The sequence below is a fragment of the Scyliorhinus canicula genome, chromosome 2 (assembly GCF_902713615.1).
Source record: "Scyliorhinus canicula chromosome 2, sScyCan1.1, whole genome shotgun sequence".
Classification (NCBI taxonomy): Eukaryota; Metazoa; Chordata; class Chondrichthyes; order Carcharhiniformes; family Scyliorhinidae; genus Scyliorhinus; species Scyliorhinus canicula.
Genome location: NC_052147.1, coordinates 93,575,783 through 93,719,961, shown reverse-complemented (window position 1 = coordinate 93,719,961; position 144,179 = coordinate 93,575,783). Strand labels below are relative to the sequence as shown.

The following is a 144,179-nucleotide window of genomic DNA, read 5'->3' as shown; positions in this document are numbered from 1 at the left end:
AAGTTGGTTGGGATGGTGTGTGTGGGGAGTGAAGTGTGTATATCCGGCTGCAGCTTGTCAGCCTCCTGAGTGTCAATCATGAAACCAGCGAATCCGGCACCAATTCTCATTAGAATTGATTGTAAGCCACATGGCACTGGTGCTGACCCGTTAACAGTAGTGTAATCGGTGCAGGTGTGGTGCCAGTTTTGCTGTCATGGAACTCCACGGATTCTGCATGGGCGTCAACACTTAGTTTGAGAAACGGAGAATTTTCCCTGTATTTTTATTCACCTTATTTGTTACTCCCTCAAAGATCTCTAATAAATTAATGGAAAATGATCTCCCTACCACAAAACCATGTTGATTCTGCCTGATCATATTAAGATTTAAGTTGTCCTGTTTGTAAGGGGCTCTTCCTGTTGATTCCCTTATTTGCTTTTTAAAATTTTTATCATTATTGTTTTTGGTCCATGGATCTTTACTGGAGACATATCTTTAAGTCGAGCAGGGGAAGTGAGTTGCAAAATGGTACAGTGTTAATGTTTGGATTTTGAATAGAATAATTCAAACTTTATGGCACTCGAGAGATTGGAGGGATTCGGTTAGATTATTTGGCTGGTCGGCAATGGATTGGCCAGGGGCAGTATTCTGTCTGGCAACAGACAGTGATTGGGTCCTGCCATGTCGTGTTGCCTCCAAATAACTGAAGTAGTCTGTGAATGTATCAAACTCACAGTAACAGCGGTCAGAATCAGCCACAACACTTACTGGAAATTGAAATGTTGTTGTCAATGGAGTCTTGCAGAGCCCTGAAACAAGATTTTCGACAAATTAAGAGGCACATGACCAATATATGATTCATCAATGGAATAGTAAAAAGAGAGGGATTTAACAAATTGTACAGGGAAGGAGGTTGTGGAAATACTGTACTGCAATCAAATGTAATTATTTATTTAAGGACACAGAGTCTTGTACTTTTCTCTACTAGAATAAATCTAAATTCAGTACACAATACCCTTTGAAGAACTGTTATAATCGTTACAATTGGCACTGCGTGAAAACGTGCCTCTCTGACCCCTCTCTGTTGCCAAGGGTAGACAAGTTTCTCTCCTCCCCAAACCCGACACCTCCCCCTCCCAACCTCAGCTCCACCTGGCCTATTATGTATCTTGCTGACCACGACTTGTTGATTCAGAGCCTGGGATTAGTGTTAATCGAGAAAATAAATAACCATCTTGGAATTTCAGATCACGACAAGTCTTAATTGTTTAGCGAGTCCAATACGCATTATAAACAGTAGGACAGGTTAATGCCACCAGGTTGTTATTTATCTATAAACCATAATAATTAATAAATATCTGATTAAACTTTCATCCGAAAAGTCCCATTTCTTATATTTGTGTTTTGTTTCCAACTTCATTTTGGGAAAATAAGTTATTCGCTGACTAACCAAACTAACTAACCTGCTAACATTTTAAAAGGGCACAAAGGTGGAATCTCCTGTCACAAATTAAATCGCATCTGAGTTTACAAGATCTTCCACGATGTACATAATAGTAAAAATAAATACGTTTAACATGTTCATAGATTTACAGTGAAAATGGCATAACTGGAAGAATCTGGTTCGGCTTGAGTACCACAGGCCAAGCAGTGAGTGGATTGATAGGATATGTGGGGAGAGAATGGAGTCGGGATAGCGCCACCAGACTCGAAACGTTAGCTCCCTTCTCTCTCCACATATGCTGTCAGTCCTGCTGAGATTGTCCAGTATTCCTGTTTTGGTTCGAGATTCCAATATACGCAATAATTTGCTATTATTATGACGATGAGTGAATTGTTTGACCTTCCAATGGATCTAACCTGGCGGCGGGTGGGGGGGGGGGGGGGGGGGGGGGGGTAATTATATTATAAATCAAAGATAAATAATTTGACGTAATGGGACAGTTTAGGATTCAACAAGCGACGTTCTCATTGATTCTCCTCAACCTGTCGTGCTTTCTGAACTCCATGCGTACGTCATGAAAAGCTTTATCCTCATTAACACTCACCAACAACTTAAATCAAGTTGGTCAACACGACCTTCTCTTAACAAATCCATGTCGACCGTCCCAGGTTGAGCTGTGCCGACCGTGCCAGTAATTTGTCTACCAATAAGGCTAATCCATTTTTAACCAATCGGAAACTGTTAGATGTCCTTCACTGCTCTCAACATTTCTTGATTTTTGTTGCTGCTTTTTATTTCTGCAAATAACTCCCACCTATGTTCAATTCAATGCCTATCGTTGGTTGTCTCAACCCTCTGTTTATACCTAAGCTGATAGCTTTGAGGTCTTTTTTTAACAAACATGTGATCTAATTGAAGTTATAGGGAAGTTACATTCGGTTTACCTGTAAGAGTAATAACTTGCATGTCCTGGAGGCAAAAACAAATACCTGCTTCCAACTTTGCATGGAATTCCCACGTATACAAAATTCCCAACGCCTGAACCTCTGTTTGAAATGCACCCTGTTTTACCGCCATTCTGCTGCTCTCTCGACTTTTCCGAGCCACACCCACATTGCAACGGCTGGCTTAACATCCTGTGCACAATCATTTGCATCTATTCAGGCAATCGCTCAGCGCTGATTTACATTTAACTGCCACCAGCAGACAGTGTTTGTTCAATGTTAACGGACCTGTAGCCCGTGAACTGATTTAAGAAAGGTGTGTGGCGTGGAGGGGAACGCGGTGTTCTCACAGCAGATTCATGGAGCCGAGGTGGAGATGGTCAGCAGTTTCAAATTCCTAGAGGTACACCACCAAAACCCACGTCAACGCTACCACCAAGAAAGCACAACAGTGGGTATACTTCCTCAAGAAACTAAGAAATTCGGCATGTCCCCATTGACCCTTACCAACTTTTACAGATGCACCATAGAAAGCATCCTATCTGGCTGCATCACAGCCTGGTATGGCAACTGCTTGGCCCAGGACCGCAAGAAACTTCAGGGAGTTGTGAACAGACCTCAGTCCATTACACAAACCTCCCTCCCATCCATTGACACCATCTACAACTCCCGCTGTGTGGGGAAAGCGGGCAGCATAATCAAAGACCTCTCCCACAAGGCTCAGTGACTCTTCCAACTTCTTCCATTGGGCAGGAGATACAGAAGTCTGAGAACACGCAGAGACTCAAAAACAGCTTCTTCCCCGCTGTTACCAGACTCCTAAAGGACCCTCTTATGGACTGACCTGATTAACTCTACACCCCTGTATGTCTCACCCAATGCCGGTGTTATGTACTTACATTGTATACCTTTTGTTACCCTATTATGTATTTTCTTTTATTTCCTTTTCTTTTCATGGACTTAATGATCTGTTGAGCTACTCACAGAAATATATTTTTCACTGTACCTCGGAACACGTAACAATAAACAAATCCAATCCAATCCAATAGGTACTACCCAGATGCTGTGACAACGGATGAATGGACGTTGCGCGACAATCACCAGGCAGGAATGTTCCCTTCCTGTTGGGGAACACTTCAGCAGTCAAGGTCATTCAGCCTCCGATCTCCAGGTAAGCGTTCTCCAAGGCGGCCTTCAGGACGCGCAACAACGCAATATCACCGAGCAAAAACTTATAGCCAAGCTCCGCACCCACGAGTACGGCCTCAACCGGGACTTTGGATTCATGTCGCATTACATTCATCCCCCACCATCTGGGCTGTGCTTGCAAAATCCTACCAACTGTCCTGGCTTGAGACAGTTCACATCTCTTTAACCTGGGGTTACCCCGTATCTCTGGACCTCTAAAGACTTAATTACCTGCAAATGCTCACATTCAAAGCATTGTCTGGCATCTTTGACTTTATCTATATATATATGTTTCTGGAACATACCTCTTCATTCACCTGAGGAAGGAGCAATGCTCCGAAAGCTAGTGATTTGAAACAAACCTGTTGGACTTTAACCTGGTGTTGTAAGACTTCTTACTGTGCTCACCCCAGTCCAAGACCGGCATCTCCACATCAATCCAATAGGTGGCAGAGATCACAGGTTTAGAAGGTACTGTCAAAGAAACTTTGACGGGTTGCTGCAGTGTAGCTTCTAGATGTAGGATTTAAAGGTTTATTATGCTTACCTTAGTGATTTGATGTGTAAGAGATATATTGAACTTGCCCCAACTATCACTCTACTCTTCAATAATGATTGGTTTGTGACTATCCATTGTGTGGTGGCGATAAGCAGTTCACAATAGGGCTCACCACCACAGTGGGGCTCAATGGGTAGATCTCTTGGTAGTCTGGAGTCAGAAGTTTCTGGGTTCGAGTCTCACGAAATCTTTCACAGCTTTAAAGCTCTAGTGTTCAGTTCAAAATGTTGAAATAAGAAGTTCAATTACATTTATGTTAGACACTGCACATCCATTATTATATACAGACTTGCAGCAATTTTCAAACTTTAGCAGTGTGCTTATGATGGATTCTATTCTGCAAACACCGTGTGCCAACCAACTCGATATGAGGTGGTTTGTGAGATCTGAGAGAGGTAACATTCCGATACACTGGAAAAGGGCAGGTGGATGGGATTGTATCTGCAGTACAACAGCCAATGATATACCCAGGTGTTTCAATGCATATCACAAACTGATCTACTGATGGATAATCTTCCTATATCTGATTTGATTTGAATTTCTTTCAGCCCTATGGAAACAACGGGCACTGAAAGGATGCAAGTTCATTGCAAAACGTTGGAAATAGTGCGATAGATACTGCAATAAGTAGATCAAGTTGCAATGATAGCTTGGATTCGTGATGGCATTCCAGATTTTGCCTTAGAAAAACATAGATCTAATTAAATAATGCGGGTAATCACGTAATTGCTGGGCAGAGTCAGCGCTGAGATTTGCAATATATCTTTTTTCTTATTCGGTATTCAACTATGACCGAATTGTTCATGTCACTATTGGAAGAAGGGCAGAAGTGCTTTCCCCGTTGCTCTGGACAACATTCATCCCTCAACTAACATTGCTTAAACATGCTGTTATCTATCTTGTTGCCGCTTAGAGAACATTGCTGCTCGTAACATTATTACTCGAGTGTGTCTACGGAACGAGAGTGGCTCCATTTAATTGGCTGCAAGGAAGTTGGGCCGCCCCGAGATCTCACAGAAGTTCACATAAATACAAGTTTGACCGTTTCCAGGAATCTCCCCTCTGTTTCAACCCTGGAGCGGAAGACACCGTAACTCACAGGCGATCCAACCAGTTAATTTCAGAGGAAGGTTAAGAAAGGATGACGACAATCAGACGGGAAGAGGAATCCACTGGCGATGACCAAAATGAAGAGAGTCCTAAACCAGATGCGTTCATTTTGGAGAACGCATACGAGTTCTGCGGCTATCATTTAAGGATCGCACGATTCGTCAATGCTGACCTTGGCTATTCTTCACATATCTGGGACTCTGTAAGTGAAATGGATCATTTAGATGTAAGCAAACCGGCCTTTTGCATTTAAAATACTCCCCTGAAAAAATGCAACGGAGGCAGGCTCATCGGACATGTTTAAAGCTTAGATTCTTGATTAACAAGGGAAGAAAATATACAAAGGCTTGACCAGCAAAGTAGAAGTGAGGGCACAATCAGGTCAGACATGACCTTATCAAATGGAGCTGGCTCGAGGGGCCGAGTGGACTACCCTTACTACTAATTCGTATGTTTCTACGTATATGTGTTTGTATGTACGTAGATATAGATGTATAACAAGTTAAATTACACGTCCATTTGAAATAGAATGCTAGTCCGAGATCACGTTTGTCATAAAGGCTCAGGTAGTTGATTAAATACACTTCCCCTCCTGATGCTCTTGGGGTTTTTTATATCAACTTTCAATTCCCATAGAAACCATAGAATCGTTACAGTGCAGAAGGACACCATTCAGCCCGTCGAGTCTGCACCAACCCTCTGAAAGAGCACCCTACCTCGGCCCACTCCCCGTAACCTTGCCGAACCTGCCCTGCACATTTATGGATACTAAAGGGCAATTTAGCATGGCCAATCCACCTAATGGTACATCTTTGCACTGTGGGAGGAAACAGAAGCACTCGGAGGAAACACCGGGAGAACGTGCAAACACGGCACAGTCACCCAAAGTCGGAATTGAATCCAAGCCCCTGGCAGCAGTGTTAACCACTGTGCCACCGTGCCGCTCTTTCCTCCTCCTTAGGTGTACAGTGACATGTTTCTGTACCTTTTTCTAGCTCTGAATGGTCAAAAGCTAGACCTTTTTCTAGCTCTGAATGGTCATTACACGTGCTTTGGACCAGCCGCATTAGAACAGTGCAATTAAATGAACCAGACGGGGATCTTCCCCTGCGCTTTAGACAGCAACCAGTGCGACATCTTCACTTTGAGTCATTGATGCAACTTTGATTTGCTCTCCGATATGGCATGAGGCACGTGAGGCTCTGAGTCGAAGAGCTGGGCCAGCAAGTTAGATCATATCTGGGACTCCATGCAACGTGGGGAGAGAGCAGAAAGTCCCTCCGAAGATCGGACCCGCCCCAGTGCTGATCTGAACCCATTCGCTGACGGTGACATGATCCGACTGATAACAGATGATGAAGGTTTCCATTATCCCTGTAGCAGTTATTTATTCTCGCGGCCTACACTTCACGAACAGCTGCAATCGGTACTCAAATGACTTAGGTAACTTTCTGAAAGAGTTAATCATACCGCATATTTTCCATCTTTCCAGGCGATCTTTCTGTGCAACTATTTTGAGAAAGAGAACATCAACTTTACTGGAAAGAAGGTGATTGAATTGGGATCAGGCACTGGAATGGTGGGGATTTTAGCAGCTCTACTCGGTAAGTCAACATTTGAGAAGTGGAATGCACTACATCCCCATGCTGACATTAGAAAGAGAAATGAAAAACCATTAGAAGTCGTGTCTATACCGTGAAATGGATGTTTGCAGAACGACACAGCTGGAAGATGTTGTTGATTTCCCTTGCCGCTGGTAGAAGTGTATTTGTAGGATTCAGTCATCTTGCTGCAGACTTTTGGTCCTCAATTTCGAAGAGAATAAAAACGGAGTAGAAATATTTCCAATGCCCACTTGTAAATCAGCGCATGCTCACTGGGTTGTATTGGTTCTCGGATAAGCAGCCTCTGAATTCAAAATGATCTCCCTTGTTTTCAAATCCTTCAGCAGCCTCGCCTCTCAGTGGCTCTAGAGTTAGCTGCAATCCTTCACTCCTCCAAATCTGACCTGTTGAATCTGCTTGAAATAACCACTGTTATCAGCGGCCACGCGCCAAGGTAGAACATTTACACATCCGTGTCTCTTTTCCCACTCTTAATTTAAGATGCTATTTGAAACCCCAACGACCTTCTCATGCTTTCTTTTATTGATCAATGAGATGTGGACATCTCTGGCTAATCCAGCATTCGTTATCCATCCCTAATTGCCCTTGGAAAGTTGGTGGGGAGTGGCTTTCATGGACCGCTGCAGCACACATATTTTCAAGATTTTGCCCCACCGACAGTGATGGAACGGCGATATATTTGCCAAGTCAGGGTGGTGAGTGGCTTGGAGGGGAACCTCCATGTGGTGGCCTTCCTTGCGTCTGCCCCCTTGTCTTTCTTGAGGGTAGTGGTTGTGGGTTTGAACGGGGCTGCTTAAGGAGACTTGGTGAGTTGAGTGCATCTTGGAGATGGTACACATTGTTGCTCCTTTGTGTCAGTGATGGAGGGATTGTATGTTTGTCGAAGGGGTCGCAATCAGGCAGGGTTGCTTTGTCCTGGATGGTACCAAGGTACTTGAGTGTTCGTGGAGCCGCACTCATCCAGGTAAGTGGAGACTACTTCACCACACTCCCGACTTGTGCATTTTAGATCATGGGCAGGCTTTGCTGAGTCAGGAATCTGAAGCTGAGTCACTCTCCAAAGGATTTCTAGACTCTTGCCTGTTCTTATACCCACTGTACATATATGGCTAGTCCAGTTATTTTTCTGGTTAATGGTAGCCCGCAGAATGTTGCTGCATCTTTGTGTCAAGTAATGTACAATGATGATCCTGTGAAGCATATATATATGCACAAAAAATTGTTGGCGTTGCTCTTGTTGCTTTTCCTCTAACCAAACCTGAATGGAAAAGGTCGGGGATGCCAGGCTGAGAAGAACAGAACAGTTACTCGTGGAACTCAGCCCCAGGAAATCACTGCAGGAGTTGGTCAGGGCATTGTCCTTCACCGTAGCTGATGGTAGCCTGGTGGTAATGCCACTGGGTCAGTAATGCAGAGACCCAGGCAGGTGTTCTGGGGAAACAGTTTCAGGTTCCACCACGGCAGCTGGTGGAGTTCAAATTCCGTTAATAAATCCAGAATTGAAAGCCTACCTCAGTAATGATGACGATACAAATCACAATCGATTGCCGTAAAGTTCTTCACTAATGCCCTTGAAATTGTTAATTGCTGCTCTTGCTATGGTTACCTGATCTGCCCTCATGCGACTCCAAACCCACGGCTATGGGAACATAACCACCATCACGCTCTTTCTCTCTCCCCCCCCTCCCCCTCGCCTCTTACCCCCCCCCCCCCCCCAACCACCACCCTGCTCCTTCCTCAGGTGAAATCGAACTGAATATGGAATGTTTTTCCCCTCTCCTTAGGTGGTGATGTTACTTTGACCGACAAACCGAAAATCCGAACGCAATTAGAAAACAACGTCGGAATCAACATGCCTTCTGTCTGCAATCACCGTATAAGGTTCCGCCCCCTGGTTTGGGGTGAAGATCTCGCTAAGTTCAGTCCGATCTATGACTTCGTCCTGGGGACAGATATTGTATATAGCTCGGCCGCCTACCCGGCTCTAGTGAAAACATTGCGCTATTTCGGCCAGCTGGGGACCACCATTATCATGTGTTCAGAACTGCGAAGCGTGCATGGTGCCTTTCACGACGACGTTATAACTCAGTACTTTCATTCCCAGATTGTTGCTCGTTTAGAAAACAAAGATATCAATGTGTACAAAATTACCAAACTTGAAAGTCTCGGGGATACTAACTGAAAACAATGATCCATTGATTACCGCGCCTATCACTGGGGTTGAACGTACTTCCTGTTGTCTATGGGAAGAACTATTCAACATTTTATTGTACATTTACGTCCCACTCCGATTTGTCCCTTTCGGTCAGGCGGCAGGAATTTCCGGGAAACTAATTTCCCTGCTTGGGAATAAAGAGCGCCTTCTGCGCTCGCAAAGTGGCAATCAGAATAACAACTCACCGGTCTTCCTTCCTCAGTCAATTTCATAAAACCAGGAAATTTGCCGACTGACACCAGTAAAACTACCATGAAAGTTGATAGTCCCAGCCAAATGTCTCATTATTACTGGTGCCGACTCCAAGCCAGGCTACCGAATGGAGTTTTGGCTGCTTTAGCTCACTTGGTTAGACAGCTGGTTCGCTATACAGCCCAAAGGCCAGCAGAGCAGGTTCCATTCCCATACCGGCTGAGGTTATTCATGAAAGGCCTGTCTTCTCAAACTTGCCTGAGGTGTGCTGATTCTCCGGTTAAATGTCCCCCTGAAAGAGGAAAGCAGCGTTTGGCGATCTGGGACCATACCCAACAGAGTTTTAAAATCCTCTGATCTCCAATCATGTCATGAGTCTGCGACCATTGGCATGGCCGTTGTCAATAATGTGCGCATTTCAATAAGCAGCACGGTAGCACAGTGGTTAGCACTGTTGCTTCACAACGCCAGGGTCCCAGGTTGATTCACGGCTTGGGTCACTGTCTGTGCGGAGTCTGCACGTTCTCCCCAAGTCGGCCTGGATTTCCTCGGGTGCTCAGGTTTCCTCCCACAAGTCCCGAAAGACATGCTGTTAGGTAATTTGAACATTCTGAATTCTCCCTCTGTGTACCCGAACAGGCACCGGAATGTGGCGACTAGGGATTTCCACAGTAACTTCATTGCAGTCTTAATGTAAGCCGACTTGTGAGATAAAAGATTATTATTTTTTAGCCATCCATAACAACAACATAACAAACAATGGATAACATTCCAGCATGGATCATTGAAGTTAAATCAATAGTTATGGACCAGCTGGGGCCCATGAATCCTAAGCTGAACTCATGCACAGGCCATAAGATCATAAGACAGAGGAGCAGAATTAAGCCAGTTGGTCCATCAAGTCTGCTCCGCCATTCAATCATGGCTGATATTTTTCTCATCCCCATTCTCCTGCCTTCTCCCTATAACCCTTGATCCCCTTATTAGTCAAGAACCCATCTATCTGTCTTAAAGGCACTTCACAGCCTTCAGCGGCAAAGAGTTCCACAGATTCACCACCCTCTGTCTGAAGAAATTCCTCCTCATCTCTGTTTTAAAGGATCATTCTTTTAATAAAGTGGACAGAATCCTTAATTTTATTGGTCTACTTAGCATATGATTACCTCGACAGCGTACTGATGACCTATGCTACGAAATGAGCAATATCTTTTGTATTCATCGTCAGTGTGTCATGTTTTTGTCAATTATTTTGAAGGGTACCATCATTTTAGAAGGTAGGGGCAGATGATATTTAAACAGTTCTGATTACGGTTATGTTTAACAGTCATCTCTATTTATATACCCGTGTTCTAACGGCAGGATCAAAAAGCACAAAAGGAGTTTGCCAAAACGAGGAGTCCAAACTTTCACTATAAGCTCTAGAAGAAAATGATATTGAAATGGAAGGCCATTTCTATGTTTCAAATCCACTCCATCCGGCACACAGTGTACAAAAGGCATGTTGTCATTTCCGCTCACTATCAAAGAATGTATGAACTCTTTGTTCCATTGATTACTACAGTTTTATTCATAGACATATATAACTTGCTTCCATTATGTACACGAGGTTCATTTTTGACATGAAATTAGCCATGTCGCAAACATTTCAGGATCTGTGTTTGTTGCATTAGTTACAATCACCACCTTGGTGAGATTGCAGATTGACTCGCATTTTGAGAAACTGGTTTTGGTCATTTAAGATACTTATTTGTGGTTTTGAAGTTGTCCCTGTAGACCAGTTACATGTTTTCTTGTATATAAGCCATAAAAGCTCTCTTTAAAGTGGGGAAACGCAAAGGACAACCACAATGGATTCAAGACGCGATCAGGAAAATTTAGACCTTCAGTTGACCCGGTGAAAAAGACAGCGCTGTGAAGAACACCTTGCAATCTCTTGACCATGATGTCCACGCGTTGCTACTTAGAGACCACTACCTACGTCCCATCAGCCAGTTGGCATTGTCCACAGCCAATTGTCCGCACCCCTTTTTCCTAACTGCACACATCCCAATGTATGCACGCCACTCGACATACCGCACTGCCCTCACTGTCAGCAATCCATTACTTACACCAGACTATCCAGGCCCAAAGACAACTTCATTGACTACACCTTCATGTCCTGCTCATCAGTCCATACCACAGTGATCAACCCCGTTCGTCACACACCGCAGTCGAGAACGAACAGTCCACAGCCCACATTCGATTAATCGAATTGCAAATCTCTACCGCCCATATTTCAATCTCCAGACATTTCCCACACTTTACAGTCGACAGCACGATTGTCACACCTGACTGCACGCCACTCTCGACACCGCTACATTCATGCCCTAGTGTCCACAGTGGACTGTGAATTCACGCTCCACAACCCACTGACTACATGGTAACATTCATAGCACACTGTCCACGCTATGCGATTCAAACACTGCACTGCCCACTATCCATCCATCACTACAGCACTGTTCACACACCATCGACCACAGCTGCCTGGAGGAACACCACCTAACCTTCCGGTTAGGCACGTTGCAGCCTTCCGGACTTAGCGCTGAGTTCAACAACTTCACACGGCGAGCTCTCTCCTCCACATTCACCCAGTTTTAATTTTTATCAATTTACTTATGTTGATTTCTTCGATCCGTTTTTCTCTCATTGTCGTCTCCCCTCCCCCACCCTATCCTACAAGGGCCATCTGTTCCCTGCTCCAACTTGCTCTTTGACACACTGCTTACCTATATTCTGCCATAAAAACATTCTGATGGCCACTTAGCATAGTGAAGTGCCACTTTCAGCACTCTGCTTAGTCATTATCACCAGTATTTACATTTCTGTTGTTTTTTTGTCTGAGACATCTTTGTCAATCTCCACCTATCACTGGCCATCTATCCAGCCCCATTGCTCCACCCGCACCCCGGCAACAGTATAGATCTCATCCCATTTCCAGTTCTCTCCAATTTTGAGAAAGTCATTCAGACTCGAAACGTTAGCTCTTCTCTCCACAGATGCGGTCATTCCTGCTGAGATTGACCAGCACTTTCTGTTTTTGTTTCGACCACAGCTCACTCACATCTTATTGCTCAAATTTCACTGATCAAACCCATTTGTCACTGACCAATTTCCTCAACCCAGCGACCACAAACCACTTACCGCACTCAACACACCAACACGACCCAATAAAAAGCCGTGTCTCCTTCACCGAGCCTTGTCCATACAATAGTGATGCAACAAAGGATCACAATTTCCAATACCCCTGCCTTTGAAGGAACGCCGAAAACCTGCACTCCCTTCAGGAGCATGTGAATGATCTCATAATTATTGGACAATAACAATCTATTAGCAAATAACCTCGTGGCGTGCTTACTTAATATATGCCTTTCACTCGAAGCTATTGAATCAAATATTATTTCCAAATGGATACACCTGAGTCCCTTCATCATTTAACTTATTTTGAAACGTACCGTTTCTCAAATGCAAAACCCTTGCTAAGCAGAAGTGATTGATTTTTGTACAGCAGTTTTTCTCTTGCTAATTAACCAACTCCCACTGACCTCTAATGTTAAACGCTCAATTCTTCGACTGTTACAGTAGAGACTCTGTCTAGTATGTGCTGATGAAACCAGTGATATTTTGTTGTGAAGTGTTGATTATTTTGAACATACTCCAAATGATGGAGTGATGTGATATTGAAATGATTGACAACAGAGATGAAAGCTTTTGAATAAAAAAGTGGTTTCTCTTTGCAATGCTGCGTTTTGCTAGTGGGTCCAACTCAATTATTCTTGCATCCTTCGATTCCAGGCAGTGTGTGTGCTTACTCCAGGATCCAATGAGGCACGATAATGCAGGAGAAGAGACAAACCACGACTCCCTTGAGATAACCACCCCACAAGTATATTCAAAATAGCAACAGGAAATAAGAAAATAAAGCTTTGCATTTCTCTCTCTCTGATATTACAGCATAATGGGCCACCATGTGTGCCGCTTATAACTATTGCTGCCAATTTTATCACGTGAACAATTTTAAACCAGATACACTGAGAGAAAATCATCCCGGTGGTTGGTGTTGAACAAGGGAAAACAAAACTCTAATCTTGTCATAAGAATACAAACGGATTTTTTGTCAGTCACCGCTATAGTGACCAGGCCATGGATGTGGAGCCCAGGGCATGGATATAGTGACAAGGGAATGGATGTCGTGACCTGGCCATGGATATAGTACCAATGGCAAGGAGGTAGTGACCCGAGCATGGATGTAGTGCCCAGGGCAAGGGGGAAGTGCCCAGGGTATGGACGTAGTGACCCAGGCATGGATGTAGTGACCCGGGCATGGGTGTACTCCCCAGGGCATGGAAGTGGTGACCCATGCATGGATGAAGTAGCCAGGGCACAGATGTAGTAACCTTGGCATGGATGTGGTGACGAGGGCATGGATGTAATCACAGGGCATGGATGTAGCACGCAGGGCATGGATGTGATGTCCAAGGCATGGATGTAGTGACCAGGGCATGGATGTAGTGACCAGGGCATGGATGTGGTGACCAGGGCATGGATGTAGTGACCAGGGCATGGCTGTAGTGCGCAGGGCATGGATGTGATGTCCAAGGCATGGATGTGGTGACCAGGGCATGGATGTAGTGATCCAGGCATGGATGTGGTGCCCAGGGCATGAATGTAGTGCCCAATGCATCGATGTAGTGATCCGGGTATGGATGTAGTGACCCAGACATGAATGTAGATGGATGTAGTGACCCGTGGCTGAATGTGGTGCCCAGGGCATTGATATAGTGACCCGGGCATCAATGTAGTGACCCAGAAATGGATGTCGTGCCCAGGGCATTGATGTACTGACCAGTGCATGGATGTAGAGCCCAGGGCATGGATGTGGTGTCCAAGGCATGGATGTAGTGCCCAAGGTATGGATATAGTGACCAGGACATGAAGGTAGTGCCCAGGGCATGGATGTAGTGCCCAGGGCCTTGATGTAGTGCTCAGGGATTGGATGCAGTGACCCGGGCATGGATGTAGCGACCCGGGAGTGGATGTAGTCACCAGGGCATGGAAGTAGTGACCAGTGCATGGATGAAGTGCCAGGGCATGGATGTAGTGACTAGGGCATGGATGTAGTGTCCAGCGCTTGGACATAGTGCCCAGGGCATGGGTGCCGTGCCCAGGGCATGGATGTAGTGCCCGGGGAATGGGTGAAGTAACCCGGGCATGGATGTAGTATCCAGGGTATGGGTGTAGTGACAAAGGCATTGGTGTAGTGTCCAGGGCATGGACGTAGTGCCCACGGCGTGGATGTAGTTACCAGGGCATTGATGTGGTGCCCAGGACATGGCTGTAGTGCCCAGGCATGGCGTAGTGGCCAGGGCATGGAGGACGTGCCCACGACATAGATGTAGTGCCCAGGGCATGGATGTAGAGACACGGGATGTAGTGTCCAGGGCACAGATGTAGTGTCCAGCACATGAATATAGTATCCAAGGCATAAGGTACTTATCCGTGCATCGATGTAGAGACCCGAGGATGGATGTAGTGACCCAGGCAATGATTTAGTGCCCAGAGCATGAATGTAGTGTCCAAGACGTAGATGTTGTGATTCGGGCATGGATGTAGAGACCAGGGCATGCTTGTAGTGTCCAGGGCATGGATGCAGTGACCCAGGCATGGGTTTACTGACCCTGGGTTAGGTGTGGTGCCCAGGACGTGGATGTAGTGCCCAGGGCATGGATGTAGTGACCTGGGTAAGGATGTGGTGCCCAGGGAATGGATGTAGTGACCTGGGCATGGATGTAGTGTCCTGGGCATGGATGTAGTGCGCAGGGCATGGATGTGTAATGAGCCGGGCATGGATGTGTTTCCCAAGGGAGTGATGTAGTGATCCGCGACATGGATGTAGAGACCCAGGGATGGATCTGTTGACCAGGGCATGGATGTGCTGACCTGGGCATAGATGTGGTGCCCAGGACATGAATTTGGTAACCTGGGCGTGGATATAGTGACCTGGCCATGGATGTAGTGACCAGGGCATAGCTTTAGTGACTTGGAAATGAATGTGGTGCCCAGGGCATGGATGTACTTGCCAGGTTATGGATGTAGTGACTAGGGCATGGATGCTGTGACCAGGGCATGGATGCTGTGACCAGGGCATGGATGTAATGACCAGGACATGGATGTAGTGCCCAGGTTATGGATGTTGTGACCAGGGCATGGATATAGTGAACAGGGTATGGATGCTGTGACCAGGGCATGGATGTAATGACCAGGGAATGGATGTAGTGCCCACGTTATGGATGCTGTGACCAGGGCATGGATGTAGTGCCCAGGTAATGGATGTTGTGAACCGGGCATGGATGTAATGACCAGGGAATGGATGTAGTGACCAGGTTATGGATGTAGTGAACAGGGCATGGATGTAGTGACCAGGGCATGGATGTAGTGCCCAGGTTAAGGATGTTGTGAACCGGGCATGGATGTAATGACCAGGGAATGGATGTAGTCATTGGAGTGTGAAAGTCAGCTGGAATGAAGTCGCTATTCAAAACCAGAAGTGGTGATAGCCCAGGTGAAGCTATCGCGGGGCCAAGTGATGCAATGGTATGGAAGTAGGTGGTCTTCATGCTGATGCAGAAGTCTGGGGGCAACTCCAGGGTCGTACCAAGTTTGTGGAGAGTAGATGTTTTGTGGCAAATTATAGTTATTGTCAACGAAAGGTAGAAAGCAGACAATGCTGGGAAATCTCAGCAGATCTGGCCGTATCTGTGGGGAGACAGCAGAGCTAATGTTCTGATATTAGTTGGAAGTAAATAGAAATAAGATGAGTTTTGTGCTGTTGAATGATGGGGGAGGGAAGATGGAGCATAATAGAAGATCCAGGGCAACACGGTTGCGCAGTGGGTAGCAGTGCTGATGCACGATGCTGAGGTCCCAGGTTTGATCCCGGCTCTGGATCACTGTCCGTGTGGCGTTTGCACATTCTCCCCGTGTTTGCATGGGTTTCACCCCCACAACCCAAAGATGGGCAGTGCAGGTAGATTGGCCATGCTGAATTGCCCCTTAATTGGACAAAATGAATTGGGTATTCTAAATTTATAATAGAAGATCCGTGATAGATTGGAGAGCAGAAGAACGTAAATCACAAAGGTATCATGGAACACAAAACAAAAAGCAATGGCAACCGCATTATTAAAGACTAAACTATCGATCCAAAATAAGTGCTAATAGCAGAATAAAGGGCAGCACTGTCTGAAAGCAAAGTAGCAGAATGCATTGATAGCAGAAAAAGGGTCAGCGCTCTCTAAAAGCAAAGAACAAGACTCAGACTTGCGTGGGGAGGATGAAAAAAAAGGACATAATTAATCGTCCGAAGTTGTTGACCTAAATGTTAAGTATAGAAGGTTATAAAGTGACTAATCGGAAGATGAGATGCTGTTCCTTCAGTTTGTGTTCCTTCAGTTTGTGTTCGGCACAAACTGGAGCGTGGCAGTAGGCCAAGGACAGAAATGTCTGTTTAATAGAAAGTTGGTGAATTGGAATGAGTGACAGAAAGGCCGCGGTCCTGCCTGTAGGCTGAGTGAAGGTGTTCCACAAAGTGGTCAGCCAGTCTTTAAATGTGAAGTCTGCATTGTCCCAGATGACCATTGGTTGCTCTCCCCTTTGAGGCGGGGAGCTGAATTGTGGTGATTTAACCTGAGTATCACCACACTCAGGTGAGGGACAAGGTTGAGAAGGGCTGAGAAAATAATTGCAGCCTATCCGGCAATTGAGCCTGCATTTTTGGCTTTGTCCACTATACATCACAAACCAGCTGTCCAGCCAACTGAGCTAAACCTGCCCCCTCTTCCATTTAGTGTCACCCATGTAGAAGAGGCCACATTGTGAGCAGTGAATATGGTAAACCAAATTGACAGCAGTACAAGCAAATCGCTGCTTCATCTGAAAGGAGTGCTTGGTGCCTTGAATGGTGAGGAAGGAGATGGTAAAGGGACACTTCAATTGCATGGGAGGGTGCCCAGAATGAGATGTCCAGTTCACACCCCACTGCTCACACTCCACTATCCCAATCATACTGTTCATATCCAACTCTTCACAACTCCTGTCCACACTCCACAATCCACACCACACTGTTCACACCCATTATCCATACGCCACCATCCACACCACACTGTTCACCCATTATCCATACCCCACCGTCCACACCACACTGTTCACACCCATTATCCATACCCCACCGTCCACACCACACTGTTAAAATCGCATTGTTCAGTTCACACTGCACTGTCCACACACTTAAAATCCCATTGCCCAGTTCACACCCCACTGCTCACACTTCACTGTCCACACCACATTGTTCACACCCCACTATTCACACTCCACTGTCCAGACCCCACTATCCACACCACACTGTCCACACTCCACTGTCCATGCACCACTGTTCACAACTCACTGTCGACACCCCACTGTTCACAGCCCACTCTCTACACCCGACTGTTCACAACCCACTGTCCACACCCCACTGTCCGCCCCCACTATCCACACCCCACTATCCACACCCCACTGTCCACACCCCACTGTCTACACCCCACTATCCACACCCCACTATCCACACCCCACTATCCACACCCCACTGTCCACACCCCACTGTCCACACCCCACTGTCCACACCCCACTGTCCACACCCCACTGTCCACATCCCACTGTCCACACCCCACTATCCACACCCCACTATCCACACCCCACTACCCACACCCCACTATCCACACCCCACTATCCACACCCCACTGTCCACACCCCACTGTCTACACCCCACTATCCACACCCCACTATCCACACCCCACTGTCCACACCCCACTATCCACACCCCACTGTCTACACCCCACTATCCACACCCCACTATCCACACCCCACTATCCACACCCCACTATCCACACCCCACTGTCCACACCCCACTATCCACACCCCACTGTCCACACCCCACTGTCTACACCCCACTACCCACACCCCACTATCCACACCCCACTGTCCACACCCCACTGTCTACACCCCACTGTCCACACCCCACTATCCACACCCCACTATCCACACCCCACTATCCACACCCCACTATCCACACCCCACTGTCCACACCCCACTATCCACATCCCACTATCCACACCACACTGTCCACACCCCACTACCCACACCCCACTATCCACACCCCACTGTCCACATCCCACTGTCCACACCCCACTATCCACACCCCACTGCCCACACCCCACTGTCCACACCCCACTGTCCACACCCCACTGTCCACACCCCACTGTCCACACCCCACTGTCCACACCCCACTGTCCACACCCCACTATCCACACCCCACTATCCACACCCCACTGTCCACACCCCACTATCCACACCCCACTGTCCACACCCCAATATCCACACCCCACTATCCACACCCCACTGTCCACATCCCACTACCCACACCCCACTACCCACACCCCACTGTCCACACCCCACTATCCACACCCCACTATCCACACCCCACTGTCCACACCCCACTGTCCACACCCCACTGTCCACACCCCACTGTCCACACCCCACTGTCCACACCCCACTGTCTACACCCCACTATCCACACCCCACTATCCACACCCCACTGTCCACACCCCACTGTCTACACCCCACTATCCACACCCCACTATCCACACCCCACTATCCACACCCCACTGTCCACACCCCACTGTCCACACCCCACTGTCCACACCCCACTGTCCACACCCCACTGTCCACATCCCACTGTCCACACCCCACTATCCACACCCCACTATCCACACCCCACTACCCACACCCCACTATCCACACCCCACTATCCACACCCCACTGTCCACACCCCACTGTCTACACCCCACTATCCACACCCCACTATCCACACCCCACTGTCCACACCCCACTATCCACACCCCACTGTCCACACCCCACTATCCACACCCCACTGTCCACACCCCACTATCCACACCCCACTATCCACACCCCACAGTCCACACCCCACTGTCCACACCCCACTATCCACACCCCACTGTCCACACCCCACTATCCACACCCCACTATCCACACCCCACTGTCCACACCCCACTATCCACACCCCACTGTCCACACCCCAATATCCACACCCCACTATCCACACCCCACTGTCCACATCCCACTACCCACACCCCACTACCCACACCCCACTGTCCACACCCCACTATCCACACCCCACTATCCACACCCCACTGTCCACACCCCACTGTCCACACCCCACTGTCCACACCCCACTGTCCACACCCCACTGTCCACACCCCACTGTCTACACCCCACTACCCACACCCCACTATCCACACCCCACTGTCCACACCCCACTGTCCACACCCCACTATCCACACCCCACTATCCACACCCCACTATCCACACCCCACTGTCCACACCCCACTGTCCACACCCCACTGTCCACACCCCACTATCCACACCCCACTATCCACACCCCACTGTCCACACCCCACTATCCACACCCCACTGTCCACACCCCACTGTCTACACCCCACTATCCACACCCCACTATCCACACCCCACTGTCCACACCCCACTATCCACACCCCACTATCCACACCCCAATATCCACACCCCACTATCCCCACCCCACTGTCCGCACCCCACTATCCCCACCCCACTGTCCACACCCCACTGTCCACACCCCACTATCCACACCCCACTGTCCACACCCCACTATCCACACCCCACTATCCACACCCCACTATCCACACCCCACTGTCCACACCCCACTACCCACACCCCACTATCCACACCCCACTATCCACACCCCACTGTCCACACCCCACTACCCACACCCCACTGTCCGCCCCCCACTGTCCACACCCCACTGTCCACACCCCACTGTCCACACCCCACTGTCCACACCCCACTATCCACACCCCACTGTCCACACCCCACTATCCACACCCCACTATCCACTCCCCAGTCTCCACACCCCACTGTCCACACCCCACTGTCCACACCCCACTGTCCGCACCCCACTCTCCACACCCCACTCTCCACACCCCACTACCCACACCCCACTATCCACACCCCACTATCCACACCCCACTATCCACACCCCACTACCCACACCCCACTATCCACACCCCACTGTCCACACCCCACTATCCACACCCCACTATCCACACCGCACTACCCACACCCCACTATCCACACCCCACTGTCCACACCCCACTATCCACACCCCACTGTCCACACCCCACTATCCACACCCCACTATCCACACCCCACTATCCACACCCCACTGTCCACACCCCACTATCCACACCCCACTACCCACACCCCACTGTCCGCCCCCCACTGTCCACACCCCACTGTCCAAACCCCACTGTCCACACCCCACTGTCCACACCCCACTGTCCGTCCCCCACTATCCACACCCCACTGTCCACACCCCACTACCCACACCCCACTATCCACACCACACTGTCCGCCCCCCACTGTCCACACCCCACTACCCACACCCCACTATCCACACCCCACTATCCACACCCCACTATCCACACCCCACTATCCACACCCCACTATCCACACCCCACTGTCCACACCCCACTGTCTACACCCCACTACCCACACCCCACTATCCACACCCCACTATCCACATCCCACTGTCCACACCCCACTATCCACACCCCACTGTCCACACCCCACTATCCACATCCCACTGTCCACACCCCACTGTCTACACCACACTGTTTACACCCCACTATCCACACCCCACTGTCTACACCCCACTGTCCACACCCCACTATCCACACCCCACTGTCCACACCCCACTATCCACACCCCACTATCCACACCCCACTATCCACACCCCACTGTCCACACCCCACTATCGACACCCCACTGTCCACACCCCACTATCCACACCCCACTGTCCCCACCACATTGTCCACACCCCACTGTCCACACCCCACAACCCACACCCCACTATCCACACCCCACTGTCCACACCACATTGTCCCCACCCCACTGTCCACACCCCACTGTCCACACCCCACTGTCCACACCCCACTATCGACACCCCACTGTCCACACCCCACTATCCACACCCCACTGTCCCCACCACATTGTCCACACCCCACTCTCCACACCCCACTATCCACACCCCACTATCCACACCCCACTGTCCACACCCCACTATCGACACCCCACTGTCCACACCCCACTATCCACACCCCACTATCCACACCCCACTATCCACACCCCACTATCCACACCCCACTATCCACACCCCACTGTCCACACCCCACTATCCACACCCCACTATCCACACCCCACTATCCACACCCCACTATCCACACCCCACTATCCACACCCCACTACCCACACCCCACTATCCACACCCCACTGTCCACACCCCACTGTCCACACCCCACTGTCTAATCCCCACTGTCTACACCCCACTGTCCACACCCCACTCTCCACATCCCACTGTCCAAACCCCACTGTCCACACCCCACTGTTCACACCCCACTATCCACACCCCACTACCCACACCCCACTGTCCGCCCCCCACTGTCCACACCCCACTGTCCAAACCCCACTGTCCACACCCCACTGTCCACACCCCACTGTCCGTCCCCCACTATCCACACCCCACTGTCCACACCCCACTACCCACACCCCACTATCCACACCCCACTGTCTACACCCCACTGTCCACACCCCACTATCCACACACCACTGTCCACACCCCACTGTCCACACCCCACTATCCACACCCCACTATCCACACCCCACTATCCACACCCCACTGTCCACACCCCACTATCGACACCCCACTGTCCACACCCCACTATCCACACCCCACTGTCCCCACCACATTGTCCACACCCCACTGTCCACACCCCACAACCCACACCCCACTATCCACACCCCACTGTCCGCCCCCCACTGTCCACACCCCACTACCCACACCCCACTATCCACACCCCACTATCCACACCCCACTATCCACACCCCACTATCCACACCCCACTATCCACACCCCACTGTCTACACCCCACTGTCCACACCCCACTATCCACACACCACTGTCCACACCCCACTGTCCACACCCCACTATCCACACCCCACTATCCACACCCCACTATCCACACCCCACTGTCCACACCCCACTATCCACACCCCACTGTCCACACCCCACTATCCACACCCCACTGTCCCCACCACATTGTCCACACCCCACTGTCCACACCCCACAACCCACACCCCACTATCCACACCCCACTGTCCACACCCCACTGTCCCCACCACATTGTCCCCACCCCACTGTCCACACCCCACTGTCCACACCCCACTGTCCACACCCCACTATCGACACCCCACTGTCCACACCCCACTATCCACACCCCACTGTCCCCACCACATTGTCCACACCCCACTCTCCACACCCCACTATCCACACCCCACTATCCACACCCCACTACCCACACCCCACTGTCCACACCCCACTGTCCACACCCCACTGTCCACACCCCACTGTCCACACCCCACTATCGACACCCCACTATCCACACCCCACTACCCACACCCCACTGTCCACACCCCACTGTCCACACCCCACTGTCTACACCACACTGTCTACACCCCACTATCCACACCCCACTACCCACACCCCACTGTCCACACCCCACTATCCACACCCCACTATCCACACCCCACTACCCACACCCCACTGTCCACACCCCACTGTCCACACCCCACTGTCCACACCCCACTATCCACACCCCACTGTCCACACCCCACTATCCACACCCCACTGTCCACACCCCACTGTCCACAGCCCACTGTCCACTCCACACTGTTCAAACTCACTGTCCCCATTCCACTATCCACACTACACTGTCCACACCCCATTGTTCAATCTCCACTATCCCACCACACTGTTCACACTTCACCATCCCCCACTCTGTTTATATCCCACTGTTCACACTCCATTATCCACAACACCCTGTTCACACCCCACTGTTCACACTTCACTGTCCACACTGCACTGTCCATACTCCACTGTTCACACTCCACTACGCACACCACACTGTCCACATTACACAATTCACACCCCACTGCCCACGTTCGACTGTCCACACCATATTGTTCTCACCACACTGCCTAAACCCCACTATCCATACCGTATTGTAGTGGCCAACCTCCCCGACATCAACTATCCTCACGACACTCATCCCATTGTTCAATCTCCACACTTAATACCATACTGTTCACAGCCCACTGCTCAGACTCCACTATCCACACCACACTGTCCACCCCACCCCCATTGCCTCCACTGCATATTCCACACCATATTGTTAAAACCCTTTGCTCATATTTTACTATTCACACCACATAGTTTATACCTTCATGCTCATACTCCACTATCCACACCACATTATTGATACAATAAAGCCTGACTTCACTATCCACACTCCACTATCCAGATTACACTGTTGTCTATTCCATTCCAGAGACAGCACCTTCCAAACCCACGGCTACTACCATCTAATAGGACAAGAGCAGTAGGACAAGACACTCCACACTGTCCACCTGGAAATTCCCCTCCAGGCTACACACAATCCTGACTTGGAAATATCTCACCATTCCTTCACTGCCACTGTATTAATATGGTGGAATTGCATCTTTAACAGCATTTTGTGTGAACCTACACCACATGGACTTGACGGTTCAAAAGGCAGTTCACTACGCCCTTCTAAAAGGATTGTCAATTAGTGCTGACGTAGCCAGTAAAGCCCACATGCTGGGAAAGAGTAACAGCAAACAATCCACACCATATTGCTCATAACCCACTTCACACATTCCAGTATCAAGACCATAGTGTTTGCACCCCAGCACCAACACTCTACCAAATTAACCACATTGTTCATAGCCCGCTATCCACACTGCGCATTCTGCACCACACTGTTGACACTGCACAATCCTCACTACACTGTCCACACTGTATATTCTGCTCCACACTGTCCACACTGCACTATCCACAACACAGTGTCCACACTGTACTATAAACTCCACACTGTCCACACGGCAATATCCACTCCACACTGTCCACACTGTACTATAAACTCCACACTGTCCACACTGCACTATCCACACCACACTGTCCACACTGTACATTCTGCTCCACACTGTCCACACGGCAATATCCACACCATACTGTTCACACTGTACTATAAACTCCACACTGTCCACACTGCACTATCCACACCACACTGTCCACACTGTACATTCTGCTCCACACTGTCCACACGGCAATATCCACACCATACTGTTCACACTGTACTATAAACTCCACACTGTCCACACTGCACTATCCGCACCACACTGTCCGCACTGTACTGACCACACCACAATGTCCACACTGCACTATCCACTCCACACAGTCCACACTGTACTATCCACACCACACAGTCCACACTGTACTATCCACACCACACAGTCCACACTGTACTGACCACACCACACTGTCCACACTGCACTATCCACACCACACAGTCCACACTGTACTGACCACACCACACACTGTCCACACTGTACTATCCATCCACCTGTCCGCACTGCACTATCCACTCCACACTGGCCACACTGAGATGTCCACACCACACTGTCCACACTGTACTATACACACCACAGCTACTGTCCACACCTGCACTATTACACTCCACACTGTCCACACGGTATTGTCCACACCACACTGGTCCACCAAACTCTGCACTATACACTCCAGCACTGTTCGCACGCTGCACTATCCACTCCACACTGTCCACACTACACTGTCCACTCCACACTGTCCACACTGCACTATCCGCTCCACACTGTCCACACTGCACTATCCGCTCCACACTGTCCACGCTGCACTACCTCACATCCACACTGTCCACACTGTACTATCCACTCCACACTGTCCACACTGCACGATCCACTCACCACTGTCCACACTGTACTATCACTCCACACTGTCCACACTGTACTATCCACTCCACACGGTCACACTTACGATCCGCTCCACACTGTCCACACTGGCACTATCCAACACTTAATTCCCATCCACACTGATCCACACTGCACTATCCACTCCACACTGTCCACGCTGCACTATCCACTCCACACTGTCCACACTGCACTATCCACTCCACACTGTCCACACTGCACTATCCACTCCACACTGTCCACACTGCACTATCCACTCCACACTGTCCACACTGCACTATCCACTCCACACTGTCCACACTGTACTATCCACTCCACACTGTCCACACTGCACTATCCACTCCACACTGTCCACACTGTACTATCCACTCCACACTGTCCACACTGTACTATCCACTCCACACTGTCCACACTGCACTATCCACTCCACACTGTCCACACTGCACTATCCACTCCACACTGTCCACACTGTACTATCCACTCCACACTGTCCACACTGCACTATCCACTCCACACTGTCCACACTGCACTATCCACTCCACACTGTCCACACTGCACTATCCACTCCACACTGTCCACACTGCACTATCCACTCCACACTGTCCACACTGCACTATCCACTCCACACTGTCCACACTGTACTATCCACTCCACACTGTCCACACTGCACTATCCACTCCACACTGTCCACACTGTACTATCCACTCCACACTGTCCACACTGTACTATCCACTCCACACTGTCCACACTGTACTATCCTCTCCACACTGTCCTCACTGTAGTATACACTCCACACTGCCCACACTGTACTATCCACTCTACACTGTCCACACTCTACTATCCACTCCACACTGTCCACACTGTACTATCCACTCCACACTGTCCACGCTGCACTATCCACTCCACACTGTCCACACTGCACTATCCACTCCACACTGTCCACACTGCACTATCCACTCCACACTGTCCACACTGCACTATCCACTCCACACTGTCCACACTGTACTAACCACTCCACACTGTCCACACTGCACTATCCACTCCACACTGTCCACACTGTACTATCCGCTCCACACTGTCCACACTGTACTAACCACTCCACACTGTCCACACTGCTCTATCCACTCCACACTGTCCACACTGTACTATCCGATCCACACTGTCCACTCTGCACTATCCACTCCACACTATCCACATTGCACTATCCGCTCCACACTGTCCATACTGTACTAACCACTCCACACTGTCCACACTGCTCTATCCACTCCACACTGTCCACACTGTACTATCCGATCCACACTGTCCACTCTGCTCTGTCCACTCCACACTGTCCACACTGTACTATCCGCTCCACACTGTCCATACTGTACTATCCGCACCACACTGTCCACACTGTACTATCCGCTCCACACTGTCCACACTGTGCTATCCACTCCACACTGTCCACTCTGCACTATCCACTCCACACTGTCCACTCTGCACTATCCACTCCACACTATCCACATTGCACTATCCGCTCCACACTGTCCACACTGTACTATCCATCCACACTGTCCACACTGTACTAACCACTCCACACTGTCCGCACTGCACTATCCACTCCACACTGTCCACACTGTACTAACCACTCCACACCGTCCACACTGCACTATCCATACCACACTGTCCACGCTGCACTCTCCACACCACACTGTCCACACTGTACTATCCGCTCCACACTGCACTATCCACTCCACACTGTCCATGCTGCACTACCCACGCCACACTGTCCACACTGTACTATCCACTCCACACTGTACTATCCACTCCACACTGTCCACACTGTACTATCCGCTCCACACTGTCCACACTGTACTATCCACTCCACACTGTCCACACTGTACTATCCGCTCCACACTGTCCACACTGTACTATCCACTCCACACTGTCCACACTGTACTATCCACTCCACACTGTCCACACTGTACTATCCACTCCACTCTGTCCACACTGTACTATTCACTCCACACTGTCCACACTGTACTAACCACTCCACACTGTCCACACTGTACTAACCACTCCACACTGTCCGCACTGCACTATCCGCCCCACACTGCCCACACTGCACTATCCACTCCACACTGTCCACACTGTACTATCCACTCCATACTGTCCACACTGTACTATACACACCACACTGTCCACACTGTACTATCCGCTCCACACTGTCCACACTGCACTATCCACTCCACACTGTCCACACTACACTATACACTCCACACTGTCCATACTCTACTATGCGCACCACACTGTCCACACTGCACTATCCACTCCACACTGTCCACACTGTACTATCCACTCCATACTGTCCACACTGTACTATACACACCACACTGTCCACACTGTACTATCCGCTCCACACTGTCCACACTGCACTATCCACTCCACACTGTCCACACTACACTATACACTCCACACTGTCCATACTCTACTATGCGCACCACACTGTCCACACTGCACTGTCCACACCGCACTGTCCACACTGTACTATCCAAACTTCACTGTCCACACTGCACTATCCATCCACACTGTCCGCACTGCACTGTCCACACCACACTGTCCACATTGCACTATCCGCTCCACACTGTCCATACTGTACTATCCGCACCACACTGTCCACACTGCACTATCCGCTCCACACTGCACTATCCGCTCCACACTGTACTAACCACTCCACACTGTCCACACTGTACTATCCACTCCACACTATCCACACTGTACTATCCACTCCACACTGTCCACACTGCTCTATCCACTCCACACTGTCCACACTGCACTATCCGCTCCACACTGCACTATCCGCTCCACACTGTACTAACCACTCCACACTGTCCACACTGTACTATCCACTCCACACTGTCCACACTGTACTATCCACTCCACACTATCCACACTGTACTATCCACTCCACACTGTCCACACTGCTCTATCCACTCCACACTGTTCACACTGTACTATCCGCTCCACACTGCAATATCCACACCACACTGTCCACACGGTACTATCGAGTCCACACTATCCACACTGCACTATCCACTCCACACTGTCCGCACTGCACTATCCACTCCGCACAGTCCACACTGCACTATCCACTCCACACTGTCCACGCTGCACTATCCACTCCACACTGTCCACACTGTACTATCCACTCCACACTGTCCACATTGCACTATCCACTCCGCACAGTCCACACTGCACTATCCACTTCACACAGTCCACACTGCACTATCCACTCCACACTGTCCACACTGCACTATCCACTCTGCACTGTCCACACTGTACTATCCTCTCCACACTGTCCACACTGTACTATCCACTCCACACTGTCCACACTGTACTATCCACTCCACACTGTCCACACTGTACTATACACTCCACACTGTCCACACTGTACTATCCACTCCACACTGTCCACACTGCACGATCCACACCACACAGTCCACACTGCACTATCCGCTCCACACTGCACTATCCACTCCACACTGTCCACACTGTACTATACACACCACACTGTCCACACTGTACTAACCACTCCACACTGCCCACATTGCACTATCCACTCCACACTGTCCGCACTGCACTATCCGCTCCACACTGCACTATCCACTCCACACTGTCCACACTGTACTATCCGCTCCACACTGTCCAGACTGTACTATCCATTACACACTGTCCACACTGTACTATACACTCCACACTGTCCACACTGCACTATCCACTCCACACTGTCCACACTACACTATACACTCCACACTGTCCATACTCTACTATGCGCACCACACTGTCCACACTGCACTATCCACTCCACACTGTCCACACTGCACTATCCACTCCACACTGTCCACACTGTATTGTCCACACCACACTGTCCACACTGCACTATAAACTCCACACTGTCCACACTGTACTATCCGCACCACACTGTCCACACTGTACTATCCATCCACACTGTCCGCACTGCACTATCCACTCCACACTGTCCACACTGTATTGTCCACACCACACTGTCCACACTGTACTATACACACCACACTGTCCACACTGCACTATCCACTCCACACTGTCCACACTGTATTGTCCACACCACACTGTCCACACTGCACTATACACTCCACACTGTCCACACTGTACTATCCACTCCACACTGTCCACACTGTACTATCCACTCCACACTGTCCACACTGCACTATCCACTCCACACTGTCCACACTGTATTGTCCACACCACACTGTCCACACTGCACTATACACTCCACACTGTCCACACTGTACTATCCGCTCCACACTGTCCACACTACACTGTCCACACTATACTATCCGCTCCACACTGTCCACACTGTACTATCCGCTCCACACTGTTCACACTGCACTATCCACTCCAAACTGTCCACACTGCTCTATCCACTCCGCACTGTCCACACTGTGCTGACCACACCACACTGTCCACACCACACTGTTCACGCTGCACTATCCACTCCACACTGTCCACACCACACTGCCCACGCTGCACTATCCACTCCACACTGCCCACGCTGCACTATCCACTCCACACTGTCCACATTGCACTATCCACTCCACACTGTCCACACTGCACTATCCACTCTGCACTGTCCACACTGTACTATCCACTCCACGCTGTCCACATTGCACTATCCACTCCACACTGTCCACACTGCACTATCCACTCTGCACTGTCCACACTGTACTATCCACTCCACGCTGTCCACATTGCACTATCCACTCCACACTGTCCACACTGCACTATCCACTCTGCACTGTCCACACTGTACTATCCACTCCACGCTGTCCACATTGCACTATCCACTCCACACTGTCCACACTGTACTATCCACTCTGCACTGTCCACACTGTACTAACCACTCCACACTGTCCGCACTGCACTATCCGCTCCACACTGTCCACACTGTACTATCCACACCACACTGCACTATCCACACTGTACTATCCGCTCCACACTGTCCACACTGCACTATCCACTCCACACTGTCCACACTGCACTATCCACTCCACACTGTCCACACTGCACTATCCACTCCACACTGTCCACACTGTACTATCCACTCCACACTGTCCACACTGTACTATCCACTCCACATTGTCCACACTGTACTATCCTCTCCACACTGTCCTCACTGTAGTATACACTCCACACTGCCCACACTGTACTATCCACTCTACACTGTCCACACTCTACTACCCACTCCACACTGTCCACGCTGCACTATCCACTCCACACTGTCTACACTGCACTATCCACTCCACACTGTCCACACTGTACTAACCACTCCACACTGTCCAGACTGTACTATCCATTACACACTGTCCACACTGTACTATACACTCCACACTGTCCACACTGCACTATACACTCCACACTGTCCATACTGTACTATCCGCACCACAATGTCCACACTGCACTATCCACTCCACACTGTCCACACTGTACTATCCACTCCACACTGTCCACACTGCACGATCCACTCCACACTGTCCACACTGTACTATCCACACCACACAGTCCACACCACACTATCCACTCCACACTGTCCACACCACACTATCCACTCCACACTGTCCACACCGTACTATCCACTTGACACTGTCCACACTGTACTAACCACTCCACACTGTCCGCACTGCACTATCCACTCCACACTGTTCACACTGCACTATCCACTCCACACTGTCCACACTGTACTATCCACTCCACACTGTCCACACTGTACTATCCACTCCACACTGTCCACACTGTACTGACCACACCACACTGTCCACACTGTACTATCCACTCCACACTGTCCACATTGCACTATCCACTCCACACTGTCCACACTGCACTATCCGCTCCACACTGCACTGTCCACACTGTACTATCGACTCCACACTGTCCACACTGTACTATCCACACCACAGTGTCCACACTGTACTATTCACTCCACACTGTCCACATTGCACTATCCACTCCACACTGTCCACACTGTACTATCCACTCCACACTGTCCACACTGCAGTATCCACAACGCACTGTCCACACTGTACTGACCACACCACACTGTCCACACTGCACTATCCACTCCACACTGTCCACACTGTACTAACCACTCCACACTGTCCACACTGTACTATCTACACCACACTGCACTATCCACTCCACACTGTCCACACTGCACTATCCGCTCCACACTGTGCACACTGTACTAACCACTCCACACTGTCCACACTGCACTATCCACTCCACACTGTCCACACTGCACTATCCGCTCCACACTGCACTATCCACTCCACACTGTCCACACTGTACTATCCACACCACACTGTCCACACTGTACTATCCGCTCCACACTGTCCACACTGCACTGTCCACTCCACACTGCCCACTCTGTACTATCCACACCACACAGTCCACACTGCACTGCTCACACCACACTCTCAACATTGGATCAATCATATATCTAAATCAGATGACTCAAAAATTCAAAATCCACCATCTGCTGTGGTGGGATTCGAACCCAGTTGCCCTGAGTGATTGTCCTGTAATAACACCACTACTTCATTGCCTCTACATTCCTTCTGTAATCCAGGGTGATCATTGAACATGCATGAAGCTCTAAATGTAACATTGATCACTTCATTTTTCCATGTACTGCTGTTTCTATGATTGGTCAAATTGATAGAGGGAGCGCTGAGATTAAATTAAACATTCTTTATTTATTTTTAAAATTTAGAGTAACCAATTCTTTTTTTCCAATTTAGGGCAATTTAGCGCGTCCAATTCACCTGGTTTGTGGGTGTGGAATGTATCTCCACACAGACAGTGATCCGAGACCCCGGGATCGAAGGCTGGTCCTCGACGCCGTGAGGAAGCAGTGCCTCAGTGTTGCCCCAGCATTAAGCATTGTTTAATTTCAGATTCATTGAGCCATCAGTATTGTATGTCAGTGTCTATATTTCGTTACTTAACAAGTTACCTGCAGTCTAATAAACGGGTTGGTTGGCCTGAGATATGGCTGAGGCTGACTTTGATAAATTAGATCAACTTCTTTTGTTGGTGAGATTCTGTGATAATGAGCCCCATCAAGTAACTTCTAATAAGAAATTTGAAATGGTGAGATGGTAGCGTCCATTCCTCATCGCTCCGCTAGTATAGAGGCTGGAATAGGTAACATTTGCAAGAAATAGGTTTAACTAATACTATCTAATATGACTAAGCACCGGAAGGAGCAGCGCCCGGAAGCTTGTGATTCCTGTTCGACTCTAACGCGGTGTTGTGAGACTTCTTACTGTTTTTTTCTTTAAGTCTCTAATTTTCCTTCCCGCGGATTGCAATGCTTTCAGGTTTTATGGCATGTGCAAGGTTTGCAATTGCACTCTGAGCACCCAAGTCTAGGTCATTAATATAATATTTGTATAATATATATATACGCATATATACCTTGCTCCAGCCCGCAAAGCTATTGCTCACCATTACTCTCCGTTGCTTGTCGCTTGGAGCTCAGAGTGCCCAAATATTGCATTGGAATGTAGTCTTTCATTTAAAGACATGATGTTCTGTACTTTCCTTTGCCAACATCAATGCAAATACAGTAAAAAAAGGTTTTAATTACATGTTAGTCATGTTTCCTGTCCCAATATTTGCGGGTTTCAAGTGTTCTAATCGAGCCTTATATATTTTCGGAGGAACCATGAACATTGCAGAATAAAAATGTTCTGTTCTTATCAACGTCGTGATGGATTTAGCGTTCGGGGCACGAAGTGCAAACTGTTGCGGTTATTGGCCTTCACACTTAAATCGCTACAATCCAGGCTAAGCGACAAAGTGTCTCTCTGTCCTTTCCGACTCAACGACACATGTCAAGGGCCCTCTCCCCGTCCTCGCCACCTCTTCACCTGAATAACCATGTCTCCTGCTTACCACGGCTTCATAACTAGGGCCTGCGTCATTATAGCTTTCAGGCAAGAAAAGACTCAGATCTGAAGATCCGATCTGAATTTAAAAGCTACAATAAACATTTAGCAACATCGCGAGCGAGCAGTGAACATTAGTCCTAACGCCATGTCATTTCGCCTGCAATTCCTAATGCTGCCTACATTCGGCTCCCGCAGATCGCCTCACTGACTATTTTGCTTCGCTTTCAATTCATTTATAGGACGTTCTGACTATTTTTCTGCACAATGAAATGTTGCCTTGTTTTTTCCATGGGATGTGGGCTAGGCCAGCATTTGTTTCCCATGGCTAACTACCTATGACAAGATGACAGTGAGCAGCCGTCTTCAACCGTTGCAATATATGTGGTACATCTACAGTGCTATTCGGGAGGGAGTTCCAGGATTTTGCCTGAGCGACAGCGGCGGAACTGCGATATATTTTCAAGCCAGGATGGTGAGGGACTTGGATGGAAACATCCAGTTGGTGGTGTTCCCATGAATCTGCTGCTCTTGTCCCTCTAGGTAGTTTGAGCCTGAGTTTGGAAGGGAGCCTAAAGTGCACCTTGTAGATGGCACATAATGCTGCATTGGTGGTGGAGGGAGTGAATGTAAGTGGATGGGTACCAATCAAGCACGCTGTTTTGCCTTGTTGGTCTCAAGTTTCTTGACAAACTCCCTCTTATGGGAGTTACACTCATCCAGGCAACTGGGTAGTATTCCATCACACTCCTGGATTGTGCCTCGTGGACAGCCTTTGAGGAGTCAGGAAGTGGGTTACTTGCCACAGGATTCCAAGTCTCTGACCTAAGCTTGTAGCTACAGTATTTTATAGGGTTAGTCCAGTTCAGTTTCTGATCAATCCTAATCCTCAGAATATTGATAGTGGGGGGATTCAGCAATGGTATTGCCATTGAGTGTCTTGCTGGAGATGTCCATTGTCTGACATACGAGGCTTTGAATGTTACTTGCCATTAGTCAACCCAAGGTTGAATATTTTCCAGGTCTTGATGCATTTGGACATGCACTACTCGGTATCTGAGGAGTCCGGATTGTGCTTAACATTGTGCAATCATCAGTGAACATCCCCACTTCTCAGCTAATTATTGAAGAAAGGACATCGATGAAGCAGCTGAAGATGGTTGAACCTGAGGTACTCCTGAGCTGATGTGCTGGTGTTGAAATGATTGATTTCCAACAACCACAACCTTCTTGCTTTGTGTTGACTCCAGTTTTGCTCTGGCTCCTTGAGCCATATTTGGTCAATTGCTGCCTTAATATCAAGAGCAGCCACTCTCAGCTCACCTCTGCAGCTCATTTATTTTCTCCATGTTTGAACCAAGGCTGTAATGAGGTCTGGAGCTCAGAGGCCTTGAACGAAACTTAGCATCAGTGTACAGGTTATTATTAAGGAAGTGCTGCTTGATATCACTGTTAATGACCCCTTTCATCGCTTTACTGATAATGAAGAACAGACTTCTGGATCAGGTATTATTCGTCCTGCTTTTCTGCACAGGACACACCTGGGTAATTTTCCGCATTGCTGGTTAAATGCCAGTGTTATCGCTGTACGAGAACAGCTTGGCTAAGGGTGTGACATGTTCTGGAGCAGAAGTCTGTTCTACTATTGTCAGAATGCTGTCAGGATCAATAGTCTTTGCAATATTCAGTCCATTCAGCCGTTTCTTGATATCAGATGACATACCTGCAGGACCAAACAAATAATTCTGAATTTGGACAGAATGCTGCAGTTTGAAACTGTTGAGTTTCTTATAGTTCCACTATATTTCGCTGAATGCAGAATAATTAATGCTACTATTTGGAGGAGAGATAGCTCGGGGTCCGAACCAACATTCCTTTTTCAATCGACACCAGTTAAACACCCTAAATTAGCAGGTTTCCCATTCTCATTTCAGGATGCTGTTTTGGTTTCCCATTCTCACTTGCTGTTTGCAACATTGATAGTTGAGTGGGCCTACACAACAGGAGTGCCTGTATTTTATTGGCTGCGAGGACATTCGGGGAGTTTCAAGGTCTGGAGCGGCGCTACATAAATGCAAAACCTACTGTTTCCGGAAATGTTCACCCCGCTGCAGCCTGCTGCTGGAGTGAATGCGCTGAAGCTCTCGCAGGATTCGCCAGAATAACACCAGAGGAATATTAAACAGGATGGCTTCAGTCAGGGTGCTGGAGCGTTCCGAAGAGGACCCCCCAAAGAAAGGGATTTGCGTGCCGGATATCATCATACATGAGAATAAATACGAATTCTGCAGATACAGTTTAAAAATCGCTCGATTCATCAATGCTAACCTGGGGTTTTCTGCTTATGTGTGGGAAGCTGTAAGTCAACTGGATTAACGGAATAGAGGCAAACCCGATCTGTCACAGTTTAAGTAATTGCCAGAAAATCTCAGCCTCTTTTACAATGTTTCTGTTCTAGTTGCAGTGAGTTTTAAATGTTCTTTCTTTCTGAAACAATAACCTGGGTTTCGGGATTATATCAGCGATCTGGCAGTCCTTGTCCACAGTTCGTCATGTATCGAGTTGGGCCGTGCACTTCTCTCACACACTTGCCACGGAATACTGCATTTCTGTGGCCTCAAAGCTTGTTTTTAGCAAGAGATGAGGGCTGCGTGAAGTTCGCTAATTCATCTGTCCTCACCGATCTCGATAGGGTGCTTTGCACTCCCTCTTTGAGATGCTAACTTGGGCTGATCCATAACCCCCTTCGCCTGCCTAACCGGAATGGACTGAAGAGTCCACAGAGGCAAGACTTGACCTCACATTGCGCCTAGTTTAAGGATAGATCTTCGGCTGCTATTCATGAGGGTGCTGAACGCAGTATAGGCCAGGAGTGCAAATGGGGCTCTCTAAGTTCTTTCACATCCTGCAACGTAAGTACTGCTGCACCTTCAGATGGAGTTATTGATGAGCCATTGGTTGCATCATGAAATTGGTACGACAGCTAGTCTTTGCGGGCAGGGAGCGGCGGTGATGATGTCGGTCAGATCGTTTCTTTGTGCACTGTAGTGTTCCTGGGAGGCCTTTCACCGGCAGAGAGCGGAGTTCGTGTGAACCCACGGGGAAGCGAGTCAGTGTTTCCCACCAGCCGCCGGTCACAATCGCCATCTCTGCGGAGAACCGTTTACACCGAGATTAGCGGCAAGAGTCTCAGTATGAATCAGTTTTTTTTCTCTCTCTCCATATTTTAGGGGGTTGCCCTCTGCCGGTACTTTGAGAAGGAGAAGATCAATTTTACTGGGAAGAAAGTGATTGAGCTGGGGTCAGGAACGGGAATCGTAGGGATTTTAGCAACCTTATTAGGTAAGTGAGGGGAAATTCTTAACCGCATTATTTTGTTGATATCAGAAAGAAGTATGAACAATAATGGCACCACGTGTCTATATCGGCACAGCAGTGTTACCAGTGAAGGAATAATGGATGATCTGATTAGCCAACCTTGCCGTTAGTAAACATGCATGAGGGTAGTTTATTTTTAATGGGCTGGCGGTGTCGCTGGCAAGCGTAGACATTTATTTCCCATCATGGACAGCGCGATAGCACAGTGGTTACCACAGTTGCTTCACAGTTCCGTGTCTCAGGTTCCATTCCTGGCTTGGATTACTGTCTGTGTGGAGTCTGCACGTCCTTGCCGTGTCTGCGTGGGTTTCCCCCGGTTTCCTCCCGCAGTCCAAAGATGGGGATTGGCCGTGATACATTGCCCTTCGTGTCCAAAAAAGGTTAGGTGGGGTTACTGGGTTGCGAGGATAGGGTGGAGGCGTGGGTTTAAGTGGGCTGCTCTTTGCAGGGGCAGGTGCAAACTCGATGGGCCGAATGGCCTCCTTCTGCAATGTAAATTCTATGATTCTATGATTACTGATTGCCCTTGACCTGAGTGGCTTTCTCGGCCATTTCAGAGGGTAATTAAGAGTCGCTCACATTGTAATGGTTGACAAATTTGCTTCCCATTAGAGTATCAGATGGGTTTTTACAACACTGGTTCCATTGCCATCATTATGCTCTTCATTCCAGATTTTTTTAAAATTGAATTCAACTTGTACCATCTGCCGATTCCAACCCAGGTCCCTGGAAGAATACCCAACGTCCCTGGAAGACTGGTCCAGTACCAATACCATTTTTTCACTTCCTTCCTTGCTGCCTATTTGTATTTTTCATCACAAAACGTACACAAAACGTATGACCATGTTTTGGGTCCAATTGCTGAAGCTGCATGTTGCATTAATGGCATCTAGAACAAAATGGTACTCAGCTCACTGATGTTTTTACCTCATTTCCAAAGTGTATGGACACATGCCACATAACTTCTCAGAACTTAGTTTCAGCTTCTGGTTGATCACAGGAGATCAATGTAATATTTGCCTTTATTTACTGTCAGGCTCAATTGGTGTTCAATCGATTGGTGGATTGCTGATTGGCTGAATTTAGAATATGCCTGGGCTCCTCCGGATTCTCCGGTTCCTCCCACAGTCCAAAGATGTGCAGGTTAGGTGGAATGGCCACGCTAAATTGTCCCATTGTGTCCAAAGACGCAGGGCAGTTGGGGTTACGGGATTAAGGGGTAGGGTGGGGAGTGGGCCAAGTTTGTGTGCTCTTTCAGAGAGTTGATGGCCTCCTTCTGCATTTCCAGGATACTATGATTCTATAAATCAAAATACTGCAGATGCTGAAAATCTGAAATGAAAATAGTTAATGCTAGAAATACTCAGCAGATCATGGCAGCATCAGCAAATATTTCGCTTTTCATGTCTATGACCTTCAGACGAATGGTCTCTGACCTGAAATGTTCTCTCCGCAGATGTTGCCTGACCTTCTGAACATCTCCGGCAGTTTATATTCAATTTATACAACCAATCAACAGTTTACAGAGGTAAACAAGGCAACATGGGTACGATTGGGTAATAGACTTATTAAGAGTAGATCGAAAGAGAGTTTTTAGATCACAGAGGAAAAATTTTAATTTTTAAAAATACTTTTATTGGACATGAGCATCGCTGGCTATGCCAGCATTCACTACCTGCTAATTGCCATCACAAAATGAACTGTTGTACCATGGTAAGTATGTTACACCGATGATATGAATGTCACACCAGATATCAATGTTTAAACTGTGCTTTGTATTTATCTGCAAATTAATCTGATGTTTCTGAAACGTGCACACAGAATTCTGCATTGCCCCTGTGATAATAATAATCTTTATTAGTGTCACAAGTGGGCTTTCATTAACACTGCAATGAAGTGACTGTGAAAAGCCCATAGTCGCCACACTCCAGCGCCTGTTCGGGTACACTGAGGGAGAATTCAGAATGCCCAATTCACCTAACAAGCACTTCTTTCGGGACTTGTGGGTGGAAACTGGAGCACCCGGAGGAAACCCATATAGACACCGGTAGAACATGCAGACTCCACTCAGAAGTGACCCAAGCCGGGAATCGAACCTTGGTCCCCGGCACTGCGAAGCAACAGTGCTGACCACTGTGTACTGTGGTACAACTAACTTGAGCCCAAAGACATGAGCTGAGCAAAATCATCTGTCCCAATTGGTGTGTCGCTAGTGTCATTGATAAGAAGGATTGGATGTAACAATTCTAGGAGAGTGCAAGCACATAGAACTCTGATGGGACCACAGTATGTTGCCTTGGTGGGAATTGCAGTGAGTGGCTTAGAGGGTGGTAAAATGAAAGTTTCCAAGATCCAGGGGGTGGGATAGGGATTTCTTTTAGAGGGTTGCTACAGGCTTGATTGGCCAAATGGTCTTTCTGCACTGTAGGGGCTCTATGGTTCTAAATGTTAAGGACTGTTTTCCGCTAGGTACAGGGTGTCTAGCTAGGGGTCTATATTCCATCGACGAATATTTACAACAGTATGTGGTAGACAGATGTTTGGGTCCATAAAGGAATAAAAGAATAAGGACGGGAGGGTGAAATTGAGAGACGGTTGCAGCCATGACCTTATTGAATGGGAGGAAGTTGTTGCGGGGGGTGGGGAAAGGGCATGTGGCCTACTTCTGTACTCATTCAGGTGCAAGGCCTCGACACGTGGTGACCCTCCTCCCTTACCCAAGTGAGACAGTCTTCGAAATCGTGACAGTACTGTGCTTCAGCCAAATGGGGATATTTTTGAAATTGAATAACCCAACCGACCTGAATGTTTTCATGATGCCAGCCATCCCATAATGCTGCCGGGAAATGTAGCTTGAAATTAAAATAGGTTTTAGCTGTCTGTGAACAAGTCTGTGGAACTGCTGCAATTGGGACTCTATCTGTAAGTTAGAAGCGGTTCAATTGACACATTGTCCTGTTGGATTGAATTGGATTGGTTTATTGTCATGTGTACCAAGGTACAGTGAAAATTATTTTTATGCATTCAGCTCAACAGATCATTAAGTACATGAAAAGAAAATACATAATAGGGCAACACAAGGTCAACAATGTAAATGCGCAGCCACCGGCATCCCGTGAAGCATACAGGGGTGTGGTGTTAATCAGGTCAGTCCAGAAGAGGGTGATTTAGGAGTCTGGGAACAGCGGGAAAAAGCTGGAATCTGTTCGTGCCTGTTCTCAGACTTTTGTATCTCCTGCCCGATGGAAGAAGTTGGAAGAGTGAGTAAGCCAGGTGGGAGGGGTCTTTGATTATGCTGCCCGCTTTCCCCAGGCAGTGGGAGGTGTAGATGGAGTCAATGGATGGGAGGCATGTTCCTGCCATGGACTGGTCTGTGTTCACGACTCTCTGAAGTTTGTTGCGGTCTTGGGCCCAGCTGTTGCTGATTCCATCAAGCGAGCAACAAAGCATGGCACAATACTGCCTGGCACTCTGTGGGCATTACTCCGTGACAGCTGTTACTGTTGCTGGAGTCACAAGATCACAAGGGAGGGGCGGCGGTTGAACAAACCAAATTGTAAGCGGGTTTCCTTTTCTCTCTCTAGGTGGATATGTAACCATAACAGATAAGCCGAACATCTTGAAGCAAATCGAAAACAATGTCTCCATCAACATCCCCACTGCCTGCCGACATCGTATCAAAGTCCAGCCCCTGATATGGGGGGAAAACCACACTCATTTCCCGACTGCCTACGATTTCATATTAGGTTCGGATATTGTGTATAGCTCCGTTAGCTACCCGGCACTGGTGGAGACATTGCGCTATCTCGCCAGACAAGGGGCTACCATTTACCTATCTTCGGAATTACGAAAGTCAAATGGTTCGTCCGTTTTCCACGACGATCTCTTACCCCAGTACTTTAGCTGTCAGGTAGTTGACCGGATGGAGGGCAAAGATGTCATCGTGTACAAAATGAGCAAGATTGGTTTCACGTCAGGGGACACTCTCGCAAGTAAAGAATGAAATCCGATCGCCGATAGACAGGGCGCCAGGACTGAAATAACCTCCCCATCACCAGCTTTTGAAAAGTTTGAAGAAATGTCCAATCCTCGGTTTAAATTTACACCCTGATCAAATTGGTCCTTTTGTACTCTGTGGTTATGATTTATCGGTTCCCGAATACTGCCCCATATATCGGCTGATGCGTATTTGCCCTGTAAAGAAAATGTAATCCCATAAATACTGGATTAGCAGCAGACGGGTCTTAATTCGTATTCCTGCACGGCAAATTATCAGCTTCATTTCAATTTGATTATTGGTAGGTTGTCACCAAGCCAGTAAAATGCAGAGGAAAGCTGGTCACCAGCTGCACAACATGGGTCTTGCATATTGGGGATAGTATTTATTTTATCAGAAAGACTGATGGTGTAATCTCACAAGTGTTATTCATAGAATCATAGAATTTACAGTACAGAAGGAGGCCATTCGGCCATCGAGTCTGCAGAGCACCCCACTTAAGACCACACTTCGAACCTATCCTCCTTCGCCACTAACCCCACCTAACCTTTTTTGGAAACAAAGGGCAATTTATCTTGGCCAATCCACGCAACCGGAGCACCCGGAAACGTGCAGACTCCGGACAGACAGTGATCCAAGCCGGGAATCGAACCTGGGATCCCGGAGCTGTGAAGCAACTGTGCTAATCACTGTACTACCGTGCTTCCCGGTGAATTCCTGTGGTATTCGGTGTTGGTGTTTTTAATTCATTCTACAAAAAAAAAAATCACCTTCCTGGTAAACTAGACGGTGCATTGATCAGTTCGGCTATAAAATGAGTCGGCCCTTTATTTGCAAAATTACTGTGACCCTTTTGATCAATTACTTTGAAGTGTTCCTGGCCTTTGCAAGTCAGGAAGAACCATAAATGAAGGGGCTTTTCACAGTAAATTCAGTGTTAATGTAAGCCTATTAGTGACAATAAAGATTATTATTATTCTGCCATGGTATATTTCTTCACCCGCCTCTTCTTCGGAGAGTCACCGATCAAGTAGCTTGCCGAAAATAAAAACACCCCGCCGGACATAGTCAGCTGTGCTGGAGGTACCAGTGAAGACAGAAACACAGGTCAGGTCTCCAGTCGTAAGCTTTCATCAGAACCGCTGCCCTGTTCCGCAGTTTCATTTCATCCTTCGTCTCATCCAAACCAAACGTGTTAACAAAAACAACCTCTTCCTTTCAGGTGTTAGGGACAGCAAGTTCGAACATCGCAAGCGGTAGCAACGCCCTTCCAGAGCGTTCTCCACCTTCACTTCTCTCCAATCCCATCGATCCTTCTAAACGTATTTCTTGCTGTGAATTCACCAATCCCTCCCAACTCATTGTCAACAGCTGGTGTGATATCTGCCGTCACGGGTCCTCTATTACCCTCACTCACTCTAAAATGTCTCCCGCTGAACATGCTGCACTTAAGTTAAACACTAAGGCTGTTGCCAACACTGTTGCAAACAAGGATTGTGATGTTGTTCTCTGGCAACCGACCTCTAGCAGATTCTGAGCGCCAACTCTCTGACACCTTCCTGCCGCCTGCCTCCCATTTGCCCCTAGACAATGAACCCACCCCTGAACATGAAACTATTGCTTCCAGGACTGTCGCTGATCTCATTTCATCTGAAGATCTTCCCTCCGTGAATTCCCACCCCATTGTTCCTCATCCCGATGGTTTGCTACAACCTTCTTCCTCAAGATGCACAGATAGGACTTCGCTGGTAAACGCATTGTTTCAGTTTGCTCTTGCTCTACCAAACTGTTTTGTTCGCTTCTTGAATTTATTTTATCGCCCTTCTTACAGTTCCTCCCCATTACATATTTTCACCATCTGATGTTCTCGGGCACTTCAACTGTTTTCAGTTTCCTGGCCACAATCAATTCTTCTTCGCCATGAATGTCCCAAACCTCCATCTCGCACAAGGATGGCTTCTTCCTTGAATGGAGGTTCAAGCAGTTTCCTTCCTCAGTCTATCTGCAAGTGTTCTCTCATTCAACAGCTGTATTTTATCTCAGCTCACTTCCTCCGAATTAAAACATGTTACTCCAGGTACGCACATATCCTCGAGCTACCCCTATATTTCTGCGAAGTATGTAGAACCCTTCTTATTCTAATCCTAATTAAACACAATTTCTCAACTCTGTTTAGGTATCGTGATAACTGTATCCTGTTTTTTTGATCTTGCCCTGAATTGGAAAACTGCACCAATTTGCATCCAAATTCTACCCTTCTCTCGGGTTCACGAAACCTCCTTTCCCTACCTGACTTCGCCGTCTCCATTTCTGCGTATATGCTATCAATAAATATTTATTAGACGCCCAAAGACTCCCCCACCTACCTCGGTTGACTTAATCACATCCCGCACTCTGTGTCGCCATGCTCTCATGATGTTGCCTTCCATACCAGGGTTGTGACGACAGGTCATGACCTGAACTTCAATGCGTTCCCATCAATTTGTATTAACTTTTTTGGGTGATTTTCCTCCTACCGTTAACATTTCTTCTGCAACCTCTAGCATATAATATTCACAGTGAAGGCAAGTTCGAACTTTAAATGTACTTAACCCAAAAATGAGTGTAATGGTGCATAGCACACAAATGATCGTTTTATCACTTCCTCTCGCGATCCAAGAATGGTGGGACTCTTGAATATTTTAGACTGTTTAACAACCGTTAAACATAACTGCCTCCGATTAAACACAGAAATAGGATGCATTGGAGAAATGAAATCACTGGAATAATTCAAATATCCGATAAAATAGCAGAATGCGATTGTTCTTTGGTAAATGTCAGGGTTTAATATCCTTGGTCACCGATGTGTGGTATTGCGTATGCCTTTTGAATAAATATACACATGTGAAGTGGACTTTCCTTCTTGTGCTGGTGTACGCTAACTAATGCATATGGCGGAAACGTTGTAACGATAGGAGAGACGTTGAGAGCAAAAGTAGGGAGATTGTACTGAACATTTATAATAAATTCTCGTGTCTGCGTGGGTTTCCTCCGGATGCTCCGGTTTCCTCCCACAAGTCCCGAAAGACGTGCTGTTCGGTAATTTGGATATTCTGAATCCTCCCTCTGTACCCGAACAGGCGCGAAGTGTGGCAACTGGGGGATTTTCACAGCAACTTTATTGCAGTGTTAATGTAAGCCTACATGTGACACTAATAAATATTATTATTATAAAGTTCATGTTTGTCAGCAACTACATATTGCGTTCAGCTCTGGTCACATTACATTAGGAATAGTGCAAAGATCCTCAATAATGTTAAAATGAGACGGTTTAAAATAGTTAATTGGGGGGGGGGGGTTCAGCTACAAACTCTGGTTAGAGAAAATGGGATTGTTCTTGGAGCAAAGGATACTGAAGGATATCTAGTAGAGGTGAACTAGATTATAGATGGTTTAGATGCATAAAGAACGGTTGTTTACATTAGTTTGTGGTATAATTACTTGGGAGGTTTTGATTGGTACAACCGCCAGCACGGAGGGAACGGGAGGCTTAGATTGATGTTGAGATTACTGTCACTGAAAATTGAACAAGCAGACGCGGGTCAGTACGGGGCCGAGAAAGAGTTGTGTCAGATGGTTCCCACTTTCGGATTCACCTGTCAAAACGCCGGGCATTCATGGAAAGTTGCTTGTATCATTTTAAAGTTCTAAAATCGATGTAGATTCAGTTTGGTTTCTTTGCCTGTCGGTTACACTGGCCTTGGCAGCAATCTGCCTTTCAGATAATCATTGATGCATTATGGTACAGAAGTGGGCAATTTGGCCCATCAAACCTATGCCTACTTTCTGCAGAGAAATACTATCAGTCTCATTCCACCATTAGATGCCCGTACCGCTGCAAGTTTATTTCTTTCAAATGCTGACTTAATTTCATTTTGAAATCATGGATCGTTTCCCCTTCTACCCATTTTGCATGCAAATAGTTTCTATTCATCATCACTTCCTGAGTACCAAAATAATATTCCTCACCACCAACCCTGGAACTCTTGCCAAAAAATAGTTTGGTGTTCCCTGAGGCATTGTACCGTCAACTAATGACATGTTGCGATTCATATACAAGTACGCTCTGTACCAAAGCACTCAGTAGCCATTCTCAATTTAAATAATACCATGTGTTCTATTCTTTCTGCCATAAAGGACAGTCTCGCATTCTCCCACATTGTACTTCATGTGCCAAATTTCCCTCCACTCACTTAAACTATTTATATCCCTTTGCAAACTCTTTATGCCCCCCACCCCCACAAGTTGTTTTCCTTCCTCACAATTTTTTTCCCGTTCTATCATCAACAAATCTGCTCACAATGCAGTCGATCCATCAATTAAGTCATTAACATGAATCGGAGGTAGTTCAGCAACAGCACTGATCCCAGCAGTACTACATTAGGTACGTCATAGCCCTCCGCCTTTACCTGCAACACAGCGATTCAAGAAGGCGGCTCATGGCCATGTTCTCAAGAAGTATTAGAGATATGCAATAAATGCTGTCCTAGTCATTGAAGTCAGCATCCCGTAGAAGAATGATAATTACAACTTGACAACCTGAAAATAGTCCAGTTATACCGACTCTTTCCTGTTTATTAACCAGTCCTTTGTCCATGCTAATACATCATCCCCCAACACCATAAGTTCTTATCTGTGCAGCAACCTTTCATATGATGCTTCATTGAATGTCTTTTGGGAATGCAAATGCAAGATATCTACCGGTTCCCCTTTATCCATCCTGCTAGATGCATCGTCATACAATTCAAATTAGGTTATAGCTAGTCAGCTGCGATGCAATGGCGGACATTTAAGGAAAATCATGAGTAACAGTCATCAAAGATACATTTCAGTGAGAAAGAAAGACTCACGGAAGTGGACCTACCACCCAAAACTAACTAAGAAAATGAAAAATAGTACAAAATTGAGAGAAAATGTTTATGGCAGGTCAGAAGATTGGACAGGTATAAAAAGCAGCAAAGATTGGCCAAAAGTGATAAGATGAGAGAAATTAAAGTATGAGAGAAATCTACCTAGAAATATAACGAACAGATATTAAGAGTTTCCACTGGTATGTAAAACTAAAATATTAAATAAAGTGAACATCGATCCTTTACCAAGTGTGTGAGCAAATGAATTGATCTTGTATCTATCTTCACTGCAGATAATAAAAATAATATCCATGAATTGGCGATTCAAGAGGTAAAAGCGCTGGAGGAATTTAATTACAATTTGCAGGGAAAAGGCACTGAGAAAAACATTAGAAATGCTGGGTAGCACGGTGGCTCAGTGGTTAACACTTCTGACTCACGGTGCCGATCTCAGCCCTGGGTCACTATCCATGTGGAGTTTGTGCATTCTCCCCATGTTTGCGTGGATCTTACCTCCATAACCCAAGGATATGCCGGGTAGGTGATTGGCAATGCTAAATTACCCCTTAATTGGAAAGAAATAAAAAGAATAAATAAAAGCTGATGAGTTCCCAGATTTGATGGACTTCATCTAAGGGCCTGAATAAATGTCGGTACTGAGAGGGTAGATGTCTTATTTTTAATTTTCCAAATTTCCATGGCTACAGGAAAGGCTCCATCAGATTAGAAAATAGCGAATGTAACTGCTCTATTCAAGATAGGAGAGAAATAGAAAGCGAAATCTTCAGGCCAGTTACCTTAATATATGTTACAAAGAAACTGTAATCTGTTATTAAGGACGTTATGGTTGGGCAGTGAAAAAAACCTCCATGTAGGCAGACAGTGTCAACATGGTTTTGTGACAGGAAAATCATATCTGACTAATTTATTAAAGTTATTTGAGGAACTAATTAGAAAGTGAATAGAAGGGAACGTGTGGATCTGATGCACTTACTTTCCAGAAGTCATTTGACCAGGCCCCATATCAAAGATTATTATACAAAATAATAGCTCCTGGTGTGAGCATATTAGTATGGGTAGAGGATTTGTTAGTGAATGGAAACATAACAAGGTCATTTTCATGTTGGCAAGAATTAACGAATGGAGTGCCAACTCATTAGGAGTGATCAGCGCCGAGGCCTGAACTATTTACAACCTATATTAATGGCTCAGAGGATGGGGTTAAATGTATGGTTGCTAAATTTTCTGATGGCACAAGGATAGTCAGGAAAACAAGATGTGAAAAGGAGTCACAGAGGGATTCAGGTCAGTTGAATGAGTGGTCAAAATTTTGCAGATAGAATATAATTCCTTCCACAAGTCCCGAAAGAAGTGCTGTTAGGTGAATTGGACATTCTGAATTCTCCCTCTGTGTATCCGAACAGGCACCAGAGTGTGGTGGCTAGGGGATTTTCACAGTAACTCCAATGTGGTGTTACTGTAAACCTACTTGTGACAATAGTAAAGATTATAATGGGGGAGTGCAATATCGACCACTTTGGCATGAAGAATAAAAAGACAGCATATTATTTAAATAGGGAAAGATTGCAGATCTCTTGACGTACACAAGAATCTGGGTTGTCTGCGTCAAGAATCGCAAATGTCAGTATGCATGTACAAGTGATTAGGGAGGCAACTGAACTGTTCTAATTTATTGTGAGGGAAATTAAATATGAAAGTAAGCATGTTTTGCTATCATATTGGTGAGACCACATCTAGAAAACTGTGTGCAGTTTTGCTTTCATGAATTAAGAAAGGACATAATTGCACTAGAAGCAGTTCAGAGAAGGTTCACTCAAGTGATTCCTGGAATGAAGAGATTAATCTAAGGGGGTAATCTAAGGGGTTGGATAGTCTGGGCCTGCATCCATTGGAGTGTAGAAGAATGAGAGGTGATCTCATTGAAACATAACACCCTGAAGGGGCTTTATAGGGTGGATATTGAAAGGACGCTTCCCCATTGTGTAAGAGACTAGAAATTGAGACAAGGTTTCATAACAACGGGATGGTGATGTGGAGATTGCTTTCTATCAGAGGGCTTTGGGCCTGTGGAAATCTCTTCATGGAATCATATGATCTCAACAGAGCAGAAGGACGCCATTCGGCCAATCTAGTTTGCACCGACCGACCAAAACAGCACTCCACCCAGATCCAATGCCCCACCCCATCCCTGCAACACTAATTCGGTAGATTATTGATTGACAAGAAGATCAATGGGTATATGGGACAGCAACGAAAGTTGCATGAAGACCAACATCAAAAGAGTCATGATCGTATTGAATGGCCTACTGCTGCTCTAGATTCATAAATACATTTGTGAAATATAATTTCCCTTCACAAAACCATGTTGATTCTGCCTGATTTTCTAATAGCTTGGCATCTTTTTGACTGCTCTATTTCCTCTGGCCCGGGCAATAGATTCACTCTTCTGCAATAACTCTCCTCACCATCTACGCATCTGAAGCAGCCCTCAGCTCACTGGCGGCTTGCCTCCCAGTCACAGCCAGCGAACTTCCTGCAGGCCGTCTTCACTCATTCTCACATATTTACCTCTGGAGTCAAATAGACCTATTTTTTGACATCGCACACCCCCCCCCCCCCCCCCCCCACTCCTCATCCCGCCCCGTCAACCCACCATTTGCTGTCTACTTGTTGCCCTAAGCAATATCATTTTGACAGGACATCAAGATTCACCTGTTTGCTAATATCACCCAGCACTAAGGGCACGATTCTCCCGAGTTACGAAAAATCGGGAAGCTGGCATCAAAAACGGGCGCGTTTGACGCCAGCCTCCGCCCCCCCCGACCTGGAACCGTTTCATCTCCCCGGTCGGGGCTAGCATGGCGCGGCCGTGAACTCCGGCATCGTGGGCTTAACGAATTTCATTAAGCCCGCTAGCCAAAGTTAGCGACGGCTGACACGTCGGATGACGTCAGCCGCGCATGCGCGGATTGGATGACTCCAACCCGCGTATGTGCGGATGACGTCATCACGCATATGCGTGAAACCCGCGCATGCGCGGGCCGGTATGCCCCTCAGCCGCCCCGCGAATGGATCCAGCGGGGCGGCGGAGGGAGAAAGAGTGCAAGGGGTAAGTACCCGCTGCCCGCGATCGGTGGGCACTGATCGCGGGCCCATGGCACCCTTGGCACGGCCGTACCACGGCCGTGCCAATCGGTGCCATGGTTCCCGAGAACGGGACTTTACGGCCGTTTTTACGAACGGTCAGAGCAGGTGTGTTTTATGCTTGTAAAAACGGCCGTAAAGGCCTTGGAAATCGGCCCATCGGCCAGGAGTGAATCGCTGCTCGCCGTAAAAAAACAGCAATTCGTGTCGGGAGGCGGGCGTGGGGGGGGGGGGGGGGGGAGAATAGCGGGAGGGTGTTGGACCAGCGTGTCCGTAAAAATTTACGCCGCCCGCTATTCTCCAATTTTTCGTAAGTCGGGAGAATCGCGCCCTAAGTTTGAATTCACGGCCACCTTCCTCGTTGTCTCCAATACCTCCGCATTGTCAATAGTTGTCTTCTACATCTGTCAGAAATGAAATGCAATTTCTTCCATCTTCAGCTTGGGAAATGGGATGCTATTTTCCTCAGCCCCTTCATAACGGGATTCTCCGCCGGCGGGATTTTCCGTTTTGCCTGCGCCCGGGGGTTTCCCGACGGCGTGGGGTTTCCCCACAGTGGGAAACCCCATTGACCGACCGGCGTAACGAAGAATCCCGCCGCTTGGTCGGGGCAGAAATGTGGCGGGGCGGGGGTTAAGAGGATTTAATCGAGTTGGGCGGAAGAAAGACGTGAACAATTAATACAGAAAAGTCAATAAAAGGAAAAAAGACTGGGGGGAAAACTCAGGCACTATGGAGAGACACTCAGGGTTAATGTTTTGAGTCCAATATGATTTTTTTTGAAACTTGAAGAGGTAGAAATTTGATGGGTATTACGCTGTTGAAAAGTGGGCAAGGATCCGGTTGATCAAAAAGGAAATTCAAGGAGAGGTTGGAGGTTGAGAGAGATTAAGTGACCAAAATCTAATGCAACAGAAATGTGAGAATGAGAGCAAGGTGGTCAATTAAAATGGCAAGCAACAAGAAGGTGAAAGCCATAATTGGGCAATGAACGGAAGTGTTCTCCAAAGCAGTCACCTTGGCATATTTTGGTCTTCCCAGTGCAGAAGATATTGTATTGTGAGGTGAAATATAGAATATTGAATTGAAAGAGGTACAAGAAAAGCCCTTGTTTACCTGGAACGAATGATTTGTACCTTGGGGAAGAAGTAGATTTTACATCTTCTGCAGTTGAATGGGAAGGTGCAAGCTATTGACACTGATGGATCAGAACACCAGGGTATCACAGAGTGACGGGACCTTTCGGAATGCTGACATGGGAGGTGAGGGGAAGATTTTTAATTCTGTGATCACATTGAAGATGGCAGAATTGGTGGGGAATTATCTTTAAATGTGGAGGCTGGTGGGCTGGAGCGTGTGGACAAACCTATCCTGGTTCTGGGAGGGAGGAAAGGGGTGAGGGCCTAAGTGTAGGAAATGTTTTCTATCTTTGCTCAATTGACAAACATATGGGCCCTCACCATTCAGTTGCATGCCATTTAGTTCACTAATGTACTCGCCTGCTCATATTTCTGTCCTCCACCCACAGAAATGTTCCACTGAAGCCCAATGCAAGCTTGAAGAACGGCACCTTATCTTCTGATTGGGCACTTTGCAATCTTCTGTACTGAACCTTGAGTTCAACAACCTCAGACTATGAACTTTGTCCTCCATTTTGATTACCAGTATGTATTTTGTTTTAATGTCTTTGCTTTCAGACCAATATATCTTGTATTCTGCTATGAGCAGTTGCTCTGGACCAATGTGATGTTTCTTTACTCCAACCGTTATCACTCCCTTTGCTTTTTGTTCCATTCTCTTTGTTGTTTACTACCTCCCACCCTCTCACCTATACTTGGCCTTCCTTTGGTTCTAAATGCCACACCTCATTTCCCCACAGATTAAGATCCATCACATTTCTACCACTCTCTTGTTCTGCAAAAATCTTCTGATGAGCTCAAAATGTCCGCTGATTCTCTTTCCACAGATGCTGCCCTGCTTGTTGAGTTTTTCAAGCACATTCTTTATTATTTTTGATTTCCAGCATCAAACGTATTTTGCTTTTATACAGAAAGTTACATTATAATATAATGTAATCTAAATAAAGCATGCATTTTATTTGGAAAGCAGGGTAAACATCATTGTGAAAAAAATGGTGAAAAAATAGGAATTAAAATGTAGAAATTGGGAACAATTACTTTCTGAACATCTCACGGAATTTGGATTGCTTGATGAAAGATTCATGGCAGTAGTCACATTAAGCAATTAATTGCGATGAATAGGAAGAGTTGGGGGTCAAGATTGTAGCAGTAGTTTGTACTATTGATGTTCTTACTGGACAGGTCAGATGCCAAGAGAGAGTCTGGTTTGATAGATATACTTTCGTTTTGTTCAGAGACATGGATAAACAGACACCTCAGTGCCCATTTTTAAACAAAATAATAAAGCATTAATTAAAGAAGAATAGATTAACTATAATACACGACTACCACACAAGGCTTTCGTTCATATGCCTTTGTCAAGGATTCACCTTCATGATTTTAACCTCTCCTTCCTCTAATACTTCTGCCCTGAATCATTACTTGCATTCACACCTCTACACAATCTCGCAGGTACTCAGCCTCACTACCAGAACGCTACTGCTTCACAGACTGAATTGAGATGTCACCAACCATTTGATCACACCGGATATCTGACTTCTCATTAGACAGCTTTACGTCTACTTTGTGAAGCCCTCTCTTTAATTCAGAAGCCTTTATCTGCTCATTAGTTTTCCTGAAAAAGACTTTGATTAGATCCCTATTGCTTGTCATTTTGATTCGACTATTTTCCTGGTACTTTTCTGTCTCATTACCTAGTTTCTGGGACTTACTGTTCTTTACTTTAGTATTGGCTTTCTCCTCCTGTTCAATATCCTGCCAGCCCTAGCAGTTTCGCTACAATGCTTCTTGGCTCTCAGTAACCTGGGGCGGCATTCTCCCCTACCCGGCGTGACGGAGGGTCCCGGAGTAGGGGAGTGGCGCCAACCACTCAGGGGTTGCGCCTCCCCAAAGGTGCACCGTGCCTACCTTTGGGGGCCAGCCCCGCGCCGGAACGGTTAGCACCAGATGACTGGCGCACAAAACCGGCGCCCCCAGCAGCGGGGCTGGTCGAAAAGCTTTCGCCGGTCGGCGAATGCGTCGGCAGTGACGTCAGCGGCAGCTGGCCGCTGACGTCAGTGGTGGGGTTCTCTTCCGCTTCCGCCATGGCGGAGGCCGTGGCGGCGTGGAAGGAGAAAGAGTGCAGCCAGGGCACTGGCCCGGAGTCTGAGCGGGGGGCCCCGATCGTGGGCCTGGCCACCGCGGGGGCACCCCCCAGGGTTCGATCGCCCCCCCCCCCCAGGACCCCGGGGACCTGCTCGCGCCACTGAGCCCACCGTTCCAGAGGTGGTTTAAACCTCGTCGGCGGGAGAGGCCTCCCAGCGGCGGGACTTCGGCCCATCCGGGCCGGAGAATCACCCCAGGGGCCTCTCCGATCGGCGTGGCAAGATTCCTGCCCCCGCCACTTTCCGGGTGGCGGTGAATCTCTGCCACGGCGGGGGCGGGATTTTAGGCGCCCCCAGGCGATTCTCCGACCCTGCTGGGGGTCGGAGAATTTCACCCCTGGTTTCCAACTGAAACTCAAGTGTTTTGCTTGTCTGTGTGGGCCCCTGGTCGGGAAGTAACAGATTAGTTTTTCTTTTAAATCATGTAATTGCTCTAACATTGTAAAAAAATATATATATTACAACGTAGGTAGGAAAAGTTTAAAGTGAAACGATACCTGTAGACTTGCAGGTACTTTTGTTCAACATGTAGTTAAACTGAATTTATATCCCCTTCTTTGCACACTGTGATGAATGTCGGAATTTCAGATCAAATGCAGTATACATATTTGATGAGGTAAGGCTTAAAAGCCGGGGATAGAATGTGGCTGCTGCAGTAATTTTTTTTACAATTCCTGAATTGAAAGACAGCTAGGCGTTTTGGCGCAGATATGCAATTAAAACATCGTAAACGTTTGGGAGAACGTACTTTTGTTTATATTGAGGGTTCCCTGGGGAGTAGTTAATGAGAGATATGTGTTCAGCTTACTAAGATCGTGTAGTTCAGAGAGGCAAGACTCTGCAGCTGGTTCCTGAAGGATGTATCTTTCTCAAAGTGTGGGTTTTTTCGAGACATTTGTTTACAACAAGTATTCCTGTATCTGCTAACTGTATTTAAAAGTGGATTGTGAATTGAGATGATATTATTTGAGTGGAGATAAAGATAGCAGTTTGGAGTTTGTGTTTCATGCTATTATTGGGTATTGTATAATGTGTAATGTTAAAGCTATTAATGCTGTATTAGTAATAAAGTTTGTTTTGATATACCATATCCTATTTGTGTGTGACATTACTCCTGGAGCGAAGTATCCTTTCCTCACAGTCTTACAAATTAAATAATATATTGGGGTTTCTGTCCAGTGTCCTAACATCTTCTGGAGTCTGGTCCAGGATCGCAATAACACAAACACAAAAACACAAATGAAACTTATATCTTATTCCTAATCCAGGCAATACAAATAGTAATTACCAGAAATATGTCTATTTTCTCACAGCAAGAAGTGAAATTGTTAGTGACAGGTAAATGATTAGGAGATTTAATGGGTGGTTGGTGCAGATAAACATAGAAAATAGTGACATGAATAGGCCATTTGGTCCACCTAGACTTCCGCCATTCAGCGTGATCATAGCTAATCCTCCATCTCAACTCTATAGTCCCACACTCTCCCTATACCCCTTGATGCCTTTAGTGTGTAGAAATCACTGTATTTTTTTGCTAACTACATTCAGTGACTTACCTCCACAGCTTAAGAGGTAGAGAGCTCCACAGATTTGCCACCCTTCAAATGAAGAGATTTCTCCTCATCCCAGTCGTAGATGACCTACCCTGTACCCTGATACTGTGGCTCCTTGTTTTAGACCCCCCATTTAGGGGAAACATCATCCTTGCATCCAGTGTGTCCAGTCCTGTCAGAATTCCACTTATTCCAACGAGATGCCAGCTCATTATTTGAAACTCCAGTTAACACAGGCCTTGTGCCTCTAATTCTCTTCATATAAATATCTTCCCATCCCAGGAACCAGCCTGAGGAACATTTCCTGCACTCCCTCTATGGCAAGTATATATTTTCTTTGGTAAAGGGACCAAAACTGTTTTGATTGGTGAAAGTAGATGTTTGAAGTCATATTTACATGATAACCAAGACCAAAATTAATCTTTTAGGTAGTTCCTCTTCCAGAACACTATGCTAAGCGGACACAAACTGCTGGTAAAAGAAAGAAAGGTGCAGGCAGATACTGATAATAATCAGAGCGTTAATCGTTTATTGTCACAAGTAGGTTTACATTAACACTGTAATGAACTTACTGTGAAAACCCCGTAGTCGCCACACTCCGGCGCCTGTTCTGCTACATTGAGGGAGAATTCAGAATGTCCAATTCACCTAACAAGCACATATTTCGGGACTTGTGGGAGGAAACCGGAGTACACGGGGAGAATGTGCAGACTCGGCACAAAGAGTGACACAAGACGCTGTGAAGCAATAGTGCTAACCACTGTGCTACCGTGCCGCCCCATCGAAGGAAATTGGGGCAAATGGGTTTAAGGACATGTAAAGCAGAGGCAGAAGCCTATAAGAGACACAGAACAGGAAAAAGGAAGCTGCAGATAGAAATATTTCCTTAAATTGTGTAAGTGTTCCTTAATTTAGAAGAAAACGATCTTGAAATCTGAATTTACAGGTGAAATTATTGTTGAAAACAGCTCTTGCTCAGTTAGGGAAAATATGAGACGTCAACAGTACTGGTCGAAACCTGCCTTAAATTTATGAATCTCCCAAGTGAGCGAGACCTAACGAAACATCATGAGAGCTGCAATTTACAAGAAACTGTTGCAATACTCCATGAATGCTCGGATAGAACGTATAACCTCTTCCCCGTACCTTCACGATGGGTGTACCCATGCCTAATATTAACTTTGATACATGAAAGGCAATGGTGAAAAAAGAGTATCCCATCTTTTGCCATTAGAAAGAGACTAGAAAGAGACTAGAGACTAGATTAGAAAGAGATTAGAAAGAGTGTAAAACCCGAGAATACACAAGATCAAATAGAGCTGCTGCACTATCCCAAACCTGTGTTCTCGGAAAAGGGCGACAATATATTTAACTGAACACAAGTGAAAGAAGGAGCTATGTGTCAGAGATTAGAAAGGATACCTGGACAATGAGGTGTGTGAAAGGCTGTGATGTGCCTATTGTGACTGATGTGCCTTTTTAGCTGTTGTCTTGCCGCATCAACAATAACGAACTGGAGAAAATGACGATTCTAACAGTTTTGTGCATTATCCTACAAGGATGATTTCAATACATTGGTGTATGGCGATATGTCGTTTCATATCTTAATAGGTGTGACGCTCTCGCTTTGTTTTTACAGTGCGTATTTGAATCATCACAGTAAATACTATATGCAAAAAATGCCACAGTGTTCAATTTCAGGATGAAAGTTTGCAAACTTGTTTTATTTTTGCTCCCATTATTCAAGCCTTGTTACACAGAGATTATATTGGAAGGTGTGTGGCATAGACAAAGAAATCCAAAGTAAATCAGTATTCATATATTCTGCATCACCAATTTCATTCAAACATTGAAACGAGCGAACTCTTTGCCACCTATATATTGATTACAGTAAAAATGAATGCATATTTTAATACATCATGATTATATATAATACCAAATGTTCGGATCTTCCCAATTTTCGAGGTAAACCTGAGTTATATCGTGTCAGAGGCAAAGGGCGTGGCACCTTTTGAGACTTGCGTGACGATTTTGTTCCTTACAATTTAAATAAATACAACCAATAGTTAGCAAATGTATCCAGTGCAGTTAGCGATACTTGCCAGATCAACATAATGGAGAACAACCACAAAGAAAGGTATGTTTGACCGCCCCCTACAATGGCCTACTTAAACATTGGGATGCTTCGCCTTTAAGTGGCGAAGCAACTGCACTGCACATTTAGAAATGAAATAAGTCCGGATATTTAACTTATACATTAGTGATTTAGCCGGACAAAATTGCAGACGCAAGTGTGACATTTCAGTGGCGTCAATTCAAACTGCCACAATTTCAAGTGAGTATAAACAGCACGTTTTAATTTGTGGATTACGACATAGTGGACTCAATCGAAAGCGAGCCCTATTTTATCCCGAGACAAGAGGTTGCAGCAAAGAGTTGCTGAGGATATCTGGGGTGTTAGCAGCTGCAAGATCAGCATTTGGGAATCACTTTTCGCTGCGAAGGAAATCGGAGAGTTGGATTTCAGATGAGAGCAAAGAGCGCAGATAAGATCGCCGGTAGACAGAGCGGGAGTGGATACTTCTGATGGGTTCAGCTGAAGGACGCGAACAAATTTGTTTACTGTATGACATTCCACCATGCACAGTTTACCGAGAGGATTAACCCAGTTATTTTAAACGATTTAAATCATCTATTAAATACTACAAGTTGCGATTTGACAGCGTTAACGTGTATTAGCTTTCACCAAAAGAGAGCTGTGTGTTCGATATTATGCCAGTATTGATCACACATATTTGGGAGGGCAAGGGGGGGGGGGGGGGGGGGGGATATTGAACAAGGATGGAAAATAAGATCAGTTTGTTCAAAGTGACATTCGGAAAGTTTATTAAACATTCTAAACCTCCAGAATCATGAAAGAACGGTCGATTTCATTCCATCCCTGTATCGAGGACTAGAGTTGCTGAGAATGATGTTTTGTGGAAGCTTTTGGTCATGCACTGATCAGGACAATTCGCAAGAAAATGCCAATGTATCCTGTATGAGACGAGAGTATTGAGTGTTTGCCAAGTGGACACTGGTTGGCAGAGAAGTTCCATGAATAAGGCGCCAGTTGATGGCAGCGCCGCTGATATTTGCCCTGACACGGCATTCGTGCGAATTGCCGTGATGAGTGCAAGACCAGAATCTTCGCGAAGCATGTCTCTTCTTCAGCAGTACTCAAGTTCAGTGCTGCCAAGCGTCAGGAACTGGTACTTAACGGGTGGATTTCTTGCTCATTTTGTAAATGGATATCACCCCATTTGTATAAACGAGCTCGCTGTTGAAGCTCTTTGGTATAACCTTCTCGTGGAAATCATGGGCCCCCATTCTGGCGGGCATATTTGTAGAGAACAAAACGGTAGTGTTTTCGTTGCAGCAATGCAAAAGTGTTTCGAGAAGACATGGAAACTGCGATGGGCTGTAAACAATATCCGATCCCAGAATGAAATCAAAGTCGGATGGATAGTCATGGTGATCGATCCCCCAATAAAGGGCGCGCACACTTGAACGGTGCTTGGAGGTGGCTGGAATGTTGGCATCGACGTTGTATTCTATCTGCTTCAACGTTTCTGGTACGTCCGTAAGGGTGACATATCCACCTGGCAATAAGAATGAAGTGACTGCAGTTACCTCCTGATTCTACCAAGCACGAGTTGCAACATGCATTGTGGTCATCGGAGTACCTGTAGAACAAGAATAATTGTAACTCCCTTGGCCATTCCAAACAGAATGGACTTGGCGGGGACAACTGGGGGATACCCGCCCAAAAAGCACAGCGCGCATCCACTTGGAGGCTTCCGAAAAATCCACATGCGTCTGCTCCACATACAGTGGCCGCAATGTAGATCGCGTACAAGTAAACTCAAAATCCTATTCAATTTAAAAGTGATCCCGAGGAAGCCGCGGGGTTTCTGCTTACTTTTATGGAGGGCTGTTAGGGAAGTAAATGTTCTTGTTATTTTAAGGAAGAAGTCTCACAACACCAGGTTACAGTAAGAAGTCTTACAACACCAGGTTAAAGTCCAACAGGTTTGTTTCAAACACGAGCTTTCGGAGCACGGCTCCTTCTTCACCTGAAGAAGGAGCCGTGCTCCGAAAGCTCGTGTTTGAAACAAACCTGTTGGACTTTAACCTGGTGTTGTAAGACTTCTTACTGTGCTCACCCCAGTCCAACGCCGGCATCTCCACATCATGAACACCAGGTTAAACATCATTGTTATTTTAACACCACTATTCAGAGTGCCTGATTATAGAGATTAATTCAGATCTATAGGCACTTCAAAAACAGTGTTATAATCTGAGAGTTACAAAAGTCTGTCTATAAGGACCAACTAAATCGGATTTACCATTAAGTTGTCCTTCGATGTCAGAAATTGGGGACTGCTGTACCTACCTTGCTAAATCGCAATCACATCTTCTGTAATAAGGAAAATTGCTCATCGTTTAAGCACGTTTGATACCATGACTTTAAATAATAAAAATGTTATTGTGAAGCCAACAGAATGCAATTACAGTAAAAGAGTCAAAATCTATACTCGCATTCGCATTGTTTCCTGAATGTAGCGTCTTTTAAAAAACACTATATTGGCCCAGATTTCATGGGCAGTGGCGAGGAAACTGATCTCGCATGTGAGTTAGAAGCAAACTGCCCACTTAGGATGTTCTAGTTACTCTGATGTGAATTTCCCCTTTCTGGATATCAGCTTGCCCTGACACCAAATCAGAAGGCTCCAGTGGTTCGAAGTATTAACAAACACATTGAAGTATTCTTATAAAAAGTGGACCAGAGGACAGCAGCTGCTCCAAATTACCATCAGGAATTTTTGGTGACCCACCTTCTTGAAGCACTGTTGTGCACGTGGTGTCGGTACACCCCACAGTGCCGTTCGGAAGGGAGTTGCAACTTTTTGCCACAGCAACGCGGAAGGAACAGCAAATTAGTTCAAAGTCAGGATCGTGTGTGGCTTGAGGGGGTTTCGAGAGGAGGGGGTGCCCTGCAGGTGTCCCCATGCAGTGAATGTTTTTGTCGCTATAAGTGGTAGAGGCTGCGAATTTGGAAAGTGTTTTCGAAGGAGGCTTGGCAAATTATTGCACTGCATCTTATCGATAGCACACACGACTGCCACTGTGCATTGGTGGTGGGATGGGTGAATGGTTAACGTGACAATTAGGCGCTAATCAAGCGGCCTACCCTGTCCTAGACTGTCTTAAGATTTTTTGACTGATATTAGAGATGAACTCGTCTAGGTCAATTGAGAGCATTGAATCACATTCCTGATTTGGGGTGGTAGGAAGGTAGGGTAGAATTTGGTTGAGCTGGTACGTGGGTAGAGAGGCAGGTGTGTACGTGCAAAGTGTGTTTGGCAGTAGCTTGATGGGGTGGCAGGTTATTGAGATGGCAGATGGGTGTGGTGACAGGAGGGTAGCATGGCCAGTGGGTGGGATGACAGGGGGATAGTCTGGCGGGTGGGTGAAATGCTATTGGGTGAGTAGCAGGCAGGTGAGATGGTAAGTGGGTAGTGTGGCAGGTGTGTGAGGTGGTATGTGAGTATTGTGGAAGGTGGTAGGGTGGCACACGGGTGATATAATAGGTGCACTGGTGCCAGTTGGGTGAAGTGGCAGAATAAGTAACATGACAATTTAGTAGAATGGCATACGAGTGAGGCTATACATGGGCAATGTGGCATTTGTATATGGTGGTAAGTTGGTAGGGTTTTAGATGGGCAGGGTTGTATGTGGATGAGAGAATGGAAAGGTAGGTCGGATGTAGATATGCTGGACATTGCATGATGTGTGGTGGGTGGTTAGGGTGGCAGTTGGTTTGAGCAACAGGTGGATGACGTTGCCGTTGGGCAGAGTGGTTGCTGAGTGGGATCATAGTTTGGTAGGGTGGAAAGAGGAAGAGATGGCAGGTAAATACGTCGGTCGGTGGTTAGGTTGGCAAGTAGTCGAGGTGGTAGGTGGGCACGTTTCCATGTCGGTGAAATAGGCGATGTGTAAGGTGGCAACAGGATGAGTTGGTGGTTGACTAGGATAGCACTTGGATCAGGTGGCAGGTTGATGAGTTGGGAGGTTTGTAGGATAGTATGTGGGTGAGGTGGGAGGTGGGTTGCGGGTAGTTGGGTCGAGTTGTGAATTGTAGTCAGGTTTGGACCTGGGGGTAGTTGTATGGTTAGGGCACAGCTTGGTCAGGAGGGGTAGTCAGTTCAATTTGCGAATTTAGTCTGTGGACTGAGGTTCGGTCAAAGGGCTGGTTATTCAGGCGGTCAGCGATGGTTGGGTTTGGTCAGGGATAAGCAGTGGGATCAGGAGACAGAAGGGAGGTCATGGGAGTAATTGGGGTTGCAGTCTGTGTGCGTGATTGCGATGCCTATTCTATAATTAAGCAGGAGACAGACTGGGGTTTTTCTCTCTGATATTTCTTGGGTTAATGTCCACGGAACATTTTGAAGCCTCCACCTTGAGCTCAGAGCCAAGTTTATACATTATGCTTTTACATTGAGTGCCTTGGGAGCTGTGGAATTACCCTGGGCAATTTCCGTGGAGGTCAGGACATCCACAGTATCACCATGGAAACACAGACATAGAAAATAGAGCAGGAGGAGGCCATTCGGCCATTCGAGCCTGCACAACCGTTCAATATGATCATGGTTGATCATGCAAATTCAGTATCCCACTTCCGCAGTGCCAATTTTAAACATATCTCCCAGGCTGAAATCAGCCAACCTTTCCTGGTTAATATGCAGATAAATATTTTCGATGCCTCAACTAAAAGTGTGGAGTAGCGAGGATAACCACAATTGTACATAACAAATAATTGCGAGATCAACATTATTAAAAGAAGACTATAAGCTTATTCATTAACAATATAAACTGAAAGGACAAACATTTAACGAATAGTAATTGGGGCGGTCACAGTATGAATAACATCTAAAGAAGTAATAGCATAGTGATTGCATGTGACATGTAGGAGGAGCCCACCGCAGGAATTATAACCAGGAACAAAAGAAAAGTAATTTCAACATCATCAACGGTTACAAGCTGTCATTATCAGTGCAAAGTGAAATAATGGCATTCGGAATCACTATGGGGCAGCAGGGTAGCATGGTGGTTAGCATAAATGCTTCACAGCTCCAGGGTCCCAGGTTCGATTCCCGGCTGGGTCACTGTCTGTGTGGAGTCTGCACATCCTCCCCCTGTGTGCGTGGGTTTCCTCCGGGTGCTCCGGTTTCCTCCCACCGTCCAAAGATGTGCGGGTTAGGTGGATTGGCCGTGCTAAATTGCCCGTAGTGTCCTAATAAAAGTAAGGTTAAGGGGGGGGGGGGTTGTTGGGTTATGGGTATAGGGTGGATACGTGGGTTTGAGTAGGGTGATCATGGCTCGGCACAACATTGAGGGCCGAAGGGCCTGTTCTGTGCTGTACTGTTCTATGTTCTATGTTCTAGGCGCAAATCTTCCGGTCTCCAAATTGTCATAGTTCTGATCTGTTTCTCAATATGTTAAAGGTGTTTGTCAGGGGCTAGTGGAAATCATGACATGCCAATTTACATAGGAATTCTTGGGAAGTTTATAGTTCCTGCGGGTAATGCTCCTGCTGCCGAGGACACGACTCTGAGGGTCGGAAACTTCAGGCAGATCCAGGGAACCTAGTTTGATAGTAACTGCATTGACGCACCCTCTCATCACCCCCACCCACCCCTCACTCCCATCTACCCACCGAACAATCATCGAGCCCCTTACCAGAGGCGATTACCGAACTACTAGCCAACCAGATTACAGCCCTGAACAGACCCGGGGACCAACCCCTCGACCACCCGATCACATAGCTACACCTCTGATTTAGCTGGGCCCCGCTCCAACCCTATTTGACTCATCACCTCCCCATCTACCAGCTACTCACACACACACCAACCCACATAGCCACCCATTTGTCCACCTGCCCAATGGATCCACTTATCCATTCACTCATCTGTTCAGTGACGCACTCTCATTCATTAAAAAACCGCACCTTTAAATAGTTCTCAGATTATGGCAGTTACTGCTATAAAAAGGAAGCGCGTATGTTGCGCTGTACCTCTTCGTAAATCGTTGAATCGAATTCTGCAGTGAGGGATTACTTGTTCATACTGAATTGCATGTTTTGGCTTTTTTAAAACATAACTTCATAAGTGCGCAGTTTTTTGTTTGATCGAGTCCGAAGATTTCGACACGTAGAGCGCAACTTTCGGGGTAAATGATATAAATAGCAATATAGTGATCAGCATTATAAATCAGAATTATTGAGTATGCAATATGGATAATAACCACAGACATAACCAGATAACTAAGAATGTTAGTTATAGGCGTAACAATAAGTAATGGTAAAAGAAAAGCTTACCTATAACCAATGACAAGTTTGACAAACTGTAACAGTACAATGAATAATAACTGGAGTATTGTTAGTTGCTACAGGAGTGCCTAAAATGAATATTAATTCTAACCGACCGCATGTTGAATATTCACAATTGCGGTGGAGATCATTCTGGAGACAGAGCTGTTAAATTTGTCACGTAGTCAGGAAGCAGAGGTCGGTTTAAGTGATCTATATTTGTATTTATGGATGTTAGAAATCAGGTAATAATAATCTTTATCAGTTTCGCAAGTAGGCTTGCAATAAAGTTACTGCGAAAATCCCCCAGTCGCCACACTGGGGCGCCTGTTGGGGTCACAGAGGGAGAATTCAGAATGTTCAATTCACCGAACAGCAGGTCTTTCGGGACTTGTGGGAGGAAACCAGAGCACCCGGAGAAAACCCACGCAGACACGGGGAGAACGTGCAGATTCTGCGTAGACAGTGACCCAAGCCGGGAAGGGATTTCACTGTGAAGCAACAATGCCAACCACTATGCTGAGGTTTAGATTTATTTAGGATTTCTGTATAGGAAAGGGTACAACTCTGATTAGGCTCACGTTAGACAATTGTGTTTGCATGGTGGAATTGTTTCAGTGAACATGAACATAGAACATAGAACAGTACAGCACAGAACAGGCCCTTCGGCCCTCGATGTTGTGCCGAGCAATGATCACCCTACTCAAACCCACGTATCCACCCTATACCCGTAACTCAACAACCGCCCCCTTAACCTTACTTTTTAGAACACTACGGGCAATTTATCATGGCCAATCCACCTAACCCGCACATCTTTGGACTGTGGGAGGAAACCGGAGCACCCGGAGGAAACCCACGCACACACGGGGAGGACGTGCAGACTCTACACAGACAGTGACCCAGCCGAGAATCGAACCTGGGACCCTGGAGCTGTGAAGCATTTATGCTAACCACCATGCTACCATGCTGCCCCAGGAAGCTGTGTTTCTAATGTGCAAGCTGTGTTTCTAATGTGTTGAGAGTTTAGAACAGGAAATATAAATACCAGCTCGGAGAAATAGTGAAATGTTACTTAGCAACCAGGGGACACTTGAGGAGAAACATAGGTTGTGTTTGTATTTTTGCTGAAATCATAGCAGAAGGAACTAGGAAGCTAGAGAGAGAACAGTTCTCTCAGTTCTGCCAGAATCAAGACAAGGACGCTGCAAAAAGGCAGGCTTCCCAAACAACACAGAAACTAAGGAATAATTAGTTATGGAAATGAAAAGAGACATTCCAGGAAGCTTGAAGTGAAACACTGAAAAGTAAACTGGAATTGAAACATGGTACTGTTCATTGAAGTCACAGACAGAGATCAGAAAAATTTGGCTCGTAAGAAATCAATGATATCTCAAGTGAGCTGGAGGATTGTGATATTTTACCATAGCCTGAGCGAGGTTTGTGAAGCAATTTGTGGCTTGATCTCTCAGAGATTTTGTGAAAGCTTGAAAACATGCAAGACAAAGGAATATTGAAAGGAGAGTTGGAAAACCTGGAGCTGTATCCTTGCTGAAATAGCTCAGATAAAGACTGGTTTGAAAGGATAGTTAGAAAACCTGGAGGTGGAAGCAAGGTGTTAAAACGTGTTGTTCCAAGAGTGGAGTTTGGAAACACACACAACAATCATCTGTGGGAAATGTGAGGAGAAAGCCACAGAAGATCGATTGAGTGGCATCTCCCACTTGGTTTCAGAGTGTGGTGTTGTCTCATGACAGCCTGCTGGGTTCAGGGACTGTCTGTTTATTGAAAACCCTATAGCATGAGATAAAGTTTGTGACCTGTGCTATCGTTAGAATGAGTGTAGACATAGAATTTACAGTGCTGAAGGATGCCATTCAGCCCATCGAGTCTACATCGACCCTTGGAAAGAACACCTCACACCTACACCCTATCCCCATAACCCAGTAACCCCATCTAACCTCTTTGGACACTAAGGGCAATTTTGCATGGCCAATCCACCTAACCTGCACATCTTTGATTGTGGGAGGAAACGGGAGCTCTTGGAGGAAATCCATGCAGACACGGGGAGAACATGCAGACTCGGCACAGACAGTGACCCAAGCTAGGAATTGAACCTAGGACCCAGGAGCTGTGAGCAACTGTGCTAACCACTGTACTGCCCTTAACTAGCTATAGTTCTAGGTAGAACTCAACAGTGCTTCTCACAGTGAAAGGCGGTTGGCCTTGTGGCAAACGTCGCAGAGTTTGGAAATTTGGGATTAATGAAGTGGGAAGCAATCTGGAAGATTTGTCTATCATGGAAGTAGAGGAAGAAATCTAGAGTAACTGTCGCAGTGAGAAACAGCAATTAGATTTCAACATGCAGTGAAGCCTACATTTCAGATGAGAAAACACGATAATTTGAACAAAATTTGGAGGATTGCTGAGCCAAAATCTAATGGATGTATCCCATGTATTTCCATACATTAGAGGAAGCTGGAATACTGGGAACAATTAGTGTGTATTGAAGAGGAATGCGGCATACCTCTGGATTAGTCCCAGGAAAAGTGAACACACCTTCAGATTCTTGGAATGTGTAAAGGAGCACTTACGGGGAAGTAAAAAGTAAGCTTGAGTACATAAGGCCACTAGCCAAAAGGCATAGGAACAGAATTAGGCCATTTGGCCCATCGAGTCTGTTCCAACATTCAATCATGGCTGATATGTTTCTCATACCCATTCTCCTTCCTTCTCCCATATCCCCTGATTCCCTTATTAATCAAGAACCTATCTACCTCTGTCTCAAAGACACTCAGTCACTTGGGGCGCAATTCTCCGCACTCACGAAGGTGCGGAGAATAGCGGGGGTCGTAAATTTTTACGGCCACGCTAGTCTGACGCCCTCCCGCTATTCTCCCCCCCCCCCCCCCCCCCCCCCACGCCCGACTCCCGACACGAATCGCTGCCGCCGCATTTTTCCGGCGAGCAGCGATTCTCAGCTGGCCGATGGGCCGAAGTCCAAGCCCTTTACGGCCGTTTTTACGAACGGCAAACACACCTGGTCTGGCCGTTCGTAAAAACGGCCGTAAAGTTCGGATCTTGGAAACCATGGCACCGATTGGCACGGCAGTACCACGGCCTTGCCAAGGGTGCCATGGGCCCGCGATCGGTGGGCACCGATCGCGGGCAGCGGGTCCGATTCCCGCGCACTCTTTGTCCTTCCGCCGCCCCGCTGTATCAATTCGCGGGGTGGTTGAGGGGCATCCCAGCCCACGCATGCGCGGGTTTTCACGCAAATGCGCGATGACGTTATCCGCGCATGCGCGGGTTGGAGTCTTCCAATCCGCGCATGCGCGGCTGACGTCATGTGACGCGTCAGCCGTCGCAAACTCTGGCAAGCGGGCTTAACGAAATTCATTAAGCCCGCGATGCCGGAGTTCACGGCCGCGGCATGCTAGCCCCGACCAGGGACCAGAATCGGTTCCCGGTCTGGAGGGGAGTGGCTGGCGTCAAACCAGCCCGTTTTTGACGCCAGCCTTACGATTTCTCCCTGTTTGGGAGAATCGCCCCCTTGGTCTCCACCGCCTTCTGCAGCAATTAGTCCCACAGATTCATCACTCTCTGGCTGGAGAAATTCCTCATCATCTCTGTTTTAAAGGATCATCCCTTCAGTCTGAGGCTGTGCCCTCGGGTTCTTGTTTCTCCTGCTCGTGGTCTCCACAAACACTCTATCTAGGCATCTCACTCTACGTTTCAATGAGATCCTTGTCATCCTTCTAAACCCCATCAAGTACAGACGCAGAGTCCTCAACCGCTCTTCAAATGACAAGTCCTTCATTCTGGGGATAATTCTTGTAAACCTCCTCTGGACCCGCTCCATGGCCCACACATTCTTCCTTAGATATGTGGCCCAAAACTTCTCATAATATTCCAAAGAGGGCCTGAGCAGAGCCTTAGACAGCCTCAATAATATATCCCTGCTCTTGTATTCTAGCCTTTTCGACATGAATGTTAATATTGCATTTGCCTTCCTAATTGCCAAATGAGCCTGCACGTTAACCTTATGCAAATCCTTAACTGGAACTCCTAAGCCCCTTTGTGATTTCTGAAACCTTTTCCCATTTAGAAAATAGTCTCTGCCTCCACTCTTTCGACTAAAGTGCACAACCTCACACTTTTCTACATTGTATTCCATCAGTCCTCCAGAAGAAATTAATGTGTAAAATTGAAGCGCATGGGATTAGGAGTAGTGTATTGAGATGGAAAGAACATTGGTTGGCAGACAAGAAATGAAGAATAGGAATTAACGGGTCTTTTTCCAATTTGCAGGCAGTGACTAGTGGGGTACTGCAGGGATCAGTGCTGCAACTCCAGCTATTCACAATATATATTAATGATTTAGATGAGAGAACAAAATGTAATATCTCCACATTTGCAGATAATACCAAGTGGTGTGGTACGATTCTCGATCCTGGTCACAGAGAGCAGTATCCATGCCCCTAACTATACTATCCACAATTACCACTACATTTAGTTTCTCTCCCTCCACTTGGATGGCTCCCTGTACCATGGTGCTGTCATCAGTTTGCGCATCCTCCCTGCAGTCCCCGTTCCTGCCCAGTAAGAAGCAAGGAATTTAAAACTCTTGGACAAGGTCAAGGGTTGAAGCTCCTGCAACCTACCTCCTGGATGCCTCTATCTGCCTCTCTCACAGCCACACCCTCCTGTCCCTGACCATTAGCCAAATTCAAGGTAGTTTGTTTAAGGGATGCGACTGCCTCCTGAAACAGTGTCCAGGTTAACCGCCCCCACCATGTATCGTAGCATCTGAAGCACAGAATCCAGCTCATCAACTCTGAGCTGGAGTTCCTCAAGCAGCCAATGCTTACTACAGGTGTAGTTGCTGGAAAGCACAATGGGGTCCACCAGCTCCCACATCATGCAGGAACAACACATCACCCGGCACTGCATATTTATTTTTATTTAATTATATTTAATTTGTGTTTTAAAAAATCCAGCTAGTTTTAATCTTTCTAATCTGGAAAATATTTCTGTTTTTACCATTAATCTGAAAGCAATTTCGAATAGGTCATGTAAATTCACAAATTGAGTAAGTATAGAATAATAATAATAGAATAGAATAATAAAATAGAATAAAAAATAATAGTGTTCATTTATTAGTGCTTCTTTTTGAAAAGATATGTACACAATTATATTTGTTTTTATTTAAAAGCATGAAATCGGTGTCAATTGATTCCCTTTTAAACATTAATGGTCTATGAAAGGATCATATTAGTTAGTTGCTACACTAAAAGGTTTGAAACGTGAAATCCTGTGTCATTATTTCAACCAATAACTAAAAGTTGGGATCCTTATTTAAAAGTTATCAGTCTCTATGGAGATTGTAATAATACTAACAGCTCTCTGTAGGATTGCAAACTCACTGGGTAAGTACATTGGATTTGGCCAGAGATTACCCCCAAAAAAATCACATTAAATTTTTCTGTATTCATTGAAATTATAAAAATGACTATGTCCATTGCTGAAGCATTCTTCGAAAGGGAGGGTGTGCCTTTAAGTACATTAGTAACATTTAATTGAAAACCAGTGGAAGAAAGTTTTAAATCAAGTTAAACGTAGGGTGTTAAGATGTCAGAAATTGTTAAAGTATGGGCACATGGTTTGAACTTTGAGGAATGAGAAAGGGAACTAGATAAAATGCAGGATGACATGCCTAAGACACAGCTGCAAATGAATCAACTGGAATTGGATTAAAAAAGGAATATTATTTGATATTGAACGTGATAGAGAAAGAGATGTGAGTTCTAGAAAAGAAAGAGAAATGCAAACATTTGAATGCAATGAAATGAGTAATAGAAAGGTAAAGCCTTTATTGGAAAGAGGAGGGAAATACAGAAAATTCTGACTGTGTGGAGAAAGTATTCAACTAAATGAACAGGAAGTAACAGGTAGATTTGAAAATAGTTCAGATTTACCTCCTGGTGTTAATTTGGCAATAATCACCTATTTCCTTGATCTAGAAATCGTGCAGCCCGCCCGCATTATTTAAATTAAGTTTAATTGCTTACTTTGTTTATTTGCAGGATGTGGGTGTTGCTGCTTCGTGACAGACCCCATCCCAGGTCTGAAGAAGTCATACAGGATCAAAGCATTAACTGCGTTTCACTCCCAACAGATGCTGCCAGACCTGCTGAGCTTATCTAGCAATTTTTCCTGTTATTTGTGTTGTTAAACTGCTACAGTCCCTATAGTGTAGATAAGCCCACCACAATGTTAGGGAGGGAGTTCCAGGATTTTGAGTCAGCGACAGTGAAGAAACAGCGATTGAGTTTCAAGTTAGGATGGTGACTGACTTGGAGAGAAACTTCCAGATTGTGGTGTTCCCATGTGTCCGCTGCCCTTCTCCTGGATGGTGGTGGTCGTGGGTTTGGAAGGTGCTGCCTGAGAAGCGTTAATGAGTTCTTGCCATGCATTTTGTATATGGACTGCCTCCATTCTTCGTCATTGGTGGAGGCAATGAATATTTGTGGAAGGGGTGCCAACCAAACAGGTTGCCTTGTCCTGGATGGTGTCAAGCTTCTTGAGTGTTATTGGAGCTACACCCATCCAGGTATATGAATCAGACTCCTGAATTGTGCCTTGTAGATGGTGGACAGGACTTGGGCAATCAGGAGGTGAGTTAATCGCCGCATGAGTTCTCGCTTCCGATTGGCTTTTGTAGCCACAGGATATATATAGCTAGTTCAATTCAGTTTTTGGTCAATGGTAAACCCCAGGATGTTGCTAGTTTCAGTCATGGTAATGCCACTGAATGTCAAGAAGTGATGGTTAGATTACCTCTTATTGGAGATACACATTGCCTTGCACTTATATGTTGCTTGCCTTGTCTCAAACCAAGCCTCAATACGGTCCAGATTATGCTGTATTTGGACATAGACTGTTTCACACAGTAAGCTTGTTAATATGGCAATTGCCTGGTATAATGCATGCTGGGAACTTAGAAAGTGTGAATCACGCCTGGTGACAATCTCGTTTTTCCTTTCACTGAAAGACTGTAAGTGCAGGTTAAAAGTCATCAACTTGACCTCAGCAGTTCAGACTGCTGTGAGTACTGCTAGCATTTACTGCTGGAAGCTATATTCTTGGGATACCTTTGGTGTTTTAAGGCATAATTTAACCTGCAGAATGGTGCATTTAAACAGTACCTCACTCTGTTCGGTTGTATAATAAAAAGCATAGTACACTCTTTGGGGACGCGTCCTCCAATGAGGAGCAGAAGGGGGAGGAAAAAGGCCAGATGGTCAGCGGCAGGATGCACTGGCCGTGCTTGAGATTGGCAGGCCAGCAGTGGAGCAAATAGCTGATGGAGGCACAATGCTGCAACAATGGAGCGACAGAGCTGGGTCTTATGCTGCCAATCGAATATCTAGGCAGAGAATGAGTTACATCCAAATGTCTAACACACATCACCAGAGGTGACTCGAGCTCTCCAAAGCCACAATAATCTCTCTCTCAAGTGATGTTGGCAGGGGAGATCACTTACAACTGCATAGGTGGTCACTAAATGTCAACAGCAATACAGGTGACTGCTATGCTGAAATTCTTTGCCACTGCATACTTTCAGGCTGCCTGTGCAGATCTCCACCTTATTACTGAGCTTACTGCACATCACTCTGGTAAGATCCCAACAGATGCAATATTCTGAAGGGCAGGTCAGCATGTTCAATGGATGGCCTCAGTCAATTGGAATTGGTCAGAGGCTCTGTGGCGTTGGCAGGTTTCCGAAGGTTCAGTGACAAATAGACACCACTCATGTCATCATGAAGGCTCCAGCTGACGAACCTGGTGTATACATTAACAGGAAGGACTTTCACTCATTGAATGTACAATTGCTCTGTGACCAAAGAATCAAAGAATCATGTACAGCCACGATTTCATCATTGTCCAGCAATCCCGGGTGCCCGACATACTCAATGGATCTGACACCCTGGATGGTAGGTTTCTGGGTGACAAAGGGTTACCCTTTGAAATGATGGCTCGTGGCCTCCAGAACAGATATGGATGGGAGCAATAATAACAGCCATAGAATCACCAGGAGCATTGTCAAACTGAGAACTGGTCTCCTAAAGAGAAGTTTCCAATGTGTGGTTAGTTCAGCGGGAGCATTGCAGTATGTATCATCCAGATTTATTAACATATTGTCAATTGCCAATCTGATGATGGCATATAAATATAGAATTTACAATGCAGAAGGAGGCCATTTGGCCCATCGAGCCTGCACCGGCCCTTGGAAAGAGCACCCCATTTAAGCCCAGAACTCAGCCCCATACCCGTAACCCAGCAACACCACCCAACCCCTTTGGACACTAAGGGCAATTTATCATGGCCAATCCACCTAACCTGCACATCTTTGGACTGTGGGAGGAAACCGGAGCACCCGGAGGAAACCCACACACACACGGGGAGAACGTGCAGACTCCGCACAGACAGTGACCCAAGCCGGGAATCGAACCTGGGACCCTGGAGCTGTGAAGCGACAATGCTAACCACTGTGCTACCGTGCAGCTATGTGACCAGATTGGTTACTGGTGTGGCATATTTTTAATTATTTTCCTTATTCTCTGGCACAGTGCTCTCCATCGCACCGCAACCTCTCCCCCTCCCACACTGATTGCTTACTTGCTGGAGAGAGGCTGCTGATCAGATTGTCCTGGTGCCCTGTATGACTTTGGGAGGTGTCCTCAGAAAGCTGAGGCCTTGACGGCCACACCACGTTTGAATCCACCTACTGAGTCACAGAAGGTGTTGCTGTCATTGTTGCAATGATGGGGGACTGTACAAATGTTAGAAGGGCGGAGGAGAGGCTGCACTCATGATATGTGCCTTGACAAGTGCTCCCAGATGGTTGCAGCTTTTGCTCTCCCTCTACTGTGAGGGTCGAATGTTCCTCCCCGTCTCCCAGTGAGGTCTCAGGAGCTGAATCATTGCCCAGTCTTCCGATCTCTCTCAGAGATTTTGGGTCCCTGAGAGCAGAGGCAGTCCGATGGTCGGAGCATAATCCCATGAATATGCCTGTATTATTGTGGGTTTTTCCCTCCAAGGCAAAAACCAGTTTGTCCATGAATAAAGTTTGGTGCACTGCAGAGTGGGTGGTCACAGTGCACATGGCCTGGATGGACACCACAACAGTCTGGGCCAGAGCACAAAACCCCTCTCGCACAGTCACTAAATCTCCTTGAACCTCACACTGAACATTCAGTATCTTCCAGCCCACGGATGACTCCAACGGTTCATCATCCAATTCAGTCTCAGTCTCTGGATCACCTTGGACGCTCCTCCAACTGCCAGAGGTCTACCTCTCTACCTCTGGCAGCTGCACCTGCAAACATGAAGTACCCTCACTAAATTGTGCTTGTCCTTATCTCCCCATGCTAATCCCTGTCCAGTTGCCCGTATATGTGCTGGTGCAGGGTGAGGATGAGATGCTGCATTGTCTGAGGTTTTCTCTTCCTCCTCGAAGACTACTGTTGTTTCCTCGGGCTTGGCGGGGTCAGCAGAGAAAGGTTCACCTGCGCAGGGCACATAGAACAAGAGGTATTAATTGACCTTTCACATCCTTTATGGGGTATGAAGTCACATTATTCAACTCCATTAGGAACATGCGGCTAATGAGTTATGACACCAAGCAAGCAAGCATTAAACCGCACTTGCAGCAAAATCACAATGTTTCCACTAGGCATCTTTCCGGCCTTTGAACGTATACACTAGACCTGATTAAAGACTCTGTTTGTAGTTTTAGTGTGACTATCACGTTGTAGTTGATTTACTATGTTCTTAAGCATTTTATGCTAAAATTGACAGAACCAATTTTAATAAAATTGAAACCAGCATTATTTGACACCAGCCAGATTGGTTAAGTAAACAGCCTTAATTGTGAGACAATTAAAGCATAGTAATTGATTAGTAAGTGTTAGAAAAGCTGGAAAGGTTATTTGGAGCATACAATTTATAACTTTTCTAATTATAAAGATATTATTATCACTTGATTATTAATACAGACTTTTATGATGCTGTGGCAGTGCCCTTCTCAGGGGAAAGAAAGATAACCTGACTCGTTCACCTTGACTGGGGAAATGAATGGGCCCCTCTTCAGGATGTCTCAGCTTTAAATCACCGACTACTCAGCTTTAAATCACGGACTACTATGTCCACCAATTCTTGGTCGACACTCAATCGACCTCAAGATAAGAGATATACGGTACAATTCAGCGGCATCATCACTCCTGACTTGGAGTCAGGACAAAGCAGTAGAATCTCGCGAGAGGCCTCTTGTGAGATCCGCAATGCTCGAAATATCACGCGAGATTTAATGGAGTCTCGAGAGATGTCCCAATCTGGATTTCGCCCATATTGGGCCTGCTTCAGATCTGCATGTTTAATTGTAGCATTAGCTGTATTTAGATATGCATTCACGGGATTCCCCTGATGCCCTTATGGGCCCATGCCTGGGAGACTTGGCTAGAGCGCTGTTTCATAATAGTGCACAAAGCCAGGGTAACTGGGTGCCATTACGATGGGGGGGGGGGGGGGGGGGGTCTGACCAGGTGGAACAGGGGTGAGGGGGTGTTTCCCAAGGTTGCGAGGAGGGGTAGTCGAAATGGACAGGGGGATGAGCTCTGACAGCCTTCCAACATGGCTTCCCAATCTGCGAGGAGCATTTCCTGCTGGGGCGCAAGTGCAGTCTGGGCAGGCAGAAATACTCCGTTATTCAACAGCACTTTGTCATTTCTATCGGTCTCTTGGAGTTTCTATCTGCCAAGTTCGCAATCGAGTGATTTCCTACTGGTGAGCCCAATCCCGGGAAGGCCAGCCTGGCACCCAGGTATCCTGGCACCCTGCCAGTGCCAGGATGACACTGCCAGGGTGCACGAGTGGCACTGACAGGGTGTCAGTGCCAAGGTGGGAATTCCAGGGTGCCCCTCTGCCCTGTCCCCGACCACCCAGGTGTCTCTGAAGGCCTGGAAGACCTCCAGGTGCCAATTCAATTGGGCCATGCATTGGTCTCCCTGGTGTGGCCTTTAGGTCCCAGGCACCAGGAAAATCCCATGAGCGCATATTTAAATTAGCCTAATGTATCATTTAAATATGCAATTCTGTTCATGCACAGTGAGGGCGAGATCTGATTGAAACATCTCGTGAGACTCCATTAAAATCTAACATTTTGAGCATTGCAAATCTTGCGAAAGGTCCTCTAATGAGATTCAACGGCCTCTTTCCGACACTAAATCGGGTGCAACAACTGAATCTCGCATAAGGTGCTTAAATAGCCAATAACCTCATTTTTATTTAATTATTGACAAGTTATAGACCAATTCGCTAGTTTCCAACAATTGACTAAGTTGCCAGACATTTTCAAAAGAAGGGGTGTCCACAAGCCATTTTGTGAGAGGAGGATGTTGAGAGAGTGGCAGAGAGATGGAGAGAGATCTTGAGAGAGGTGCATAGAGTGATACTGAGGGAAAGATGTAGGTAGAGAGAGGTGGAGAGAGAGTGATGTTTTCAACCAGGCGCTGAGAGATGTTGGTGTTACATCTTATCGGTGCTTTCAAAATCGTCCATTCATATCCTGGTCTGCGAAGGGTGGTGAGAAGTCTGTTGAATTGTTAAAAGTTAAACTTCCTCCTCTTACTGTTAAATACTGCTAATTACTGTTCTTTGATCCTTTGCGTTTTATCTTTCTCACTTGTTACCTATTTAATAGTCAATAAACTTTCCGAATTCACCATTTAAACTGTTATTTTTTGCCATATTGCTTCTCAGTTTTCTGATGTTAATATTATGTGGATGATTAGGTCTCCAGAATCTGGCATGATTTACGATTGGTGAGTTATTGCAAACACGTGAAACCCATAAATCAAGTAAATCAAACTTCTTACAAGACTTCTCACCAATTCCAAATCTCCCTCCAATTTCAGCTCTGCCAATGGAATGGGTCTATTCCATTGAGTTCGGCAGGAGAATCCCCTCCTCCAGCAGATGTGCACACATCTTCAGCCCTCTTTCTTTCACGCCTGTCGTGGGCCCACTTCTGCTGAAATGAGGCGTCAGATTGCAGTGATTATTCTCAGCCAATTTATCTTTAGCACACATTGAATCTCAGAAGGAAATGCACACTCTACAATAATGGTCGACAGCCATTACACTGTGTACCTTCCTCAGATCGAATGTACCATCCTTCCAACCCGCATCCCTGAACGTAATGATACCTTCGGCGAGGCACTGAGGCCAGGGGCTGTTACAGTAGCACATGATGGTGCTTTGGACCTCTCTTAAGACTGCATTTTCGAGCCTCCTCTTTACCTTCACTGCACATAAATACGCAGAGTTAGGACTTACCCACCCTTGCCGATCTCAAAAGGTCGTTTAACCACTCACTGCATTGCCTCCTGTTTCGAGGCATAGCCCCATGCTGCTGACCTCTGCAGCCACCTCCATCCATACAGGGGAGGTTAGTGAAAGTGGCCTCAGCTAGCACCAAGATTTCACGCCTGCTAGATGCAACCTGGAGAGGGGAACAGAGGGAGTAATCGCTGAAGGGTGGAGAATTTTTGGGCCTTCTTTCCTGCCTCACCACTCACTGCCTTGATTTGGCCATCATGGAGGAAAACATGGTGTGGCAAAGCAGCTGCTCAATTTTCTGGTGTTAATATTATGTGGATGATTAGGTTTCATTCCATCTGTGTCCACTGACATAAACACTTAACTCAAAGCCGCTGCAGAATTCTTTTTTGGAATAATTATACTTACGTAAAGCAATTGCTTAGAATCTTTCAGAAAACAAACATCTCCTGCTGGTTTTGCCACTCAGTAAATCACCGTGTCCCCTGACAGGAGGTACCAGATCATGGTAAATGATTACAGTCACCAGACAATCAGACCTACATACTGAATCCAAGAAAATGCAGAATCCGCCTTGCTGCCATGAATTGTGTTGTTGTCATTTCATGTGGCATGTTGTCACAGCGGGTGCAAGAGTCAGCAATCCACCCACTTCAGGGTACGAGTCCTACCGACACTATTATTGAGACCAGAATTTAGACCGAAAGCAAGGAATCAATATATTTTTTAGAAACTGGTTGCCAGGAATTTTGAAATACTAAAATACAACTGGAATAGAAGAGGCTGGAGTTAGACTTCCTGGAGCGGGAAAGAGAGAGAGAAGAAAACAGAAAGATAGAAGCAGGAGAAAAGAGAAGATAGGGAGGCAGGAATGGAGAGAATAAAGAGAATTTTAATTCAAACATCTTGAACTCGGAGGGTAGACCTAGGAAAGGCACTTATAGGGTAGAACATGCCCCTTTACTCGGGGCCAAGTTCTGATTTGTTTAAACTTGCCGAAGCAAGTGCATTTTAAAAATATTTTTATCATTGATAATTTTTTGTTATTACAAAATAAACCGACACAAACCAAAAGGTATGAAAATTAGCAACCCTACTAACCCCATTCCACCCACCAATCACTAAGAATAGATAAATAATCCCCTCTAACAGCTGATGGTGACTATCTCTCTGAAAAAGGGAATGAATGGCTGCTATCTTGATTAGAACCCTTCTACCTGCCCTCCAATGGTGTACCTGACCTTCGCTAGGTATAGCTACTCTATAAGATCTCCCAAACAGGGTCCTGGAGTAGGGGAGTGGCGCCAACCACTCAGGGGTCGGGCCTCCCCAAAGTTGGGGAATTCTCCCCACCTTTGGGGGCCAGCCCCGCGCCGGAGTGGTTGGCACCAGACGACTGGCGCAAAAAACCGGCGCCCCCGGCAGCGGGGCTGGCCGAAAGGCTTTCGCTGGTCTGCGCATGACAGCTGGCCGCTGACGTCACTGCCGGCGCATGCGCCATGTGGGGTTCTCTTCCTCTTCCGCCGTGGTGGCTGCGGAAGGAGAAATAGTGCACCCAGGGCACTGGCCCGGAGTCTGAGCGGGGGGCCCCGATCGCGGGCCAGGCCACCGTGGGGGCACCCCCCGGTGTTCGGTCGCCCCCCCGCCCCCGCCCCCCAGGACCCCGGGGCCCGCTCGCGCCGCTGATCCCGCCGTTCCAGAGGTGGTTCAAACCTCGGCGGCGAGAGAGGCCTCCCAGCGGCGGGCCGGAGAATCACCGCAGGGGCCTCTCCGATCAGAGTGGCGAGATTCCGCCGCCGCCACTTCCCGGGTGGCGGAGAATCTCTGCCACGGCGGGGACGGGATTTTAGGCGGCCCCAGGCGATTCTCCGACCCTGCTGGGGGTCGGAGAATTTCGCCCATTGTCTGACAATTGCCAACCCTTGACAAAAACCCGTTTATTCTCCCAAAATCACCTCTGGAAGGCAGGGCTCCAACCACATTGGCAGGACTTTAGCCAACAACTTAGCATCAGCGCTCAACACGAGATAGGCCGATACCACCCACATTTTGTAGGGTCGTTATTCCTCTTCAAAATCAAGGAAATAGAGACACGCGCCAATGAAACTGGCAAAACCCATGGGACAGGGAATCATTAAATATATCTAATATCAGTGGAATCAACTGCCCTGCAAATTTCTTATCCAATCTGGTGTGAAACCTATCCAGAGCTTTCCCAACTGCATTGAACCAAAACATTTCATAACATCCTCGGGGCTCAAGCGTGATTCCAACTCCTCCCTTCTCTCCCTCTCCACCACCGGGAAGGACAACTCTTCCAAAAACTGCATCATGGGTGGCCTCTCCTCTGGGGGCTCCAAACTGTACAGACTTTGATTTTTAAACAAAAGCTTCAAACCCTGCATTAAATTTTGATGCAGTAATAAGTCTCACAACACCAGGTTAAAGTCCAACAGTTGATTTGAAATCACAAGCTTTTGGAGCGCTGCTCCTTCATCCGGTGACTGCATTCCAGTCCAGTGCCGGCATCTCCACATCATGACTACCATTAAGTTTTGATGGGTCGGAAACCAGCCCGCTATTAAAGTTGCTTACCTGAACAATCTTCTGGGAGGCAGCGTGTCACCTCAGCTGGTGCACAAAAAGGCGACTGTCCTTCTCTCTGTGTTCATAAAATGTACCCCTCGAGTGTCGCAGCTGTCACTGTCTTACCCATTGAGAGTAGCTCGAATTGCATCTGTAACTTTTTTCTACTCATCAAAAACTCTGGTGTCGGAACGAGCGAGAACTGATGGTCCACTTCCAGGATGGAATCCACCGGTCTCTGTGACAATACCCTCCCAGTCTTGTCATTGTAGGAAATTCTCTCTCCCCGAATGACCAGGTTACAGGCCTCCCACAACGTGGAAGGTGAGATGACCTCACTTTTGTTAAGAGCAACGTACCCCACAATGGTGGAGCATATCCATTCACCAAAACGTTAATACATCAACAATTTCCACAGCAGGCATTGAGAAGGACCCAGATCCAACACCACATCCACAAAATATGGGGCATGATCTGAGATAACAATTGCCGAGGACCCACCCTCTTCACCCCAGGAAGGAGAGACCAACTGACGGCAATAAGATCAATCCAAGAGTGCACCTGATGTACATAGAAGAAAAAGAAAAATCCTTATTACTCAATGCAAAACCCAGCATGGGTCAGCCCCCATCGCCAGCCCCACCCCCACCCCAACACCCCATAAAAGGAAATAATGTTTTTGCCACCCCTGATGGAATTACAGATTCAGGCCTAGATTGGTCCAAACGGGGGTCTAAAACACAATTTAAGACCCCGCTAAATTAGCTGGTGTGAGTCCAAGTCAGGAATAGAAACCACTAGCTTGTTAATAAAAGCAATATCATCCCAATTTGGAGCATATACATTAACTAGGACCACCGAGGCGCCTACCAAAGATGCACTAACAATCACGCATCCCCCAATCAGGTCCACCATTATCTTGGCAACTGAAAAAGAAACCTTTTTATTGATCAAAACTACAGCCCCCAGGCCCTACCATCAAAACCCAAGTGGAACACCTGTCCCACCTAATCTTTCCCTGATCATCAAATGGGTCTCCTGCAGAAACACCACACCAGCATTCAAGCTCTTCAAATGAACAAATATCCTCCACCATTTTGCTGGCCATTCAACTCTGACTTTCCCAGAGACCAGCCGTGTTGGGGGTGTTCTTCTACCATCCCATCCCATTCCACTCCCGCTACCGCCGCTATATCCGAGCCAGCCATTTCCACCAAAGGAAATATTCCAACAACCACTTAAAAAGTACAGGCATTGAGTCCACCAAGATGGCCACCAAACCTCCATCAAGAAAGAATAAAGAACAAGCTGAGTCACCGTCAGAAAACCTTCACCAGCCCCACCCTCTTTCCCCACCACCCAACAACACCACACCGAAATGCACAAACAGACAAAAGGTGAGGAATACCCCAAACCCCAAATAAAACACAAACTGCCCTAAAATTATGAGCTGCAGTTAACCCCACCACTTCGCTCTCGTTAGCTAAGTTCTTCAGCAAGCAGGACTACGCCTGCCAGCAATAAAGACAAATAGAGAGCTTTAACAATCTGCGCCCACCCCCCAGCCCCCGCCATGCCCAGGTTCAACTTCCACTACCAAGATGCCTGTAAGCATCTCGTTTGTCAAGGAAGTGACCTGAGTCACTGCAGCAGCCTCTGCCATTTTCTCCACAGACCAGCCTCGAGAGCTTCCGAATCAGGATTCTTTCACCTGGACTGTATGTGCATTGCTCTTGTATGGGACCCTCAACCATCAAATGATTTAAGTTTCAACCCAAATAACCCCCTTAACTACCAAGAGCTGTACACCTCAGAGCCCCCAACGGGGAAGGCTGGGATGAACCGGTTTCTTGACGGACTGAACATACCAGTTGTGGGAGAGGGCAGAAAACGGGATCTGGAAGCACCACTAGCACTGGGAGAGATCATGGAGAGCATTAGCTCCATGCAGGCGGGGAAGGCGCCGGGACCGGACGGATTCCCGGCGGACTTCTACAAAAAATTTGCGACAGCGCTGGCCCCGCACCTGCGGGAGATGTTCACAGACTCGCTAGCTAGGGGCACGTTGCCACCCACGTTAGCACAGGCCTCAATCTCGCTGATACCTAAGAAAGACAAAGACCCAACGGAATGTGGGTCATACAGACCCATATCTCTGCTGAATGCAGACGCCAAAATACTGGCCAAAATCCTAGCCAAAAGGCTAGAAGACTGTGTACCTGAGGTGATCACAGAGGACCAGACGGGCTTTGTCAAAGGTAGACAGCTGACCGCGAACATCAGGCGCCTGCTGAACGTGATAATGACCCCCTCCGGGGAGAGAACACAAGAGGTGATCATCTCCCTGGACGCAGAAAAGGCCTTCGACAGAGTCGAGTGGAAATACCTCATAGAGGTACTGGAGCGGTTCGGGCTTGGAACAGGGTTCACCGCTTGGGTAAAGCTCCTGTACAACGCTCCCATGGCGAGTGTACAGACCAACAATACCAACTCCCAATACTTCCAGCTGCACAGGGGCACCAGACAAGGATGCCCACTGTCCCCGCTGCTGTTCGCACTAGCAATTGAACCGCTAGCAATCGCGCTCAGGGCAGCAAAAAATTGGAGGGGGATCCGAAGGGGAGGTAGAGAGCACAGAGTCTCACTCTATGCGGATGATCTGCTCCTCTATATCTCGGACCCACAAAGCAGCATGGACGGAATCATCGCGCTCCTGAAAGAGTTTGGAGCCTTCTCGGGCTACAAACTCAACATGAGCAAAAGTGAGATCTTCCCATTACACCCGCAAGGGGGGGGGGGGGGGGGGGGGGGGGGGCAGCACTAAAGGGGCTGCCGTTCAAACAAGCCCGACATAAATTCCGCTACCTGGGGATCCAAATAGCCCATGACTGGAAAGGGATCCACAAATGGAACCTCACCAGCCTGACGGAGGAAGTTAAAAAGGACCTGCAAAGATGGAACACACTCCCGCTCTCCCTCGCGGGGAGAGTTCAGACGATCAAAATGAACGTACTGCCCAGGTTCCTCTTCCTGTTTAGATCCATTCCGATCTACATCCCCAAGGCCTTTTTCAAAGCGCTGGACAAACTCATCATGGCGTTCGTATGGGGGGGTAAAAATGCTAGGATCCCAAAGAAGGTCTTACAAAAAACAAAAACCAGGGGAGGGTTAGCCCTCCCGAATCTACAATTCTACCACTGGGCAGCAACAGCCGAGCGAGTAAGGGGATGGATCCAGGAGCCAGAAGCTGAGTGGGTGCGTGCGGAGGAGGCCTCCTGCATGGGAACCTCCCTCCGGGCCCTCGCCACGGCAGCACTCCCATCCCCACCCAAAAAACACTCCAGCAGCCCAGTGGTGACAGCCACCCTCCAATCCTGGAACCAACTGCGGCAGCAACTTGGCCTGACCAAAATGTCGAACAGGGCTCCCATCTGCAACAACCATAGGTTCAAACCAGCACTGACCGACGCCACCTTCAAAAGGTGGAGGCAGGACGGGGGAACACTGACAGTCAGGGACCTATACACGGACGACAGGATCGCAACACTGGACGAACTGACAGAGAAATTTCAGCTAGCTGGGGGGAACGAGCTACGGTACCTGCAGCTCAAAAACTTCCTACGAAAGGAGACAAGGACGTACCCACAACCGCCACGACAGACACTACTGGAAGACCTACTAGACGCAAGTATCCTAGAGAAAGGGAACTGTAGTGACATGTATGACCGACTGGTAGATAGGGACGACACCGTACTGGACGCAACAAGGAGGAAGTGGGAGGACGACCTGGGGATGGAGATAGGGTGGGGACTCTGGAGCGAAGCACTGCATAGGGTCAACTCCACCTCCACGTGCGCAAGGCTCAGCCTGACGCAACTAAAAGTGGTACATAGAGCCCACTTAACAAGAACCCGTATGAGTCGGTTCTTCCCGGAGGTGGAAGACAGATGTGAGCGGTGCCAAAGAGGCCCGGCCAACCACGCCCACATGTTCTGGTCTTGCCCCAGACTTGTGGAGTACTGGACAGCCTTCTTCGAGGCTATGTCCAAAGTGGTGGGGGTGAGGGTGGAGCCATGCCCGATAGTGGCGGTCTTCGGGGTTTCAGACCAGCCAGATCTATTCCTGGGGAGGAGGGCGGACGCCCTTGCCTTTGCCTCCCTGATCGCCCGCCGTAGAATCCTGTTTGGCTGGCGGTCAGCAGCACCGCCCAGAGCTGCGGACTGGCTGTCCGACCTCTCGGAATCTCTCCAAATGGAGAAAATCAAATTTGCCATCCGAGGGTCGGACGACGGCTTCCACGGAACGTGGGAGCCATTCATGCAACTGTTCCGGGACCTATTTGTGGCCAATGTACAAGAGGAAGAATAGTCGGGGGAAGGTAGCGGGAGGGGGGGGGGATACAGGTTCGTTACGGGGGTTCGATGGCTAGCTAAGGCCCAAAACCAAGCTAAATAAACATGTTGAGGGGGGGGGGGGCGCAGTTACTACTACGAAGATGCTTACCTGTAAATATGTATGTTAATTTCTGCGTGTTTGGTTTTTTTTTTTTTTGTTTTGTCTCTCCTAACAATTTGTAATTTGTTCAATATAAAATATGAAAACTGAATAAAAACATTTATAAAAAAAAAACAACCCCCTTAAAACTGGGCGAATATGGCCAAAAACAAAGTACCCAGCCGGGAGCCACTTTGTGTGCGACTACTCCCGACATGCTGCCACCGGAGGTCCTCTTGCCAAAGCACGTCCAATAACTGAGGAGAGATGATGCAGCGGCATTTTTTCATTTCATTTGAGAAAAGCAAAAAGCCAATGAAGTGGCCAACAAAGAGCTGGACGATGCTAACGCAAAACAAGTTAACAGGCAAGGCCCATAAGCTTAATGCCCTACTTGTTGAAGAGACCTCCAAGAGAGTGCAATCAGGCTATTCTCAGTATTATGAATTAGTGCCTATAGTTTATAGATAGGAATTTTGAAACCTGCAAATGTATGTCGAACAAACTTATCGGCGGCATGGTGGTACAGTGTTGGGTGACTGTCTGTGCGGAGTTTACATATTTACCCCGTGTCTGTGAGGGCTGCCTGCTGGTGTTCCGGTAACCCCCCCCCCCCACTCTGTCCACCCCCCCCCCCCCCCCCCCCCCCCCCCCTCCCAACCAAGTCCAAAGGTGAGCAGTTTATATGGATTGGTCATGCTAAAATGCCCATTAGTGTCTAGGGATGTGCAGGTTGGGTTACGGGGATAGGGTGGATGGACGGGGAATGGACATGGGGAGGGTGCTCTTCTGGAGTGTTGATACAGACTTGATGGGCCGAATGGCCACCTTCTGCACTGTAGGGGTTCTATAATATGAAGTTTGAAAGTGTCAAATAACATGGATCCAAAGTGTCAACTATTGGATGTGGCATCAAATTTAGAGGCCAGCTAAAAAAGCCTCAGAGAGGTAATTATCCTGGAAGATTATAAAATAGAATCATAGAATTTACAGTGCTGAAGAAGGCCATTAGGCCCATTGTGTCTGCACCGGCCCTTGTAAAGGGTACCCTTATTAAGTCCACAACTCCACCCTATCCCCATAATCCAGTAACCCCACATAACCTTTTTTTGGACACCAAGGCAATTTAACGTGGTCAATCCACCTTACCTGCACACCTTTGGACTGTGGGAGGAAACCTGGAGCACCCGAAGGAAACCCACCCAGACATGGGTAGAACGTGTAGACTCTGCACAGACAGTGACCCAAGCGGGAATCAAACCTGGGACCCTGGAGCTGTAAAGCAATTGTGCTAATCACTATGCTACCGTGCCACTCACTCCGTACCTCATTAAGGACTTATGTAGAGAACCAGACGGTCTCAGATGCTATAAATGCAGCTGAGGTGGCTGATTATTATCAGCATACCCACACGTACTTACCCCAAGGTGAACCCTGTATCCTTCACCCCACACCGGTCTAAGAATTATAGAAATTGGGACAGTCAAGCAATCAGTAGTAATAGGGCAAGCTGGAAAGGCAGGGGGTTCTCTCCTTAGGCCAAACATGAAGGTGCTAAGAGTAGGAGAGATGCCTGGAAGCCTATGTGCTTCCATTGCAACAAAGTCAGGCTCTTTGTGCTGATTATTAGAAATTACTGGGAAAGGGTTTGTCAGGGTATTCCAGGTCATTGCAGAAAAAGGACCTTTTGCCAAGAGCAGATAAAGCTACAAAAAGGCATCACTGTCAATAATCCCTGAGAGTGGCCGGAATGTCTTGCCTGAAGGAAAAGTGACAACCTCCACCTTAAGTGACATATGTGAACCAAGAGCCAGACTTATTTGATGCCCAAACTCTTTTGCTGGGGAATGGCCAAGGTTTCAGTGAACAATATTGCGGGAGAATAAATATCTATCCCTTGTTTTGGGTGTATCTGCTGTGTGATGCAAGGCTCAGCTGGTAACTGCGCAGGTTGTACATAGTTTACCTGTGGACAGAGTTAAATTGCTCCTCAGAAATCACCTAAAGCAGTAGCTTCTCTGTAGTCTTAGAGGGGCCAAATGAGATCAAGGAGACAGAAGTTACAGGAAAAGGTTCTTAACATTTTCCCTGCCTGTGTAGTGTCCAATTATTGGCCCAAAAAGCCCTTTGTTGGAGGCTATAGTTCTTTAGTTTGAGAGAAAAAGGCTGCTTGGCTATGCAAGCCACAACATACAGATGCAGGAGGGAGATGGTCTAAATTCAAAGAGACACATCCTGCTGGCAATAGGGATCTTTGTGACATTTTGCAGACATGCCCAGTGAAACAATCCGGATAGTCTTCAGTAATGCTCCTGAGATGAAAATATAATCTAAAAGCTGAGGAAAATATCTGTAGATAGTCACACAAACTCACTACTCAGCGAAACCAGGATATAGGAATTCCTTGAAAATTGGGAGCAACCATGAATTGTTTTCCATAAAGGCCAAAATTGGCGTGGGAATACGATGTGACGAGAATTAAAAGGCAATATCCCTTTCTGTAGTTTAACATGTAAATTGGCTACTAAAAGAACACAGAGTTTTGTCAATAGTGTTTTTAGTCATTTGTTACATTAACATTTATACAATGTAACATCGTGCCTTGTCATTCTTTCAGTCAGTATCTGGAAGTTCCAATCACTTGTTAAAAGTTATCTGTCTCTATGGAGATCAAAACAGTGCTAATAGAAAGGTATGCTTCAAACAGAGATTAGAGGGATTACTAGAACAAATCATAAATTGAGAGCTAAACACTGTAACTTGTAACTGTTATTGTAAATATGATGGATTATGACGATAATGATAGGCTAAATTATGCCGTGTTGCAAGATGACTAAATGCTGTCCATAGTTACTGCAGAGTAAATAGTATGAATGGGATAGGAGCTGTGAAAAATCGGTTGTTACATTGTTTGCAGGAAAGAGTAATAATTGGTGCTATAAGTATTTTGAATAGTGTATTAGCCATATGCACTATATATGACAAGGTAGGCACGATGAGTGATAATATAAAAATATGCATTAACGTTAATATCTATTGGGATATTCAGTCTGAATAGTAACTATATAGGTCAGGGTGATAGCAACTAGAATGTTAAACATAACCAAAAGCTCCCATCAAGAAAACATTGGTCTTCACATTATGCCAGGCCTGTGCAACCTTTTTGCTTGGGCGAGGAGGGACACATTTCAAGTTTTTTCTCATGCAAGGGGCCGATGAGCAAATTTTGAAAAGATAATGTTCAGCATAACTTTAACTGAATTTCAACGGGAAAGTACAAAGAAAAAGAATTCTCAGCAAAATAAAGCATTCTCATAGTAATAAACTGTTAAGACACTTGGACAAACAAATACATACACACTAATGCGCACTCTGTCAGTCACACAGCACACACACAAGGGCAATCTCCCACACACGCCTATCACACACGTCCCCACCCATGTCTTCTGACCTAGGATTTGCAGTGCCTCACTACCAGGCTACCATGTCAGGCTTTCCCTTCCTCAGGCTTTGGCACTCTGGTTCTCCATCGCCGGGCCCCGCCATTTGTCCATCCGCTCCCCGTGCCCGGCCCACATGCATCCCACCTCCCCCAAAACAAAACCTCTTTCTGGCAAACTCGTCACCGTTGGCCTTCACTGCTCCTCGAATCAGAGTTTTTTTTACCTACCTTGCTGTTGATCGACTCACTATAGAATCAGAGAATCCTTACAGTGCAGAAGGAGGGCCTCCGGACCATCGAATATGCATCGACCCTCCTAACCTTCAGACACTAACGGGCAATTTATCATGGCCAATCCACCTAACCTGCACACCTTTGGACTGTGGGAGGAAACCGGAGCACCCGGAGGAAACCCACGCAGACAATGGAAGAATGTGAAAACTGACTCTGGAGATCACACTGAATGGCTTTGAAGACAACACCCGATCCACAGGCCACTTGTTGGACAAACCTGTGCTATCCCATTATTTTATAAGTTTACTATTGTTGCAAATTTGCAGCTCTTACATCAAAAGTGAAAGATGAGTTAGCTTACCCAGAAGCGCCACCAAAATTCCCACCAATCCGGTGCCAGAGCCCAGTTCAAGCACCTTCTTCCCGGTAAAATCAATCTTCTGATCCTGAAAGTACTGACAAAGTACAGGTGCCTGACAAAAGAAACACCTGTTATGCTAACCAATTTACAAAGTACATGGAGAACAAGGACCATGTGGGAAGAGGTAGGAAAGGGTAATTGTGGGGTTGGGCATTCGGTTGGGGGGGGGGGGGGGGCTAGGGGAGAGGATATGTCAAACGTCTACTCAAATAACTTTGTGTAATGAGGCCAAGCAGCCTTGACAGAGCCATGCAAATAGGTTGCAGCTAAACCTATTGGTTTCAGGGGTACATTTGAGATCTAAGAAAAATCAAGAAAGAAAAAATAAATGAAACTGATGTTCCAATCACACCTTTTGCCATTTGTACCCTCATTCCACTTGTGTACAAATTATTGGTCTTTAACAGCAGTGTTCTCCCCCTGTGTGCGTGGGTTTCCTCCGGGTGCTCCGGTTTCCTCCCACAGTCCAAAGATGTGCGGGTTAGGTGGATTGGCCATGCTAAATTGCCCGTAGTGTCCTAATAAAAGTAAGGTTAAGGGGGGGGTTGTTGGGTTACGGGTATAGGGTGGATACGTGGGTTTGAGTAGGGTGATCATGGCTCGGCACAACATTGAGGGCCGAAGGGCCTGTTCTGTGCTGTACTGTTCTATGTTCTATGTTTTTGTCATTGTAGTGTAGGGATGCAAGGGTCAATTAAGTTAGAATTTCAAAAAAGGATCTCGGCTGCATTCATATTGCATTGCCCGTCTGAAGCAAATGATTCCTTACTCTGAGTGGGAAGCGAAATAAACTGTAGGAGCAGGACACTGGCATTATGAGGGGACACAAAACAAAACCAAATTACATGGTTTGTCCACAGAGTGTACAATCGGATAATGAGTTACTAAATTGGATATTAAAAGTTTATTTGATATGTAATGAACTCCAATTGGCTTTATTGGTGGCCAATTGGAGTATGAGCTATTTTCTTGTTTTTGGGTGAATAGTGTCATAGGCCGTTTACATTAACCCAACGATAGAAGGTGGCATCGATTATAGTTCATTGAGGGGGCCCATATAATCACCTGTGTAGGCTTTGTGAGCAGTCTTAAGTTGACTGGACTGCTAGCAGCACTGTTTGTAGCTGCTCCTGTAATATCGTTATTGTAAATAAATATTGGTGTGGTGACGGAATTCCTGCCTCCCGTGGATTACTACATGATACAAAATGGAAGTGGTCACTGAAGCCTGCATGCTCAGTGTCAACAAACACATCATATTCCGTTTCAAAATAATGATGCAGCTGGAGGCCGGAGTACAATTCAGATCGTCACTTATGCAGATAACCAATGACGAGCTCTCTTCTTGAGCAGATGACAGTCCTAATTGGCTTCCCCTGCAAGTCACCTGGGACCCCATTAATTTGCATTGGGGAGGAGCCACATACAGGCCTGGTCATAATTGAGTCTGCTGATAACTTCTTGGACAATTTTGGTGTGATTTGAACACATTATTTTCTGGATTCTTCCGCAGATTCTGTAATATAACCAAGACTCCACTTCAGACATGTCATTCTTGACTCAGTGGTACCTCTGCATCAACAGCTGATAAGTTCAACAACAAAAAATGCATTCACATATCACCTTCAATGCACTTCCCTGGAGCTTTCTCAAATAACTGTTACTCAAACGATGTACAAGGGGGGATGAGGGCAGATGAGGTACAGGAAGATAAGTTTTCAGGTGCAACTGAAAGGAGGAATGAGAACTGGAGAAGTTTAGCAAGGAAATTATAGACCTGGAGGCTTTGTCAACAGAAGGCACGGCTACCATTGATAGACATTGAAATTGGGCAAGACGACTGGATTGAGGAGTATAGAAGTCATGGAGTTTTGACGAGCTGGAGGAGGCTACAGAGATTAAGAGATGTAGGGCCATGGTGGGATTTGAATGCAATGGTGACAAACCTGGAGAGAATGTTGCATTATCATGGGACTGGATTGTGAAATCGATGCCACCTTCTATCGTTGGGTTAATGTAAACGGCCCATGACACTATTCACCCAAAAACAAGAAAATTGTGCTGGATAGTATCTATGATGCGCATGATGTACAATCTTAGGTCATAATCATCTGCTAATGCATCTCAATCATGATAAGACTTGAACATTCGCGGAAAGGAAGCCACTACAAAAATCCCAGACTATTATAATAACATGCAGTGCTCAGAAAATCCACGGGGACAATCCAAGTGGTGAAACTGTCCTTTCCATTAAGAGGCCTGCATCATTCTGTGTTGGAACCAGACTGGGAACTGACTCTGCAGCTACCCACCCAATTAAATCAGTTTCAAACCCAAAAGAGTGTGGCAGGAAGTGCAGGAATAAATCAATATATTTGACAAGACTAAACTTACAGGTCCCCAGACATAAGCAGACAGGCCTAAAGAAGCTCCTCTGAACATCGTAATTGTTAAAGTGTGTCCACAAAAGTTATACTTCTCCGCCAAGTTATCGTTATCTTTGATGCTGCTCATCCTCTGTGATTTCAAATGGACTCTGTCAAATTGTCCAGCAGATCCGTTTCAGTTCATCAAATGAATTCTGGGTTTCGGCTCCACACGTCCACGCCCAAGTTTTTTTTTTATCTAGGAGTTTAAAAAAGGTTAATGAAATTCTGATCCAAAAAGAAATGACACCATTTAATTCTGCTTTAAATCTCAGAAAATCTGTTCATACTGTTCACAGTTTTGGCCCCCTTATCTCAGGTAAGGGATTTTGGAGGCATTGGAGGCAGTCCAGAGAAGGTTCACTAGGTTAATCCTCAGTATAGAGCTCGGAATTCTTTGAGGACATTAAGAGCGCGGTGGACAACTGGGAACCTGTGGATACGGTGTATCTGGATTTCCAGATGACATTCGACAAGGTGCCACACAAAAGACTGCTGCACAAGATAAAGGTGCACAGCGTTACGGGTAATGTATGAGCATGGATGGAGGATTGGTTAACTAACAGAAAGCAAAGAGTGGCAGATGGAGTACAATGTTGGTAAATATGTGTTCATCCATTTTGCTGGGAATAATAGCAAACTGGACTATTATTTAAATGGTAAACAAATTGCAGCATGCTGCTGTGCAGAGGGACCTGGCTGTTCTTGTGCATGAATCGCAAAAAGTTGATTTGCATGTGCAGCAGGTAATTAAGAAGTCAAATGGAATTTTGACCTTCATTGCTAGAGAGATGGAGTTTAAAAACAGGGAGGCGATGTTGCAGCTGTATAGGGTGCTGGTGAGACTACACCTGGAGTATTGTGTACAGTTTTGATCTCCTTACTTGTGGAAGGATGTACTGACAGTGGAGGGGGTGCAGAGGAGATTCACTAGGTTGATTGCGGAGTTGAGAGGGTTGGCTTATGAGGAGTGATTGGGTAGACTGGGACTATAATCATTGGAATTTAGAAGAATGAGGGGGCTCTTATAGAAACATATACAATTATGAAGGGATTAGATAAGATGGAAGCAGGAAGGTTGTTTCCACTGGTAGGTGAAACTAAATACATTGGCCTCAAAATAAGGGGAAGCAGATTTGGAACTGAGTTGAGGAGGAACTTATTCACCCAAAAGGTTGCAAATCTATGGAATTCCCTGCCCAGTGAAGCAGTTGAGGCTACGTCATTAAATGTTTATTCGGCAAAGAAAAATTTTTAAACAGTAAAGGAATTAAGGGTTATCGTAAGTAGGCAAGTCGAGCTGAGCCCGCAAAATGATCAACCATGTTCTTATTGAATGGCGGGGCAGGCTCAATAGGCCAGATGGTCTACTGTTATTATAGAGGGATTTTCTTATGAGGAGAGATTGAGTAGGTTGTGCCTGCACTCATTGGAGTTTAGAAGAATGAGAGGCGACCTTATTGAGACATATAGGATTGTTAGTGTGCTTGACAGGGCAGATTCTCAGAGATTGTTTCCCTTTGTGGGAGAGTCTAGGACCAGGGTTAGGGATGATTCTCATGGTAAGGGATCGTCCACTGAAGAGTGTAGTGAATCTGTGAAATTCTTTACTGCAAAGAGCAAATGGGCAGCACGGTAGCATGGTGGTTAGCATCAATGCTTCACAGCTCCAGGGTCACAGGTTCGATTCCCGGCTGGGTCACTGTCTGTGTGGAGTCTGCACGTCCTCCCCGTGTGTGCGTGGGTTTCCTCCGGGTGCTCCGGTTTCCTCCCACAGTCCAAAGATGTGCGGGTTAGGTGGATTGGCCAGGCTAAATTGCCCTTAGTGTCCTAAAAAATAAGGTTAATGGGGGTTGTTGGGTTACTGGTATAGGGTGGATACGTGGGCTTGAGTAGGGTGATCATTGCTCGGCACAACATCGAGGGCCGAAGGGCCTGTTCTGTGCTGTACTGTTCTAAAAAAAAAAGAGCTGTAGAGGCTGGGTTGTTAAGTATGTTCAAGGCTGAGACAGACAGATTTTTAATCAGTAAGGGATTTAAGGTTTATGAGGATAAGGTGGGAAAGTGGAGTTGAAGATTATCACCTCAGATCAGTCACGACTGTGCATGACATGCACACTCTGATCCTCTATACTTCCTAGGGTCCTGCCATTCATTGTATATTTATTTTGTCTTGTTAGCCCTGCATTATCTCACACTTCTCAGGGTTAAATTCCATTTGCTACTGTTCTGTCCATCCAACTAACCAGACTATATTGTCCTGCAATCTAAGGCTTTCCTCCTCACTAATTACCACACCAACAATTTTTGTGTCATCTGCAAACTTACTAATCACACCTCCTACATTCACGTCTAGGTCATTAATGTACACTACAAGCAGCACAGGGACCCAGCACCAATCCGTGCGGTACACCACTGGGTGCATCTTTCCAGTTAGAAAATCAATCTTGGACCATCACCCTCCTGCCTTGAAGCCAATTTTGGATCCAATTTGCCAAATTGGCCTGGTTCCCATGCTTCTTGATGAGGCTTCCATGCGGGACCTTGTCAAAAGCCTTATTGAAGTCCATGTGGACTACATTAACTGCACTGCCCTCATCTACACACCGAGACATTACGACAAATTCAACAAATGTGTTAGACATGATCTCTCCATGTCAAATACCATGCTGCTCACCATTGAACAATGCTTGCCTCTCCCAGTGGAAATTAATTCTGTCCCTCAGAATTTTTTCCCAATATTTTCCATGCCACTGATGTTACACTCACTATGAAGAGGGTTCCCCTCCAGACAGCTCGACGGCACCTATGTCAATCTTGGTGAAGAACTCCGAAACACTTTGTGCTTCTTTTTTTCACGAATGGAGATTCAACGATTGCGAGGCAACTCATCCTGTTTATCAGGTGGACCCAAACTAATGCATCTTTAATGAAAAGAGGCTGATCTCTGACAGTAAATCCTTTTGAAGTCTCCAGCCTCTTACATCATGTCATATCCACCTCCGCTCCCCCCCCTTCCCCCAAATTCTGGTGAAACCGGTTGGTTAATTTCCATCTCACAGTGAAGAGACAGATATGGGAAGGTTGACCACAGTCCATTCCATATACAGGGTGACACCTGTAGCCGTTTCTCACTTTCGGCCGATATGGCACGATGCATATGCTAACAGTGTGTACTGTGGCAATGAACAAACACATAGAAGCACTAAGTCTGGCCACCCATTGTAACTCTCAAGCTATCTAGACATCTTGGGAGTCGTCTTGTCCATGGGATCATGCAAATGCAGTCACAGAATCATAGAATAACACAGCGCAGAAGAGGTTTTTTACCCCGTCGAGTCTGCACTGATATATGAAAAACACTTGACTGGCCTACCTAATCCCATTTGCCAGCACTTGGTCCATAGCCTTGAACGTGCGAAGTGCTGATCCAGGTACTTTTTAAAGGATGTGAAGCCACCCGCTTCTGCCAACCTCCCAGACCGTCACAACCCTGTGGGTGAAAACGTTTTTCCTCAAATCCTATCAAGTTGCAAGAGGGTGAGGGGCAGCATCAGGTACACTTGCTCCACTACAATCACATTACTTAGAGAAGATGTAACTGTAACAAATGGCCAACAGAGATACAAGCATATCCTGCTGTCATGAGAGTAGTGGAAACCGCAGGAGCAGTCACATTGGAAGTCTTGTTCCTCACCGTCTATGTAGATGCTTCTTAGATGATGATCGGTCACCAGAAATACCAGAAGCAACATGAGAACCGGCTGCCTATTTAAGGATACACATCTGGTCAGTTATCACATTACGGCACAGCGTGCTGTGACTGTGAGTAACTCAACCCAGCGACAAGGAGCTACAGAAGAAAGCAAAGATTAACACAAATCCACCAGCCATGAGCATGGCATGCTGGAATGTCCGCACCCTATTGGACCATCAAACCAGCAGTACCTGAACTTAATTCTGCTCAAGAAGCCCTCTAACTTGGATGGAATGGTGCAGACAGAATTGCCCTTAGCAAGACTAGACTAACAGAGGCCAGCTTGAAGAAATAGAAACAGAATGAACTTTCTGATGGAGTGGTCTACCTCCGACAGAACAGAGAGAACAGGGTTGTTTAGTTATCAGAAGATAAATTACAAAGAATCGGGGAATCTTTCCAAAAAACATCAAGAAACGCCTGATAAGCATATATCTCCGTCTACAACAACACAGGAGACATGCAATAATCAAAAATGCATTGGCTCCCAAAATGATTAACAGTTAATATGTAAAGGAAACCTACGAAAATCTGACCCATCTCCAATGATCAATCCCTAAAGGAGACAACATTTGGATGATTTCAATCCCAGAGTCGGACATGACCACATCACATGGGCAGGAACCTTCGGTCAACAAGGATATAGAGTACTCAGAGGGAACTCCTCTATTTTCATAGTGTGTCCAATAAACAGTACCATGTTCCGCCTAAAAGTAAAGCACAGGACAGCCGATACCTAAGCACTGGCATCATTAGAATATGTGAAGGAAGAGTTGATTTCACGATAATTGGACAGGTTTGGACAAAGCTGGATGCCAAATACCTTAAGAAGTGTTCTATTGCCTCAGGTCTTCTTCCACAACCTGAAACCACTCTGCTGTTTAATTTGCACTCGCCACCCCCATCCATCCCAAAATGAAGTAGAAGTTGAATGGAAACTGCTCTTTAACCAAATCTTTAAGACTTTAGTAGAAGTCCTGGGATACTGCAAGTGAAAGGTCAAAGCTGATTTGAAGAGGATATTGAAAACATTTCAAATCTTCCGAATCAGCAATGCAAGCCTTCTCGAGCCTCACAATCAACAATCAAACATGAAAATACAAAACACAGGTTCCAGCGAGCATTGAGTGAAATGGCGAATGACCAGTGGAATGCATCCCCTGATGAGTGGCAATATCTAGCTGAGGTGCATTATCTGTTTTCATTTATTTTACATGATGTGCCGAATACTGTCTGTGGTCCACCCACCGCAACCTTTTCTCCTATCCTCAAGCTGATGAGGATGAAGTAACCACTTGTAAGGCAACTGTAACAGAAAGGTGGAGGAGCACCTCTCGGACCTCAGCAGCAGAGTTGCACATGTCAATAGATCATCAGCATCAAATTGCGCAGTTGCCTGAGAAAGAAAGCCTGTCTCCTCCTGCCCCACAGAGGTAGCGAATAAGACAATAAAATAAAGCACAGCAAGGTTCCTGAATTATACAGGATTCTTAAGGAGGAGGGGGAGCAATCAGGAGTCGTGGTGCACATAGGCACCAATGACATAGCCAAGAAAAGGGACGAGGATCAAAAAAGTGATTTTAGGGAGTTACGTTGAAAGCGTAAGCGAAAGGGAGTTACGTTGAAAGAGTGGGACGAGCAGAGTAGTAATCTCAGGATTTCTACCAGTGCCTCACACAAGTGAGGCAAGGAACAAAGAGCGAATGCAGCTGATCATGTGACTACAGGGCTGGTGCAGGAGGGAAGACTTCAGATATGTGGATCAATGGGATACCTTCTGGGGAAGGTGGAACCTGTACATGAAGGACGGTTGCATCTGAACTGAAGGGGCACCAATATCCTGGGTGGGAGGTTTGCTGGAGCTCTTTGGGAGAGTTTAAACTAGTTTGGCAGAGGGATGGGAACCAATGCTATCGATCAGAGGATAGGGGAGCTGTTGAACAGGCAGAAATAGTATGAAGCGAGTCTGTGAGGAAGGATAGACATTTGATAGGGCAAAGTTGCACTCAGTGTGATGGGGTAAAGTGTGCCTGCTTCAATGCAAGAAGTGTCAGGAATAAGAGAGATGAACTTAGAGCATGGATCAGTACTTGGAACTATGATGTTGTGGCCATTACGGAGACATGGATTTCACAGGTGCAGCACGGTAGCACAAGTGGATAGCACTAGCACTGAAACATGGTTAAAGGATGGTCACGACTGGGAGTTAAATATCCGAGGGTAGCAAACTATTCGGAAGGACAGAGTGGATGGTAAGGGAGGTGGTGTTGCTCTGTTATTTAAGGATGACATCCGGGCAATAATAAGGGATGACATCGGCGCTATGGAGGATAAGGTTGAATCCATTTGGGTGGAAATCAGGAATAGTAAGGCGAAAAAGTCACTGATAGGAGTAGTCTATCGGCCACCAAATAGTAATGTTATGGTGGGGCAGGCAATAAACAAAGAAATAACTGATGCATGTAGAAATGGTACAGCAGTTATCATGGGGGATTTTAATCTACATGTCGATTGGTTTAACCAGGTCGGTTAAGGCAACCTTGAGGAGGAGTTTATAGAATGTATCCGTGATAGTTTCCTAGAACAGTACGTAATGGAACCTACGAGGGAAGAAGTGGTCCTCGATCTTGTCCTGTGTAATGAGACAGGATTGATTCATAATCTCATAGTTAGGGATCCTCTCGGAAGGACTGATCACAATATGGTGGAATTTAAAATACAGATGGAGGGTGAGAAAGTAAAATCAAATACTCGTGTTTTGTGTTTAAACAAAGGAGATTACAGTGGGATGAGAGAAGAACTAGCTAAAGTAGACTGGGAGCAAAGACTTTATGGTGGAACAGTTGAGGAACAGTGGAGAACCTTCCAAACGATTTTTCACAGTGCTCAGCAAAGGTTTATACCAACAAAAAGAAAGGACGGTAGAAAGAGGGAAAATCGACCATGGATATCTAAGGAAATAAGGGAGAGTATCAAATTGAAGGAAAAAGCATACAAAGTGGCAAAGATTGGTGGGAGACTAGAGGACTGGGAAATCTTTAGGGGGCAACAGAAAGCTACTAAAAAAAAGCTATACAGAAGAGTAAGATATAGTATGAGAGTAAACTTGCTCAGAATATAAAAACAGACAGTAAAATTTTTTACAAATATATAAAACAAAAAAGAGTGGCTAAGGTAAATATTGATCCTTTAGAGGATGAGAAGGGAGTTTTAATAATGGGAGAGGAGGAAATGGCTGAGGAACTGAACAGGTTTTTTGGGTCGGTCTTCACAGTGGAAGACAAAAATAACATGCCAGTGACTGATTGAAATGAGGCTATGACAGGTGAGGACCTTGAGAGGATTGTTATCACTAAGGAGGTAATGATGGGCAAGCTAATGGGGCTAATGGTAGACAAGTCTCCTGGCCCTGATGGAATGCATCCCAGAGTGCTAAAAGAGATGGCTAGGGAAATTGCAGATGCACTAGTGATGATTTACCAAAATTCACTAGACTCTGGGGTGGTCCCGGTGGATTGGAAATTAGCAAACGTGACACCACTGTTTAAAAAAGGAGGTAGGCAGAGAGCAGGAAATTATAGGCCAGTGAGCTTAACTTCGGTAGTAGGGAAGATGCTGGAATCTATCATAAAGGAAGAAATAGCGAGGCATCTGGATAGAAATTGTCCCATTGGGCAGACGCAGCATGGGTTCATAAACGGCAGGTCGTGCCTAACTAATTTAGTGGAATTTTTTGAGGACATTACCAGTGCAGTAGATAACGGGGAGCCAATGGATGTGGTATATCTGGATTTCCAGAAAGCCTTTGACAAGGTGCCACACAGAAGGTTGCTGCATAAGATAAAGATGCATGGCATTAAGGGTAAAGTTGTAGCATGCATAGAGGATTGGTTAATTAATAGAAAGCAAAGAGTGGGGATTAATGGGTGTTTCTCTGGTTGGCAATCAGTAGCTAGTGGTGTCCCTCAGGGATCCGTGTTGGGCCCACAATTGTTCACAATTTACATAGATGATTTGGAGTTGGGGACCAAGGGCAATGTGTCCAAGTTTGCAGATAACACTTAGATGAGTGGGAAAGCGAAAAGTGCAGAGGATACTGGAAGTCTGCAGAGGGATTTGGATAGGTTAAGTGAATGGGCTAGGGTCTGGCAGATGGAATACAATGTTGACACATGTGAGGTTATCCATTTTGGTAGGAATAACAGCACACGGGATTATTATTTAAACGATAAAATATTAAAGCATGCCACTGTGCAGAGAGACCTGGGTGTGCTAGTGCATGGGTCACAGAAAGTTGGTTTATAGGTGCAACAGGTGATTAAGAAGGCAAATGGAATTTTGTCCTTCATTGCTAGAGAGATGGAGTTTAAGACTAGGGAGGTTATGTTGCAATTGTATAAGGTGTTAGTGAGGCCACACCTGGAGTATTGTGTTTAGTTTTGGTCTCCTTACTTGAGAAAGGACGCACTGGCACTGGAGGGTGTGCAGAGGAGATTCACTAGGTTAATCCCAGAGCTGAAGGGGTTGGATTATGAGGAGAGGTTGAGTAGACTAGGACTGTACTTGTTGGAATTTAGAAGGATGAGGGGGGATCTTATAGAAACATTTAAAATTATGAAGGGAATAGATAGGATAGATGCGGGCAGGTTGTTTCCACTGGCGGGTGACAGCAGAACTAGGGGACATAGCCTCAAAATAAGGGGAAGTAGATTCAGGGCTGAGTTTAGGAGGAACTTCTTCACCCAAAGGGTTGTGAATCTATGGAATTCCTTGCCCAGTGAAGCAGTTGAGGCTCTTTCATTAAATGTTTTTAAGGTAAAGATAGATAGTTTTTTGAAGAATAAAGGGATTAAGAGTTATGGTGTTCAGACCGGAAAGTGGAGCTGAGTCCACAAAAGATCAGCCATGATCTCATTGAATGGCGGAGCAGGTTCGAGGGGCCAGATGGCCTCCTCCTGCTCCTAGTTCTTATGTTCACAGCTCCAGAAAAGGAGGTAGTTGAGGAGGGTTTGCCTACTGAGTCACTATGGGTAGAAGTCAGAAACAAGAAAGAAGCAGTCACTCTACTGGGAGTTCTCTATAGACCTCCCAATGGCAGCAGAGAGATTGAGCAGCAGATCTTTTAAGGTGCAGAAGTAGCAGCGTTGTTGTCATGGGGGACTTCAACATCTCTCATATTGACTGTAACCTCCTTAGGGCAAATGGTTTGTATGGAGCAGATGTTGTCAGGTGTGTCCAGGAAGGATTCCTGACTCAATATGTAGATAGGCCGACTAGGAGGAAGGCCATATTGGATTTGGTGCTTGGCAACGAACCAGGCCAGGTGTCAGATGTCTCGGTAGGAGAGCATTTCGGTGACAGTGACCACAACTCCTTGACCTTTACCATAGTCATGGGGAGGGATAGGAACAGACAGTATGGGAAGGTATTTAATTGGGGGAGGGGAAATTATACTGCTATTAGACAGGAGCTGAGGAGCATAAAGTGGGAACAATTGTTCTCAGGGAAATTCACAGCAGTAATGGGGGGGTTGTTTAAGGAACACTTGTTGCGAGTGCTGGATAGTTTTGTCCCACTGAGTCGAGGAAGGAATGGTGAGGTGGAGGAGCCTTGGGTAATGAGAGAAATGGAGTTTCTAGTCAAGAGGAAGAAGGAAGCTTACGTAAGGTGGAGGAAGCAAAGATCTGGCACAGCTCTAGAAGTTTACAAGGTAGCCAGGAAGGAACTCAAAAATGAACTTAGGAGAGCTAGAAGGGGGCATGAAAAAGCCTGGCGGGAAGGATTGGGGAAAACACCAAGACGTTCTATGTGAAAAATAAGGGGATGATCAGAGTGAGAGTCAGGCCAATCAGGGATAGTTGAGGGAACTTGTGTCTAGAGTCTAAGGAGAGAGGGGAGGCCCTGAATGAATATTTTGCTTCTGTATTCACTGGAGAGAGGGACCTTGTTGCTCATGAAAACAGCGTGAACCAGGCTAATAGACTCGAACAGGTTGCTATTAAGAAGGAGGATGCACTGGAAATTTTGAAAAGCATCAGGATGGATAAGTCCCCTGGGCCTGACGGGATATGCCTAAGGTTAATACGGGAAGCGAGGAAGGAGTTTCCTGCGCCGTTGGCGATGATCTTTGCGTCCTCACTCTCTACTGGAGTAATACCGGATGACTGGAGGGAGGCAAATATCCCTGTTCAAGAAAGGGAATAGGGAAATCCCTGGGAATTGCAGACCAGTCAGTCTTACGTCTGTGGTGAGCAAAATACTGGAAAGGATTCTGAGAGATAGGAATTATGATTATTTTGAAAAACATAGTTTGATTAAAGATAATCAGCATGCCTTTGTGAGAGGCAATTCTGGCTTCACAATCCTCATTGAATTCTTTGAGGATGTGACGAGACACATTGAAGAAGTTCGGGCAGTGAGCGTGGTGTATGTGGGTTTCAGTAAGGCATTTGATAAGGTTCCCCACGGTAGGCTCATTCAGAAAATCAGGAGGCATGGGATACAGGGAAATTTGGCTATGTGGATTCAGAATTGGTTGGCCGAAAGAAGACAGCGAGTTGTAGTGGATGGAAAGTATTCTGCTTGGAGGTCAGAGACCAGTGGTGTCCCGCAGGGATCTGTTCTGTGACCTCTGCTCTTTGTGGTTTTCATAAATGACTTGGATGAGGAAATGGAAGGGTGGGTTAGTAAGTTTGCCGATGACATGGAGGTTGGTGGAGTTGCAGATAGCATTGAGGGTTGTTACAGGTTACAACAGGACATTGACAGGATGCAGAGTTGGGCTGAGAAGTGGCAGATGGTGTTCCACCTTGATAAATGTGAAATGATTCAATTTTTGAAGGTGAATTTGAATGCTGAATACAAGGTTAAAGGCAAGATTCTTGGAAGTGTAGAGGAACAGAGAGATCTTGGGGTCCACATTTCTGGAGCCCTCAAAGTTGCCACCCAGGTTTAGGGTTGTTAAGAAGGTGTGTGGTCTGTTGGCTTTCATTAACAGGGGGATTGAGTTTAAGAGTCGGAACGTTTTGCTGCAGCTTTATAAAACCCTGGTGAGACCACACTTGGAATATTGTGTGTCGTTCTGGTCGTCTCATTATAGGAAAGATGTGGATGCTTTCGAGAGGGTGCAGAGGAGATTTACCAGAATGCAGCCTGGACTGGAGGGCATGTCTTATGAAGAAAGGTTGTGGGAGTTAGGGCTTTTCTCACTGGAGTGAAGAAGGAAGAGAGGTGGTTTGATAGAGGTGTCCAAGGTGATGAGAGGCATGGATAGAGGGGATAGCCAGAGACTTTTCCCCTGGGTGGAAATGGCTGTCACGAGGGGATATAATTTTAAGATGATTAGAGGAAGGTATAGGGGAGATATCAGAGGTAGGTTCTTTGCACAGAGAGTGGTGGGTGTGTGGAATACACTGCCAGCGAAGGTGGTGGAGTCAGAGTTATTAGGGAAATTTAAACGATTCTTGGACAGGCACATGGACAGCAGTAAATTGAAGAGGTGTAGGTTAAGTTGCTCTTAGATTAGGATAAATGGTTGTTGCAACATTGTGGGCTGATGGGCCAATACTATGCCGTGTGGTTCGGTGTTCTATGTTCTATGTATACGGCAGTCTAACAGATACAGTGCTTGTAAAACAAACCAACAGACTTCTTCAAGGACACCTGGGGTCAGGGGGGAAAGTCCTCAAGATGTCAAGGTTGCCAACATAATCAGCATTTAAATGGGGAAAGTTCCAAACAAAGCAGTATCCATTTATGTGAACTCATCATATCCCACTGAGTGAGTCCATTATTCAATGTAAATTGATTCAAGGATATCGTCAAAATTTGAGCTATAATCTCTGGAAGGAAGCAAAGCATGAAAGCTCGTAAATGTTTAAATTATTTTCATGGGATATATAGGTAAGGAAAGTTTGCATTTTAAGTGCACATGAAATTAAAAGTGTGTGTGACAGTGCACAGCACCAAAGTTACAAAACTGTTCTATTAATAATGCCATATAACTTTCTTCCATTAAATATAAACATCAGACAAATTAAGTTGGCGAGTAACATGAGTTTCCATATTAGATGGTTTGTGCATTAACATATAATAGAATGTTCAGAAGGCTATATGAAATAAATGAACTGTGGAAATGAAGAGAGCAAAGAGATCAACGAGTTGCCCAATAATTTATACATTGGTCGCATGTAGATAATTATAAACCTCGACATTACCAGATACAATTCTGGTTACTAAATTAAACGAGGAAAATGCCCAAGGCATATAATCAAAATATTCGTTGACGCATGCGTCTGCAATTGCTCGTCAACATTTGTGTACCTTTGTTGAAAATGAAATGAATGAAAATCGCTTATTGTCACAAGTAGGCTTCAATGAAGTTACTGTGAAAAGCCCCTAGTCGCCACATTCCAGCGCCTGTTCGGGGAGGCTGGTACTGGAATTGAACCGTGCTGCTGGTATGCCTTGGTCTGCTTTTTTTTTAAAAGCCAGCGATTTAGCCCAGTGTGCTAAACCAGCCCCTTCTGTTAATAACAGAATAAGTGTTCTTAGGTCATTGTGAATGCATCTTTGGTTACTGCATGTGCTGCTGTATATGTTTTGAAGGCAAATGTGCATATGTTAAGTGCATTTACTCACAAAAGAGCATTTTATTGGTACCTGTAGGTAAAACGGTGAAGTGGTAGCCACACTTTTATTTTGCCAGCGATTTATGGTGAGCAGCTACTGATAGAATTCACGTTATTATTGCTAAGACCCATCAACAACAGTTTACTTACCATCCAATTAAATAGCTCCCACGGGCTTCTATGAATAACATCTACCTCATATACTGAACAGATATTTCCGAGAATTTTCTACCCCAGAAAGCTGTGGATTCTCACACATTGAGTAGGTTTTTGAAAACGAATTAAATACGAATTAAGGAATATTTGGAGAGTGCAGGAAGTGGAGTTCAGCTGGATCAATGTGAAATCTGGAAGGGCAAACCGATCATTTCAGCTTCTTTTTCTAATGTTCTTACATATTCAACGTCCATTTGTTGGGAAATGCTAACTTCGCAAAGCTCCTTCGGTTTTGCCACATTGAAAGTAGCTGATACAGTGCCAGTAAATGCTATTATAAAATATTCCATACAGTAACAACATTCCTGTCGATGGCATTGGTTGTAGTGTTGAAATTAATTTGAGCCATATTTCGTTCAGTCCTGTGGTACGACGGACATACTGGAAACATATTTTGTTTTTGTTTTCAATACCGAATAAATGTGTGGCTCTAATTAAATAGAATAAACTGCACCCTGTCACGAGATGTTAGCTGTAAACTGAGCAAAGATGTTTTGACGATCGTAACTACAATTTTAACACCTTGCTCACAGCGCAATCTTGAGATGCCGCCATTCTTAACTGAGTCGTTAACAACATAGATACAAAATAACGTTTTTCTTCTCCTGTATTACAAGTGGACTAATATATGCTACTTACTGAATTTAATCTCATTCACTGAGAGTAAATACGAATTTGGGGCATGCAGTAAGAGGAGAAGAAATAATTGTTCAATGTGCAATGAGAGTGCAAATATTCTCATTTGTATTTTAACAAATTATTTAATGGGATATAGGAGTCACGGGCAAGGCCAGTATTTGTTGCTCATCCCGAATTGCCCTTAAATTAAATGTCTTGCTAGGCCATTGCAGAGGACAGTTAAGAGTCAATCACATTGCTACGTGCCTGGAGTCTCATATAGGTGTAAGAATAGACCAAAGAAGCATGTCAAAATTCCCTTCCCTAAAGGTCAGTTGTGAACCCGATGGGTTTTTATGACAATCGATGATAGTTTCAAGGCCACCTGAGATTAGTTTTCAAAGCCAGAGTTTATTAATTGAATTGAATAAATTCACTTAATAAAATACCAGCAAACTATTGTAGAATGCTGGACATTGGAAATAAAACCAGCAAGTGCCAGAATAACTCTTAAGAGGCATTGCCAACTCGGGAAATGTCACTCTGTTCCTCTCTGAATAGATGCTGCTTGACCGGCTGAGTTTTTCCAGCACTTATTTATTCCACGGAGCATCAACACGTGGCTCTATAGAACACCAGGCCAGTGACATTGCCAATATGCCCCAGTCTCTGCATTGATTCTTGTCACTGGGATAGCACGAGTTTCACACCTCAAGGAAGTCATAGAATTTACAGAAGGAGGCCATTCAGCCCATAGAGTCTGCACCGGCCCTTGGAAAGAGCACCCTACTTAAGACCCGTCTCCATCTTATCTCCGCAACCCAGTCACAACAGCGAATATTTTGGACACAAGGGGCAATTTAGCATGGCCAATTCGCCTAACCTACACATCTTTGAACTGTGGGAGGAAACCGGAGCACACAGAGGAAACCCAGGCAGACATGGGGAGAAAGTGCAAACCCCACACAGACAGTCACCCAAGGCCAGAATTGATCTTGGGACCCTGGAGCTGTGAGGCAGCAGTGCTAACCACTGTGCCACCATACAACTTAATCTCTGTCAGGATTATTGGGGCAGCAGGGTAGCATGGTGGTTAGCATAAATGCTTCACAGCTCCAGGGTCCCAGGTTCGATTCCCGGCTGGGTCACTGTCTGTGTGGAGTCTGCACGTCCTCCCCCTGTGTGCGTGGGTTTCCTCCGGGTGCTCCGGTTTCCTCCCACAGTCCAAAGATGTGCGGGTTAGGTGGATTGGCCATGCTAAATTGCCCGTAGTGTCCTAATAAAAGTAAGGTTAAGGGGGGGTTGTTGGGTTACGGGTATAGGGTGGATACGTGGGTTGAGTAGGGTGATCATGGCTCGGCACAACATTGAGGGCCGAAGGGCCTGTTCTGTGCTGTACTGTTCTATGTTCTATGTTCTATGTGACGTGCTCACAAGAGAAAATAACTGGCTGACCTGATATATTGAACTGCTCAAAAGGAATGTTTTAAACACCAGGGGAAAAAAATCTCTGGATAAAGATGGCTGCTGCAAACCACCTGATGCCTGGTATTGCCAGTTGACCAGCATTTGGAGAGTTCCGGTGTGGAATTACAATTCAAACTTTGCAATTTGGACAGAGTCTGAGCAAACTGTTTTAAAACGGAAGGCTGCAAGGTGAAAATGGAAACAAAATACATTAAAACTCACCATTGTCTAAGGAATGGGCATTAAAATGCAAAATGCAAGGGCAGCACGGTGGCACAGTGGTCAGCATTGCTGCCTCACGGCGCTGAGGTCCCAGGTTCAATCCCGGCTCTGGGTCACAGTTTACACATTCTCCACGTGTCTGTGTGGGTTTCACCCCACAACCCAAAGATGTGCATGGTAGGTGGATTGGCCACGCTACATTGCCCCTTAATTGGAAAAAAATTAATTGGGTACTCTAAATTTATAAAAGAAAATGCAAAGTGCTGGATATTGACACAATGTCTGCAACTGACAGACCCAACAAAAACCTTTTGGAAATACCTGCTGAGTGAAATATAACAGGCTAGGCTGCAGCAACTGCAGCGAGGTTACAAGTGATCCAGTGAGTGTTAGTAAAGTTTTTGGCAGAGGAAACAGGCTGAGAAGGTGTGCTCTTTCCACCTCTCTCTTTTGGGAAGAGCATCCAGTTGAAGAATTCACCTAACAGAAACCTACCTGCCGACTGGGATCTTTTAATAATCACAGAATCCTCCACATCTGACTGCATGCATCAAACCAGCTACTCCAAATTGACAGCAATGTAGGTCTCAAGAAAAATCAAAGAACACAGATCCATAGTTTTAAATTATTGGACTCCATTGTCCCCTATTTCTGATACTTGCGTGCAACATTGCATTTTTACTTTTTTGAGTTTAGTAGTTAATAAATGTGTTCTTTATAAACTCAACAAATCCGTATTTAATTGGCTCATTATTGTTCGCTGCACAAGTAGTTAAATACATTTTGATTTGAAAATGGCACATCATTGTGAAAAAGATGTGACCAACCAAAGAGGCTGGATAGATGGGAGTTAGTTCAATCCTTTTCACCTGGCCATAACACGACAATATATCGCGAATAATTCTGGTACATTTTAATGTCACTTAGTGCCTGTCTGCCTTCAGATGATTAATACTGATTGATCAAATACAAGTGGATAACCTCCTGAAGCCATCGGAGATAGATTTGGGACTTCCCAAAGTTATTCACAGACAATGCATTACTTCTGAACAGTGCTTACCATTGTTATGCAGGGAACTTGGCAGCAGATTTGTGAACTGGAAGATCTGGCAAACGAGATAAATGGCCTGATAATCTGTTTTCAGATCCTCTTGGGATCTGTTTGATGCAACAGAAACGGCGGACCACCCCACGATTCAATGAGGCGGTAACTCCGGCACTGCGACACTCCCCAGAACCTCACTGAATGACTAATAGTAGACTGAGAGTTGAAAGCAATTGCAGACACATGCAATGTTAGAAGTCTTACAACACCAGCTTAAAATCCAATAGGTTTCTTCGGAATCATAGAACAAACATAGAACATACAGTGCTGAAGGAGGCCATTTGGTCCATCAAGTCTGCACTGACCCACTTAAGTCCTCACTTCCACCCTGTCCCCGTAACCCAATAACCCCTCCTAACCTTTTTGGTCACTAAGGGCAATTTAGCATGGCCAATCCACCTAACCTGCATGTCTTTGGGCTGTGGGAGGAAACTGGAGCACCCAGAGAAAACCCACCCAGACACGGGGAGAACATGCAGACTCCGCACAGTCAGTGACCCAGTGGGGAATTGAACCTGGGACCCTGGCGCTGTGAAGCCACAGTGCTATCCTTTGTGCTACTATGTTGCCCCTGAGTCATCTGATGAAGGAGCTGTGCTCCAAAAGCTAGTGATTCCAAATAAACCTGTTGGACTTTAACCTGATTTTGTCAGGCTTCTTATTTTGCCCACCCCAGTCCAAAGCCGGCATCTCCACATCATGACATGCAATGTTCGTTCGTCTTCGTTAAACTTCAGACTTGGCGCTTGTAGAAAATGCCACACAAAGGGCGGGAAGCCTATTAGTTGTTACTATAGTTCAGTACACGGTTTTATATTGAAGAATAACGTTCCAGTTCACGTGAAAGCTCTAATATTGTCTGGACATGAAGCCTAGACAATTAAACTACTTGCTCCCACCTGATATTTACTTCGGGCTTTATACAACCATCTTCTCCGTATTGTGGACTCTCCAAGTGGCCAATTTCACATCATCCGCTTTCCCTTTCCTCCGTCAACGCCTTTTAGCATTCGGTCGACTGCTACAGTATTGTGAATTTATCGATCTACAGCTGAAGAAAAACTTCCCGCTGTTAAATTCCGTGGCTGGTGGGAACTTCAGAATTTGTGAAATCGCCTTCCTCCTTATTGGCTGTAACGCAATTGAAACGTTTATCTATTTTCATATTCCCGTACTTTCTGTCACTTCCGACCTGCCTCAAAGACACCATGGGCACGGACTGTTCCGTTCTTTTGTGTAAGCTACTTGAAGCGAAGCCTGCACGTTCATCGGGAGTACATTTCATTCTGTGCGTTTCAACTGCCTTTGCTACAAACGTTACGCCTCTCAACATCGGGGTGTAACAGTCTGGTGGTGGGGTCTCCATCTGCCATGACATGTTTGTTGTGTTTGTCTTGATGGCACTTGGAGCGCAAGAGTGGGGGAAGACGGTGAAGGAGTTGGGACGGCAATCCATTCATAAGTTCATTGACGCCGGCGGGACCGTAAAATCCTGCCTGCTGCAATTCCGTATTCTGGCTTATTTCTGACGCCAGAAGTTCACCCCAGAAGGATTATAAGTAATAATGTCAGAAGCGTAAGGGGGTGTATAATGCAGTGAAATGGGTCGCTTTCTAGTTTTGCTACCCTTGCCTGGTTTGCAAACGTTTCACCCTTAACTCAATCTAAGGAGGGATGTACTCGGTCCGATACCAAACATGGCGCAACTTCTCTGAAGAACTTTAGTTCAACCATTCTGGTTGATGGTGCAACTCGCCAGTGCCTCTCGGGCAGGGCGAAAGGTAAATAAATTACTTCCACCTCCCCCTCCCATCAGATACCATCATAAGTACAAGGGGCGAGATTCTCCGGACTCACGACGGTTCGGAGAATAGCGGGCGTCGGAAATTTTTACGGCGACGCTGTTCCGATGCCCTCCCGCTATTCTCCGAACCCCGCAAAATCTCAGAGTCGCCATTCCCGACAAACGCCTCCTTCCCGCCCCCGACACGACCAGAATCGTCACTAATACCCCCCCCCCCCCCCCCCCGCTATTCACCGGCCCAGATGAACCGAAGTCCCGACGTCATGGCGCCCTGTTTGCACGTCGTGAAACACACATGCTTTTTAAGTTCGTCAACCAGTCATGCTGGCTGACGACTGCTTGGAGGAGGTTAGCGCACTGCTCAGCGCACCGCTCAGCGCACCGCTCAGCCCACCGCTCAGCCCACCGCTCAGCCCACCGCTCAGCGCACTGCTCGAGTCTGTCCACAACGGGGAAGGCATCCCTGAGAACGGGAGGGGGGATCCAGAGCGGGGGCAGTGGGGGAGACGGGGGAGGCAGTGGGGGAGACGGAGGGGGCAGTGGGGGAGACGGAGGGGGCAGTGGGTGAGATGGAGGGGGCAGTGGGGGAGACGGAGGGGGCAGTGGGGGAGACGGATGGGGCAGTGGGGGAGACGGAGGGGGCAGTGGGGGAGACGGAGGGGGCAGTGGGTGAGACGGAGGGGGCAGTGGGGGAGACGGAGGGGGCAGTGGGGGAGACGGAGGGGGCAGTGGGTGAGACGGCGGGGCAGTGGGGGAGACGGATGGGGCAGTGGGGGAGGCAGTGGGGGAGGCAGTGGGGGAGACGGAGGGGGGGGGTTAGGTAGAGAGTGAGCCGTCCAACCCTGTAACAAGATCTCTGCCACCATGCCATGGCGTGCCGGTCACGAGGACACGGCCGCTGGTTGCCCCGTGGCTTCCGGACACAGGCCACTGACGCACCCGTGAGGAGGACATAGTTTACTGGCCGTTGGATGCAGAAAGTGACCAGGGGTTAGGCTGCCCGCGTGTCAGCAGCGCGACCAGGCCACCGGGACACACAGGTATCCCGTGGCTGGCGGCTGCCGAGGTGTCGACTAACCTCCGTCTAACATGTCCCGTTTCTCTGCCCCCACCACCCTTCTGTAGGTTAGCACAAATGTATGTGAACAGAACGGCTATGTTCCGCGCAGTGGTTAGGGCTGCTCTACTGCATTTGGAGATGCAGCAGCATCCACACCCACAACCCGCAGTGGATGCAGGGCCAGCTGCAGCAGCAGAGGGAAGGGCCGAGGAGTCGCCAGTCGTTGAGCAGCATGGGGAGGAGGAGGAGGAGGAGGAGGAAGAGGAAGAGGAGAGAGTGAGGGTGCAGCCACGGCGCCAGAGGCGACGTCCAAAGCCGAGGGTGTACCGTGTCCGGGTCTCTTTCCTAACAATGACGGACATCACCTGCAGGAGGAGACTCCGGCTGAGTAGGCAGACGGTGATACATATCTGCCAACTCCTGTCGCACCTCGCCCCACGTGGAACGGGGGGAGGACACGCGATCCCGGTTGCCATCAAGGTGACGGTCGCTCTTAACTTCTATGCGACCGGCTCCATCCAGTCTCCGAGCGGGGACCTCTCCGGGATCTCCCAGTCATCGGTCCACAGGTGCATCCGGGATGTGACCGATGCCCTCTATGCCATCGCGGACCGCTACATCACCTTTCCCGAGGACCGAGCAAGTCAAGATTCACGAGCTCGTGGATTTGCCAACGTGGCTGGGATACCGAGGGTGCAGGGGGTAATCGATTGTGTTCACGTCCCCATGCGCCCGCCTGCAGGGGACAGGGAGGTGTTCACAAACAGGAGGGGGACATACTCCATGAATATCCAGGTGGTATGCGACCCCCACATGAGGATCATGAACGTCTCTGCAAGGTTCCCAGGGAGTGTGCATGACTCCTACATACTGGCGCAGTCGTTCATCCCTGCGATGTTTGAGGGGCGTCCCCCCGGCTGAGGGGCTGGTTGCTAGGCGACAGGGGTTATCCGCTGAGGTCTTGGCTGATGACACCTATACGGAGGCCTCAGACCAATGCGGAAACACGATACAACGAGGCCCATGCAGCAACCAGGGGTGTGGTGGAGCGCTGCCTTGGCCTCCTGAAGATGAGATTCAGGTGCCTGGCCCGCTCCGGAGGGGCCCTGCAGTACCAGGCCGAAAGGGTCGCTCGTATTGTAGTGGTCTGCTGTGCGCTGCACAACATCGCGATGCAGAGGGGAGATGACCTGCTGCAGGAGGCGGAGAGAGAAGCTAGTGGCAGTGGTGCCAGCACAGAGGAGGAGGAGGAGGAGGAGGAGGAGGTGGAGAGGGAGGAGGAGGAGGCTGGCAGAGTGGCGGGCGCAGCACGCAGACACGACCCAGGTGCTGGTGATGTCCAGGAGGCGGCACGACAGACCCGGCGAGGACGGCGGGCACGCGACGCCTTGGTGGCAGCAGGGTTCACGCATCGCATGTGACGTCCCCGCTGAACACCAAACCACCACCTGCATCGCTAGTCGTGCAGAGGGTCAACACACAACTGCCACCACCACAGTGCCCCCCCCCCCCCCCTCTCAGTGTACAGTGCTCCACTTCGACATCACCCTTATCACTGGGTCCAGATGGTATGGCACAACATTGATGGCTGTGTCAGTGGGTGTGATCAGTGCCATGTGGAATGATGACAGCCCGCTCTGCGATGAGCTGTGAGCTCAGAATCGTTAGAGAGAGTCTGACCCATGGCAATAGCTGAACCATCCACCTTGGTGGCCGCTGAGATCGTCACGGACACTCCATCACGTGCCCGCGTCGGCTAGCTGTGGGAGGGGGTAGGGGCAGGGACTGCACACCCGGCACCGAGGTTTCACCACTCGTCAACCCCAGCGACACTCGGTCACCATCACGATTCCTGTGGCTGTGGAACAATCACACGGTATTACAAGTAAGGTGGAACAGTGCGTTTAATGTTAACAATTATTTACAGGTACCCTAGCCCCTACAACTAAACTGTGTCCTTCACCCGTGCCAACTTACTCAGTGTCTATCTTACTTGCCTTACGGGCCCTAACACTACGTCTACGTGATTCCCCAGATGATACAGCAGGAGTGGAGGAGGATTGCTGCGAATCGCCCCCCTCGACTCGTTTCTCCTTCGGCAAGCGTTTCCTGGGGCGACCCGGCCTTGATGGGCCAGGCTGCTCTGCGGGCGTCTCGGGTGACATTGTGCCACCCTGCTCTGCCTGCTGCCCACCCGATGCACCAGGGATGGGACGGGGGGAGGCCGAGAATTCCGGGACGTCCCGTGATGGCCTTAATGGGACGGACCCCGAAACCTCCTCCTCCCTCGGGGAGCCCGGTGGCCCCCGGGCCTCACTTTGGGACAGAGGTGTGAGCGGGGAGGTGCGCCGTCGCACCACCGACACCTGGCGCTGCCAGTCCTGGAGGCCTGCAACGGTATCCACCAGGATCCGAAGGTTTGCAGAGACGGAGTCCAGGGAGTTAGACATTCCCGCCAGGGACTGTGCGATCTCAACCTGTGAGTGCACGACGCCATCCAGCACATGTGTCAGGCGGTTGATGCTCTCGGTGACTGACTGCTGCGACTGGCCAATGACCTGCTGAGACTCGGCAAAGGCCCGCAGGGCGCCGGCAATGTCGTTTTGGCTCTGGCACATTGCTGCCTGTGAGAGGGCAACCCTGTCCAGGGCCGAGGATGACGCGTGCATATTAACCCCAATGCCTTGCATAACCTGACCCATTGCCTCCACCGCGGATGTCATCCGTGCGGTGTCGGACTGGGTCTCTGCCATGAGCGGCACCACTCCCTGCTCTTGGACGCGGTTCGACTCCTCTAACAGCGTCTGCAGAGCCAGGAAGGCAGCCCTCTTCCCGTCATTGTTTCCCTGGGTTTCTTGAGGCATCGGCTGTGCGGGTGGGTTGAGAAACTCCAGGAACTCAGAAAACGTCTGGGAGCCAGCTGCATCCTGGGCCTGGTCTGGCCTCCGCGAGTCCGGGCCCTCGGTTGCTCCGACCTCCACCTGCTGTACCTGCTCAGCTGTGATGTGCCAACCAGACTGTGACCCAGGAGACTCATCACTAAATAGGCCCGCCGGGGTGTGTGTCTCTGGGATGATGGATGTTGTGGGAGATAGCGGTGCCGCAAGCCCGAGGTTTTCAGTGTTTAGGCCCTCCTCCAGGGTGTGGGGCTGCTCAACGTCCGGAGGGTTGTCCCTAGCCATTTCTGGTGGTTGTGGTCTCGCAACCCTCTGGGCGTCCTGGTCCGCAGATTGGGTTGGGGAGGATGGGGCTGCCCGCTGATCGGGCACCCTCTGTTGTGCAGCCCCGGGTGAGGTGGCGGCAGATTCCTGTCTCCGTCTGGAGCCAGACGGCCCTGGTCGTTCGGCATCACGTCCTAGGGAAGAGAATGAGACGGGTTATTTAGATTTGCTCGGCAGGCCGCTGGACGGTCCCAGTGGGCAGGGTGTGAAGGGACAGAGGATGGGGGAGGTGTCCCAGTGGGCAGGGTGTGTGAAGGGACAGGGGATGGGGGAGGGTGGTGTTTGTCATGCAGGGTTATCTCACTTGCTGCAGATCCGCCAACCTCGCATAGCGCGACATCCCGGGTAGCAGACCCCCCAACAAGGCCCAGGGCCCTCTGCTCAAAGGTGGTGAGGGGGTGCAGGTTGGGCGAACCCCCTCCAGTCTTGTGCCACTCACGGTGGTTGTGAGCGGACTTGGCCTGTTGGGGGAGGGAACATAGGTAGATCATTACAAAACGGCAGGTATCAGCAGGCCGTTCAGATACTGGCACAGTTTGGGGGGTCAAGTTGTCATAAGACGATTGCATCTCTCCTCGGGGCCAGAGCGCTGGGTCTGTGACAACTTTGTGAACCATCCTCAAATAACTCTGCCCCAATCCCCCTCCACCCCCCCACCCCCCCTGCCAGGGGGGGGGGGAGGTGGGTGATTAAGTTAAGGGGGATGGATGGTTGTGACCAGGGGGCACCTTCTTGGCACTTACCCTGGCAGCCCTGGTGAGGTCGTGTAGCTTCTTCCGGCACTGCTCAGCTGAGTGAGGGACCTGCCCCACAGCACTAACGGCAGCAGCCACGTCACGCCAGGCCTGGCGTACCGCGCTGGCAGGTTGGCGATGCCCTCTCCGCGGGCGGATGATGCCTCTCCTCTGCTCAATGGCATCGAGCAGCGCCTCTATGTCAGCCTCCACAAACCGAGGAGCAGCTCTCCTCGCCTCCGACATCCTGACCGACAGATTCTGTGGTCGCCCGCGCCTTTTTACGGCGTCACGTGGGCGTGATCATGTCGCCGCCGTGTTCCGTCGTCATCACGCACGTGATTGACGCGGCCGCGTTACTAGCCCATTTCCCGGAAGTGAATACGTCGGGAAATGGAGCCTTCGCGACCGTCGTAAAACGCGCCCGATTTTTACGACGGTTTTACGATTTTCCGCGGGTGCGGAGAATCTCGCCCAAGGTGTCCCTTTTTACTTTCTTTGGCGTGTCGAGGTTAAAGCATTTTATCCCTCCATCTAATGTTCAGCAGAGGGAATGAAGTGGTGCCATGAGGCCGCCTTCCTTGTCGGGTTCACTCAAAGGGTCAATAAGTAACACTCTGGCAGCCACAAGTTAATGTAAGCTGCTCCCTTCCGGGCATCCAGCCGTGAAGTTATGCTATGTGAAGAATTGCTGAGCCAGAGGCCCGAGGAGTGTGTATGTAACAGTAGCTGAGCTGGGAGCCGCTTGTTAATGATAATTTCACATGGTGGAAATACCGATCCCAGGATCGGTGTGCGAATGTCTCACAGCAGAATGTATGGGCAGAGCTAACTTTACAACCAACTCGAGTTACAAGGCAAAGCAGCCTTGACCTTCGATCGCAATACAATTTGCTTGTTTTGTTTATGAGAACTCGAGCTGTCCTGTTGTTTGTTTGAGTCCAGTCGCTCAGATATCGAACACCGGTCTCCTCTCCTTTCACAGAATGCCTTGAAATCCCTTAACATGGCATTTATTTTTATTCATTTTCTCTGAGCGGTAACTGGCTGATAGTGGGGGACAACAGAAGGAGCAGCAATTTAAAGTGGAAAATATTCAAACAGTTGGAACTGGGGCCAACATTAGAGTAACGAGGGCGTTGGTTATTGCTGTGCATTTAAGAGACTTAAAAGGGCGCGATTCTCCGCACTCACGACGGTTCGGAGAATAGCGGGCGGCTCAAACGGAGGGGGGGAGTGTGGGAGATGGAGGGGGGTGTGGGAGACGGAGGGGGGAGTGGGGGAGATGGAGGGGGGAATGTGGGAGACGGAGGGGGGGAGTGGGGAGATGGAGGGGGGAGTGGGGGAGACGGAGGGGGGATAGTGGGGGAGATGGAGGGGGGAGTGGGGGAGATGGAGGGGGGAGTGTGGGAGACGGAGGGGGGAGTGGGGGGATGGAGGGGGGAGTGGGGGAGACTGAGGGGGGAATGTGGGAGACGGAGGGGGGAGTGGGGGAGATGGAGGGGGGAGTGGGGGAGACGGAGGGGGGAGTGGGGAGATGGAGGGGGGAGTGGGGGAGATGGAGGGGGAGTGTGGGAGACGGAGGGGGGAGTGGGGGGATGGAGGGGGGAGTGGGGGAGACTGAGGGGGGAATGGGGGAGACTGAGGGGGGAGTGGGGGAGACGGGGGGGAGTGGGAGTGGGGGGGTAGGGAGAGAGTGAGTGAGTGACCCGTCCCACCCCGGTTACAAAATGTCTGCCACCATGCCATGGCACTACGGTCACGAGGACACGGCCGCTGGTTGCCCTGTGGCTTACGGACACAGGCCACTGATGCATCGGTGAAGAGGGCGTAGTTAACTCCCCTTTGGATGCAGAAAGTGACCAGGGGTTAGGCTGCCCGCGTGTTAGCAGCGCGACCAGGCCACCGGGAAACACAGGAATCCCGTGGCAGGCGGCTGCCGAGGTGTCGACTAACCTCCGTCTGACATGTCCCGTTTCTCTGCCCCCACTACCCTTCTGTAGGTTAGCACAATGTCTGTGAACAGAACGGCTATGTTCTGCGCAGTGGTTGGGGCCGCTGCACTGCATTTGGAGATGCAGCAGCATCCACAGCCACAACCCGCAGTGGATGTAGGGCCAGCTGCAGCAGCAGAGGGAAGGGCCGAGGAGTTGCCAGTCGTCGAGCAGCATGGGGAGGAGGAGGAGGGGGAGGAGGAGAGATTGAGGGTGCAGCCACGGCGCCAGAGGCGATGACCAAGGCCGAGGGTGTACCGTGCCCGGATCTCTTTCCTAACAATGACGGACATCACCTGCAGGAGGAGACTCCGGCTGAGTAGGCAGACGGTGATACATATCTGTCACCTCGTGGCACACCTGGCCCCACGTGGAATGGGGGGAGGACACGCGATCCTGGTTGCCATCAAGGTGACGGTCGCTCTTAACTTCTATGCGACCGGCTCCTTCCAGTCTCCGAGCAGGGACCTCTCCAGGATCTCCCAGTCATCGGTGCACAGGTGCATCCGGGATGTGACCAACCCCCTCTATGCCATCGCCGATCGCTACATCACCTTTCCCGAGGACCGAGCAAGTCAAGACTCACGAGCTCGTGGATTTGCCAGGGTGGCCGGGATACCGATGGTGCAGGGGGCAATCGATTATGTTCACGTCCCCATGCGCCCGCCTGCAGGGGACAGGGAGGTGTTCACAAACAGAAAGGGGTCATACTCCATGAATATCCAGGTGGTATGCGCCCCCGACATGAGGATCATGAACGTCTGTGCAAGGTTCCCAGGGAGTGTGCATGACTCCTACATACTGGCGCAGTCGTACATCCCTGCGATGTTTGAGGGACGTCCCCCCCCGGCTGAGGGGCTGGTTGCTAGGCGACAGGGGTTATCCGCTGAGGTCTTGGCTGATGACGCCTATACGGAGGCCTCAGACCAATGCGGAAACATGATACAACGAGGCCCATGCAGCAACCAGGGGTGTGGTGGAGCGCTGCCTTGACCTCCTGAAGATGAGATTCAGGTGCCTGGACCGCTCCGGAGGGGCCCTGCAGTACCAGCCCGACAGGGTCGCTCGCATTGTTGTGGTCTGCTGTGCGCTGCACAACATCGCGATGCAGAGGGGAAATGACCAGCTGCAGGAGGCGGAAGGAGAAGCCAGTGGCAGTGGTGCCAGCACAGAGGAGGAGGAGGAGGAGAGGGAGGAGGAGGAGGAGGAGGAGGCTGGCGGAGTGGTGGGCGCAGCACGCAGACATGACCCAGGTGCTGGTGATGTCCTGGAGGCGGCACGACGGACCCGGTGAGGACGGCGGGCACGCGACGCCTTGGTGGCAGCACGGTTCACGCGTCGCATGTGACGTCCCTGCTGAACATCAAACCACCACCTGCATCGCTAGTCGTGCAGAGGGTCAACACACAACTGCCACCACCACAGTGCCCCCCCCCTCTCAGTGTACACTGCTCCACTTCGACATCATCCTTACCACTGGGTCCAGACGGTATGGCACAACATTGATGGCTGTGTCAGCGGGTGTGATCAGTGCCATGTGGAATGATGACAGCCCGCTCTGCGAAGAGCTGTGAGCTCAGAATCGTTAGAGAGAGTCTGACCCATGGCAATAGCTGAACCATCCACCTTGGTGGCCGCTGAGATCGTCACTGACACTCTATCACGTGCCCGCGTGGGCTAGCTGTGGGAGGGGGTGGGGGGAGGGGCAGGGACTGCACACCCGGCACCGAAGTTTCACCGTTCGTCAACCCCAGCGACACTCGGTCACCATCACGATTCCTGTGGCTGTGGAACAATCACACGGTATTACAGGTTAGGTGGAACAGTGCGTTTAATGTTAACAATTATTTACAGGTGCCCTAGCCCCTACAACTAAACTGTGTCCTTCACCCGTGCCAACTTACTCAGTGTCTATCTTTGTTGCCTTACGTGCCCTACCACTACGTCTAAGTGATTCCCCAGATGATACAGCAGGAGTGGAGGAGGACTGCTGCGAATCGCCCCCTTCGACTCGTTTCTCCTTCGGCAGGCGTTTCCTGGGGCGACCTGGCCTTGATGGGCCAGGCTGCTCTGTGGGCGTCTCGGGTGACATTGTGCCACCCTGCTCTGCCTGCTGCCCACCCGATGCACCAGGGATGGGACAGGGGGAGGCCGAGAATTCCGGGACGTCCCATGATGGAGTTAATGGGACGGGCCCCGAAACCTCCTCCTCCCTCGGGGAGCCCGGTGGCCCCCGGGCCTCACTTTGGGACAGAGGTGCGAGCGGGGAGGTGCCCCGTCGCACCACCGACACCTGGTGCTGCCAGTCCTGGAGGCCTGCAATGGTATCCACCAGGATCCGAAGGTTTGCAGACACGGAGTCCAGGGAGTTAGACATTCCCGCCATGGACTGTGCGACCTCAACCTGTGAGTGCACGGCGCCATCCAGCACATGTGTCAGGCAGTTGATGCTCTCCGCGACTGACTGCTGCGACTGGGCCATGACATGCTGAGACTCGGCAAAGGCCCGCAGAGCGCCAGCAATGTCATTTTGGTTCTGGCAAATTGCTGCCTGTGAGAGGGCAACCCTGTCCAGGGCCAAGGATGACGCGTGCACATTAAGCCCAACGTCTTGCATAACCTGACCCATGGCCGAAACCGTTTCACCCATTGCCTCCACCGCGGATGCCACCCGTGCGGTGTCAGCCTGGGTTTCTGCCATGAGCAGCACCACTCCCTGCTTGTGGACGCGGTTCGACTCCTCTAACAGCGTCTGCAGAGTCTGGAAGACAGTCCTTATCCCGTCATTGAGTCCCTGGGTTTCTTGATGCATCGGCTGTGCGGGTGGGTTGAGAAAGTCCAGGAACTCTGAAAACGTCTGGGAGCCAGCTGCATGCTGGGCCTGGCCTGGCCTCCGCCAGTCCGGGCCCTCGGCTGCTCCGACCTCCACCTGCTGTACCTGCTCAGCTGTGATGTGCGACCCAGACTGTGACCCAGGAGCCTCATCACTAAATAGGCCCGCCGGGGTGTGTGTCTGTGGGATGGTGGATGGTGCAGGAGAAAGCTGTGCTGCTATCTCGAGGTCTTCTTGGGTGGATGCCTCCTCAATGTCATCGGCCCGCTGAGAGGCCGCAGGGCGTTCGCAGGCCATTTCTTCATCTAGGGGTGTCGCCGCCCTCTGGGCGTCCTGCTCCACAGATTCTGTTGGGGAGGATGGGACTCCCCGCTGATCGGGCACCCTCTGTCATGCGGCCCCGAGTGAGGTGTGGGCAGATGCCTGTGTCCGCCTGGAGCTAGACGGCCCTGGTCGTTCGGCATCACGTCCTAGGGAAGAGAATGAAACGGCTTATTTAGAGACGCTCGGCCGGGCGCTGGATGGTCCCAGTGGGCAGGGTGTGTGAAGGGACAGAGGATGGGGGAGGTATCCCAGTGGGCAGGGTGTGTGAAGGGACAGAGGATGGGGGAGGTATCCCAGTGGGCAGGGTGTGTGAAGGGACAGAGGATGGGGGAGGTATCCCAGTGGGCAGGGTGTGTGAAGGGACAGAGGATGGGGGAGGTGTCCCAGTGGGCAGGGTGTGTGAAGGGTCAGAGAATGGGGGAGGGGGGGAGGGGGGGTGTTTGTCATGCAGGGTTGTCTCACTTGTTGCAGCTCCGCCAACCTCGCATTGCGCGATCTCCCGGGTGGCAGATCCGCCAACAAGGTCCAGAGCTCTCTGCTCAAAAGTGGTGAGGGGCCGCAGGATGGGCGAACCCCCTCCCGTCTTGTTCCGCTCACGGGTGTTGCGAGCGGTCTTGTCCTGTTGGGGGAGGGGGCAAAGGTAGATCATTAGAATACGGCAGGTATCAGCAGTCCGTTCAGATACTGGCACAGTTTGGGGGTCAAGTTGTAATAAGACGATTGCATCTCTCCACGGGGGCCAGAGCACTGGGTCTGTGACAACTTTGTGAACCATCCTCAACACACTCTGCCCCAATCCCCCTCCACCCCCGTGCCATGGGGGAGGTGGGTGATTAAGTAAAGGGGGGGGAGTGATGGTTGTGACCCGGGGGCACCCTCTTGGCACATACCCTGGCAGCCCTGGTGAGGTCGTGCATCTTCTTCCGACACAGCGAGGGGTCTGCCCCACAGCACTGACGGCAGCAGCAACCTCACGCCAGGCCTGGCGCACCGCGCTGGCAGGGTGGCGATGCCCTCTACGTGGGCAGATGATGTCCCTCCTCTGCTCGATGGAATCGAGCAGCATCTCTATGTCAGCCTCCACAAATCGCGGGGCTGCTCTCCTCAGCTCCGACATCTTGGTCTACAGTTTCTGTGCTCGCCCGCGCCTTTTTACGGTGTTGGGCGGCGTCACGTGGGCGTGTTCGTAGTGTCGCGGTGTTCCGGCATCATCGCGCACGTGATTGACGTGGCCCCGTTCCTAGCCCATTTCCCGGACGTGAATACCTCGGGAAATGGGTCGTGTCGGGCCGTCGCCAAACCCAGCCGTTTTCACGGCCAACTTCGCGATTTTCCGCGGGTGCAGAGAATCGCGCCCTTAGTCCTTCCACCCTTCAGAGAGCATGGTCAATTCTGCACTGTCCATTTTGCATTGACCTCACCCCACCAACCACACAACACAACCCACAGCTCATACTTGACAGTTCACAGCTCTGAACAGCTCACTGGCCACAACGCAATATCTCACTGTCACCCACTGCCCACGTGACTGTCCCTCATCCCACTCTTTATAATGGAGTATCCACAGCCTGCTGTCAACATCTCAATGTCCACACTTCACTGTCCACAGTGCCTGTCCACATCGGATATCAACACCCGCTGTCCGCAGCCTAATTAAAACCTCCAATATCCTCACGACACTGCCCACAACACACTGCCAACTGCTCGCACACTATTGTCGACCGAGATTGCGTACACGACACTATTCATAGTACACCATCCATGCTTCACTGTCTGACCACGCTGTTCAAAACGCGCTGTCCGTATGGGACAGTCATAACCACACTGCCTCCAGCCCACTCTGCTCTCCATATGGGCACGACTGCCCTCGTCACATTGTTAGCAGAACAAAGAGCAGCAGAGTCCTCACTGGTTACATGTGTAGCCTGAACATCGTGCAGAAAGATTTTGAATAACGCAGGCAATCATTGTGTTTATCTGTAATTAGAGGCAACAAGGTAGCACAGTGGTTAGCAATGTTGCTTCACAGCTGCAGGGTCCCAGATTCAATTCCCAGCTTGGGTCACTATCGGTGTGGAGTCTGCACGTTCTCCCTGTGTCTGAGTGGGTTTCCTCCCGGTCCTCCGGTTTCCTCCCACAGTCCAGGTGTAGGTTGGTTGGATTAGCCATGATAAATTTCCCTTAGTGTCCAAAAAAGTTAGGTGGCGTTACTGGGTTACGGGAATAGGGTGAAGACATGGGCTTAAGTGGAGTGTTCTTTCCTCGGGCCAGTGCAGGCTCAATGGACATCCTTCTGCACTGTAAATTCAATGAAATAAATGTAACTGCAATTGATCATTGATTTAACCAGGGAAGACTCCCCTCGTTGCTAACTGATAGTTTTTGTGTATCGGAGGGCGGCACGGTGGAAGGGACCTGGTGCTAAGGACTCAGCGTTCAATTCCAGCCCTGAATGACTGTGTGCAGTTTGCACTTTCTCCTCCGGATGCTCCGGTTTCCTCCCACAGTACAAAAATGCGCAGGTTAGGTGGATTGGCCATGTTAAATTGCCCCTTAATGGGGCAGCACGGTGGCGCAGTGGGCTAGCACTGCTGCCTCATGGTGCCGAGGTCCCAGGTTCGATCCCAGCTGTGGGTCACTGTCCGTGTGGAGTTTGCGTATTCTTCCCATGCTTGCGTGTGTTTCGACCCCATCACCCAAAAGATGTGCAGGCTAAGTGCATTGGCCACGCTAAATTGCCCCTTAATTGGAAAAAGAGAATTGGATCCTCTAAATTTATAAAATAAATAAATAAATTGCCCCTTCGTGTCAAAACAAAAAGATGTAGGTTAAGGGTTTATTGGGATAGGGCAGGGAGTGAGCTTGGGTGGGGTGCCATTTCAGAGAGTCAGTGCAGACCTTGTGAAACAGTTTCCTTCATGTATGAGGGACATTTACAGACAATTCACCCTCAAAAACGTATCCCAAAATTCTCTGACCTTCTGTGAAAAAAATAGCTATCCTAGCATGTAACAGAAAAAAAAGTTGGTCGGTGACAGATGCAGAGGGTAGCAGCAGAAGGGTGTTTTTCCAAATGGAAAGTTGTGACTAATCCACAGGATCTGTGCTGAGGTCTCTGTTGCTTATAGTATACATAAACAATTTGGAAGAAAATGTAGCTGGAAAATTAGCAAGTTCGCGGATGACACCATGGTTGGTGGAGTGGAAGATAGTGTTGGGGATTGTCAGAATGTCAGAGGATACAGCAGGACATAGATAGGTTGGAGACTTGGGCAGAGAAATGGCAAATGGAGTTTAATTCGAACAAATATGAGTTAATTTATTTTGGTCGGTCTAACATAGAGGGGAAATATACAGTAAATGCAAAACTCTTAGGAACAGAGAAAGTCAGAGAGATCTGGCTGTACAGGTCCACAGATCTTTGAAAGTGGCAACACAAGTGGACAAGGTAGTCAAGAAAGCATGCAGAATTCTTTGGACGGGGCGTCAAGTATAAAAACTGACAAGTCATGCCACAGTTGTATAGAAACTTGGTACGGCCGTACTTGGAATATTGCGCGCATTTCTGGTCGTCACACAACCAGAAGGCTTTGGACAGGGTGCAGAGGTGGTTCACCACGATGTTCCCTGGTCTGGAGAGTATTAGCTATGCAGATAGGCTGAAATGACTTGGATTGTTTTCATTAGAACGACAGAGTTTGAGGGGCGACCTGATAGAGGTCTCCAAGATTATGGGAGGCATGAATAGAGTGGATGGGCAGGTACTCGTTCGTAGGGTGGAGGGGTCAGTCACAAGGGGGCATATATTTAAGTCTGTGGGGCAAAGTTTAGAGATGTGGAGGCATGTTTTTTACACAGAGGGTGGTGAGTGCCTGAAACATGCTGCCAAAGGAGGTTGTGGAAGCAGATACATTAATGGCGTTCAAAAGGCATCTTGACAAACACGTAGATAGGATGGGTATAGAGGGATACTGCATTCGGAAGGACTGATGTTTTCGGCCAAGGGTGGTAACATGTAACATGACTGGTATAGGCTTAGGGGGCTGAAAGGAGTGTTCCTGTGCAGTATTGTTCTTTATTCTTTGTAACCTAGATCTAGATTTAATCCATATCTATCTGCATGCCCAATGGATCTCCCCGAACTGCCTAATACAAATAATATATCCATATGAAAACTAGGTTAAGCTTTTTAAACATTTTGATCATATCACACTGAAGTGTGAACTTTTTTGGAGTGCAAAATCCCAGCTCTCTGCGCCTACTATAGTCATTAAGGGTGGCAGGGTAGCACAATGGTTAGCACTGTTGCTACACAGTTGGGTTTCCCGATTTGGGTCACTGTGCAGAGTCTGCACGTTCTCCCTGTGTCCGCTTGGGTTTCCTCCGGCTTCTCCAGTTTCCTCCCACCAGTACCAAAAGACATGCTTGTCAGATGGATTAGACATTCTGAATTCTCCCTCTGTGTGGACCAACAGGCGATAATGTGGCGACTAAAGGATTTTCACAGTAACTTCATTGCAGTATTACAGTAAGCCTACTTGTGACACGAATAAATATTATTATTAAAAAGGCTACTTACACTAAATGCTAATATAGTGGCTCTTTTCTGAAACTACCCAGAACGCCTGAAACACGTCATGGAAATGCGACAAACCAACATGCTCCTCGGGGACGCACAAGGCGTCCTTTTATAACAATTTATCATACATCTTATGCCACAAATACCACTTTTTGCAGCCCTAACTTTGTTCATCAAACTAGTTAACTCCCAGAAGAGGTGAAACAAGTTGATAATACATTAATTATTTTTCAGGGACCACATTACGTTTCTTATAATCCCTTCAGCAGTGTGCCTACAGCAGACGTCAAGGGAATAAGCATATCATTCCGCAGTTATTTAGGAATATTAGTGAAATATGAGCTTTTTTTCCAGTTAGCAGAATAATCCCAGACTTCATCGAGCTATTAAATATACAAACAAGAGCCTCAGTTGCACAGATCTAATTTCTCTGAGGCGGCTCGGTTAGCAACTTGACCTGGCCTTTGTCATTGATGTATTGAACGTCATTGAAGAGTCAATGTAGATTGAGACAAAGTAACAGCCTGTGCCTAGCCCAGAGCAATCCTGCCTTGAGGCCTCTGTGGCCTTTATATAGAACCAGGCAAGACTCAACCACACTATTGTGTGTATGATGCGATTTTATTCATTGAATGATGAATAAACCTATGTGATGTCATAACCTCTACTAGCTTCACCAGCACCGATTCCCGGGTGGGATTTGAACTCAAAGCCACACAGTCTAGATCACTGGATTACCCTTCTAGTCACATTACCACTTCGCCACCGTCTCCGTCTGACTAAGCCTTGCACACAAACAGGTGTATTTTGCCCTTTATTGGGTCCTTCCTCTGCGTTAGAAACATGCATCACTCCGCAGGGATCATAGGCAGCAGCTCAAACGGATCGGCCATCTAGCCTAATTTACTTTCGACATTTATTTGGTATAAGGGCTACAATTTAAGAAAGTAGAGCATGTCCTATGCGTATTAATGCAGCCTTCCCAAATTACAGTCCGTCTGTCTGCACTGATACGGGGAAGAAGATATAAAGTGGCACCACATTCCAAAGATAACTGAACTGCATACAGCAGTTTATGCGTCTTCAATGCAACAAGCTCCCGTTGACTTTTATTCACGATTATCCGGATTATGCACTTAATGATCCGGCTGTCCAGAGAGAGAATGGAATAGCCAACTCTGGCATGCACACACAGTTGAATGAGATTTCATTCAGCTAAAACGTTAAACTGACCTCAGTGTTATTGTAATGCCGAAACAGATGAGGAGACGGTTGGAAATAAAGGAGCTCAATGTTACACAGTAAACTGTGTCTGGTCCTCTACGTATTCCCTTTAGAATCAGAAAATAGATAATGTTTTTGCAATGCTACAGTTTGCTCACATGGGCATTTCAGCTCGTACTGAGGCTTATTTTTAGACGGTTTATTTATGGTTCCCTCAGAGTCAAAATTAGGCATCGCAACACAGGAGCTGAGGCAACATGCACTCCAAAGCGATGTCTGCCTGAGAGCGAATATATTCCAAGTATCAAGTGGAATTGAAAAGGAAAACATTAATAATTCTGCTTCTCGCTGAGGGACGTGACCGGAAAACGACCACCTGGTGCGATATTTTTTATTTAGGTCAGTGTTTAAGTTATTGTCCCTGTTATGAATGGGTTCATCGGGTTGACTTAAAGAAAATGATCCAAACATTTGATGTACGACAGGCCTCAGGTTAGATGAGTTTTCTGGTCTTCCAATCAAAGCGTCCATAATTTACAGTTCTTCCAGGGCTTTCACTGAGTATTGTCAGTAACTGTGTGTCAGTTACTAAGAGGTCACAAACGGATTATTCCAGGTACTGATAGCGAAATTCTTTTTATCACATGATTATTATCACATGATTTTTGACTAACAAGTGAGTAAAAGGTTTTTGGTGGCAGATAGAATGTGGGGTTGAGACCACAATGAGATCAACCAAGATCTTGTTGAATGGCAGAGCAGGCTGGGATGGCTGAATGACCTACCCCTGCTTCAAATTTGTATCCTTGTATTATGTGCTTGCAATTTCGATACCATGTGGGAACATCAGAACACTTCATATGTCTTGTGGGACCAGAATGTGTAGGAAGCTGCTTCAGCTCAAGCTTAGGATTTCTATATTGAATGGCAGCTGAAGTGATTGCAGAGCGTAAGGGTGGATGAGTGTTTCCTGGACCACATGTTCCAGCTGATGGCCACCCATCAGAGTTAATGCTCTGGGAACATAGGTTCGAATCAGGGCAGTTGGTGGAATTTGAATTCAGTAAAAATTTGGGATTCAAAGTCTAATGACCATGAAAACACTGTCGATTGTCGTAAAAACCCATCTGTTTCACTAATGTCCTTTAGGGAAGGAAATCTGTCATCCTTACCTGGGCTGGCCTACATGTGACTTCAAACCCACAGCAATGGGCAACAAAGATGCCCACATCCCATGATCGAATAAAGAACAAAAATCCTCTCTGTAAAAGGAGAAGGTGCAGAATATTCTGCAGGGAGTAAGACTGAAGTTTGGTATATGGGTGGATTGGATTGGATTGGATTTGTTTATTTTCATGTGTACCGAGGTACAGTGAAAAGTATATTTCTGTGAGCAGCTCAACAGATGATTAAGTACATGGGAAGAAAAGGGAATAAAAGAAAATACATAATAGGGCAACACAAGGTATACAATGTAACTACATAAGCACTGGCATCGGATGAAGCATACAGGGTGTAGTGTTAATGAGGTCAGTCCATAAGAGGGTCGTTTAGGGGTCTGGTAACAGCAGGGAAGAAGCTGTTTTTGAGTCTGTTCATGCGTGTTCTCAGACTTCTGTATCTCCTGCCCGAAGGAAGTAGTTGGAAGAGTAAGTAAGCCGGGTGGGAGGGGTCTTTGATTATGCTTCTCGATTTCCCCAGGCAGCGGGAGGTGTAAATGGAGTCAATGGATGGGAGGCAGGTACGTGCGATGGACTAGGTGGTGTTCGCAACTCTCTGAAGTTTCTTGTGGTCTTGGGCTGAGCAGTTGCCATACCCGGCTATGATGCAGCCAGATAGGATGCTTCCTATGGTGCATCTGTAAAAGTTAGTAAGGGTTAATGTGGACATGCCAAATTTCCTTAGTTTCCTGAGGAAGTATAGGCGCTGTTGTGCTTTCTTGGTGGTAGCGTTGACGTGGGTGGACCAGGACAGATTTTTGGAGATGTGCACCCCTAGGAATTTGAAACTGCTAACCACCTCTACTTCGGCCTCGTTGATGCTGACAGGGGTGTTTACAGTACTTTACTTCCTGAAGTCAATGACCAGCTCTTTAGTTTTGCTGACATTGAGGGAGAGATTGTTGTCGCTGCATCCACTCCACTAGGTTCTCTACTGCCCTCCTATATTTTGACTCGTCGTTATTCGAGATCCGGCCCACTATGGTCGTAACGTCAGCAAACTTGTAGATGGAGTTGGACCCAAATTTTGCCAAGCAGTCGTGTGTGTACAGGGAGTAGAGTAGGGGGCTGTTTACCCAGCCTTGCGGGGCCCCAGTATTGAGGACTATTGTGGAGGAGGTGTTGTTGTTCATTCTTACTGATTGTGGTCTGTTGGTCAGAAAATCGAGGATCCAGTTGCAGAGTGGGGAGCCAAGTCCTAGGTTTTGGAGCTTTGATTTGAGCTTGGCTGGGATTATGATGTTGAAGGCAGAGCTGTAGTCAATAAATAGGAGTCCTTGTTGTCGAGACGCTCTAGGGATGAGTGTAGGGCCAGGGAAATGGCGTCTGCTGTGGACCAGTGATGCCAGTGGCAATGAGAGGGCAGGTATTGAAGTCCTATGGTCAGGTTTGACAGGAGGGATAGAGATTAAAATGTTGAAAGTCAAAGGTAGTAATCTCTAAATTATTCCCATTGTATTGTACTAGCAGGAGCAGAATTAAGAAAAAGTGGAGGACCAATATATGGATTGAGATTGGGGCCAGATGGAGAACATCAGATTCTTCGGCCATTTGGGGGTATTTTTTAATCTCAAAAGTACTGGACCAATTTCCTCAACGGGAGGTTCACAATTGTGGTTCGGAGGGTCTGAACTAAATATAGAGGGGAGAGCACCATCACATAAAAGTCACAAAGATAAATTATGCGCAGCAATTGAGAGTATTGGACAGAACTAGAGAAGTGAAGGGTTCCATGTGAGATAGTAGCAAACAAAGAAGTCAATGAGGAATGAAATTACAGGATTACAACACATTTATGTAAATACACGAAGTGTGGTGTAGGTTGTGGGTGAGCAACACACATAAATAGCCATCTGGGAATGTGAGGATCACCCAGCCGATCCACCCCCATAGGCCTAACACCCACCCTGACCCGAAACTCTGGAACTGATTCCTTATGGACCCAATCCAACCCAATTTTCCTTCCACATGACCTGACCTCCAATACTGGCTCTACACACTACCCCCCAATTCGCCCCAAATCCTGTAAACCTCACCTTTCTGCTGTAAACAATCGGAAATGGAATGTAGATCGCAAACCTCAGGGCCGCGATTCTCTGTTTCTGAGACTAAGTATTGATGCCAACACAGAATCTGTAGACATGTATGACTGAAAAACCAGAGCCGCACCTGTACCAATTCTGCTACCTTCTGCACTGGCAACGCCAGCTATCTGGGGAGTCTCAGGGGATTGCTCCGCTCGCACTCCCATCCAGTGGTGTAGCCGGGGAGCCATGGGGTACACCGAGGGAGGAGGAGGTGATGGAGCCCAAGTCGGTGACTCCTGCAGGGGAGGTGCTGGAACACTACAGCACCTGACTCCCCTCCTCCTGGCCCGAGCCCAGGCCCACCTGGTGGACAGTGAGCAGAACAGGTCAGCATCACGCCATCTGGGACACCCAAGCAGCAGCAGGGCCCATCCAGGCCCGGTTGCCCAAGAAGACACCCGTCAGTAGGACCCTTATCGAAGGGGGAGAAATCAGAGCAGGCCGCCTCCACTCCTGCTGTACCATCTGAAATGAAATGAAAATGAAAATCGCTTATTGTGACGAGTAGGCTTCAATGAAGTTACTGTGAAAAGCCCCTAGTCGCCACATTCCGGCGCCTGTCCGGGGAGGCTGGTATGGGAATCGAACCGTGCTGCTGGCCTGCTTGGTCTGCTTTAAAAGCCAGCGATTTAGCCGAGCGAGCTAAACCAGCTTCTGATGGATCTGGGGATCCATCTTGACAGAATATTAGGGCCCTTAAGGCCAGAAAGGTAGACAGCAGTCAAGTCAGCACGGTTGCAGGGCACAGTTTACTTATAGGGGCTAGGGCACAAACCTGTATATATTGGTTCACAATAAACACCTGTTACCACTGTTACAACCTGCCTCGGTGCTCTGTCTGATGAGTATGAGCGTGGGCCGGTCTGTGCTAGACAGGGTGTTGGTGTACAGGGGTAGGGGGTTGGGGGCAACCTTATGGCCGGTGTCACACTGCAGAACCAGGGGCTAACGTGGGTGGTTAGTGAGTGCGCAGCAAGATGGCTGCCGTAATGGCGGTCCATGCCTGGATACCGCTCCAGTCCCATGGGGGAATCACCCCTGCCACTTGGCCTGTTCCCCCCCCCCCCCCCCCCTCTCTACCCCAGCCAGACCTGCCAGTGACCGGCCTGGCAGCCCGCAGTCACACTTTTCAGTGTCCTCCCCCCTCTCTCCCCCGATGTTCAAAAGCAGACGTGAACCACGCCGCAGGGAACCCGGCCCATTGGAGGTGGAGGATTGCGGAGGCCCCTGAGAGTACCAGATCAGGCCCGCTAGTGATATGCAAATGGTATCTACTGTACGTGCGTTCTGGGACGCATTAATGCCGCTGTCAAGGTGATGGAGAATCGCAATCTGCCATCAAATTTGTGCATGCTGCAATTTTCACGTGGGAACCGATTCTCCACCCAATCGCCTTTCCTGATTTCAGTCTCGACCAACGGAGAATCCCGCCCAAGATGTTCGGACAGGATTACCCAGAAAAACTTACAATGATTAGAACCTCTACTAACTTCAAGATAAATATTCTCAACACCAAGACTGTCCTCCCACTGGATGTCCCCATACCCGTAAACCCCAAAGGACTCACCTGGATCTCCCACTCCTCTCACACCTCGACTAATTTCCCCAACCCCCCTCCCCCCCACCATGGTATTCCTCCCATTCCCCACACCACCCCACCCCCCACACACACACACCACTTTGGATTTCTCCCACATGGAAGTAACCCGCCCTCCGAAGCCCCAACCTGACCCAAACACCCCTACAGCTGATCCAACACGATCCCCAACTCGACCCAACACCCCCCACTCGGCAGGTCAACCAGACCTGAAACCCCCCTCTGCAGGCCTGACACCACCACTACCCAACCAAACCCAGCAGGCCTGACCTGATCCGACTCAACCTCTCCTGCACACGCATGACAACCCCTCACCCAATCACACCCACTCATCGGTCCAGCCTGAACCTCCAGCTCCACAACCTCTTGAAAGTCTTACCCGCCCATGCCACCCAAGGTCTGATCTTCGCACAATCCCAAACTCCCACCTCCGATACAAACCCCCTCATGGAGGTCCAACCCGTCCAAGGACCAACACCCCTAAACCAGACACCCCCACCCGCCAATCACTGATCCCTCCCGCCGATCCCTCGCCCCCACCCTGTCCCACCCACTCCCAGAGCCTGGACCCCACCACCCCTGACCTCCAACCTCCCCGATCTCAGAGCCCCCAGCCACGCCAACCATGATCTCCCCCACCTTCCAAATCCGATCCAACTCTCTGAGACCATTTCCTTCTCTCTGGTTCATTAGTTTCAATGCAACCTTTAACTTACCCAGCTTATACTAGCTGGTGTCGAAAAATGCAGGAGGGGATGGCTTCGTCAATCCAATGGAACTTTGATGCTGGGCCTCAAGGAGAAAAGCGCTGCCTGGACCTCGCCCACCTCAGTGAGACAGGCATGAAAGGAAATCGAGGCAAGTAATTGATTATAGGGTGGCAATCCAACACTCATTGACACTTCAAGAAAGTTAGGAGTTCATACTGAGGGGGAGAGAGAAGAACAAAGCACCAGTGAAATCACAGAGAAATATAACAATTGCAGAGTTGTGTTATTGGGGACCTCTAAATACCCAAATATCCACATGGATAGAATAGTGGGCAAGGTGCGAAGGAATTTCTGAAAATGATTAGAAAGGAAGCTTTGCTGGAGCCGATGCTGAGAAATTAGGTGGCTCAAGTGGACAAAAGATGGATTTTTACAGCCCCGTCGTAAAATGCAGCGAGTGGTTCAAAAGTCCATTGGCTATGGTGGGACCGGAAGACCCCACGAGCAGAGCGGGCCTTACGATTACGTCCAAAGTGTCTGTGGAAGAGCACTTGCATCTGCATAATAGGGGCTGGTTTAGCACATTGGGCTAAATCGCTGGCTTTGAAAGCAGACCTTGGCAGGCCAGCAGCACAGTTCAATTCCCGTACCAGCCTCCCAGGACAGGTGCCGGAATGTGGCGACTAGGGGCTTTTCACAGTAACTTCATTTGAAGCTTACTTGTGACAATAAGCGATTTTCATAATTGTCATATCAAAAGGTTTAGGTTACAAATGCAAAAGAGCAAGGAACAATCCAAAGAGGAACATCTAAATTGGAAGACAGCTAATTGTAATGCCATGAGAAGGCATCTAGCCGCAATAAAACGGAACCAAGTACTGACTGGGGAAACTGGAATGGAACAATTTGTGTTATTTAATAAAGATGTTTCAGATACAGACTATGATATTCTTGGTGTTGATTGATGAATACAGAATATTTACTGAGCCTGCAGTGTAATATAAAATAGGAGTTTTATTGGAACACATCCTCACTCTGCTCGCTACAACTTACACGAGAATGTAAAGCCAGTGCAAATCATGTGATGTTGCATCACTTTCTTGATTATATACACAGCATATGATTAGATTATTAAACAGTCAGAATTAACCTACTGCATTTAGATCCCGCCCCCCAAGTCTCTGATTCCCATTTCTATATTGTGAAAATCAAACAACCCACAACTTTAACTCTGCAATTGCAGTTCTTGATCTCACTTAACTCTCTTAGGTTCTCTTCTTTTGTCCATTCTTCTTATATAAACAATCGGGGGCAGCACGGTGGCGCAGTGGGTTAGCCCTGCAGCCTCACGGTGCCAAGGTCCTAGGGTCGATCCCGGCTCTGGGTCACTGTCCGTGTGGAGTTTGCACATTCTCCCCGAATTTGCGTGGGTTTCACCCCCACAACTCAAAGATGTGCAGGGTAGGTGGATTGGCCACGCTAAATTGCCCCTTAATTGGAAAAAAATGAATTGGGTACACTAAATTCATTAAAAAAATATACACAATCATCAGTTTCACGAGCCTACCTGAATGGGTCCTCCACTTGTCTGGAATGGAGTGGAGCTTTAAGTCCTGCAGGTGGTCTCTCAGACACAACTGGGTAGGAGATGGGGAGATGATGTGTGAGATACTCCATCAGCCAATTCCGAATTCAGGAAAGGCGTTTGGGCAGAGAATTGGTTCTGATGCCAACATCATGGCAGGTGCTGGGTTCACGGAAAATCTCAACTGCCACCACAGTTCCACTCCACTCGCCCACTAAACGCTGTTTGCATATCATGAGCAGGCCAGGCGCGGTATCCTCCGCGGCGTCCGCGATTCTCTGCGTCCAAAGGGGAGAATTCTCTACTCCAAGGATCACTTGTGCTTTTAAAAATCAGGAAACAGGCGACGTGGCTGATGAGGGAGAGAGAGGAGGTAAGACTTGGAAAGGCGTGACCCTGGCCTGCTGGGTCAGACACTGGCCAGGTAGTTAAGGGGGGGGGTGGGGGGGGGGGGGTGTCCTCTGCCGGTGCCGGAGGGGGGGAGTGACAGGGTGGATGGATGTAGCCAAGGTGACCCCCATGGAACTGGGACGGTGCCCAGACATGGACTGCCATTGCCATGGCCTGCAAGGCAGCCATCTTGCTAAGCTCCCCCACTGACCACCTATCTTGGTTCCTGGTTCCACAGAGTGCCTCGGGCCGTATGGCTGCTCCCACCCCACCACACCTGCATCTCAGCCCTCACACCCGCAGCCCACCCTCCACCATACCACCCCCCCCAAAATGGTGGCCACCCACCAGCGGGGCAGTATGCGGCCCGCATTGGGCAGCGCCCACAGTAGCCCCTACAGGGTGGGGCATAATGCTGACAATATCCCGCCAGCCAATGGTACCCATGGTAACAAGGATGGGCGCCATGGCCAGAGGCCCCAAGGGTGCTGAACACCGATAGGGCCAGGGATGAGGGGATGAGCGGGGGATACGCGGGGGCAGAGTTCCCAGTGCCAACTGGGACCCTAAAGTAGCCAGTTGGATCTGGTTGGGCATGAGGGAATGCACCATGCTAACATATCGGCATTTCACCCCTTGCAGACAATGGATATCGGAGATGGATATGGGAGAGAACACCCTGAGTGAAGTCCGGGATCTCGCAGAGTTCGGTGCACAGTTGTACCCGTGCTGTCACGGAGGCCCTATATGCCCAGTCAGCACAAGACATCCATTTCAATGTAGACCGAGTCCACCAGGGTGCCCAGGCAGCTGGGTTTGCCACAATTGGCGAGATGTCCCAGATTCAGGGGTGATCGACGGGATGCATGTCACCCTACAAGCACCTGCAGGTGACAGGCCGATCTTCACAAATCGAAAGGGGTTCCACTGGATGAATGTACATCTGGTGGGTGACCATTAGCTGCACATCATCCACTCTGAGCCCAATACCTGGGCAGCGTGCATGACACCCTCCTGCTGGTACACTAAATGGTTCCTGGCCTTTTCAAGGTGCACCGCTGGCTGGGGGGTTGGCTCCTGGGCAACAGGGGTTATCCACTGCAGTTGTGGCTGTTGACACCTTACAGAAGCCACAGACTGATGCAGAGACCTACTACAGTGTTACCCATCACCAGGGACATAATCGAGTGGTGCTTTGGCACCCTGAAGATGCAGTTTAAGTGCCTGGACCCCACTGGAGGGGCCCTCCACTATAGCATTGGGAAGGTCGCCAATATCCTGGTGGCCAGCTGCATCCTCCACAATATCGTGCAGCAGAGGGGTGATGTGCTGGAGGAGGAGGATGATCGTCAGTCCTTGTCCAATGAGGAACATGCGGGAGGGAGAGGATAGGAAGATCATTGTGTGCACCACGGCCAACTCGCATGGGATGCTCTGATCACATCCCACCAACCCCCCCCCCCCCCATGCACCTATAACCCCCTCCGTGATACATACTAGCCGCACTACGGGGTGCGAGCCCAGGGTTGGCAGTCACAGTGGGTATGGTTCATGAGATGGATGATGATGACAACCCAACCTGCTATAAGCTCTGATGCTCAGCATCGTTTGACAATGTCTGAGTCCTGCCCACGGTAGCACTCTCCATTGTTCACCTGGGTGATCCCTGCATGTCAACTGGCCATTCCACCTCACGGTCCCATTGAATCCCTTGGGTACCAGAGCTGGGGACAGTGGGTGCAGGGGGGGGGACACTGGAGTGGTGAGCAGTGAGCGTTGAGCACTGGCTGAACCTCATCCCCTAGGCGAAGCCCACCCCCAATGTCCACCCATTCCCCATGCCACTCCCTCTGGGGCCACCCCAGACGAGACCACCCCTCATACACTTCTGACAGAGCACCAAGACAGGTTGTAATATTGTGCAGAGGTGTTTAATGTGAAAACATGTATACAGGTTTGTTCCCTAACTCCTATAGCTAACCTGTGCCATGCACCCGTGCTAACTCAACTAGTGTCTGTTTTTCTGGCCTTTTGGTCCCTAGTGCTACACATAGGTGGATCCGCAGATGGCATCAGGATAGGAGGTGGCGTGCTATGATTTCCACCTTGGGTCTCCTTTGGCGGCCGTCTTCTGGGGCTACTGGGCTTGGATGGGCCCAGCTGCAGCGTGGGTGTCTCAGGTGGTGTTGTACTGCCTTGTTCTGCCCGCTGCCCATGTGAAGCATCAGGGACAGGAAGGGGAGAATCCGAGGTGCTGCGGTGTTCTGATACCTCCTTTGGGGGAGTCACTGGCATTGGCCCCATCACCTCGTCCTCTTTAGTGGTGCCCAATGGCCCCGGGCCACTCCATTGGATGGCGATGCGAGTGGATCTAACACCTGGGGCTCCCACACCACCAGGCGCTGCCAGTCCTGGAAGCCTGCTGCCGACTCAACTAGGACCTGCATGTTTGTGGTCAAGGAGTATAGGAAGTGGTCCAACTCCATTCATGACTGCGCCGCATCTTGCTGCGACTATGCCACCACCTTTTGAGTGTGTGCCACATCAGCCAGTGACTGCGCCATCTCCCTCTAGGACCAGGCCACCCCTCTCTGTGTCTGTGCCATGTTGACCAGAACCTGAACAATGCCGTCGATGCTCTCAGCCATGGCCCACTGTGACAGAACCACACTTAGGTGTGTCGCTTGAATGTCCAGTTGGCCCTGGCACATGCCTCCCCTTGTACTAGGCCAAGGCCACTGCCTGCAAAAAGTAGCCCAGGCCTTGGACATGTTGATCCATAGCTGAAACCTTCAACCCCAAGGCCAACGTAGACGCTACCATGCAGTGTAGGCCTGGGTGGCATACATGGTTGGCACCGCCCTCTGCTCCCGCATGCAGTTCGACTCCTCCAACTGCACCTGCAGGTGTCGGGTGTTCACCGACATCCCCTCATGCAGTCTCTGGCTCTGTACCACACATCCACAATTGATGGGACTGTCTGTTCCAGAAGCCCAAACCCCTCTAGATGGCAGCTTGTCCCTGGGGTCTGCCCGCCTTGCGACCATCCGTCACCTCGGGAGTTCATATCACCACATTGGTACCGGAGCATGTGTGTGGTGTGCGCCAGAGAGTGCTCCAGGAACCTCTTCACTAACATGCTCAACCAAGGTGCGTGTACCTGGCATGATGGAGGGTGTTGGATACAGCTGTGATGGGAAGTCAGTGTAATTCCCAGGTTCGAGTTCCAGGGTGTCCTGGGATGCGGGTCGAGGGCTCCCATCTGTGTCCGTGTCGTCCTCATCGCTGCCCGGCACCTGAGGTTCTGGTTGGGCTGGGGTCTGGGGCAGGACACCAGAATGGCCTACCCCATTACCAGCAGCTCGTGCAAGGCACAAGACAAGATACATAATTGCATTGTGGGAATGGGAAGTGCGGTGCGGTTTAGGGGTGGTGGTGGAGCAGGGGTGTGGGGATGGTAGTGGGTGGTGTGAGGTTGGTGTGAGGATGGTGTGAGGGTGGTGTGGAGGTGGTGTGGGGGTCGTGGTGTGTGTGCGGATGGTGTGTGGGTGGTGGTGGTGGGGGTTGACACATCTGGCATCGGGAATTGTACCTCAGCAGGGTCTCACTTGCTCACGCAATACTGACCTCCACACCGGCAACTGCCCTTTCTTCGGGCCCGCCGACCCTCTGCTGCGGTGAGGGGCTTCAGGTCCGGTGGTCCCCTTTGAGTCTTTTCCCGTTCCTGGTGGTTATGGGTAGCCTTCTCCTGGGGGGGGGGGGGACACAACACTGCTGTCCGGTCCTGACGGTGTTACCCACGGCGCTGACCACCTCTGCCATCTGCATCCAGGCCTGGGCAAATGACGGTGGCTGGCAGCCTCCTTCCCGCCCCTGGGTACAGAGTCGCCCACCTCCCCTCCATGGCATTCTTACCTGCTGCAAGCTATATCTGACTCCAACCCCACAGCAATGTGGTTGACTCGTAATCGCCCTCTGAAATGCCCTGGCAAACCATTCAGTTCAAGCGCACTTAAGGCGGGGCAGGGAATCTACGAGCGATGCCTACGTTCGAAAATGAAAAATGAAAATTGCTTATTGTCACGAGTAGGCTTCAATGAAGTTACTGTGAAAAGCCCCTAGTCGCCACATTCCGGCGCCTGTCCGGGGAGGCTGGTACGGGAATCGAACCGTGCTGCTGGCCTGCTTGGTCTGCTTTAAAAGCCAGCGATTTAGCTCAGTGAGCTAAACCAGCCCCTGAATAACTGAAAAACTGAATAAAAATAAAGGAAGGGAATTGGTAAATGACTCAGGTTCATCAGTCAGGTTATCACCTGGATTGGTGAATGAATGCAGCATCTCTATCCAATTAGATCAAGTAGAGACTGTTTCCATGGGGTAGGGGGGTACTTTTGCATGAGAACCAGTGCACGTTTGTTTCATCTCACTACACCTTGCTCTGTTTGGATAAGGTGCGATAGTGGATCTGGCATCTATTCAAACACTTCTCCATGGCGCGCTTGGTGTCAGATCCAAACAGGCTCTCCTGGTGGTAAGTGCAGCACATTGTGTGCATTGTAATATTTTGTCGTAATTCTGCATGTTACTGGAATGATATCTGTCCTCTTTCTCTCTCACTTTGTGCAAGTCATCATCAGCTTAAAGCTGCAGCAAGAGATGAGGGAGTTGAGTTCTCAGTGTTCTTCACATGAAGAGTTTAGCTGGATTTCGACCATTTTTGAGTGGAGTTTAACAATAGTTCAGAAGTACAAGCTGGATGTCATCATTCTTCTTCAGCAATGCTTTCAAGGTAGGCACACCTCTTTCAGCTTCATCGTTGGGTTCAGGGTTTGTTGGTGAACTGGTAGCATGGGCAAATCCATCCGTTGTTATCAACTTAAAAAATTTTTTTTTTACAGGACCCAATTATTATTTTTTCCAATTAAAGGGCAATTTAGCATGCCCAATCCACCTAACCTGCACATCTTTGGATTGTGGGGGCGAAACCTATGCAGACACAAGGAGAATGTGCAAACTCCACACACAGTGACCCAGGGCCAGGATTCAAATCTGGGTCTTCGGCAACGTAGGCAGCAGTGCTAACTGCTGTGCCACGTGACACCCCTCGTTATGAACTCTTAAGTATTCATTAGCAAACTGAGCTTCATTGTCTGAGATTGTCCATGTGTTGCAAATATCTCCTTCAGCAACCTAAGTACTGCTTAGCAGTATGCATCTGCAGTGGTTTGACTTCTAGCCACCTGAAGCACTAGTCTACTATGATAAAGGCATCTTCCCCCTTGTTTGGAGAGATCCAGTCCAGGACATTCCCATGGTCATAATGGGAAGGATGATAGCATTAACAATTTGGTGTCTCCTGATGATGAATAACACAAGTACAACTTGATCTAATTTCTTCCAGAGACTTTGAGAAACCTAACCACCAAACTGAATAACTTGCTCTGTGTCTACATTTTGTGATAGAATTGTTGCAGTTTCAGAACTCTCCGAATGACCACTCTCATGTCATTGATGAGTAAATAATCAACTGCACCATGATGAAAATGAAAGTCACCATAGTCTGCACTTCCCTTTGAGAGAATGCTGACTGGTGGTGATTTCACCTGAGGGTCACCGCACCTCAGATCAGGGGCAAGGTTGAGAAGGCGGAGCTTCCATGAATAACCTCCATTAGTATGGGAATTGAATCTGCGCTGTTGGCGGACGGATCTCGAACCAATCGCCAGCCAACTGAGCTGACCGACCCCGATTTTTAAAATGATTTTTTAATCTTAGTACTGTCTGAAAATGGGATTGTGTGCCATGGATGCTGGCTAACCTTTGCAATACTCTCTGACTGGAGAATATTCTTCATCAGATACCTGTGCATCTCTGATTTTATTCAGTTGCTGTGTTGTTGTTGGCAAAGCTGTGGTTGTAGTCAGTGAAAACAGTTTCACCTCTTCAACCAGGGCCACATCACATTATTTGGACTTCCCACTGGGATTCAGGATAAAACATTCATTCTGCTGCTTTCCAGGAACATACTTTGGCTTTGCAACAAAACTCATCATTCTCAGTCTGGATCTTTGTACTCATTGAGTCATTTTTGCTCACTTCTTAGAATTTAAGTCTGTCATGAAGGGCTTGTGGTCTGTCTCAATCTTGAAGTGGAGGTTAAGAACATATTCTCTGAACATTTTGCCAGCTCTTTCAGAAACCAATGCTTCTTTCACTAATATTGCATATCCTTGTTTCGTCTCCATCAGTGAATAGGAAGCATATTAAAATAATCTGCATTTTCTATCCATCTGTACCTGAAATAATGCAGCCCCCCAGTCCAGTAGAAGATGTATCCTCAACAATAATGGTGAGTATTTTGTGTTATAGAGGGCTAAAATATGAGGTGATAACAGTGTCTTTAAATCTGATGAGTTACGCATAGGTCACAGGCCTCTTGCACCACCTATTATATCAGAGCAATGGCAGAATGAGGTCGAAATTGGACATTAATTGCTCATTTAAGGGTCTCAATTGGGCCATGGATAGGTGACTGACACAAATCCTCGACTGCCATGTATAAAATTATTTTAAGGGCAGTGGGCAAGCAGCAGGTATCCACCGATGGCATGGCGCCTTAATTTACTTGCCTGTCTTCCCATCTGCAGGTACTGGTAAAATTAAACTCATGTCTCTATGATTCCATATACCCCGTCTCCACTTGCCTTTCCAGCTTTAAGAGTTCAAATTCCACCATCTGCCCTGACGGGATTCAAATCCAGGTCCCCAGAGCATTAACTTGGGTTTCTGGATTTCTACTCCACTGACAATACCACTACGCTACTGCCTATCCTCCCTACATCTTTGAGAAGCATTTAATATCTCATTATATGGCTCAGTGTCAGTTTATGGCTGATCACATGTGATGAACCTTGGAATGTTTCTCCACATTTAAAGGAGTTAAATTAAAGTAAGGATTTGTTGTTGATTAGTAACCCATAAGTTAACATTGTTAATTGACATTATACAAAGATTTGCTGATCCGATAGGATCTGTGGAACGCACATGTAACAGTAGTTGAGCTTGGAATTGCTTGTTGCCCGTCAGTGCAAATAGTGGGAATTCCAGCCACAGAACTGAAGCCAGCAGAGGTTGTTGCCAGACATTACAAATGGGTCTTCGTGTGCAATGACAAAACTATTTAATTGATTATAATGGAATAGAATAAACTAAACTAAAATAGAGTTTTAAAGGCAAATTATTGCGGATGCTGGAATCTGAAACAAAAACAGAAAATGCTGGACAATCTCAGCAGGTCTGACAGCATCTGTGGAGAGAGAACGGAGCTAATGACAAAGAGTGAACCAGTCTCAAAAGGTTTGCTCCTTTTCTGTAAAATAGAATTTTATTGTCCTTGCAAAAGAGGAAATGTTTCTTTGGCTTCACCTTCAATAACAATCATCGAGTCATCAGTTAAAAACAGTAAATATTACATCTATTTCATCAAGAGGAAGCAGGAAGCTTACGTAAGGTTGAGGAAGCAAGGATCGGGCACGGCTCCAGAGGGTTACAAGGTAGCCAGGAAGGAACTCAAAAATGGACTTCGGAGAGCTAGAAAGGTGCACGAAAAGGCCCTCGTGGGAAGGATTAGGAAAAACCCCAAGGTATTATACACCTACGTGAGAAATAAGAGGATGATCAGAGTGAGAGTAGGGCCAATCAGGGATAGTGGAGGGAACTTGTGCCTAGAGTCTGAGGAGATAGGGGAGGCCCTAAATTAATATTTTGCTTCAGTATTCACTAGAGAGAGGGACCTTGTTGCTCATGGGAACAGTAGACTCAAACAGGTTGATATTAAGAAGGAGGCTGTGCTTAAATTTTGAAAAGCATCGGGATAGATATGTCCCCTGGGCCTGACGGGATATACCCAAGGTTACTACGGGAAGCGAAGGAGGAGATTGCTGCGCCATTGACGATGATCTTTGCATTTCCCTCTCCACTGGTGTAGTATCAGATGATTGGAGGGAGATGAATGTTGTTCCCCTGTTCAAGAAAGGGAATAGGGAAATCCGTGGGAATTACAGACCAGTCATTCTTACGTCTGTGGTGAACAGAATATTGGAAAGGATTCTGAGAGATAGGATTTATGATTATTTAGAAAAACATAGTTTGATTAAAGATAGTTTGCATGGCTTTGTGAGGGGCAGGTCACGCCTCACAAACCTCATTGAATTCTTTGAGGATGTGACGAGATGCATTGATGAAGATTGGGCAGTGGAGTGGTGTATATGGATTTCAGTAAGGCATTTGATAAGGTTCCCCATGGTGGGCTCATTCAGAAAGTTAGGGGGCAATGGATACAGGGAAATGTGGCTGTTTGGATACAGAATTGGCTGGCTGAAAGAAGACAGCAAGTGGTAGTGGATGGAAAGTATGCTGCCTAGAGGTTGGAGACCAGTGGTGTCCCACAGAGATCTGTTCTGGGGCCTTTGCTCTTTGTGGTTTTTATAAATGACATGGATGAGGAAGTGGAAGGGTGGGTTAGTAAGTTTGCCGATGACACAAAGGTTGGTGGAGTTGAAGATAGTGTTGAGGGTAGGTTACAACAAGACCATGACAGGATGCAGAGCTGGGCTGAGAAGTGGCAGATGGAGTTCAAACTGGATAAATGTGAAGTGATTCATTTTGGAAGGTCGAATTTTAATGCTGAATACAGAGTTAAAGGCTGGATTCTTGGAAGTGGGGAGGAAGAGAGGGATCTTGGTGTCCACGCACATAGATCCCTCAAAGTTGTCACCCAGGTTGATAGGGTTGTTAAGAAGGCATATGGTGTGTTGGCTTTCATTAACACGGGGATTGAGTTTAAGAGCTGCAAGAGCTGCAACTTTATAAAACCCTGGTTAGACCACACTTGTAATATTGTGTGCAGTTTTGGTCGCTTCATAGGGCAGCACGGTGGCGCAGTGGGTTAGCACCAAGGTCCCAGGTTCGATCCTGGCTCTGGGTCACTGTCCATGTGGAGCTTGCACATTCTCCCCGTGTGCAAGATAGGTGGATTGGCCATGTTAAATTACCCCTTAATTGGAAAAAATGAATTGGGTACTCTAAAATAAAAAAAAGTTTTTAAAAAGGAAGGATTTGGATGCTTTGGAGAGGGTGCAGAGGAGATTTACTAGGATATTGCTTGGACAGGAGGGCATGTCTTCTGAAGAAAGGTTGAGGGAGCTAGGGCTTTTCTCACTGGAGTGAAGAAGGAAGAGAGGTGACTTGATAGAGGTGTACAAGGTGATGAGAGGCATTGATAGAGTGGATAGCCAGCAATTTTTCCCCAGGATGGAAATGGCTGCCACGAGGGGACATAATTTTAAGGTGATTGGAGCAAGATATAGGGAGATGTCAGAGGTAGGTTCTTTACACTGCCAGCACTGCCAGCAATGGTGGTGGAGTCAGAGTCATTAGAGACTATTAAGCAACTCTTAGACAGGCACATGGACAACAGTAAATTGAAGGGGTGTAGGTCAGGTTGATCTTAGATTAGGATAAATGGCTGGCACAACATCATGAGCCGATGGATCCGTCCTGTGCTGTACTGTTCTGTGTTCTATGTTCTGTACCTATGATCAAGATACATTAATTGTAACTTTTTTCCTATCTTCTAGGTATTTATATTTCTTGAGTGTTCTCTCCATTTAATGTTTTGGAATTCAATCCCGTAACCTTCAATCCTCACTTCTGACTTTCAAGGTCAGTCTGATTAGAGTGTATGGAAGAGCAGAAGACAGAACATCAGGAGGGTGAAAAGATTCAGCCTCAATTCGAGGTGAGGGACTCACTAAAAATTCCTCATCTCAGGAAGGGCAGCAGGGTAGCATGGTGGTTAGCATAAATGCTTCACAGCTCCAGGGTCCCAGGTTCGATTCCCGGCTGGGTCACTGTCTGTGTGGAGTCTGCACGTCCTCCCCCTGTGTGCGTGGGTTTCCTCCGGGTGCTCCGGTTTCCTCCCACAGTCCAAAGATGTGCGGGTTAGGTGGATTGGCCATGCTAAATTGGCCGTAGTGTCCTAAAAAGTAAGGTTAAGGTGGGGGTTGTTGGGTTGCGGGTATAGGGTGGATACGTGGGTTTGAGTAGGGTGATCATGGCTCGGCACAACATTGAGGGCCGAAGGGCCTGTTCTGTGCTGTACTGTTCTATGTTCTATGTTCAGCAGTATACCTTCAACATCATTGCCAAATGAACATATCAAGAAAGAAGTGCTTCTAAAGCATGCTGCTACTGGGCTCTCAAATAACTCATCAGTTTCATCACCGTGACCAAACCCCATCATCCACTTTGTCATCATCATTTATGATGTGGAGATGCCGGCGTTGGACTGGGGTGAGCACAGTAAGAAGTCTTGCAACACCAGGTTAAAGTCCAACAGGTTTGTTTTGAACCACCAGCTTTCAGAGCACAGCTACTTCCTCGGGTGAATGAAGAGGTGGGTTCGAGAAACATATATATAGACAAAGTCAAAACGATGCAAAACGAAACGTTGAATGCGAGTCTTTGCAGGTAATTGTCTTTAATTGTAAAATACTTAACTGTAAAGACCTAATTACCTGTAAATACTTACATTGAAAGTATTGTCTTGCATCTTTGACTTTGTCTATATATATGTTTCTGGAACCCACCTCTTCATTCACCTGAGGAAGGAGCTGTGCTCCAAAAGCTAGTGATTTGAAACAAAACTTCAACCTGGTGTTGTAAGACTTCTTACTATCATCATTTACGGCCAGTTTACAGCATATATGTTTTATGTATACTCAATGGATGTGAACTTTGCTAGCTAGCCTAGCATTTATTGGCCATCCCTAATTGCTTTTGAGAAGATGGTGATGAGGTGCCTTCTTGAACCGCTGCATAGTGTACCTGTACTCACAGTGCTGTTAGGGAGGTTTTTCCAGGATTTTGACCCAGTGACAGTGAAGGAATGGTGATAAATTTCTAAGTCAGTACAGTGAATGGCTTGGAGTGAAACCTCCAAGTGGAGGGGTTCCCATGTATCTGCTGCCCTTGTCCTTCTAGATGGTAGTAGTCGTGGATTTCAAAGGTGCTATCTCAGGAACCTTGGTGAGTTCCTGCAGTGCATCTTGTGGATGGTACACACTGCTGCAACTGTGCATCGGTGATGGAGGAGTGACTGTTTATGCATGGTGCTCCAATCAAGAAAGCTGCCTTGCCCTGGATGTGTCAAGCTTCCCAAGTACCATTAAAACTGCACTCAACCAGGAAAAGGGAAAGGGTGTAGAACAAATGTAACTTGCCACTTGTCAGCCCAAGCCTGAACATTATCTCGGCCTTGTTGCATTTGGACATGGACTGCTTCATTATCTGAGGAGTCTCACATGGCACTGAACATCACCACTTTTGACTTTATGTTGGAAGAAAGGTCATTGATAAATAAATTGATGGTTGGGCTGAGGACACTATCCTGAGGAACTCCTGTGATTATATTCTGGAGCTGAGATATTTGACCTCCAACCACCACAACCATCTTCCTTTGTGCCAGGTATGACTCCAACCAGCGGAGCATTTGCTCCCGATTCCCATTGACTCAGTTTTGCTATGGCTCTTTGATGCCACACTCAGTCAAATGCTGCCTTGAGGTCAATGGCAGTCACTTTATCCTCACCTCTGGAGTTCAGCTCTTTTGTGCAGGTTTGAACCAAGGCTGTAATAAGGTCAGGAGCTGAGTGACCCTGGTGGAACACAAACTGAGCCTTAAGTGAGTAGGTTATTGCTGAGTAAGTGCATCTTGATAGGGCTTATATGTACTGTGGCTACAAGAGCAGGTCTGCGGACAGAAATCCAGCAGGGAGAAACTCACGTCTTGGGCTGGATTCTCCGCAGGCTCCGCGCCATAATCGCGTTTGGTGCGGGGGCGGAGAATCAACTTTCGTGCCAAAATCGGGCCCGGTAATTCACCGGGACCTGAGAATCGGCGTGTGCGTGGAGTACTCCGCGCAGCTGCGGGGCCATTGCCAGAAGCCCGTCCAGCGATTCTCTGCTCCCGGCCAGCCGAGTTCCCAACGGTTTGGTTCAAACCACCTATCGCCGTTCGGGAAGCTTGCGTGGCTGCTGCGGAGTCAGTCCTCAGCCGCCTTGTGAGGGGGGAGGGGGGGGGGAGATCAGGCACCGTGGGGGCCTCATGGGCGGCCGTGGGACAGATCGAGCCGGTCGGATCTTCGGGTGCATGGCCGATCGGGGGGGCTATATTTTCCAGCTGTCTCCGCGGTCCGAGTCCGCCATGGCGTGGCCACTGGAGGCCGCAGCTGTGTGCATGTGTGGACTCAAAACCGGAAGTGTGGAGACACGTACCTGCAGCTAAAGCTGCGTGAATCATTCTGGGTCCCTGCTAGCCCCCTGAAGGTGAGTAAATTAGTTTATCTTTTTTTGAAGAGTGAAACGTCGGCGTTTTTACGCCGGCGTGGGGACATCGTCCCATTTTGGGAGATTCCAGCCCGTTGACTCCTAAAGCTTGTCCACCATCTACAAGACACAAGTCAGGAGTGCAATGTAGTGCTTTCCTCTTGCCTCGATGAGTGCAGCTCCACCAACACTCAAGAAGCTCGACACCATCCAGGGCAAATTAGCTCGCTTGATTATCACCCCTTCCACAAACATTCAATCCCTCCACCACTGACAAACTGTGGCAGCAATGTGTATCATCTACAACATATAATGCAGGAACTCACCAAGGCTCTTCAGGCAGCACCTTCCAAACCCACACTCACTACCATTTAGAAGGAAAAGGGCAGCAGATACATCAAAACATCAGCACGTGGAAGTTTCCTTCCAGGGGCTGGTTTAGCTCACTTGGCTAAATAGCTGGCTTTTAAAGCAGGCCAGCAGCACGGTTCGATTCCCGTACCAGCCTCCCCGGGCAGGCGCCGGAATGTGGCGACTAGGAGCTTTTCACAGTAACTTCATCGAAGCCTACTCGTGACAATAAGCTATTTTCATTTTATTTCATTTCGAGTCATTCATTATCCGGACTTGGAAATATATCGCCATTCTTTGACTGTCGCTGGGTCAATCTCCTGAAATTCTCTCTTTAACAGAACTGTGGGTGTACCTAAACCGCAGGGACGACAGTGCTTTGAGAAGGCAGCTCACCACCATCTTTTCAAGAGCAACTAGGATAGGCAATAATGCTGGTCTAGCCAGCGATACCCACAACCTGGAAAATTAATTTTAAAAATATATATATGGCTGTTTCAGTTAAGTTTCTGGTTAATGTAATTCCTGGGAGGTTCAGAGCGGAGGTTTCAGCAATAGTAATCCCATTGAAGGTCAGTGGGTAATGGTCAGATTTTTAAAAAACATGTTTCATTGCAATTTCTAACCAATTTTATCCAAAGAGTACAATATCACAGAATAACAACCAAGCATTAAGAACCCCCCCGTTCCCTTTCCAACACTATAACCTTACCACTGATGCCTCGCTCTCTTCCTCCCCGACCAGCCGCTAACAGCTGATGGTGACCAACACTTTAAAATACATTATAAACGGCCGCCATCTACGGCAAAACCCTTTCACCAACACTCTCATGGTAAACATGACCTTCTCGAGGTGCAAAAACTCCATCAAGCCACCCAGCCACGCCGAGGCACTTGACGGTGTAGTTGACCTCCAGCCCAAGAGGATCCGCCTCCTTGCCACAAGCGAGGCAAAGGCCAGGATGTCTGCCCCCACTCTCATCCAGAGTTCCAGCACATCCATAACCCCAAAGATTCCCACCAGTGGGCAAGGTTCCAACCCAACACCCGGGATTGCCGACATAGTATCTCACGAAGCCCACTTTGAGCATGACCAGAGCCTGTGCGCGTGGTGCACCGGCCCCTCTAACAGCGATCACATCTATCCTCCACCCCATTGAAGAACTGACTCATGCTAGCCTTTATGAGGTATGCTCCAAACACTACCTTTAGCTGGATGAGAGGAGATCATATTCACCTCAGTGCCTCACTTCAAACCTCCTCTCCCAAGACCGGGCCCAGCTCCTCTACTCACTTTGCAGTCACACCCTCAACTGAGCGCGTCTTCTCCCCCACTATCCGCTGGTATATGCTTGACATACTGGACCTGAGCAGGATAAAATCCACTCACGCAAGGCAGAAGCTGCTTCACCAGGAAAGCTGGAAAATGTCTTTTGACTCACCTATGCACCTGGACCCTTCAGCATCTGGAAGCACATAGGGTCTACTCTCGGATAGATTTCTTCGTGGTGAGTAGGGGACTGATTCCGAGAGTGGAGGAGGCCAAGTATTCGGCCATTGCAATCTCCGACCACGCTCCGCATTGGATAGAGTTGGAGATGGGAGAGGTGCGAGACCAACGTCCATTGTGGCGGTTGGATGTGGGGTTGTTGGCGGAGGAGGAGGTGTGTAGGAGGTTCCGGGCAAGTATTGAGGGGTACCTTGAGGTGAACGATACGGGGGAGGTTCAGGTGGGGATGGTCTGGGAAGCCCTGAAGGCAGTAATTTGTGGGGAGCTGATATCCATCCGGGCACACAGGGAGAGGAGCGAGAGGAGTGAGAGGGATAGACTGGTGGGAAAGATGCTGGAGGTAGACGGGAGGTACGCAGAGGCACCGGAGGAGGGACTGTTGGGGGAGAGGTGCAGCCTGCAGGCTAAATTTGATTTGCTGACCACTAGAAAGGCGGAGGCACAGTGGAGGAAGGCACAAGGGGCAGTGTACGAACATGGTGAAAAGGCGAGTAGGATGCTGGCTCATCAGCTCCGTAAGTGGGATGCGGCTAAGGAGATTGCTGGAGTGAGAGACAAGAGTGGGAATGTGGTGCGGAAGGGGGTAGAGGTGAATGAGTTCTTCAAGGAC

General features: G+C 47.9%; 3 protein-coding genes across 3 annotated transcripts; 2 read left to right on the top strand and 1 right to left on the bottom strand.

Moving 5' to 3' along the window:
* Window positions 1–5,042: 5,042 nt before the first annotated feature.
* On the top strand, window positions 5,043–9,760 carry LOC119962394 (EEF1A lysine methyltransferase 3-like). The gene is made up of 3 exons (XM_038790359.1): window positions 5,043–5,429; window positions 6,720–6,831; window positions 8,637–9,760. Exons 1-3 carry the CDS (start codon window positions 5,259–5,261, stop codon window positions 9,032–9,034), a joined length of 681 nt encoding a protein of 226 aa, XP_038646287.1. The 5' UTR covers window positions 5,043–5,258; the 3' UTR covers window positions 9,035–9,760.
* Window positions 9,761–35,379: 25,619 nt separating this feature from the next.
* Window positions 35,380–43,530, top strand: LOC119956228 (EEF1A lysine methyltransferase 3-like). The gene is made up of 3 exons (XM_038783266.1): window positions 35,380–35,625; window positions 36,498–36,609; window positions 40,230–43,530. The coding sequence occupies exons 1-3, from the start codon at window positions 35,455–35,457 to the stop codon at window positions 40,646–40,648; spliced, it is 702 nt and encodes a 233-aa protein (XP_038639194.1). The 5' UTR covers window positions 35,380–35,454; the 3' UTR covers window positions 40,649–43,530.
* Window positions 43,531–55,227: 11,697 nt separating this feature from the next.
* Window positions 55,228–105,054, bottom strand: LOC119956220 (EEF1A lysine methyltransferase 3-like). Its single transcript, XM_038783253.1, has 4 exons — window positions 104,859–105,054; window positions 87,913–88,143; window positions 85,459–85,570; window positions 55,228–57,173 (listed from the first exon to the last, which is right to left on the bottom strand). The coding sequence occupies exons 2-4, from the start codon at window positions 88,030–88,032 to the stop codon at window positions 56,788–56,790; spliced, it is 618 nt and encodes a 205-aa protein (XP_038639181.1). The 5' UTR covers window positions 88,033–88,143; window positions 104,859–105,054; the 3' UTR covers window positions 55,228–56,787.
* Window positions 105,055–144,179: the final 39,125 nt, after the last annotated feature.

Excerpts from the sequence above, each read along its gene's own strand:
- LOC119962394 (XM_038790359.1), top strand. The coding sequence starts at position 5,259 with ATGACGACAATCAGACGGGAAGAGGAATCCACTGGCGATGACCAAAAT. Across the intron at positions 5,430-6,719 it reads CTTCACATATCTGGGACTCT|GCGATCTTTCTGTGCAACTA; the intron begins GTAAGTGAAATG and ends CCATCTTTCCAG. Across the intron at positions 6,832-8,636 it reads GATTTTAGCAGCTCTACTCG|GTGGTGATGTTACTTTGACC; the intron begins GTAAGTCAACAT and ends CCCTCTCCTTAG.
- LOC119956228 (XM_038783266.1), top strand. The coding sequence starts at position 35,455 with ATGGCTTCAGTCAGGGTGCTGGAGCGTTCCGAAGAGGACCCCCCAAAG. Across the intron at positions 35,626-36,497 it reads CTGCTTATGTGTGGGAAGCT|GGGGTTGCCCTCTGCCGGTA; the intron begins GTAAGTCAACTG and ends TCCATATTTTAG. Across the intron at positions 36,610-40,229 it reads GATTTTAGCAACCTTATTAG|GTGGATATGTAACCATAACA; the intron begins GTAAGTGAGGGG and ends TTCTCTCTCTAG.
- LOC119956220 (XM_038783253.1), bottom strand. The coding sequence starts at position 88,032 with ATGAGCAGCATCAAAGATAACGATAACTTGGCGGAGAAGTATAACTTT. Across the intron at positions 85,571-87,912 it reads CTGCTTATGTCTGGGGACCT|GCACCTGTACTTTGTCAGTA; the intron begins GTAAGTTTAGTC and ends TTCTTTTGTCAG. Across the intron at positions 57,174-85,458 it reads AATTTTGGTGGCGCTTCTGG|GTGGATATGTCACCCTTACG; the intron begins GTAAGCTAACTC and ends TCTTATTGCCAG.